At 40.4% G+C, this 144,179-nt stretch overlaps 8 protein-coding genes and 1 long non-coding RNA gene across 26 annotated transcripts in view; 3 read left to right on the top strand and 6 right to left on the bottom strand.

Moving 5' to 3' along the window:
- Positions 1 to 2,691: 2,691 nt before the first annotated feature.
- LOC124308177 (sodium channel protein para) lies at positions 2,692 to 70,468 on the bottom strand. Of its 8 annotated transcripts, XM_046770612.1 has the most exons (33): positions 58,417 to 59,085; positions 57,712 to 58,033; positions 45,250 to 45,325; positions 41,249 to 41,589; positions 40,675 to 40,852; positions 37,847 to 37,879; positions 34,402 to 34,557; positions 34,019 to 34,224; positions 32,031 to 32,159; positions 30,180 to 30,271; positions 29,663 to 29,875; positions 29,533 to 29,593; positions 29,148 to 29,457; positions 28,785 to 29,066; positions 24,942 to 25,373; positions 24,698 to 24,791; positions 24,483 to 24,551; positions 21,722 to 21,972; positions 21,416 to 21,589; positions 20,964 to 21,314; positions 20,618 to 20,822; positions 19,545 to 19,679; positions 19,019 to 19,151; positions 18,810 to 18,931; positions 18,341 to 18,600; positions 18,075 to 18,248; positions 15,248 to 15,370; positions 13,002 to 13,124; positions 12,726 to 12,920; positions 12,339 to 12,584; positions 11,570 to 11,840; positions 10,050 to 10,354; positions 2,692 to 9,938 (listed from the first exon to the last, which is right to left on the bottom strand). In XM_046770612.1, the coding sequence occupies exons 5-33, from the start codon at positions 40,819 to 40,821 to the stop codon at positions 9,153 to 9,155; spliced, it is 6,078 nt and encodes a 2,025-aa protein (XP_046626568.1). In that variant the 5' UTR covers positions 40,822 to 40,852; positions 41,249 to 41,589; positions 45,250 to 45,325; positions 57,712 to 58,033; positions 58,417 to 59,085; the 3' UTR covers positions 2,692 to 9,152. The 8 variants fall into 8 exon arrangements, with proteins under 8 accessions (XP_046626568.1, XP_046626572.1, XP_046626575.1 ...); XM_046770616.1 differs by lacking the exons at positions 37,847 to 37,879; positions 57,712 to 58,033; positions 58,417 to 59,085 and adding an exon at positions 69,588 to 70,468 and having other exon boundaries at positions 18,798 to 18,931; positions 19,019 to 19,148; XM_046770619.1 differs by lacking the exons at positions 37,847 to 37,879; positions 57,712 to 58,033; positions 58,417 to 59,085 and adding an exon at positions 69,588 to 70,468 and having other exon boundaries at positions 18,798 to 18,931; positions 19,545 to 19,742; positions 20,588 to 20,822.
- Positions 70,469 to 74,992: 4,524 nt separating this feature from the next.
- Positions 74,993 to 81,670, top strand: LOC124308099 (mediator of RNA polymerase II transcription subunit 28). Of its 2 annotated transcripts, none has more exons than XM_046770455.1 (4): positions 74,993 to 75,219; positions 75,799 to 76,144; positions 76,403 to 76,611; positions 79,962 to 81,670. In XM_046770455.1, the coding sequence occupies exons 1-4, from the start codon at positions 75,169 to 75,171 to the stop codon at positions 80,160 to 80,162; spliced, it is 807 nt and encodes a 268-aa protein (XP_046626411.1). In that variant the 5' UTR covers positions 74,993 to 75,168; the 3' UTR covers positions 80,163 to 81,670. The 2 variants fall into 2 exon arrangements, with proteins under 2 accessions (XP_046626411.1, XP_046626410.1); XM_046770454.1 differs by lacking the exon at positions 74,993 to 75,219 and adding an exon at positions 75,226 to 75,554.
- On the bottom strand, positions 77,531 to 90,556 carry LOC124308094 (cytosol aminopeptidase-like). 6 transcript variants are annotated; one of them, XM_046770447.1, is made up of 9 exons: positions 90,162 to 90,556; positions 89,298 to 89,413; positions 83,773 to 83,945; positions 83,431 to 83,605; positions 82,993 to 83,320; positions 82,604 to 82,872; positions 82,345 to 82,523; positions 82,008 to 82,244; positions 77,531 to 77,894 (listed from the first exon to the last, which is right to left on the bottom strand). In XM_046770447.1, exons 1-8 carry the CDS (start codon positions 90,246 to 90,248, stop codon positions 82,018 to 82,020), a joined length of 1,554 nt encoding a protein of 517 aa, XP_046626403.1. In that variant the 5' UTR covers positions 90,249 to 90,556; the 3' UTR covers positions 77,531 to 77,894; positions 82,008 to 82,017. The 6 variants fall into 6 exon arrangements, with proteins under 6 accessions (XP_046626403.1, XP_046626404.1, XP_046626402.1 ...); XM_046770448.1 differs by lacking the exon at positions 77,531 to 77,894 and adding an exon at positions 81,221 to 81,654; XM_046770446.1 differs by lacking the exon at positions 77,531 to 77,894 and having other exon boundaries at positions 81,221 to 82,244; positions 90,162 to 90,555.
- A 373-nt stretch (positions 90,557 to 90,929) lies between these two features.
- LOC124308096 (pre-mRNA-splicing factor Slu7) lies at positions 90,930 to 94,224 on the bottom strand. The gene is made up of 6 exons (XM_046770450.1): positions 93,576 to 94,224; positions 93,120 to 93,351; positions 92,753 to 93,024; positions 92,325 to 92,648; positions 91,907 to 92,204; positions 90,930 to 91,749 (listed from the first exon to the last, which is right to left on the bottom strand). Exons 2-6 carry the CDS (start codon positions 93,345 to 93,347, stop codon positions 91,105 to 91,107), a joined length of 1,767 nt encoding a protein of 588 aa, XP_046626406.1. The 5' UTR covers positions 93,348 to 93,351; positions 93,576 to 94,224; the 3' UTR covers positions 90,930 to 91,104.
- A 228-nt stretch (positions 94,225 to 94,452) lies between these two features.
- LOC124308097 (F-box/LRR-repeat protein 7-like) lies at positions 94,453 to 98,009 on the top strand. The gene is made up of 2 exons (XM_046770452.1): positions 94,453 to 94,856; positions 95,329 to 98,009. Exon 2 carries the CDS (start codon positions 95,342 to 95,344, stop codon positions 96,644 to 96,646), a length of 1,305 nt encoding a protein of 434 aa, XP_046626408.1. The 5' UTR covers positions 94,453 to 94,856; positions 95,329 to 95,341; the 3' UTR covers positions 96,647 to 98,009.
- A 1,379-nt stretch (positions 98,010 to 99,388) lies between these two features.
- LOC124308098 (leucine-rich repeat transmembrane neuronal protein 3-like) lies at positions 99,389 to 101,285 on the bottom strand. The gene is made up of 3 exons (XM_046770453.1): positions 100,971 to 101,285; positions 100,214 to 100,570; positions 99,389 to 100,114 (listed from the first exon to the last, which is right to left on the bottom strand). The coding sequence occupies exons 1-3, from the start codon at positions 101,189 to 101,191 to the stop codon at positions 99,694 to 99,696; spliced, it is 999 nt and encodes a 332-aa protein (XP_046626409.1). The 5' UTR covers positions 101,192 to 101,285; the 3' UTR covers positions 99,389 to 99,693.
- A 670-nt stretch (positions 101,286 to 101,955) lies between these two features.
- Positions 101,956 to 103,771, bottom strand: LOC124306716 (uncharacterized). Its single transcript, XR_006908664.1, has 2 exons — positions 103,287 to 103,771; positions 101,956 to 102,605 (listed from the first exon to the last, which is right to left on the bottom strand). It is a non-coding gene; the product is annotated as an uncharacterized LOC124306716 (long non-coding RNA).
- Positions 103,772 to 103,786: 15 nt separating this feature from the next.
- LOC124306718 (lachesin-like) overlaps positions 103,787 to 144,179 on the bottom strand; it is a 57,605-nt gene continuing 17,212 nt past the window's right edge. For 2 of the 5 annotated variants that reach the window (XM_046767657.1, XM_046767655.1), the window contains 8 exons: positions 121,740 to 121,836; positions 117,823 to 117,944; positions 108,603 to 108,788; positions 107,439 to 107,631; positions 105,956 to 106,087; positions 105,766 to 105,885; positions 105,033 to 105,203; positions 103,787 to 104,258 (listed from right to left, as the gene is read on the bottom strand). In XM_046767657.1, coding sequence (XP_046623613.1) covers positions 103,852 to 104,258; positions 105,033 to 105,203; positions 105,766 to 105,885; positions 105,956 to 106,087; positions 107,439 to 107,631; positions 108,603 to 108,788; positions 117,823 to 117,944; positions 121,740 to 121,800 — 1,392 coding nt within the window. In that variant the 5' untranslated portion in view covers positions 121,801 to 121,836 and the 3' untranslated portion in view covers positions 103,787 to 103,851. Of the gene's footprint in view, positions 104,259 to 105,032; positions 105,204 to 105,765; positions 105,886 to 105,955; positions 106,088 to 107,438; positions 107,632 to 108,602; positions 108,789 to 117,822; positions 117,945 to 121,739; positions 121,837 to 140,429; positions 140,789 to 144,179 lie in introns of those variants that run through there. The other 3 variants (XM_046767654.1, XM_046767653.1, XM_046767656.1) reach the window with 3 other exon arrangements.
- LOC124306722 (zwei Ig domain protein zig-8-like) overlaps positions 143,626 to 144,179 on the top strand; it is a 4,777-nt gene continuing 4,223 nt past the window's right edge. The window contains exon 1 of the mRNA XM_046767663.1: positions 143,626 to 144,179. This exon is cut by the window's right edge and continues 480 nt beyond it. The gene's annotated coding sequence lies outside the window, so the exon portion shown is untranslated.

The raw sequence follows: 144,179 nt of genomic DNA on the forward strand, positions 1-144,179 counted from the left end.
GACTAATTGAACCCCAAAGTTTGCAAAAAACACGTCCGAAGCATCGTAGTACTAACTGCTGAGAAAATGTGAAGAAGATACTAAACAATTTCATGTTTTTCAGCCGTATGTTTTGTTTTTTTGTTTTATTATTCAAATATGAAATGACGATTTAATACACGTGGAAGATACCTACCATTAATCTGACGTGTCACCCTAAGCTCATTATCATGGGGGTTGTAGGTCGGGCTAATTTTCTAGTTAGATACTCAACGGAGTGAGTTCAGGAATTTATTAACTCCGTTCAGTCACAGTGAGGATAAATCTTCAACTTGGAATACACCAAAACAAGTGCCGTTGATAGTATCATACTTTCATTTTAACACTTTTCGCTCATTATAATCATTACAGGTATATGCGCCTTGCGCCGTCCAAGGTCTGGTCTACTAATATTATAGTTGAACAAACTTTACGGTGGCGATAAAATTACGGTAATTATGTAAATGCATACATGTGTACACAAAAAATTATACAGATCCTATCTATTTGACCGGTTCACATACAACACCGGGGGAAGACATGTTTGGAGGATCGTTGAATTTAATGGAAAAGGAATGAATAAAAAATTGATCATCATTCGAAATGGAACACAATTATGATTCGTGGTTTTCGGGACAAGTGGAAAGTTCAATGTCGCAAAAACGAAGAGAGAATAATAATCGTCCCCTGCTGTCACGTGATATCGATGATAGCTACCATTAGCCGAATTCATTATCGAAGCCTTGACATCGTCGCGAGCACCCCGAGATTTATCGCCAGGTTTATCAACCTGTGATATACCGTTGTCCAAGTAAATCAGAAACAAGAAAAGTGGTTTCAAAAATTAATTTTCACTGAACCGGCGATCTCGTTAGGACGGAGTTTGGATCCTGATCACAGATCCCAACGAGACGATTAGCGTCATTGACAGTCAGGACAAATATCACCTCAACGAAACGTGAAAACGTGCGGTATGAATGCGGATATTTTTTTTAAATGGTTTTTAGTTCACTAAGGAGCGACGAAATTGTGTGATGGACGATAGTTTGGACGATGGACAGATACGTGGGTTATACGTGTAAGCTGGGGCCGCCGTGTGGGCCGACGATAAATAGAAGAATAAACATAGCGGAGTGTTAAGCTTTCTCGTTTATTGAAAATATTTTTGTAAAATGTGTACGTCGGCCAGACCAGCCTAACCGACAAACGAAAACGCTCGTAATAAAATGAAATTGTAGCAAATAGAAAAACATAGCAGAGATATATTATATTGAACTAACAATCATTATTACTCTAAGTAAAGGACCAATCAATGATGCATTCGCTTACTTTATAATTCTTAATATATTAATTATATTGTGTATAACAAAGCGGTAACAACTTGTTAATCGTAGGTAACTATTTATGGTAATTATATAATTATTTACTTTATAATTACAATAATTATAATTTAAGGATATTATAACTAATAAATAACAAATTAATAATTTTGATCCGATAATATATTATATCAATCTCTCTCGCTAAATCATTTATTGTTTTTGCTCATATTTTACGTACTTTTATTCAACTTTGTTCTTCTCTCCATTTTCGGTATTAATTATTTAACAACGATTTTATTTCATTATTACTCGATTCAAGTTAATAATAATAATGATATTGATATTAATAGTAATAATATCAATAATAATAATAATAACAATAATGATAACGATAATGATAATGATAATAATAATAATAAAAACAACGATTTTTATTCAAGGTAAACAATAACCGTTATAGTAATAATTAACAATGGCAGAATTGGTATTGATATAAGCGTATAATGAAACTAATACCTTTGGCGACGTCCGAACGATATACTAATTGTCTGCAAAGAAATTTAGGAGTAAGTGTGAAAGCAAATTGCATGGTAAAAATTGAAAAAGAAGATGGTGATAACAAGAAACGTCAATAATACGTAATTGCGGAATCAAGAAGTGAAATTATTCTAAGTAACTGATGCTGCCCGTAAGATACTGAAGTTTAACGAAATTGGAGAAAAGTTCTGATAAAGACTAAAGAGAAACGTGAAGTAAAACGGAGAAGTATCATAGTAGTAATTAGTAGTAATAATAATAATGATAATAATAACAACAACAAATATGGTTATTATTTATAATATTGTGCAAATAACTCATCTTAGTATGTATATTTATTAATTGTGAGAATAATGAATGTCATTCAATGCCATATTTTATTCATCTTTGCTAAATGTTTTGCGTTGATTCGCGCATGACGTACACGTTATTTAATTCTCGCGTATAATAAGTATTTAAGATAGATTTAGATACTTACGGCACTTTGCAGCGATTTAAATCTATAACGGAATATCTATGCAATGGACAAACTTTTATTTTCGTAACAACGTTGCTTCTTTTTTCTCTCCCTTTCCTTTTACTAGCATTGATAATCTCGTATTAATCCAGGATTCATCTAAGGTCAATCAATCGTGGATTCTTACACGTGTTAGCTTGTAAACTACGAAGGTTGAGCTATGGCAGTTGCTCGCTTATTTACTGACCGATCGGTACGATTTCAATGGATCGTTTTACGTTATAAACTTTTACGGTAGTGATTAATGTAAGCCGTTAGCTAATACGATAATCGATGATCCCGGTTTGCTCGCGAGTCAAATCGAAAAAGGTCCAAGTTTTTCTTTGCTTTAATTTATTATTCTTTTTTTTTTTCTTTTTTTTTTAGCTTTTTCTTATTGAGCACCTACGAAGCCCTTACTACTCGTATCGTAATAAGGAATAATTTTGTTACTTTTCATTCTGCATTGCGGTTTACAATATATTATATACTTTATATTTTACATCGCACAACTTTTGGGCATTATTATTATTATTATTGTTATTATTAGTATTATTATTATTATTGTTGTTGTTACTGTTGTTATTGTTATTGTTATTATTATTATTATTGTAGTAACATTGCCAGGGGAAGTGTACGACGGTGCAATCAATACTTGCTCCCGAGCAATATATTTTTAAGGGGAGGGGTTTTGGTGGTCGGGGGAGGTGGCGGGGGCGGGTAGAAGGGGGTAATACATATGCATATATACATATATGTATATATGTGTATATGTATATATGTATGTAACTATATCTTACAATGTACAATATATATCGTCGCGTAAAAGGCAACGTGAGTTAAAAAATTTATTTAACTTTTATACACGCAAACTTCCCCCAATCGATGTTACCACAAGTTTCTAATACCGAGATGAAGCGACACTATGCATTAACGATAGCCTCATTTACGCATATTCTGTATCGTCCTTATATAAGTATTCATGATAATGCGATTCAAGAAAGAAAATATTAATATTCATTGCCCACGATGGTGAACACGAACATTGGAAAACTGGGGAAGTCTTGGCTCCAACGTAGGGCTTAATATTCTTTCTCTCGAGTCAGCTTTATACGCGATCCTTTTATTTTCATGTATTCGACCTCATTTATTTGATTTTTCACTTTTTCCTCCATCTATTATCTCTGTTAAACGTAACTTCGCTATTCATATTTTTTCTTGTTGTTCTTGTTGTTGCGATTATTTTTATTTTTATTATTATTATTACTATTAGTATTATTTTTTTGTGATTATTATTATTATTATTGTTATTATTGTTATTACTATTACCACTATTACTACTACTACTACTCCTACTACTACTACTACTATTAATATTATTATCGTTATCATTATTATTTTGCCGAATTTTTTTTTATAATGACACTTACATTTAAAGCCCTTGAAAACATCACATCGTAGTTCATTATGACACGCAAAAAATTTGATCGAAATACTTTAGTGAAATATATAAAAAATGGAACGGTGCTTAAAATTGTGGAAAGTTCAGCAGCAGTCGTGGCAGCCATATTAATTAATATTTAACCGTTATTATAGTTCGGTCATCCCGTTAAATATGACACATGTATTTATATAACAAATTTCGCCCCGTGAACCCAAAAATTGCCTTTTAAGGCCGAAATGCCTCGGACATCATAATAATATGTGACGTATATTTTCACGCGCTGATTTTTGTGTTTTTTTTTTTTCACCGTAGTTTTCGAGTCTGAACTCGCAATGTATCGTATCGCGATACATTGCGTATCACTCCGTTGTACCCGTGCAAGAAGGTATACTTGCTACATCTTTTTAAACGATTTTTTCCAAATATTTATTTCGCGATAGTTGAAGGTTTGCGTCAGCATTGTACGCATAGCGATGCGATGGGATCCGCGGCAGCTCAGAATTATATGCAGGGAGTACGCGGCGGGCATAATTTTATTGCTCGTTACTCGTGGAGACTCGCTACTAGGAGTCATAGACGATTTTACAAAGTTGAATGCTAGAATATGGATGGAACGGTAACCGGACATAAAAGAGATAGGTACTGTGAAAATTACAACGCTTTCATTCATCTCGGTTATCGAATTATTTGCACAAATTACAAGAATTCATTTAAATCTAAGGTAATTGGCTGTTTCTTTATTTTATTTTTCTTCCAATTTAAAGCACTCGCCCAGAAGTGAAGCCGATCGCGATTATTTCGTTCGTCGGAGGTCGGCGACTCTCGGTGTACAATTGCGTTGAATGCGACGGAAGGCGCCGTACATTTTTAAAAATCAAACGCAAATATGAAGACTCTATACTTTATTGACGCACCAAGCGACGAGAATATTATGTTAGCGATTCGTGCAATCGTGAATTATTTTTCAAACAATGTTTGTTCGCTGCTTTGAATTTTTCTCTAGCTTGAATCAAGCTACTTTGCCACTGTGACACTTTCACTTCTTTTTAGCTGATTCTTTAACTGACGCGGAGCTGGTGAGACAAATTCTCGTCTTGTGAGAAATTTTAGCGAAGAATTTAATAGGACCGACAAATGATGCGAGTGCGGCCTCACCTCCAACGGACGAATTTTCAGATCCACGCCTAAATGCATATTATATATCATTATCAATAAGTCATTGATGCAACGTTCAATAATCGAGTACGAAAAGAACGCGTGATGCAACCCATTGAAAGAAGCGATGAAAATTTGACGCAAGATGACGAAAGTACCCGAATCTATACGGTGTATAGAAAACTTACTATATTTAATTTTCCCATATTTCCCCTGCCTCCGCATTTTATTCCATCCCTTTGACGTTAATTACATTTTCCTCATATGCAATAGGTACGTGGTTACTTTATTAAATCACCGCAGGCTTTGCTTAAAACACTTTGACATACGGACAAGCGGACTCGACACCAATAGTAGTAATTAGTAGTTTGTACGAGTAATTTACAATGATACCTTTTTTTGAGCTTTCTATAGCTTAAATTAATGAACATTTTTGCTTAAACCATTCGAAACTCGTAATATCTCAAACCCATCATACTCGGTTGTCACTTCGCGTTTTTTCCTTTTTCTCCTATTCAATCGTCATTCAACACGCCTCGCTGAGGCTGTAAACAAATATCCTGCGCCTCAACTCGCGCATTTCTACCTGCAGGATCACTTTAAATTGCGACATTAAGAAACCATGAATGTAAGTATAATTTGCCTCGTCCTCCAGAGCGCGACTCATTCGAGCTTATCGTTAAACAAATTTTTCAGCTTCACGCTCTGCTTTTTTTCTCTCTTAAAATCAACAACAACAGCCGTCGATTTGCTGCTGGGGCTTTCAACGAGGCTTTTTTTTCTCCTATGCCTATGCGCTTCTGCGTGTGTGTGTGTGTGTATGTGTGTGTCTGTGTATGTGTGTGTAACAATACTTCTCCTCTCTCTACATGCTCCACTATTCCAGCAGGTCCTGCAGGATGCTGGGCCGCAGGCGAGGGCAGTCCTGACCGAGAACGGATACTTCGGACGTGAAGAGTGTGGTCCTGCGGGAAAACAGGGCTACACTAACTACGGGAACCAAGCTCTCGTCCGCGGCCCTTCCGCTTGTGTGTCACTGTGTGTGTGGGTTTCAGTTTTTCCTCTGCGCACCTGGATAGGCATGTGCAACCGTACACATGGACCACCTCGAAATACTTATGCGTGTAAATACAAAGGTCCAACTCGTGCAATTATTACAGTACGATTTAAGTTTAAAATAAAAATTTCCCCCGGTAGTTTTCGGTGTGCCTCGCAACTTTTTGTATGTTTTAATTTTTGATTTTTCATTGTTTTCTCTTCTTCTCTTCGCCCGAATCTTCTTTCAGCTACTTCTCATCTTCTCATCTCGTCATATATTTTCGGGACACGCAGCGAATCTTGTCGTCTGTCGCATATAATGGGACACTTTTACATACAAATTTATATTTATACGAGAGAATTTCTGTGTGTGTGTGTGTGTGTGTATTTATGTATTATTAATGTATTATTAATGTATAATTAATTATAATTTAAATGATGTCGATTTGAATGAGTCGTTTAAGTTATTTCGTACTCTTAAAAATTTGTGTCGGTTACTCGCTTTAGTATTTTTTTTTTTTTTTTATACGTGACTATAATGAAAGTTAATTTTAATACAATAAATGTCCCTCTTACAGCTCTCTCTTTGTGTCTTTGTCGCTATTAATTCCCTTTCATGTTACCTTCTTACATCGACAATTACTATATTATTACTTTACGATGTGTTTTCATTCCAAACAATATCCTTATATATATATATAATATATATCTGTCTTTCTATATCTTTTTTCACACAATATATTCTCACTAACATTTTTTTCTCTCAATTTCCCTGTCTCTCATTATTTCTAAGCTTCTTCAATTATATAACAAATAAGCTTTTTCTCGTATATAATAATAATAATAATAATTTTTTTTTCGTTTTCTTTTTTTTTTTGGTTTTGTTTCGTATTTAATAATTTATTTATATGCAGGCGATTGTTATTGGTTATATAATAATAATAATTTTTTTTTTATATTCTTTTTTTTTAATTTTAATTAACATTATTGTATTTTATTCTGAAGCCACCTACAACGTGTTTTAGTGTGTGTTTTGTATTTCATCGTATTTTTATTTGTTAATTTTTTGTATGCTTTTTTTTCTAGTTTGGTTTTTTTTTTTTCTTGTTTAATCAATTTATTTTGTAAACGTGTAAATAGTTATTTAACTTGCGGCATCCTCACGTCATCCCCCCATTGTGGGGGCGTAATCGCACCCACATCACGCGAACGGTGACAATGTTATTATTATTGTTTTTATTATTATTTATTCATTTATCCTTATACTCGTCAATTTACTAATATCCTGTCGCACCACATCCAGCGTCCTCCAAACACCTCCTTCAGTCCGCACTTTGATTTTTCATTGTTCCAACGTTCGTTCGGCGCGTCAAATTCGCACCCCCTCCCATTGTCCTTGTCATCTTTTCCGGCTCTGTACATCACATCTTCTTTATATCTTCTCCCTGTGACACACTCACTCACGAATTAATCAGTTCCTCGGTCTTCTCGTTTTTATCATCATTATCATTACTGTTATTATTATTACTATTATTACCATTATTATTATTATTATCATCATCACCGTCACGCTTGTCTTTCCACTCACACACGCAAATGAAAAATAGAATCGATAACAATAAGAAGACAAAAAAAAGTTAAATAAAAAAAAATAACCAACGAGAGATAAGAATTTGGAAAATGAACGACGATATAATATGTGTATATAGAAGAAGTGTATATGCGAGTAAATTTATATGTACGAGTGCAATTAGAAAAAAAGCCGAAACGCTGCAGTGTGTTATAATAATAGGCTGTTTAATGAAGTGGGATATCATTCGGTCGGATAGAAATAACCCTTGTAACGCCGCTGCATATGTACCAAATTGAGTTGCACTATCGGGAAATGGGATACATATCGTGATCCCTCAACTTTCGACTGGGTAATTTACTCCGGTCGGCGCATCACTGTCTGCAATTAATATTTTTCGACACTCCGCAGTTACAATTTAAGGCTCTAAGTCAGGCGAATATTACACAGGGTTTAACATCATTTGTTATCAAGTACGTTGATTATTTCATCGCAAGCGATAGCGAGCGCTTGTAGATCATTATGAACGGGTCTCTGTTTCTTCTCTTATTTATTTATTTATTTTTATTTTTATTTTTAATATTCTCATTCTTTTTTTCTTTTTTTTTTTTTTATTTTCGTCTGCAGCGGGAGGGAGGAGGCCATTGTTACGTTTGTTGTTAGACGTTGGCAACAATCCTTTTGACAACGTATAATTGCGGCACCGGGCGTATAATAATTCATGTACGCCCCGAATCAAACGGCGAGAGAAAATCGACGATGCACTTTGGCCAATGAGAACGCAGGGTCACGATTCCTTTCGGGGAAGTTTATGCAATTTGCTGATAGTCCAAATTATTTATAAAAGGAATCGCAACGTCAGTCATCCTCGGTTGTATCAATTAGCTGGCTCAACGGCGAAGCGAGAAACGAACGAAGAAGTCGATCGGAAGTTGTTCCAAAACCTCCGGACGTCGTTGCGATTCTCCCATTCGCGTGATCACATTATCCGATAGATTCTCGCCGATCGATCGGCGCGCGATTCTTTTCCCACTATTGAATCATCCAATATCCTCTATATCGCTCGCGGTATCATGCGTGTAATACATAATATATATATACACATATATAAATATACATATATATTATATATATATATATAATATCTGAACGATTCATCAAACGGCAGCAGACGACGGCCGATGCAGACGATTAAAGGCAACTAGTTGGAGGATTAATTTTTTACTTTATTTTCTTTATTTCAATTATTTTTCCCTTCGTTTGAATATCGTTTTTTGTTTCTTTTTTCACTTCTTCAGTTATCGATAATATGCTTATGAACTTTTTTTCTTTTCTTTCTCTTTCTTTACATGTACATATACATATATCTGTGTATGTGTGTATATATATATATAGATATATTTGTGTGTGTGTGTGTGTGTGTGTGGGTTGGCGCGTGTAATGCGAGCGTGTGTGGCTGTGTACATGTATATGTTTATACATCTATAAGGCTGTTAAATAGTATAAATATAACGCGTGTGAGGTGTTATTCATTAGTGTTAATTAATAATTGGGAGGAGGACGCGGCCGCGATCAGACATCCGCCGTGCGCGATGTGACGCTGGGCGAACGGCTGTGGATGACGACCCGATGCCCGTTCTTCGTTACGAAGCCGTCGCTCTCCACGAGGACAGCCGTCTGCCGCCCCCGGGGGTCGGTGTCCGGGTCGTCGCTCTCCTCGCTCGGCCCCCCGAGCCTTTGCTGTTTGTGCTTGCGCCAGGCGTTCTGGATCAGCCGAGCGCAGTACTCTTCACGCTGACGCCACAAGGTCGAAGAGACGGGCTCGTAGCCCGCCTCGTCCGGTCTTGCTTGCACCTCGCCGAGCTCGGTCGTCTCCTCGATAGGATTGCCCTTTCTCGCGAAGAAGTCCTTTGTGAGTGCATCGAGAATGTCCACGCAAAACATAAGGTCGCCCTTACATATGGGGATATCCATCGACACAATCTTGTACTTGTTCGGCTTGTGTATCTGCAACGGCGGCTCTAGCACGTCCAAGAAGTCAGAGAGCTGCTCGTATCTTATGTACTGGGTACCGTCGGGGTCGAACTGCTGCCATATCTCGTAGTACATGTCGTAGTCGTCGTCGGTCAGACCCTCCTGCACGTCCTCCGTCGCTTGGGAGTAGTTCTCGAGGATAACGGCGATGTACATGTTTATCACGATCAGGAAACTTATCACCAGGTACGAGAGGAGGTACGCTATTCCTATCGTCGACGAGCCGCAATTGCCGGGGTAACCGATCTCGTTGTTTGGCTCCTGGCAGTCCTCCTCGTTTATTATACCGTCCAGAACCCCGTCCCAACCGGCCGAGGTAGACATCTGGAATCGATGTAGCGATATAAGGCATGTCCGTTCACTCGTCGCTTTCTCCTCGTGCCATTTGTAATTTATTCGTTTTTTTTTCCGCGATTCTTTTTCGATGTCACTCACCTGGAACAGCAGTATCATCGACTGCGTGAACGTCTTGAAGTTGTAGACGTCGTCGAGGCCGCTCTTGTCCTTGACGTGCATGAAGAAGGACATTCCGAATATGGCGAAGATGAACATCACCAGGAAGAGGAGTAAACAGATGTTGAAGAGCGCCGGTAGAGACATGGCAAGTGCGAAGAGCAGCGTTCTTATGCCCTTGGCTCCCTTGACCAAACGAAGTACTCGACCAACTTTTGCCACTCGAACGACACGAAGTAACGTCGGTGAGACGAAATACTTTTCGATTATGTCGCTGAGTACCAGACCTAAGAAAATACGGGCAAAATGGATGTTAGCGGATCGGCCGGCTCTAAAAATTTCAGTTTTTGCATGCCGCTACTTCTCACGATGCGATTATTTTCATAACAGGGGAAAAAGGGACGATGAGCTACGGATTGTACTGCTTGTACTGACAAGTGGAGAGGTGTGTGCGTTGTGCTTTGGTAACTGATATTTCTCTTGCATTTTTGTACTTGATACCTTCTATTCTGTTTTTGCCTATTTTCTGTAGAATATTAAGGTTGATTATAATTAATTAATAGAAAAATCATGCCTCTCCTCTACGGTGCTTTGAATGAAATAGGTAATTACTTCTGTACGCTGCTAGGTACTCAATGGGTCGACGTAAATTGGACGGTTTATTCAGAGCTAGTTTTCTGTCAATTCGACTGACCGAGTGATCGTATGATATTCGTTGAATACGTCGAGCCATTTTGCTAGTCTATTTAGTCTATGATAGCATTATATAACGGAAATATTGTGTGGCAATATTGTCGAGGTGTCAGTTTAGGCTCATGAATTATACTGTGTATAAAAAGTATTAGAGAAGAAAATTTATTACTGGATAACCAACCATGCCTTACCCGGCCTTTTTCATACGACTGAGCTTTTTACCTCACCTCGCATCAAAGGTTCGAAAATGCACGAGAGTACCGCATAAGTTACCCTTCACATCAAACATTTATACATCTCTCGTAGACGCAGGAGTGCAGGAAGCAGTCGATTGAAGGTTTACGAGTGACGCGGGATTTTTTGGGGAATGAATTTGGGTATACGGTGAGTGGGGAAAAACATCAATTTGACATCAATGTAAGGCTACATAGCGTAATGGCGTCCATCAGTCATTGCAACCCGAGTGAAACGGTACCCTGAGCGCTCGAATTATTGCTCTTTATCATTTCAATATTGCGTGTAGCGTGAGAGAGAACAAGAGAGAGAGAGAGAGAGAGAGAGAGGAAATGTGATACATGATAAATGAAGATGTAGCATACTCTAGCTATGGTGATCCTAGCGATCAATAAACTCGGATGCACTACGATATGTACCTACAGCGAGGTAAAAACAGTTTTCATCGCTTGTAACAATGTATGGTAATAAAATATAGTGTAATTGGCACGTAGCGAAGAGCGATCAGGGTTCATTTGACATATGAGCAGTTTCATTGGGGTCATATGACTGATGTTATCATTACGGTACATTACCTAATATTGATAATATAACGACAACAAAATCAAACAGGTTCCACGGCTCCTTGAAATAGTGGTAACGAAGGGCGAATATCTTCATCAGACACTCGCTGGTGAATATCACTATGAATATCATGTTTAGATAATCCAGCACATCACTGAATGTTTTGCTTTGCTGGTAATGATCCAGTGTCATTGTCAACATGTTCAGTCCGATGAACAACATGATTATCATATCAAACTTCTTGTCCGTCACTATTTCAAACACTATCGCTTGAGGTCTCCACTGAAAATAAAAGAAAATAACAAACGTTAACTCGCTTCGAAATAGATGTCACGTATATATATATATAATATATGCGTATATGTAAATACTACTCGGCACTAGATATCGTTGAGGCGACAAGCATATGCTATAGGATTGCCAAATGATTTGGGAAAAACCATAGGTAATTATTGCCTATCGAGGAACGTGTGTCTTATATAGCCATATGCGTGATATAGGTACGTGGTATCGTCTAAATCCGTTATTTGTAGGTATATAAATACATCTATTCGCTAGGTGGAAGTCGGAAAAAATTCTGTCTACTATGGTGTGAAAGTTGATGAAAAATACTTGCAACTTTGCTGCAAAATATTAATGAAACATAATTAATTACATTTTACTTTCATACACGATTAGTTACTCTTTTTTCCATCTTCGAGAGGTATACGGCTAACATCACTGATAAGTCGGGAAGAATTTGTACAGAATGATTTGCAAGACTCAGTGACGATCACTCACCCTAGGTCGTGGTATAGCCTTGAGTGGTTTTTTGCTTCCCATTTTCTTCATGGCGTTGTAATACTTCTTCTGATCCTCGGTCATGAACATTTCCAACGACCCGCCGGCCTTCTTCTTCTGCTCGTTAAAGTTGTCGATGATAACTCCGATAAACAAATTCAGAGTGAAGAATGACCCGAATATAATAAAGAAGACAAAGTAGAGATACATGTAGATGTTTGTCTCGCGAATCGGTTGTTTATTCACCTGTAATAAACAATCACGCTTCCGTAAGAACTTTTTGTTACTCGCGTTTCCCCCTTGCTCTCTGAGCGTGGATTTAATCGATTAGCGATTCAATTTTTAGAACAAATCGAGCATTCTTTCCGATAATTTATCAATGCTTACGTCTCTCGAGTCGATCGCATCGTTCATTATCTGTATCCATCCCTTGAACGTTGCCACTTGGAAAAGGCACAGGTAAGCTTTACCGACGTGGTCAAAATTCATCGGCGAATTTTCCCAGGTGTAATTTTCAGCTATACAAGCATTTCTGTCTGGTATTATCTCGTGGCTCAGCGTCGTTTTGTTCGCATCCACGCACTGGAAGGCAAAAGGTCAAGGTTGAAAACACCCCACGAATTACATTACGACCAATTTATGCCGATGACCGTTCACGCTTACCTTGAAGTACTTTCCAGCAAATAGCTGAACCCCCATTATGGCGAAAATCAACCAGAATATCAGGCACACCAGCAACACGTTGAAGATAGACGGAATTGCTTGCACCAGAGCGTTTACAACCACCTACAAGGTACAATTCGTTAGAAAGGTTGACTGGAAGCCAACGCAGGCTATGCATTCTAACGTTGGACTAGTTGCAAATCAGATTTGAATATATATTTATATCTTTATGAATTTTCAGACTTCACGACGTGAGAGATTCAGGCATAGTCATTTTGCAGTTCGTATAAATTCCGAATTTTAACTATTCGAACATTGATCGAACCAGTCGATTCTGTTCTCGTTTCTTTTCTTTTCGTTTCCTCGCGAAATACGAGTTACGCGAAGGATGAAAATTCACGGTGTATTTAAGAATTCGGAAAATATATTGAGATCAATAATTATCGAAATTGACATTCTCAAAAACTTATAAGATGCACTGCAACCCTATTGGTCTACGCTGCTCTGATTTGTGTTTTCCTAATTGCCTCTAATGTACGTGCAGTTTTTTTTTTATTAAACCAAATCTCGTTGTGTCAAACTATCGGCTATAATCTTTTGTGCTCAGATGTAACTAACCCCACGCGAAAAAGACTTGTGCTAAATTTGTAAGAATACTGAAGTTGCGAATAACTCTCGCGTGTATGTTACTACGATTCTTTGATATTGCAAAACAATAGACTAATTCAGAATGTTGCAAAAATACATCAAAAGCTGAAAATTCAATTCCGCGATTCTCACACGGCTCAAAATCAATGCCTGAATAAAATACAAGTATAATCTCATTCGTACCTTCAGCTGAATGGCTGGTAAATTGATTCGATTGTTCTTAAATATTGTGCGACAAGCAATGCTCTATATTTATATGGATCTGCCTGCTTATTGGTACTTTTTACGTTCTCAAAACGTGACACAATCACCGAAACTCTAACAAGAGCGAAAGAAGCAGACGAGAAATATTCTTCTCTTCGTTAATTTTAAATTAAGCATGTGTCTGTTTCGAATTAAACAAGAAATAAAACAACAGCTTTTGAATACTCAACAATAACAACTGACACCGTTGTTTTTATAGCAAACAACTTCTCGTTGCTCAAGCTCCTGTCTCTGATATACATAAAAAAAAACTCTCCCGAGATTACGAACATGTACAAACAAGGCACATTCACTTCAAGCAATGCTAAGGCCCACTAGATGCAAGCAGAAAGTATCATGCGACATAATAGAGAATCTCAGATAGATTTGAAGTATAAAAGCCAGTGTGTCATGCGGTTAAACGGCGAGTTTTACAGTAAAAAGGGCTTGACGTGTCGGGATTGGGCATGAACGTGATTCTTAAATCAAATGTCTCAGCGACCTTATTATCACTATGTCATATTTCGGGTACCTGAGCATGAATCTATTCGAATAAGGTTTGAACAAAAAAATAAAATGAGATCTAATCGGCTGCTATTGATCAGTTTGCGAAACTCTGTGATTATTGCATGTTTGAATTTTTTGCAGTTTTTGTTGTTGTTGATCTTCTCTTCGAAATTCTTCAATAACGCAGATGAAACGTGTTTTATGTGCGTGTGTGTATATTGCGATATATCGTCTATTTGTCTTAAGCTATGTATGTATGTAATGCATTCATTCTCATTGTTACATAATTATTGTATTTTCATCGGCCAGCTTGCGTTTGACGAGAAAATTATTAATCAGATCGGTGCGCGAATAGTTTCATTGAGAAACTGCAATGTCGGTCTGAACAAAATCGAATACGCGATACGAATAATGATTTTTAGTGCAACATCATCGTCGCTCGCAAGCTTTGCATGTAAATATACTTGACAAAATACAAAAAACGCTGGACAGCTTTGAAGCATAAATTTGAAAATGTGACGAACCGCAAGAGTCATATTCATCGATGAAGATGCCACTGAAATCGAAGCGAAGTATACTCGAAGGTGCCCAGCGTTGTGCCATAACGATATTAAATGTAAACGTAGCTTTCGCCCTAGGGGCGCTAATCTATATATATATTATATATATTATATATATATATAATATGTAAACTATAATATGCGACAAAATGAATGATAATATATATCACTACGGCAATAGAGATGACATCAAAAAGGAACGTCGGAAACTATTTATCAACAATATACGTGACGGGTGAGAAAAGAGACTTGGACAAGGTCAGCTGAGACGCTTCGCACGCTACATACCCGCATCCCCTGCATTCTAGACATCGCCCTGAGCGGTCTTAGGGCTCTTAGGGTCCGCATTGTTTTGAAGGCTTGAATTCCCCCTGCGCCACAGAGCGACGCTACGAAGTTAATGAGGGAGACCTGCAGGCGAGAAACAGTCATAGCAAGGTAGAAGCTACGCAGAAGTCAGAACTAAAGTTCGTTCGGTATTTCACGTCCTCGTAATTTTACGTTTCATTCAATTTTTTTACTTCTATTTTCTTTCCTTCATTTCTTTTTTTTTTCTTTTCATCCTTCATCACCCAAATTATTAACTCATCAATTATTAACAACAGTAACAGGAACAATTATAACAAGTAAAACAGTTGCACAGACGATCGGCGGTGAGATATCAATTTTTTCATCACACGGGGCGACGACGAAGCGGACGAAGCGGACGAACCCGGCGGCGGTTATGCTATCGGTATAATGTATGAGTAGATAGGCTGGTTTCCTAATTTCCTTTACTTCAGATTTATTGTCATAATAATTATCGTTATTATCTTCATAATTGTTGATGGTTATATTAAATATTTAAATGTCTGATTTTAGTCAAAACTCTAGAGGTATAGCGGTGTCAGGGTCACCAAACTGTAGAAAATTAGTAAGTATAGAATACAGAAAATGACAGTGTAGCAGCAGCAACAATCAGGAAACGATTATATATATGTATACATGTATATAACCATATGCATAAATGTATGTTTATATGTATATACACATATATAACAGACGAGAGACAGAAATGTACAGAGTGTTTTTTTTTTTTATTCAAAAGACAACGAACAATCGGCTCCATCCTGAAACAGACTAAACATTTCGAAACCACTGCGAAACTTCCACGTTAAGCGGTACAAATTTACCAAACGAAACCGCCGTTTTGTTTTTCACTCTCGTAAGAACGTGGTATACATATTGAATTAAATTGAAACACAAGTCACTGTTAATCGCGAGAAAGATTTGGTGAAAAATTGTTAGTATCAAGAGATCCGCGTACCGTGGAAACGCAGACCGACGCCAACCGCAAACAGATAAATGCGACGGAGATGAAAGATTTTTCAAATGTCTATACAACGCGTAACGTGTATGATAATTTTCAGATCGAGCGATAATATCGGCTGTGAGAAAATTTGAAGATTTAATTTTTATGTATTGTTTTCTATCCGTCATCGGCGGGCGTTGGTTATGTAATAAGGAAGGCTAAGTAAAGACACTCAGGGAGCTTGTACGTTACATACAAAGCATACTTTCACGGAGCACAACAATTATTTGATATGAAAATTTGTATATAGAAAAAGGCGTACACGGCATAGCTTAGTACGACAAAGACTCCAGTACCAGTGCAGACACCAAGTAGATTGAATTTGGACGTCAGTGTGCCGCCGCACGCCATAATTAAGCACACCACGGTATGCTACAGTGTAGCTGGGGATCTCAATAATGGGGATAAGCTAAAGCCAAGTTTGCTTACAGATCTTTACGACCGACAATTCTACGTGGCACATCGCTAGTTCATTGATTAATTATAGATAAACGCGTCATCGTTACCACCCGACAAGTTTCGTTTTAATAAGTTTCTGATTTTCTCCGAGAAATTTGGTAAGCGGCAGTTAACTGTTAATCAAGCACCACAATCAAGCTTAGAACCTCGTTTAGCCTTGAGATTGAGATCCGTTAAAGGAAAGAGCTATATTTTACTGCAAGAATATGCGAATGTTATCCTGATGATTATCAGCGTTATTGTTATTATTATCATTCTCATCGTTATTTAAGGATGATGAAACATATACGCAGCGTAGAATTGAACGTCAGACTTGAGTAATTGTTATTTGTCGTTCGATCTGCGGTGTTTGGGATCAAGTTGGAATTTGGATGAAACCGGAGCGCGGGAACCGGTTGGATATTTTCAATCCTCGTTGTACCGATGACTTACTCTCATTCCCTCCCAACGAGAGACTGCTCGGAGAGGTCTCAATGCCCGAAGTGTTCGCATTGAGCGGAACGCCGGAATGTCTGCCGCACCAGCCCAGATTGCTCCCAAGTTGATCAGTGATAGCTATCGTCATTAACTCATACGTTATACATTTTAATATACATGTGTATATATACATATGTATATACATATATATGTATATACATACGCATCTACGTTGACCACACACTTAGGTATAGGTATATCAAGAAATGACCGTATGCGATTGAACGATCAACCTCAAGTTGACGTTCGCCCCTGACATTATTCTGGTTGCTGTAACGACACAACCATGGGATTATCAGTTCGAAACTTTTGCAATAGTGCGACGAAAGTTGAAAAAATTCATTGCGGAAATGGAGTATAATTCGCGGATGGTTTGGACTATCGCAAAGTCTTCGAACTGATTGAGGAATTATGATAAGGAATCGTTGAGTTATTCGAGTTATCGCATCTGTATCGCCTACCGTAGAGCTGGAATATTATCTGGAAATATATACTTGCTAAAAGACAGTGTAAGTATAGGAACAGAAAAATGTATGCCAGTGACATTTTATCTGAAGGGAAATATTGTTGATCTATATATGTATAAAGACAGGATGAAACGGTGAAAGAATAAATTTTCCCCGCTGGTAAACTATTTGTGCACAAGCTTTACGAGCTTTAAAAACGAGTTTTATTTTTCACGGATAAAGCCGACATTGATCTCGGCCTCTGACGTCGGTTTTATATTCTCTCGACATTGACGGTTTTATTCGTTTCTCAGATATTCTTTCACAGCGTCTCGACACGTCAACGAACAACGGTATTATTTATCACTGCTGAATCTCTTACCATGACGATGATGAAATCAAGCCAGCACCACGCGTTAGTGAAGTACTTTTTGAATCCCAGAGCGAGCCATTTTATCAACATCTCGATGAAGAAAATTACGGTGAATATTCGATCCATGTAGTACAGTATATCCTGAAGAATCGGTCTGGACGAAAGATGGACGTCTTCCAACGCCTGTCGATGGACGAAAATAGACGTGCTCGAGTGAATTTCAAATTCCTTTCATCGACCCAACTTCGCGCCAAACTCAACTAAGTAAATATTACCAGAGCCAAACTGCTGAGCAGAATCATCGTGATAACGGCCGTCTCGAAATACTTGTTTTCTATCAATTGGAAAGTCTTCAGCCGCAAATTGGCCCATCCTTGCCAGAAAGGAGCGTCGTCATCACCCGCCAGGAACGGAAACTTTTTGTAACAATTATCCGGGCAGCAGTCAGCAGGATAGTCGGCTTCGATTATCTCCTCGTCAGTCCGGATAATTCCGTGCAGCTCCTCTTCGCCTTCTTCACCGTCTTCCTCTAGATCTGTCGAAGAATCGATATTTATGTAAATTCAACCGTGAGGAACTTGGTAGGACTAAGTGGACGTTAAAGCACATTGATTTGCACGACGACCTGCCGAAGACGATAAAAATCTCAACGCTATTGTACGACTGAATGGGTCCTGAAGGATCAGCGGATACGGGGAAGAGGATTAATGAATCGTGAGCTTCTGTCAATACCTAGTAACGAACCTTCCTGATCGAGATCTTCCTTGCTCGCGTCTTTCTTCTCTTCGCCGTCTAACGAATCGACACTTCCTTTGTGACTCTCGTCCTTGAACGGACGATTATTGTGACTACCGTACGATTTATGACTGTAAAAGAAATTTGGTATTTTTTACACTCCGCATCTTTGGAACAAGAGTTTCCGACTACTTATGAACATGTCCATTGGTACCGACCTTATCGTGTCTTCCTCGTGATGATTCAGGTACTCGTGTTCCATTCTATTGTCGTGATGATTTATTGAGTTACCGATCGCCTTCGTATTGTTCATACACAGTTTTCCCTTTTTCAATTTGTTTTTCAGGTCTCCTTTGGAAACGGAAATATCCATAAAATTAATGACATTGTGCAACGCGACTAAGTCTACGCCACGAAACATCCAGACACATTTAGTGCTCGTTGAAGACATTGACCAGTCACGGTGCAGGTGATGAACTGTTGAAACTTGTAATTCCAGAGACGAAGAATCGGGAGGACTTCGAAGATTGATCGACTGATATCACGATGGTTTTAGACTCGGATACGAAATCTGTGATCAATCATCTTAACTTCCTGACGATTCTTCGCTTCAGGTTTTTACTAACAGAAATGTTAACGCAGTTACGTCGAAGGTGTATAAAAATAAATATGATTTCTTTCCCCGATAAACACTAGACAGTAAAGGTATGCGAAAGAGAAGAACTTCCGCGATTTCATCCTCACCATGGATGGTGAATTCCATGCCGTCGCCAATAGCCACTTCTAGTTGATTGTTAAGATCTTTAGCATTTTTCTTATCTCTGTAGCCATCTAGCTCACCATCCGCTAGATCTAAATCTCCATCGCGATCGATTCCATCTGCACAGTCACCCAGAATTCCACATCCTTTTTTATTAGCGGTATAAAAACGTCCGGACATCACTTAAACCACAAAACCTTCTTCGATTATTTAATAACGACTAATTTTGCTTTACACAATTCCAATACTCTTCTACCTCTTTTAGTCAACTTCAAATCTCTTAATTTCTTGTCAAGATAAAATACTCAAACGCCAGATAACATTCGGCAGTGAGTTCTTGTCTTAATAATTGCAATTCTATCATTGATCGAATTTTACTCTCACTGCATTGCCAAACGGTAAATTAAATTTTGTTCACAATGCATGCAACTGAATTAACCTATGGAATTCTGTCAATTCGAAATACCATATAGGTACTCAAAGTGAACGCCACTACACAGTGAAATAAACTGAATAAGAATTTAAATAAATGGACAAACAATAATATTAGTTAAATTAACAACTGATAACGATGGGTAATTTTTCAACTTTATCTAGCTTATATCGGTCATATCCACTTCAAATCCAACTTATAAAAGCGACTAGCAACTAGCCAAAATTTTATCCAAAAAAAAAAAAAATACCGTGTACTTTCGTTTTATCGTTTAGTTTTCATTCTCATTTTATTCCCTTTGATTTACGAACGTGATACGAAAAACGCAAAATAATACGAAAAGAGTAAAGACCTGCCAACAAGATGTTTTACTAGTGGAAAAAATTAATTTTCAATCCTCGCGCATGAAAGAAGTTCGTAACAACTCCTTAAAACCGTATAGTTTACAAAGTAGTACCGCTTCGAAATGCTCCTCCGGTTGGCAGGTATACTTGGAAAAGAACTTGAAAAGACCACATGAAAGAAAAATTGGAGCCAAGACAGCGAGACGGACTACAACAGCGCACACAGCAAGCGATCTGATTGGATATAAACCTTCTTTCCAACTGTTGGACGGTCCCTCACCTGGCGCCTGATCGGATATCTGATTGGTGAACTTGGCTCGCATCATTTTAAACAGGTTAAACAGACTTCTCTTCACCCATTGTATGAATCGTGCTATCCTGTCGATAGCTTCAGCGATTTTATTCGTATCGTTGTCTGCCGTAGGTGCCGATAGATTCGACGAACCAAAGTTGCTCAAGAGCAAGGCCAAGAAGAGGTTGAGAACCTATTTTTTGGTCAACATTTCATACGGATGTTTCATAAAAATATTACTTCTCGTTACCGAGGCAAATCATGAGTCATGATAATGATACTACGGTGGTAAATGCAAACAACAACAACTAACAGGAATGACAAACACACTTACGACCAAGTTACCAATGACCACCGTCGCCAGGAAGAAAGGTATACAGGATACGTCTCCAACCAGCATACAATCCCACATAGACTCGATCCATTCTCCGCAAAGCACGCGAAATACGATCATGAAGGAGTGCATGAAGTCGGTGAAGTTCCATCGAGGAAGATCTCCGTCCGGGAATCGGTCGACGTTGTCGGTGTAATTTTTACCGAACAATTGCATGCCCATCACGGCGAATATGAAGATGATAATGCACAAGACAAAGGTCAGGTTACCCAAGGCACCCACCGTTCTGCCCATGATGGAGATAAGCAGATTCAACGTAGGCCAAGACTTTGCCAGCTTGAAGACTCTCAGCTGAAAAATTGCGTGTACAAGTGACGTAAAGTGTCGTTCTCGTCAGAGAGTGTGAGTTTTTTTTTTTTTTCGTCTCGGTTCTTTTTATCATCGACACCCACCAGTCGGAAGGAACGCAACACCGACAATCCTTGAACGCCCTCGAGACCCAACTCCAACAGCGACAAGGCCACGATGATAAAGTCGAAAATGTTCCACCCTTCCTGAAAGTAATACTTGGGGCTCATCGCGATCAGCTTCATGGTTGCTTCGATGCCAAAGGTGGTTGTGAAGAACTGGAAAGAGAAAAGATGCCGATCAATGACAGCGCGCGAAGATAGTACCTGTACGTGATAATTTGACGCCACTCGAAAATGAGGGAAGTTATTTCGGCCCCATCTCTCAATTTTTTTTTTTTTTTTACTCACGTAGTTTCCGGACTTCAGTACCCTGTCCATATCCGGGTCCATGGCGTGATGATCCAAGGCCATGAAGAGTGTGTTGACTACGATACAGAGCGTGATGAAAAGCTCCACGAAAGGATCGAAGACGACCAGTGCGACAAACTCTTGAAACTTTAGCCAAACCCAACAGCAATCCCAGACACAAAATATGTCTATGCCACGAAGGCATAGAGCCAATAATTTTTCCTTGAATGCAGGACCTTCTTCGTCGTCCTCTGTCGGAAAGTAATAGATCGAAACTGAACCACGTGTTAGTAACTTCATTTGCCACCACTCTTTTTTGGGGAAAGAGTTTTTTTGTTTTCATTTCTTTTTTTAAGGAGATTTGGAGTCGGAATTCTTAACACCGGAAAGCCAGGGGGCTGTTGACAATGATGGTGAACGATCAGAAGACGCGCATAGCTTCTGAGTTTAACTTATTTCTTCCAATTTCGATCTATATCATAATGTTAATCTCAAACTCCGATGTTTGTTGAAAATTCCGGCTTACAGAGAGTATTCTTAAGCAACGAATTCTGACCGTTCATCCGACGACGAAACGACAATGATGCTTGTAGAAGTATCTCGAGACGATTAAGGATAGTCAAAGTTCATGCATGATTCTGGTACTCTGAAGAATCTAGCCATTGTGCGTTTCGTACGAAAACCAAAATGTCTGGAAGCACACCTAATGAAGTGGCGATAAACTGTTTAAGCATTGTGAGACATTTAATACCTATCACCAAACCTTTTGTGTCATCTACGTTATACCTATTGACTGTCTATTTATTGCGGGAGAATCTACGATTATAATAGTATACGGGCGTATGTAAGATACGAACAAATTATTTACCGATTTACTTATTGCCAGAAATGTTGGTTTGTCATCAACCTTGTGCTCTACGAGTGTTAATTCCGAATAGTTAAGCCAAGTCCACGTCGGGAGGTGGATTTATTTTTCAATATTGTCACAAGATCGCACTTTTCTATAATGTCGCATAAAATGAAGCGCTGCCAATAACGTAAGCGTTTCAGCCTCCCACAACCCCCGAGCGGACTTGTGACTTCGTTAGAAGTAAATGTCATAACGCTAATAAGTACAGCGTAAAATTAATATACCAATAAAAGGTGTATTATTTTGTATCAACACAATTATAAAGTGCTCTTGCTCAGAGATTTCCTATAATCAGCATAAGAAACGGTGCGATTGTTCTTTGGCGTAAGCAATCTATTTATTTATTAGGCATACAACGTTTCAAGTCATCGGTACTATTCCAAGTGATAGCGGGGCTTTATACAATGACATTGCTATGCATATATCGTGATTTTTTTTTCTATCAACGACTATTATCAAACAGCCAATCTACCATCGGAGATCTTTCCTGGTATACGAAATCTGATTAGCGTTAAAAAAAATCCCGCGATTCTCTGAACACGACACAGCGTAAGTATACCAGTAAATCATTTCCCCTTTCACCAAGTCAACTCGTGTGTCATAACAACAGTCATCGATTCTAAACATGCAATAAGGACTTTTTCATCCACATTCATATGGTCCTAATACTAGTTCCATATACGAACACATTTTTGCGTTAACGCAACTAGTGCAATGAAACACAAATGCATGACAAAAATTATACTCTATGTGCATTGCGACATGCATCTCCATCATCCTATAACACGTGCAATTCAGTTACTAGGAACAAAAATTTTCTCATGTACAGAATGTGCGGGTGCATTTCCAAAGTGCTAAAGAGTTTAGTGCAAAAATCGCCTAAAAATAGGGAAAGAAAAAGTAGAAAAACTCATCAATCAAGAATTGGGCAGGTTTATCAAAAAAGAAAAACATGCGACATGAAGAAATGATGAAAATAATTTCCTTCTCCGCAAGAAAAAAACTCTTTTTCCCCAAAAATTCTACAATCTACTCCACACACACACATACTTACGGATTACAAAAACAAGTAATGAAAAATACATATACATATATTATCAACACCGATTTCTGCACGTGTATATGATAGTATTTATCGACTACCCAGGCAAATTAAAACAGCTATCACGTATAATATTGATAATATAAGTGAGGAAACCATTTTGACAATTTACTAAAAACTCTCAACGTTTTACATCAATTCTAGCGAAAATCTTAATTTCAATAATTATCAATTCGAACGGTAAACAGCCAAACATTGCTATGTGTAATGAATTTTTCATACTCGGCTAAGAAATCAAAACATTATGTACCGTAACACTCCCTTTGCGCGTCATATACCGGTATGTTACTATAGCGACGATAGAAATGCAAAAAAAAAACAAAAAAATCAAAGACTAAATTAAACGAAAATACCATGGGATTGAAATGTGAAAAACCATAGAAAAGGTGTGACAATGTAGTTATGGTACAAAAAACATATGCAAGAATTGAAGCATGACAATTCTGGGTTGTGTAGCAAACAAATTTCAAATTGACATGGGTGCGAGTTGAAATATTTCAAAAACAGTAGGTACAATAATATATAGGTAATATACAATATATGAATTGTGGGTAATGAAGTGTGTATGTTACATGGATACCAAATACTCATTCATACTATACGCACATAAGCATATAGTACAACATAGTACTCAGGTAGGTACAAACTGTCAAAGGCATATGCCAAATAGTGACGCTAACGATAAATCGTATAAAAAATTTACACCGAACTAGGACGAATAACGTAAAATTGAAAAAGCAAAAGATTACCTCCATGATCCGAAGCTTTGCTCTGCCGTCCCGCAGCCTGTTCTATGATATCGCTCAGAACCATAACATCTGTAACAGGAACCCATAAACTCAAAAACCAAATTCCGCGAGTTGGTTTTACATTGAAAAATTCCAATAACCAGTCATTAATTAAAGTTTGACCAATGAGGAGAAAATAATCTCTACGGATTTGAAACGCAGTTGGAAAACATCACCTTTCATATCGACAACGGCGTGCTGTTGAGAGGGTTCGATAAACGGATTGTCCTGTTGCTTTACTTTTCCCATTGGATCTTCCATGTCTCCCTCCTGAAACAACATCAAGAAGAAACGGAAATTCCAAGCAAAAGATTCGCGGTAAGTCAGAATAAAAAAAAACACACAGACAATATGTGAGTGAAAAGTATCCTTACGCAGCCTACTTCGCCAACGTATCACCATTGCGACTGTAATACTCACGTAAAAGTGTTTATGGTTCTGGTCATTAACGTGACCGTTCCCCGAAGGAGGCCTGGCCGACCTACTCCTGAGACGGCTTTCCTTGGTCATCGGCTTCCCGGCGCCAGCGATACCCCCGAGAAGATCCCCGTGGGAGGTGTAGGATAACCTGGAGGCGTGCGACGTGTAGGACGAGTGTCGGGAGCCGAGGCTTGCGTAGTAGACGGGAACAACGATGGTGCCATTTTCTTCGGACATCGGCGTTACGGCGTTCGAGTCATCGGCGTAGGGCAGATGTTCCTGGGCGTCGAGGTACGTCGAAAGAACGAGGGGCTTCCGGTCCCCGCCTGGAGGACCGACGAATCTTCCTCGGCCGTTTCGTATCGTGAACTGATGACTCCCTCGGCTTCCTCTTCTCAGATTGAAGGGAGACCCTGGTAGACTGAGGCTAGCCTGAAACCGAGAAAAGATCAAATTGTACGATAACGGATTGGGCTGAATTGCAAGCTCTTAAATTTCACTCGGCGAAAGAATTATCGTCCGTTTTCTATTCACTGGTGTATGAATTTCAGAGTCTGTTTCTGATATTTATCAAATTACTATACGTAACTCCCGGTGAATTATGTGAGCTACGACTTGATTATCTTCCGTCTCCCCGCGGAGGTTCAAAAGACTTTCTCACTTCTCCTTTCTACTTCGTTTTAATTGGACACTTGGTTACGTCTACCACACTTCTTTGTGGCAGTCTCGAAACCTTGGTGATGATTACTAATTAAGCGAACGCTACACATCGAGCGAAACTGAACTATTGTATATGTGACCTCGGGGACCGGGAATACTGCACTGTACCGTTTCTTTTACTTTGTTCCTATTTTTTTTTTTTTTCACTTTTTCCATGATGTGAGCCTGAAATGTGAGGAAACGAAATGCGCTATTTGCTATAAATTTCATTCAGTAATAATTCTTTCAACCGCAAAATGGTTTTCAAGTCAAGCAACTCGTCGCCTAAAACGATATGATCAATGTAGCATGTTACTGAATTTTATAATTACGGATAAATTTTACCCCGTCGTCTCGAAGGTCCATTGGGATATAAATTTATTAGTAACTGAATACCCCGTAATTGTCATCGATAACGTTATTTGAGAACGAAGTAATTACGATATAAAAATATGTTACACGTCCGCGAATAACGGATTACACGATTTTTCTTAGATATGCCTAAAACATATTTATTCACTCTACTTAATGAGTAGTTATAGTCCTATAATTAGGGGTACGTACAGTCGTTGGTGACAACACGAGACGTACCTTCCGCAGGTTATCCTGGTGGGTATAAGTAAACTGGCCATTAGCGGCGCGAGAGACCTTAAGAAAAAACAAGAAAAGATATCTCCTACCAAACAGTTGTAACGTGAAACGAATTTACACCAAGGAGAGGCACCATTTGCGGAAGCACACATATGTCGAATAATACTCTATACTTGAATAACGTCGTCAACTTGGTACACAAGGTGGTCCAGGTAACAGAGGATCCGTTTTTCGTGAAACAAGCCAATCGTTTGGAAACGATGTTTTACTCACTCAATTTTCCTAGAGGTATCAAATCTGTTTTTATGTAACAATAATGAAATTTTTGGTTCATTTGGGGTGAGAGAATTTTAAATTGCTAAAAACAACTACGTTACATGCTGCTGGACTTTCAAATTCTTAATCACATGATCATTGAAGGAGTACCGTATCGAGGTGTGAAAAGCTAAGATAAATCTGTTACTCCAGGAACCACTCTGTGTACTTTTTACCGCCATCCATTCATAGACCAAAGTTCGATAAGCTAGTAAACACACATTGCCTGAAGTATAGCGAGTGTTTTAAGGATTGGGGGAGACAGTCGTGTCAACTTTCTCGTATGAGGTAGGTATACGAGTACATGTTCCGTTCGCCAGAAGTATCACGTCACGATTGCATGCATTTGCGATGCAACATTCTCATTGCACGATACATCACGAATACCACATTGCTTCGCATTCACAGATCAATGCCAAACAGAGATGTACCGTCTAAACCGGGAATACCGTGTATATTAAACGTAATATCATTTTGATCCGTCGTCAGATTCATTTTTCAATTGTACACACAAGTCTGCAATGTGACGCGGAAATGTCACTCCACTTATTCCACCGAATAAGAATCGACGTGCAAATGTGCGCGTGGATAATACCAAAATTCATAACTTGTTATTCTTCATTGAAAACGTTTTTCGCCAACGTCGTCTTATTAATATTAACAATTTTAATTTCATTCTATCGACATTCTCGAGATAAATAGGTATCTATGAAGTGCCCGATAACAATGCGTTCTGTTTTCATGGTTCGTAGAGCGTGCACGTTGCTTTAGGTCTTAACAATCTCTATCTTTGCGTGACAAAGTCCTTTGTTGTCTAAGAATAATCCTGGGTACTTCGGCAAGTAGACGTATAAGTCTAACATACGACGCTGTAAGAAATGAACGTGTAGAGATTCCATACAAGAAATACGTACAATGAATCAAATAACTATTATAATATCCTACCTTTTTCCGAAGTGACTAAACAAGTCCGAAAGAATAGAATACGAACCACAGAGAAACAAATTTTTTCAGGCTATACAGAATAAGCGTAGGCATTAGAGTAAATGATATTGACATGTAAATTGAGTATAAATATATACATACATGTAGAGATATACGTATATGTATATAAGTACACTGAATGAAAATGTGTTCGATCGATTGAGCGGCTGGAAAAATCTTGAAATTCAAAGTGTAGTTATAATCACGTATCACCAGATTCTAAGGTATCACTGTAAATAAGCATTTCACGATAAGCATTGTATATTGTTCAATTCTGAAACCAAGTAAACGCAGGTTTTTCAATCAACCGCTCGGCCGATTTACCAATCAAAACTAGCTAATCTGCAAGTATAAAATGTGAAACGTCATGCAAGCAAGTGATTGGTCGAATATTGTGATTCGTGTCAATGTATCATGGTGGTATGGGAAGGATTCGCGTGAAAATCAACTTTGTCAAAACTTGAGAATTAAAAAAAAAAAAAATAAAAACGGAGAATGTAATCGAATTGATAATTGCTCTTTTAAAAGTGAAGAAAAATTTCGTGAAATTCCAATTGAAATTAAATCGATCCATGCTTCCTGCTTTTGACATTATATTACGGTGGTCAAATGTTAAAAAAGTATAATTTACAATACCGAACAAAAATGATACAAGTAATTTTATTCAAATAGTCACAGTGCAACGTCCAGTTGTGATATTACAGTGAGTGATCAGAATAATACACTTGAAACGCCCTCAGGCTTCAATTTACTCGGTGATTGTGATTTTGCGTGAATTGTCACGTATCCGTCAAGGAGATTGAGATTCCGAATTTTTTTCGTCTTTTTTCAATCATCTCGTCATTGAATTTCACGAAGATTTACCCAAAATCGGTAAAACTCATTGCACGGTCGAAAAATTGTCGAAGGGAAAAACTATCGAACTGAAAATACTTGATAACGAATCAGAAACAAAGTTTGTCGCTTAAAGAAAAAAAATCACAAAACAGTCCTTCGACTCACTGATAAACCGGTTGGTTTAGATCTGGGATACAACGCACGTGTTGCAAGGCAAAGAGACAATTATCGGTGCGACGCTGCAACACCGTACTTGAAACGCGCCTTATCGTTTGCCTTGCATGGCAATTAATCAATCGGTACGACTTTGATTCTTTGCCTCGTAACCAGCGAAGAATAAATTCCCAGAGTTTGTTTTTTTTTCGAGAGGACTGGGTGGGTTTTGTCCTGTACAGTGATAAGCTGTGTACTACTTACGGCACTGACTTTTCGGACTTTGTTCGAGGCACTGCTGTGATTGTTGTTGGGTGGCTTCACTCTGTGTTCGCTCACCGACTCAACGGAACGTATGCTCATTCTCTCCTTGTTGTTGTCGTCGTTGCCTTTTTCTTGTCCAACAAACAGCTCGTAACTGTGGCAAGAGAAGTCGGATGGTGATTTGACTATCTGATCCGCAGCCGCAGCTGCCGCCGCTGCTTCTCTTGCTGCAGCATGAGCTGCAAGTTTGGATTCTTTCGCCAGTGCCGCCTCCTCAGCTTCCTGAAAAACCAGCCAGTCAATTGTAAGAATCGACCGCTCTCTTGGTTTACTTTTCACAACGAGAGCAAAATCAGTAATTACCCTGATCGCTTCCTCCTCGGCAGCCTCTTCCTCCTCGGCTTTCTTCTGTAACTCGTCGTACGACATGGCGACGATGGCGAGGATCAAGTTGACGAGATAAAACGAACCAAGGAAAATGATAACGATAAAGAAGAGCATGTGCCACGGTCCGGCTGACCTCAGAACGAGCTGGTAAAGGTTTTCCCAGTAGTCTTGCGTCATCAGACGAAAAGCGGAGAGTAACGCCCAGCCGAAGGTGTCGAAGCTGGTGTATCCGTAGTTGGGATTCGAGCCATACCCTTGCAAACAGGTGTAACCGGGATCGCACATCCTGCGAATACCCGTAAATGGCGCAAGTGAGATATTTAGAGAACCACTCGACGCAACAATATCGCGCACAACTTACCCAGCTCCAGATGAATTGCCACACAAGGGCATGTTCCCACCTTCGTCCACGTACCAATTTGCTACGAAACACAATCATGTGAAGGTGAATGTTTTCTGTACTGAATCGCATCGATAGGCGACCGACTTACTCTCGTTACTGACGAATCGTTCCCAATTCTCATCGGTAAGATTGCCCCACGAGCCATCCTCCGGGAAATTTTTTATACACTTTTGGGTAAGAACACCCATGTATATCTGTAGACCCATCAGCGCAAATACGGACAACGAGAACATGGTGAGGATTATTACGTCCCTCAGATTTTTAACGGATTCTATGACGGCACCGACGATCGTTTTCAGACCTGGAGAATCGAAATTATGGTTAGTACGAAGACGGCTGTCGGTAACGGCGGTTCGAACACACTTCGTGGCACTTTAACAATTATTCGTTCAAGCAAAACATCAACTTTAACAACAAGTACAATGTGTATACATAAATATTATGTATTGTATATACACACACATACACGTATAATGTACATCTATACAGTTATGATCACGTTTCATGTACTTTAGCAACGCTATACGACGCGTGTATGCAATATTCATGTAACGTTAGATGGTATCTGTGTGCTATTTCGTCTATTCTAATCTCACTAAGCATACCTGGTACAATAGCGACAGTCTTCAAGGCTCGAAGGACTCGAAATGTCCTCAGAGCAGCAAGGTTTCCTAGATCTATGCCCATGGTCACATAACTGCAATACACCCGAACATCATACACGTTACAGTGATACCAAAAAACAAAACGAACACATTTCAAATAGCTTTAACGCTCTACATCTTCTATTGCCTACCGCATGTGTGTATTATATATGTTTCTTAAGTAATTTAGACATGATCTGTTATACCTAGTTAATTAGAAATTTTACGACATGCATGGAGCAGGTACGTATGGTGAATTACGATCGTGATACGTTTCGATGATGGGTTTTTTTTGTTGTTTTTTTTTTTTTTTTCTTTCTCTTTCGTGAAAGGTGAATTGTTGTGACTCGGTGATGATATACGACGAGGAAAAATGTAGTGATGGCAGCTTTGGTACATGGATGAAGATGGGTTGTTTCGAATGGGTGAAATACTTCTGTTTTTTTTTTTTCGTAGTAAGTTATCTATCAACAATTATATATAAGTATATATGTATAATAAATGTACTAGTCTACGAACAATATTAATCAATTAATTAATCAATTTGCTTAAAAAACTATTCTATAACAATGAAATTACAAATGGTAATACTTTATTTGTGGCAAAAACTAAAGGTATTTTATTTAACCAATATATGAGTATATGACTCTATCCCTAACTAGTTGTCTAACTTATATGTCCAACAAGATAATCGATACTACGTAATTATGATAGCGTACTTAACAAATCAATTGAAGGGGGTCTATGTTAACCTGGAATTCTAACTCGGTTACTAGTTAGCGTTTTCGGGCTTATATTGTGATCATGGCAATTGAAGGAAACATATTTTTTTTTCTCGTCTCGTGTATACGTCTTTGAATTTTAACGGATGATTAATTGAGTCCCTTGTCAATTGTTCAACAGAGATGTTAAAGCTGCAGGTCAATTGCAGCTGTCGACTGCAGTCGAGATGTAATTAAATGCGAATGTAATCTCTCACGTCACACTCGAGGGGTTCGCTTGCTGTTCAAGGTAACTCCTCCCCGAGTAACTCTCGAACATTGAAGCGCAACTCTATTAGTCAATCGTCTCAAAGAGGAAACTTGTCACGACATCCGAAGAAACACATTGTTGCAAGCACGCTGGGTAAATTGGCTCGAAAAATAACATTTAATTTTCCTCTGCTCCGGTTACCGATCAGAGAGATGGTTTACCACTTGCAAAAATTTTATCCCAAGAGAACGGTCTCGACTCTATCGGAGGAAAATGAATTTCACGTAAATCAAATATTTTAGCGCGAAATTTAGTGATTCTTGTCCTCAGGCCTGAATTTAGAAAAATAACAATCTTACTGTAAGTACGTAATCGAAAGAGCAGAAAATCGGAAGATGTTTTTCCATTCTGATGATGCAAATGGCAGAGATAAATTTTCGTAATTTTCAACTTCTAAGAAAATCGTGTGATCATAAGGCGAGTTAAATTTATTCGCAACGCGGTATTTTAAGCGCGACAAAAAAGCTCATCATCAGTCTTCTTTCTTTTAATTTTCAAAGTACACCAAGTACCACCGGCGTGCAGAGTGGTAGCTACCGGAGAACGCGTGATGCGGATAATTCTTTCATTTTCTCATCGATTTCTACGGTTGTATATAATATATGTACGTCTGCTAATTTTGTGCTCGCTGCTTGCTGGCGCTATTTCACGGTTTTGGAATTTATGTATAATATATATATATATATACATATATATATATTATATGTATGATTTATCATAGTATATATACTGGGGGTCTTGGTTTTTGGTAGAAAAAAATGAATATGTTTAACTACTCACGCTAAAGCTATTACTACGAAGTCGAGCCAATTCCATGCATCTCTAAGATAGGTAAAAGGCTGCAGAATGAAACCCCTCGCCATCACCTTAACGGCGGACTCAAATGTGTAGATGCCCGTAAATATCACTCTGAAACCACAAATACACCGCTCAGCTTTAAAATATGAGTTTCTTCCGTGCGACGGTTCCCTAAAAAGTTTTTTTTATAATTAAATAAATAAAAATAAAAAATAAAAATGACTAAGCGTTCTTCCTATCATAACGGTACTTTGCTTTGCTTTATTATAGAACTTCTTTACTCCTTCAATTATTTATCTCGATCTCTATATTATATGATCTACACTATGTATTATGATGTCTAAATACTAAAGTATCATGTTTGTTTTAAGTGTGATTCAAACAGCATTTTCTAATCGTCAATTTCGGTACTACGAATCGAAATTTGGACTTGAGATGATACAGAAAAAAATCACATGTTTCTTGCTCTAAAGGATAAAGGGTAGAGTTGAAGAATCGATTCTTTTGAGATTTCAGAGCTGAGAAAATTAGTTATGTGGACAAACAACATTTTTCTTTGCTTTGTTTTTATCTATATATGTATAATAATACATAATTCGACCGACTATTCCTCTAATCTAGTTATTTTCTAACAACGATAATGCCAACTTACCAACGTAATAAATTACGGTATCGGGGTCTAAATAGAAATCTATAAACTAAGAGACGTCAAATTACTGATCAACATCTATTTATGATTATCGTTATTCGTTGTTCATCACGCACATTTACTGCCCGTAACGAGTAAATAAACTTGTATTATTTCACCTATGGGAATTCAACGTTACACGTGGATATAAATGGGGCTTTCTAGGTGAACCAGGCCACCTCCAAACTTCGACAACTTCGATTTTGTTTCCCTTCTATACACCACATGAAAGAACCTTCCTTGTCTTTTCCCAAAATTTTCCAAGCCTCTGTTCCGGAGTTCTCAAGAGTAAAAATTTGATAGCTTAATTCACGGGCAACCTAATTATTTACGGTAGTACAACATTTCAATTCGGAGATAACATCGATCCAAAATTCTCGAATTTCGCGAACGGCCAAATTTCGACTATTAAGAAATGGAACGCCGATTGAAAATAATTTCAACAAAATCAAGAAAAGCACTCTCAGGTACTGTAATAAATCCCTTAGAGAGAAAGATAATCGAAGGTACGATGAAGGTCTGGAGGTGGTCTAGCTCACACGGAAAGCCCCGATTATATCTTAGATATGGAACTATATTCATGGAATATTCGTAATCGCAAAGCTCGTCTATGGAGTTGCTTACGCTGCGAACGGTCATCGAGTTTGCTACGTAATCCTCTCTGACAAAACTTAAGTGCATTGTATCTGCTGCAATATTATTCATATAAAATTTTTACAAACGAGGAATTTGTAGGCCCGTTATCGACACACTACCAAAGCTATCACGCAGCTCTGACTGCAATAAAAGAAACCTATATATGTTGGTACCAAATTATTAACCACCCTTTTTGCCTTTGAAATGAGTTTCGGTGATATTATCAGACTATTGATAGTGTGTGGTAACAACTTCGGAAATACTGTGCGAGGTAGACTCTATCCTAGCTGCTGTAATTGGCGAAGAAAATGAAAGGTAAAAGAGAAACACAAATGCGGAAACGAAAAAAAAAAAAAAATACGTCTCCGGCTACTGGGATACTAGATGTATAAAAATATGTTCTATTCGTTCTGAAAATTTCGGCAAAATAATTGACGGTTACTAATTACAATATATGCAACTAGTTAATTCATCATCGCTGTAGCGTTGTAAATTTATACAATATATGTATTATATGTATAATAATACCGTCGTCGTAAATCCCGACAATGATAGACGTAGATACTTGTTAAAATTAACGAACGATATGCATATCGTTAGAAAAAAAAATAGAGGTAAATTAATAAAACTGCTGTACAAAACTTACTCGGTTGACTCGATGGTGGGCGTTGTGGGCATGATCATGAGTATGCAGTTAACCAGAATTGTGGTGATGATGAAAAGGGAGAACAACGGGTGGACCAAAATGTAGATGGCCACCCGTCTGATTGGATTGAAGGGATCCAAGATCCACAGCGCATCCGTCGCCGAAAACCTGAATATGTCCTTGCCTTTGCTGACGACCACGAACGTCTGTCGAACAGGGTTGAAATCCGATATTAAATATATATATATATATATAGATATATACGTACTAGATACGAAGAAACTCGGCTTCAGCCGAACTGCGTGTTAACTATTTTATTATACACGCGTACGTTCCTACGTGAATTTCATATTCCCACTTCTGCAATGGTTGCGTTACATTACCCTCTGATTATGGTAGAAGCTGTCAATATCCTCAAGAGGAGTGGAAGCAAGTTCCGGAGGGAATTCGCTGTGTAGTCGCACCGGGATGGGCGCACCTTGCTCCAACATCGGGTCCGGCTGAGGTCCCTCATCTTCGTCTTCGTCGTCGTATCGTACCTACAAGTTTAGAAATGTTACAGAAATATTCCGACCGATCAAAGCTGGGGGTCTTTTTTCTTTTATTTTATTTTTTTTCTTCCACTCTTTCGTTAGTAATTATTGTTTCTTATAATTTTCTTTTTCGTTAGTAATTCACTTGCGCAAGACATGTGCAGGGGTGACGCTATATTTATTTACAATTGTTATTATCTTTTTGCCTCGACTTTTTCGGGCCGATTTTCTCACTGTATAGCGTTAGTCATTCACGCATAGAATCGCGTCAAATAAGATCGATGCTAGCTTATTTTTTCTTCACAATAAGATCAGGAGATATGTTAGTGCTGGTTGGTTGAATGACGCGTTTTGTTCCGCGTAAACCGTAAAGCTACTCTATAAATTTGAAAATATATTTTTTTTTTTAATTGAGGATCTCAAATAATTTGCATATATATGCATCCGTATTAAATTAGACGAAGAATTAAAAGACTGTCAGTTGTTTCATTGAAATATATGTTTACCGGAGCTTTAAAGTTTTCGAACAAAGTTTTAGAACTGGATACTTTTATTTTTTACACCAGAATAATACGAATACCTATGTGAATGAAAATTTATCGAGAAAATATTGCAAATTTGAACTTTTGGTGAATAAATGTATTAATATCGTAACAATAAACGTATTATATGCAATTCGGTAGCTCGTAAAACTTCATTTTACTTCCTGACGAATATTGTCTTCACATTTATCGAAGTAATTAGTACGATACAGTACATTTCCGTAAGGTATACTTTATAAGAATAGCCTCACGAACTACCGAAAATTTGATTTGTGTAAGCCGAAATGAAAAGTTATCAGTATAATATTAGCTTTCGTAATATATTGCGGCTAGAGCTAATTGGCGTGCAGTTTAAAGCTCTAACTGCTACTGATCCACGCTGGCACCTATTACGAAAAAAATTAATTACACAGTTATCATATACATATACATATATAAATATAAATATATTTATATGTATACATACAAACATTGAACATTAAATAATGTAGGTATCTTACGCATTGTAAGATACCTCGCAAGCTTTGCAGATATATAATATGATATAAGCAGACAGGTTCTACAAGCGTTGCCAAGCGATCTCTGTTTGTAAACCCACACCTTGCAATATTTATCCGCGTATCAGTTACAGTTTGAATCAGAAAATAAATGAAGAAGCTGTCCTGTAATCATATCGCATAATATACAACTTTCTTCTTCAAGAATTGAGTTGAAGAACTTGGCACAGCGAACGAGGGATAAATATTTTCAGGAGTGGCGTAAATATTATATAATACCGAAGCACAGGCAGGTGTCATTTAAGCTAAAGGAACATAATTTATTGTTGAAGAGTGTAGCAGGCTATAGTAGAAATGTAGAGGCTATATATAGGTATATATTAGGGTGGGTCAAAAAAATCAAGTATTTTTTTTTTTGGATTCGACACACGAAAACTAGTTCCTAGCTACCTCTAGAAAGTACTTACCAAATCTAAGCTCTTAATATTAACGGGAAGATTATGCTCATCATAGTTTTCCATTTTCAATTTAGTCTTATATAAAAATGGCCATATCTTATCACCAATAGATTGTTAAATTAGTTGCATCGTCAATATTTATAGGAAATTGAACGCTCTACAAAAATGGTCTCTTATACTTTTTTCATTAATCTAACCATTTAAAAGATATTCAAGGTGAAAGGTTGAAGTATTTTAAGGAAAATAACTTTTTGTTTTGAATTTTGTAACTTACTAAAAAATAATTATTGTCAAATGAGTTTCAGATATTTTCATAGGAAATTGAACGCTCTACAAAAAAGGTTTCTTGTGGTTAATCGATTACTGTAACCATTTAGAAGATATTCGCAGTAGAATCCCAATGCCTGTTGATTTTAATAGTTTTTAAATAATTATTTCCAATTTATCCATTTATTTGATGGATTTTGAGATAATTTATGATCTATTCCAGAAAGAGAAGGTTTTTATTTAAGAAATATCATCAAATATCATAAAAGTCAATTTTTATAACTTAAAAAAAAAGAAAAAATATATTTTTGTATCAATACTGTATTGAATTATAAAATTTCATATGGTAAAATAGAATTTTTTTTTTCTGCTGATATATTTGATGATATTTCTTAAATAAAAACCTTCTCTTTCTGGAATAGATCATAAATTATCTCAAAATCCATCAAATAAATGGATAAATTGGAAATAATTATTTAAAAACTATTAAAATCAACAGGCATTGGGATTCTACTGCGAATATCTTCTAAATGGTTACAGTAATCGATTAACCACAAGAAACCTTTTTTGTAGAGCGTTCAATTTCCTATGAAAATATCTGAAACTCATTTGACAATAATTATTTTTTAGTAAGTTACAAAATTCAAAACAAAAAGTTATTTTCCTTAAAATACTTCAACCTTTCACCTTGAATATCTTTTAAATGGTTAGATTAATGAAAAAAGTATAAGAGACCATTTTTGTAGAGCGTTCAATTTCCTATAAATATTGACGATGCAACTAATTTAACAATCTATTGGTGATAAGATATGGCCATTTTTATATAAGACTAAATTGAAAATGGAAAACTATGATGAGCATAATCTTCCCGTTAATATTAAGAGCTTAGATTTGGTAAGTACTTTCTAGAGGTAGCTAGGAACTAGTTTTCGTGTGTCGAATCCAAAAAAAAAAATACTTGATTTTTTTGACCCACCCTAGTATATATGTATGTATGTATATACACATAGGTATACATGTCATATATAGACATGATTTGTTGGTTACTTTGTGAGGGATAAGGGGCTAAAATGCTGAGAATGATCGCAGATTTCGTTTCTTCTTTTTCTAATCCGTCATCGACTAACACTTGCTTTACCAATGAGTTTAATTTTTGAAGGAGCTAGCGGAATAAGAAAAAAATAAAATAAATAAAAATTTTCAAACCTAATACGGAAGAAAAAAAATTCTTTTATCGATCTGTCAAAGCTTCTAGACTTTTTTCTAAATTATTGAATAAATTTGTTCGTGGAAGTTATGTAAATTCATCGAAAGGGTCATGTGAGTAGTGATACGAATCTATACGAATACATTGCAGCCGTGATAGGGAAAATTGTGTATTATCTTCTGATGTACAAGTCGATGATGATGTTGTCCAGTGATTGAGTGATTGAGTGATTGAGTGATTGAGTGATTGAGCGAATGAGCGAATGGGTGGGTGACCGAGTGATTAGAGTAGTAGTGTATTACTTAGCATGATACAACATCTTACTTCTTTTTTCTTTTTCTTCCGGCCAAAACCTCCCTGCAATTGGAGAATGGAGAAAAGTAGTTACACAAATACGAACACATAAATCAGCATGAAATTTCTGGACGAGTGAGTATACAGATATAAACGATCATATAATCGTTTCTATATGACCGTATATATCTTTCTCTTGTTGCGTTTTGTTTTTTTTTTCACATTTTTTTTCTCTTTCACTGTGATAGGAAAAAATGAAACGATCAGAGAGACGCATGTACATAAAAAAATACAAGATAGTAGAGATATAAATATATGCATATATAATGTATGTGATGCATATTTAACATATAACATACGTATAATATATACATATATCACAATATACATAATAGTAATAGTATATGGTAGTTATAGTTTCTTTAAGCGGAGGTTTCGTATATATAGTAGTATATGTTTCATATCGGCATATATAATATATAAGTATATAAAGTGGGTAATATATATGAGGTGACAACGATATAATAAATGTGCGCTAATCAGAGGACACGCTATTAACGAGTGCCGCGAATTTTTTCAACCGAATCATATAACATTGTATAATATAAATTCGGAAGTAACGTGGGATGACGTATTTCCGTTACACTGATATCATCATTCCCGAAAGCAGGGGGAACGATTTATTTATATTTATTTTTTTATTTTTATTTTTTTTGCAAGTACTTTGCCGAACTGTTTATATGTCAGAGAAAAAGAGAAAAACAACTTTGACCAACTCTAGCGCGGTAGAATGTTGATATTACATACACAAGTTTCAAGAAAAAATACACATTTATTAACGTACGGCATATGAATAACTTTGTCTGTATTTATTATGAATAAATATCAGTGCTGCACGGTATAAGCCCCGAGGTTCAGTTCTGGAGGCTATTTTTAACGGCCTACGTCATCCCTACACTCGCGGCAACCATCGATACAGTTTCCTCCACTACGGGAGAATATTACAAAGGGTTGAAAATGGAGCTTGAAGTATCGGGACGGAGTGGGGGAAAGATTATAGACACAGGCAGAGCACGAATGACATATCACAAAACATCGAGCCCACACGCATGGATATAATAAATGTGTGTGTGTATATATATATATATAAATATACATATACATATATATGTATAATGATAGCAATATAATATGTAGTGTAAAATATATGAACGCAAAAGTATAAAAAAAAATTTCGCATTGAAAAACTTTTACATGTAAACATCTAACAATAACATATGATAACTTTCTTGTATATACACAAGCTAATTTTTAGTAATCGTATCTATTGCTGTAGTATACATATGTATAACATATTGACGAGTATGGAGTATATATATATATATATATATATATATATATATATATATATATATACATACATATTAGGGTGGTTTAAAAAACAAAAAAAAAATTCCGTTCTAATCCCCTCAAATGTTACTATTTAATAGAAAAATTAGACCCTCCCAAAAGATGAGCTCTCTAGTTCAAGTCTAACAAATCGCTTTTTTAATTTTTGTTTCCTACTCATTTACCATGTGAAAATTTCACTTTTCGTTAGAAGTTAAAGTATACGTGAACAATATACGTTTTCAGGTGACTGTAATGTGTTCCAATAACGATAATTATGCTTCGTTATAAAGGTTTGAAACGCTTGAAGAATAAGCTTCAAGGATCTATGCATAAACTTAGAAAATATTGAATAGATACTAGTATCTTAACTTTTAACAAAACGTGAAATGTTCTGATGTCAAATGATCGCGAAATAAAAATTAAAAGATGTATCTGTTAGACTTGAATTAGAGGCTCGTCTTTTGAAAGTATCTTTTGTCCATCAATCACGAACATTTTAGGGGGTAAAAGCGAAGAAGAAAACTTTTTTTTTGAACCACCCTGATATATACCGTATATATTATACGAAAAGTATGTAAGTACTGACAAGTTTTGCGAATAAATTATTATGTATTTCTCTTTTCGTTTTTTCATTTAAAGTTTGCTGTTTCCTCAAAGCATGTTCTTTGTAAACGGATCATACGCTCAAACGACTCAAGCTAACACCGATACTGCACATCGATATCAAATTTAGACAATATCTCTAAAGCACTTTGTCCTCTCGTAAATTTCCGATGATGTACAATATAGCATAATGTTTACACAAAAACGAGAAAATTTTTTATGGGAAAATGGAAGTAGGACGCACACGTTAATAGCACGCATTATCTTATTTCCTAACTTCGTTAAGACACTTGAATAAACAAGTTCATCGCGATACGTGTTCAGTGTAGCAATTTCGCATACGCGGTACGGAAAGATGGGTGGGTCAATTATACATATTAATAAATAAACATATGCTGTGTGTTTACTTTCTCATTTCGACGATGCGTTGAAATCATATTTCAACGTTAGAACCAGAAAGAAAAACACGAACGATTGGTAAATTGAAGTTTTAATAATACGTCAAGTGAAACGCAAATCGCGCGATCATTTGATCATAAAATTAACCACGTGAAACAAATTTGCATTTTATAATTGACGAATCAACGAAAAACTGATTATAGCAAAAATTATCATATATACACGGCAAAAATGAATTGTGCAAATATTAATTGAAACACTGAGGGGGAAAAAAAATTGTCAATGACTGTGATATTCGTATACGAGCTTCAAGTACCTTCTCAAGTTCGTATAATTGTATCAACTGGATAGAAATTTTAGGCGGTTTGACACTGTGGGTGGATGAGGAAATGTGGTCACGGTGATGGGTGAAAATGAAAGGAAAATCAAACGCCGAGTTGATCGAAACAGACTGACGTTCTTACCTCGCCCTCGGCACGCTTCTTCTCGAGCTCTTTCTGCTTGGCATATTCTTCGGCGATACGAGCCTCGATTGCTGCCAGAGATTCCCGTGTAAACGGACGGAACAAGCTGCGTTCTTCCTCTGATATGGAGTCAGAGTCTTCGGACATTGTCTAAGCTGCACCCGACTGAGCCACCGTTCTGTGAAATTTCCACGGATCATGAACGACGTATTTAGACCAAGGATTTATCTCGAAGAATCGGGTTCCCATTTGGAATGAAAATACGAGTCGTCAAACGCACGTTTTGTAAAATTGAGACGCAAGCCGAAGGTCTCCCGCGTCATATCGTACCGATCCCATTCTGAAAACTTTCGGTTCAAATAATTTAAATTCATGAAAAAGTTTCTCACGGATGCGTCTCGGCCATCTTTGACGCACTCGGCGCCCTGCAACAGGTGCAAGACATGCACCATAACCGACGATTACGGCCGCAAATTGAAATATGACGAATGAAACCTGAGATGAAAAAGTTACGCAAAGTATGTAAGTTCTAATTCGGGTCCGACGTGGTTATTGTTGAAAATTGATCGGTTACCTGACGATTGGTGCTAACAATTTTCGAGGCTGACGCGACGTTTGCTGGAGACTAGTGAACTGCGACGCAGTAGTCGAGGATGAGGTCGGGGGTAGCCGATACTCAGCTGCCTCCTGGGGATGGAGCTTCTTCTAGACGCGAAGGCAAACGGGCTGCTTTCGTGGGAACGGACGGATGGGGGAGGCGGTTGCAACGCTACCGGACTCCTCGGACTCCGGCTTTTGGTCACGAAGATGCAACTGCACCCGAGGTTCTCCTTTGCTGATGCAGCGGCGGTCAGGGCGGCAGTGCGAAGTGTGTAGGGGCCCGTCCAACGCGTAGCAAGATTTTTCATGTCCGACCTGTCGTCGGATGAAAACAATTAGCAAAATGAGAAACGAAATTTGGAGGGTCAATATTTATTTAATTGTTTCTCATGTCCCGAAAAGGATTTGCATCGTTAAATATTCGTCATCTCTGACAGCTCTGACATTGTTGAAAATGTTTTTCCAAATTAATATTTCAACAAAAGCTCAAACGGTAAGCTCAAGGAGTCCTTTTTCTTCTGCGTTGACGTTGAGGCGATCAGAACTCAGCTACCTTTTGATTGTTTTTATATTACAATATATCATGGTGTAAAATTGTACTTGTCGTTGTCGTTGGAGCGCCGGTTGTTTCCTTTTATCAAGAAAAAAAATCACCATGAATATAAACGAGTCGATAGCGAGTATAACTATACGTTTTTACAGAAGATTCTACTCCGGTGATAAACGTGTATTATAGAGCTATATACGGTGACCATTAACTGACCGAAAATTTCAATGCCTCTATCCTGATAGACCGAGGAACACCAATAACGATCATCAAAATCGTCAACTCCACAAGCCTCTCCATTCCCCGTGATTAGCTCGAGCCTCTGAGAGGGATATTTCCCTTTGATCGATGGGGTCCGGATAATTACGCAGGCAAAGTCAAGCGGCGGTAAATTAACGCAGTCAAATTCGCGGCGTGTCGCCGAAGATACTTCAGGGGCTTTTGCAGGAATCAAGTGCCACTGATCAGACCACCTACATACACGGCGAACATTTATTTAGCTCCGAAATTAGAAATTACAACCAAATAAAAATGTGTTTTAAAAATAAAAAAAATAAATAAATAAATATAGCAAACATAACCAGCGGTTATAATGTATCTATCGAGACGAAATCCGTGAGTCTCACAGACAATGGCCGTAAGATTAATTGGATTTGTCATCCGGAACCGTGCGAAAGTCAGAAGTTTGTTACGGGAATCCCCGGCGGTTGAAGATAGGAGAATGGGACGCGGACACCGGAGGAATTCCGGGGATATCGATTACTAGTCCAACCCCTGCAGCCTTCTTCCGGTTGGGGAAGGGATGGCAAAGAAGGTGGAGAGAGACAAAGAGAGAGAGAGAGAGAGCGAGAGAGGGGGGGGGGGGGGGGGTGAGGGAGAGAGAGATTCGGGGGTAAACCGAAACGTAACAGACCACGCCCTTTTCCGCCTGAGCGTGACGTCACTACGTCGAATGAATGACCGAGGCCTTGAATGGCATTGGCCATGAGTCGAGGAAGGGCCAACAACTGTGCGACAAAACTCTGCCACTACGCCCATACGGGGGTGGAAAATTGTGTCAAATAAACCTATTTGCTCTGGCGAAGGGTTGCGACGTGGTGAAAAAAATTTTGGAAATCGAATTTAGCGCGCGAGGTGAACTTGAGAGATGCATAATTGCAGGGATAAGTATCAGTCTCGAGGATTCCGCACTTGTGGAATAGTGAAACCGGGGATGACTGAAGGTCCCGGTTAATGAGAGGAGAGCGAGCAATTGAAAGAATATCGACTGACGTCTCGCGCGGCAACGATTACGCAGGATCAAAACGTTCTACAGTCGGAGCTTTCGACTAATTGAGTAGCGTAGTGAAACACTGGAGGCTTTAGACATTGGCGAAGTAAAAGTTTCAAAGGATCAAAGAATATAAAAGAGGGCCTTTCAGCCGGTCTTCCATCTAGGCTTCCCGCTAAAGTTATGAAAGCTAACTGACACTGCCTCTTGACGTTTCAATGGCTTGAAATAAGAAGACCGAGATGTAGAGAATAAGAATACGGAGAGAGAAAGAGAATACACGAAGGTTGAAACAACGCCCACGCGCTTTATCCTGTTTCAAGTACTCCTACGCACATGTACGACGCCACTGCAAGGAAATCCAATCGCGACTGTTTTTCCTGGAATAAAGTGTGAGAAGAGGATTTGCTGGTTAGCAGTTTCTTTTACGATAAATATTGAACAAAGTCGATGAAACTGAATTCTACACGTTGCAGTCAAAAGGCAAAGAAAGAAGAAGTCAAGTTCCACAATGATTATTTCTTCAAACTCTTTAAAAATGACGACTCGCTTGACAGCTTCCGTGAGTGGATTAAGCAATTTACCGGTAAAATTCTCATTTTTAACTGTCAATGAGTACCAGGACTTGGTCATTCGCGAATCGAGTTCGTCTCGGAACTCGTTACGCGGTGTCCGTAGTCGTTGATGTGTGAGCGATTTGGTTTGACGCGGTGCACCTTGATTGAAAAATTGGCACCAATTCGTACACGTGACTCTGTCTGGGACAATTTTCGCTGCGAGAAAATGAGTTCTATGGTAACCCCAGACAGAAGGTATTTCTGCAAGGCGAGTGGCGGGTGTTTGAAAGCGGAAGTCTTGAGTCGCTTCCACGTTTTGAAGGAATTTCGAGAGGTTCAAAGCCAGGCGTTCCGGCACGTAGGATAATTTTCATCGCCGTGACGCAATCTGGCAAATTACAGAGAAAATTCTTGGTTGGTACATCGAGCAGCGACATCGTCTTCCGCAAAACCCATTCAGACGCCGTTACATGTGTATACACATCCTAACCCAGCGGCGTTCTAGGTAGGCCAATTTTTCGAAATCTTTGTCTCTCGAGGATCTTTCGTGAAGGCAAAAGTGGCTCGAGTGGCGAATGCGGGATCACGTCGCGAGGCTTGACACACACGAGATGCAAATACGTGGCGAACATGACTCGAGTTAGCTTTTCTGTTTCCCTTCGGGTTTTTCCACGCCCCTGTTTCATCGGAAAAAATGACATCCGAACGAACCTTTGGAGAGAGCAGACCGGCGGTGTCTTACGGCCAATAATGCACTCCTACGCGAGTCTCTTAACATGTTTACACCAAGGCAGTCTGGAAGTCGAGTGAAACGTAAGTTCACGACGTACACTGTGTCACGTGTATGCGGAGCTTTGTCAGTCCCGTAATTGCGAGTACTTGGTGTATTTTAATGGAAACGGATGCAAGATATTAACTCACTACGACTGGACGAAGGACTACTCGTGATCTGAAGTCCGTGAGGCTTCAAGTGCATAGCTCAATTTCGGTATCAACAATAATCACTGACCTTGGTCCAGACTCTGCGCTGCTGTTCGTTATTTCGCCGTAGCTTATACCTGTACACCGGTACATGCATCCACATGCCACGATGTCTAGCGATGACAAATCGACGCTGATCTGCGGGTGATACGGCTTCGCATATGGACTAAATGTTGAACATTATTTTTGTGTAAAATACACGATACGTAGGAGTGATTCGGAGTGTATTCAAATTTCTTGCACAATTTGTAAACCCCGATGTTTGGATAGTGAACGACGGTAGCAGGGCGCAGTAACTAACGCCAATTTATACGCGAGAACGCTTATTACGCCTGTACGTGGCTGCGGCTACGGGAAATTAATATTACGCCGACGATAATGCAGCCTTGTAATTTAATGCTATTATAACACCGATAGTTTGATAAATTATAATGGGGCTGCTCGAACTGTAATTGTGACGCTGTTGTCATGTGCACCATGCATCCAGACTTTCCGGTGTTTCCTTTGGAAGGAGCTCGGAAGTTAACATTGACCGTAATGAAAAAGTTCTCTCATTCGTTATTTATGAAGTTTCTCCACAATAATAAAGATGTAAGCTTAGTCGACGTATTATTACTTACGTATACATGAAGCGGCGAGTGGAATCAATCTATTGTCCGAATTATCATAGTCCGGACTCCAAGTACAGTTATTTACCTGCAACATAACGATACAATTTTTATGTAACATTAATAGACACAAGTGCAACGTTTTTCTTTGAGAAAACAAAATTTTACATTGTTAGCACCGCTTGATAATTACTCATAGTTCATAATCGTTTCAATTGTGGCATCAATTGAGTAAAAAGAAAAATACACAAAATCTAAACCATGTATACCATTTTGCGAAGTTGGATAAAAATCGAAGAAGTTTTCAACGGTCGATGCACACGTAATTCCCAGCGGAAAAGCTTATTAATACATACAAGTATATTATTTCACGGCATGCGAATAAGGAGAACTTAAATTACAACAAAAGAATTAATTCTCATATTTATTATCTCACGCACAGACACCTAAGGCTCTCTATATAGACTCTGACTCGACACGACACGACTCACAAGAGTGACGACCACACAGGTATAGGCTTGCGCAGAACGTATAAGACGATTTTGTTCGCTCTCTAACTGATTCGCTTAGTCGTCTGCCCACGAGTCGTTCCCAGTTCGCGTGCGCCACTCTTTATAAGCTCCGAAAATTACCCTCGTAATAAACGCAGAGTTAATGCATGTATTGTCAAATTAAGACCGTCGTCGTCTCGCTCCGTTGAAAGCTATTGCAAACATATGACGGTGGCCGTTTTACGTCTTACTGCAAAAAACAGAATTTTCGCTGGTGTAGCAACCGGAAATGAGTAAATCATTTCCGATCGAAGCACTGCGTTTGTCCATTCTCTCGCAATATTAACCAGCAATATCGCCGTTGCAACGTTTCTACAAATACGCTGCACTTATACCCACGCAACAAGTCCCGCAAAGTCTTGCAGGGTAGTTTTAATGAAAATAGCCTCTCAGTTGATTGAAAACGAGAACCAGCCCTCACGCTGGACAAAGAGGAGAGTCGATTAGCTAATGCCCAATTATGCTGTGAATATAGGTGTGTCGCGTATCTACCCGAGTATTCACACACGCCGAGCTTTATACCTTCTCTCTGGAATTCCCGGTAGAATTTCAATCGCCCTATACGCACGAGGCTGCTGTAGCTTTCGGCCTCGCATCCCCCGATCCGAACCGTCACATCCTTGAAGCGTCAATCTCGTTACCGTAACTCCTCCGAGGGATCCTCTCGTAACGTGAACCCCTCCCGAGTTTTATGGCATACATATTTTGACTACGCGACCTCCGTTTCTCGACACACGGAGAAAGCTTTGGATCGCGGTTGTTGGCGGGTCTTTTCGCGTAATCTTAAAGTGTTTTATATAAGCTGTCATTAATCGAGCGTGCTGTAGTAAGACGGCTTTCCGACCAACCGGAAACGCTGTCAGCTACCTCAACATCGGGCACAACACGTGACGATTGTCACGAAGCGTAATTGGGGTGGTAAAGGGTGTGGAATACGACTCAAGTTCTACAATGATTGCGGGATAGTTTTTGGAGAGTAGAAGTTCACGAGATAGAAAGGAAAGAAGTGATGGCGTTTCCAAGAGATCAAATACATCGGATCTCAAGGCGATTCGCTGCGTAAGCGAAGAATCGAGATGCTAAATTATAGTTGTTGTTTTCTTTTCTTTCTTTTTTTTTTTTTACTTTTAACGAAGCCGGATTGGAGACATCCACATCCGTCCTCACGGATACGACCTTAATAAATCAGGATAACGCATGACGTGACTTGTCGCAAAGTAAATCGTACGCTCCGTATAAAGATCGGTTAATTAATGAGGTTATTAGTACGATTATAAACCACCGTATAAACTTTGACACCTGCACCGAGTAGTGCTTAAGCGGATTCTATCCCTGTCTCAAGGACAGCAACTTTGACTTCACGGCAAATCGAAAAGGGCTAATTCTCATTATACCAAAATCTGGGCCAAGGTTATATCTCCTAGATGGAAGTCCCCAGCAAACCCCGGCGTTTTCCTCGACGCAATTGCGTAGGGAATTACTTTTATACGACGCGAGAAGGTTTTACGCGTTTTTTCACAAGTGTTTTCCATACTCCAAGTACCCGTTTCTATGACGGTGGTTTTCAGCAGATATTTAATAAACCGTCCCATTTACAGAACGTTTTTTTTTTAATTACAAACATTTCTTTAATACTGCAAAGACTAGAGTATTAGAGTTTTAGAGACTGCGATGCAGAACTAATAATTTTTTTTTTTTAATTGTTAGAAAATTTGGCTTCAACTTTCCTTTGAGTAATCTACGTTATTCCACGAACGGCATACGCGATACCTCGCGGTCTTCTAATATCTAACAACCTGTAATTGGGCTAGTATTTTAGGAACGCTACATTGTTTCACGTAAATGATCATAAATAAGACGGATTACAATTCAGTCATTTTCATTCGGTATAACAAATAAACGACAATTTTTTCATAATCAATTGCACGCACATCCACGTAAGAGTTAATTGAACTCCTATTTCAAATAAATAGGTATTCGTTTGTCTTTGCAGATCGTGGTCAGTAGCGTTGCTGTAATCATTTCATCGTCGAGAAAACCGCTCTTATGGTCTTACCAAACATTGTTTATTGTTTCTGCAATCATTTGCATAAAAAAAAAAAATACCGACGAACAAACATTTTTTTACGTGATAATAAATTTTCACTTTAACCCGTGAATATATGTGTAGAAACCCGTTTACTAGTGTAAAATATGGATAACGACGCGATATCATCCTCGAGGGATAATGATCAGAAAACAGGGGAATGAAATTTTCTCTCAGTTATGGAAGCGAACAAGTATTAACAAGGCGAGTGATAATAAATTGCAGAATCTGAGGCACGGGCCAATAGACGAGAATACTCTGATTAAAATTACGCGGTGATACCCTGACATAACATACTCGTACAAGAAATTCGCTTATCCACAGAGCCGTAACGCGTCGACTGCATGGAAAATTATCGACGAATAGCGAGAATAGTTTGGACACGGCGTATTTGCGTGTAACCCGAGGCATGGCAAATTTTTGTGGTAAATAACTGAACAGTCGACTTGGAGGTAAAATGCCAGCTTGGTGCCATGGGTAGGTGTACGCTCGAGTATTGTGTGTGCTATTGATTTTTCTAGCCAGCCAACATTATGCAGTGTTACACGAAAGGCTATACGGGAAATTATTTCTCCACCAGGTACCGCGGCACGTCTACTACCTTCGAAGCAGAAACCGGTGTCGCGAACCGATGCGCAAGCCGGCTGCATGGTTCGTACCCCCAACGATACTTCCGACGTTAAGTTTTCCCAAAAATTTTACCCACCGAAACTCTTTCGAATCGAGGTCCAGGGCTCGCTCTGCACGCTTCGGAGGCTCCCGTCACGGCTTGGTATACCTACCGAAGCGGTGCCGCATTGCGGGTTCCTCCTGTATGTGTGTTCGTGCCTTGGCCAGCAGGCAGGCAGGCAGGCAGGCAGGCAAGATAGGTGGAGAACCTCGCCGTTTCCTCCGTCGTTCAGCTTCGTTTTCCTTCGGTATTCATGCCCCGAGGTTGTATCTCGAAATTTCGTCGTTACCTTGACGACGGCCGAGGACCCTTAACCGTGGTCCAAGGTTTGTTGTTGCGGCATGATTTTATCCCGTAGGATTTATTTATTCGGAAAATTTATACCCTTGTTTTCAAGCGCGGGTGAACGATTTGCCGCAAGTTTGACACACGCGTAAAACATCGATTTTCAATTTTTCTTCCGTGTAATTAAACGGACCTGTACAGTTATTGGTTAAACAAAAATTACTGGAATTTTATATCAACTTTACAGACGTTCCATTTTATTGAACACGCGACATTCTGAGAATTTGATTATACCGGGGTTAATTATATCTGTCTTTTATATAGTATTGCTATAGGAAATTTGTCGGATAATCGCATATATATACGCAAACAAATTTTTGTCCCCCCGATAAAAGAGCAATTTCAACGGAATCTGTGAGGTGGAATTGGTATTACCATAAACTTTTAATCAATGAAAGCTCCCCGGAAGTAGCTCACCTTTGCAGCAATCTCCGTGAGTCAAATGCTGAGCCACGTAGGTATCCAGAGGATTTCGATCGCGAAACTCTCGGCAAGAAGGGCTTGTAATACATTTTTTCCGAATCCTAATTTCAGTATTGGGAATTCTAAAGCCGTGTGGGAATCGTCGGTGTTTTGCAGAGGACCAAAGTCGCGGAATGTTTTCGGACGTGTCAGATTGCCGAGCGATTCACCGAGGTGGCCATTAGAAAGAATGAAAACAGTGATCAGATCGCTTCCTCTTCCTTTCCGGATAAACGTGGAATAGGATACGTGCACACCTACCAACAAACTCGGCACAAAGAGCGATGTACCTGAATAGAAAAGTGTCAGGCTTACCCGCGGCGCTGTATCTACGTCATTGTGCATCGGGCACGGACAATAAGATGAAAAGAAAACTTCACAGGCCGATATGAATGGTGAAGGAGTAGAAAGAATTCGTTCAACGAAACAAACTGTTTTCCCCTGCATTGTTGCAAGAACGACTCGCTTCTACTCCTCCGATCGACTTTCTTTCTTTCAAAGTCGTCAAACGCAGGAAGGTTGAAACCGAAGCTAATTAGTACCTACTTTCCGCAATCATCGATTCGACTGTATTCGTTCACCCTTTCGCCTTTCACCTGTTCGAGAATTGTAGGTACAGCTAGAGACGCGTCCACGAGATCGTCGGTAAAATCGATAATCGTATAATTAACCAAGGCTTTCAAGCTCCTCTGTTCCCTGCACGACGCTTGCCTGCAGCAGTAGGTTAAAGCTCAATTTATGTAATCTCATTGGACGCAACATCGATAGGCAAATAAACGCCCCCGTGCGTATCCGGCGAGCAAAGTTGCTCGGAGTCCTCAACTAAATAGCCCTTTGTCTTGGCGTTAAGTCCGTTGTCGAAAACGGGGGTGAAATTATTAGATTAACACAAGCTGCGTTATTACGCCCTTTCCATTTTTCTTTTGTCTGTGAAAATGTCGCGCAGGACAGCGAAAAGTAGAGAAGAAAGTGTCGCGAGGAAGGCGAAAAGCGGAAATACACTCGGTTCCAGATGCTGGTCTCATTCAGTAACTGTCAAAACCATTCTCGAGGAAAGATTCACGCCGAATCGCCGTTGAACCGCGAGCAGTGAGGAAACAGTCGTCGTTTCTCTATTCTCTTTTGTTCCTAAGACGTTGGCCGTTTTAAAAAAGCTTTTCACCTCGCTTTGATAATGAAAAAATCCGGACAGTCCCGCTATAGAAGCATGTCTCACTTGACAAGCTCCTGATGAGTTTGGGAGCACCCTGGACTTCCCCATTCAGCCGAGAAAAAAGAACTTTGTTGACTTTAAAGAGATTTACTACTTCTAGCCTTTCCGCCCGGTATTCTGCCAAACGCAATAACGGCTCAAGCGCGGATCATAAAGTCAGACCTACGATATATGACTCGTCTAGTTAAGAAAAAATCGTAGTATACGAAACACACTGACCGAACGTCGAATTTTAGTTTTCAGAGAAAAGCTGTCCGATTCTGAATTACTTTTCAAGTACGTGTACAATACCTACCAAAAACCACGATGAATCGATTCCTGCAAATTTCGATTGAAATTATCGTAATTGGTGCTTAAATATTTTAGGATACGTCAAAATGGTACACCTCTTGTGCAGTTTGACAGTAATTAAGAGGCGCTGTCGATCATGCCGAATGATTCGTGCCAAAACTTGACATCCTTCGGAATACATCATCGTCCCCACTTGACCTGCGGGGTTTCTTGACCTTTCGGCGGGTGAGAATGAATTCTTTGCAACGTATTTGCGACACAAGCCTGGGCCACGCGGAATGAGGACAAGCCGTATAATCAGCGGAGTGACGGCGACTGACTCCAAGGGCGAAAAGGGAAGACAAGGGGCTGCGAGAGGCGGTTGAACGAAGCTGCAGCGAGAATAACGGATAAAAATCAGCTTAGTTTCGACCTTTGCCTGCACGTCCGACCCACTTGACCCAACCCTACAGCCGACCCAACTTGGGGTGAACGTATGGTATTGATTGGGGTTACAGGATCGTCCGCCGCGGTGACCTACATTAATTCCCACTTTTCCACTATCCGACACAACGCCTGTACAACGCCGACTGACACGGCGATGCATCGGACGTTTGAAACTTGGCCGAAGTATCGGGAAACAAGACGCCTCTCCAATCGCGACAATTCATATCGCAAATACTCAAAGTGCCCGTAAATACAATCGTCGATCGTCGACTTGACGCCTTCTAGTATCGGACACGATTCAGGACCGTTAGCCTTAGCAGATTTATCGATTCGGGATAAAAGTGGAGAAAAGGAAAGTCGACCATTTTAACCAAGCAGATACGTAACGTGATTCCATGTTTCTGCGCGGCTCATTGGGCATTGTTGTTTTACACCCTAGTGCCCGGTAAAAGCGTCAAGGGAATCGGATTTGATTTGTTATTTGTCACCCGCCTGGTCAGCTGACCTTTCTAGTGTTGCAGGAATTTAATTTATCCTCTTGTAACCAGTCGGCAATAAATTCGAGGGTGAGTTTACTTTTCTAAACTATTATTATTGTTGTTGTTGTTGTTGTTATAGAGGATTGCACGCTACTTCGGAACAGTTGTTGCGGAAACAGGAAGCACGCGAAAACACATCTCGAAAATATGAACAACATACATTCGTAGAGGAAAACTTGTTTTCGACTGACTATAAGAATATCAACTACGATTACGTAAAAAAGTTGAATATTTCACAAAGAGTACCGCGGAGTAAGAAATATGTTGGAAAAAGCCGACAGTTAACAGCGAGGTCAAAGATTCTTCTCCGTTGTTATCCATCTTTCTACCTCACTTTGAATCCATCGACTTTCAAATTGTTCCGTCGCTCCGACGTTACGCAAAAGTTTTCACTGTCGCAGCGCGCTTTATAGAGGTGCTGTACTTCTTTAGGGTGATGATACGGGTATTCCTTACTTTGTTCAGTAAATCATGTTAAAACTGTCGAGGTACGCTGCAGCGCAATGGCTGCGCGAACAACTCCGGATTAAATGATCGTCCGAAGCCCGGGAAATCAATAGAAACTTACGAATTACAATTTATTTTTCCAGCCACGCAAGTTACTTTAACGCATGATTCAAACGCTCTTCCGACAAGTATCAAAGCGCCACTGCCACAGGTGGGCAAGACTCGAGCAATCTGTTGACTGACAATGAGCACTTCAAAATCGTGGCATATAGGTGGGTATAATCAGTTTGCAGCTTTCATCCCTGCTCCGAAGGAGCAGAAATTCACGATTGCCGAGCATGAGCTTAACGAGGCCCCGTTCGCTAATGGAAGTTGAATAGACTCTGAGCCTGTTTTATTGATTGCGTTGCACTTATACACAACGCGCAAGTATAAATATACGTATACATGTAACGTGTAACTATCGTGCAAGAGACGAAATACACCGACCATGCGGTCGATGCACAGAAGCTGCAGAGTGGGTGCAAAATAATTCCAAAAAGGTGAAACGGTAAACGGATACGCGACTGGCGAAATTTTCTACCAAATATTAATTAATTGACTGCGGGTAGATGTCGCTTGACACAATTATAAAACATCACTTGCAATCGGTATCGTTTGTTATATCAAATATTTACCAGACAGTTTTATAATTGATGTGTGGCTGCATCGATTAAATATTTTAATTGGGATTATTCTCAGCAAAATAAACTTCTACTCATTATTTATCCTAGTGTCGTTATTATTGTGCTTTTTTATTTTTTTTTTTTTTTTATCCTCGATTTTTTCCTACCTTTTACCTCATGTATTATTAACACTACGGATAATAAGTAGGTATAACACTTCGCGCTATGCAGACAGCGCTTTAGTCGAGCGCGGTCATGCCGGCATCACAGAATACGTGCTACGTACAAAGCGAAGTTTATTTATAACGCGAATCGATTAATATAGCCGGCTATCGATGTGCCCTGCGCATATTTCGCCTAACGCGGTACGAGATCTAGAGGGCAAGTATGATAAAGAATGAAAGATAATAGAAACAATTTCTTGGTACAACTCATTGCGAAGTTATTTCTCTGATGTAAACTCAAAACCACGGCATTACAAGGAGTGCGACATTATGAACATGTTTCTTAAAGATTGAAATTTAACCATCGCGAAAAAAAGTTCGGAACAAATCAACGTAGAGTCACTACCATCGCTATGATAATACTGATACTTACGACCATGTTCAAAATATTAATATTATCAATTAGGCTTCGTAAGTTATAGCGATAAATAGATTAAATGATTCCAGTATTATATGCACATTAATTTTTGATCCTCAATTATTATAAAGTTCCTTTATTATTATAAATAAATCGAAAGCATCTAAAAACACGCTAGTTTTCTATTTTTCCCTGTTATTTTTGTATATGAATTTCATTGAATTGACTGAATTTTGTTAATATACAGCCGATTCTTCACAATCCTGATCAAAGGTAGGAGGTACAAATTTCAAAATTCGCCAACGCAAGGGGAAATTGTTTGTTTTCAGACACATTATATGCATACATTTAAAGTTGTTTGGTAACGAGCATCGAGTTTTCTACTTGCAGACATTTTGCACCGATTGAATAGAGTGGGTGAATGGTTGATGCAAACAAAAAACGTCGAGAATAAAGATAAGCATTTTTTGCGCCTACATCAATGTTGCCAACGAATCCCGTTGGATATTTTATTGAAGATAAGGGACAGGATCGAATGACAGATGGGTTATGCTGCCCTGTCGCAGGACTCGATCGAACTCCGTTATCTCACAAGCGCTTGCCAATATAACGCGTATCTATCCAAGCTTAAAGTCTTTCACAGTTTCGCTCTTCAAGAACGTTTCCCCCAACTACTACACCAGCATATTACCCTACGTCGATGGCTGCTTAACCGATATACGTCTCGCAGATTGATTGATCTGATTAAGGATCCGAGTTTAATCCCGTGAGATCCTATTTCTTCGCGAATCCCGGGACATTTTAGTGTGGCAAGAATAGCGCTGGGCAAGGGTCGTGAATGGGGTAAAATTTAGGTGACCGATTGATCAGAGGTGCGAATTTATTCTGCCCAGAATATTTGAGGGTAGGCATCACTGATCTAGCATATTTGACTGCTTAATCCCTTCCAAGTACAGTAATATTCGTAAGCAGTGTACATCGAATACGTCAATTCTTTTATATTTCTCGAGTGGATACGCATACGTTTTTACTAATTTTGTGATATATTTTACAACATCAAAAAACATTAAACGAGTATTTTTCTTACGTCCCGATTCAGCCGTTACAGGTTGTATACCACCCCTATATTTTAGCCCGAAAAAAGGGATGCTATCCATGAGGATAAAAATACCGCGCACGTTCAAGTGTGTTGATGGTGAATAATGTCCATTTGGTTTTTATCAAAAACAAAAAAACTTAAGTCATTATCGAGAAAACCTGAAAAATAATTTTCTGGAGTAGCGTATGATAAAATACATATTTACTGTTCTTTGATGTATTAGAATACATCACAGAATGAAGTAAATCGATGAGGAACACCTCGGGTTCTTTTCTTGTGAAAGTAGCGACAACGAATGAAATTTTATTCCACAAAACGTTTTTACGATTAAACCAAAGTTACGATACGTGAAATCTATCGTCAAAAGAGCGCCGTTTTTCTACGATCAAAGTTGAATATAATTTCCGTACAGCAAATATCATGCGGTGAAGTTGGATGGGTCGAAACTGATCGACGAGATCAACGGGAGCGATGGATCTGTTATCAGAGAGAATTTCGCGAGTCGAATGCTTCTGACGATGTGCGTTGTGGAATTAAAAAAGTTTTAGAGAATCATTGGTCGATGAAACTTCGAACCGACCGGATCAAGTTTAACGGATCTCAACTGTCGCACTGAATCAACCCACTTGCGATTATAGCAATTATGGGTATACGTGAAAGAAAAAAAAAAAAAAAAAGACAGAGGGCTTGCGGAAACTACAACAAGGTGCGCTCTGCAGCAGCCAATTTGTAGTGCCAATTCCGCAGAAAAAGGAAAAAATATATAGAGAGGGAGATCGAGGATTGGGGTGAGAAGAAAGCAAAAAAATCTGACCCGGTTGAATGGAATGCGGAATTTTTCATCTCCCGAAAATCTAGACAGCTAGCGAAGTGAAAGGCTAATCTTCGTTTAATATCCTTGAAATCTTCGGTCCGCGGTGAGCCACCCTTACCGCATAATATCGCGGTATAAGAAGAGGTAGAGAATGATTGCGAACTTGCCTCCTTCCGCCTCTGAGGCGTCCGGTCCGTCAGTTCACTTTTGCCGATTTAGTATCTCTCTCCTGGCTGTAATTTGTGAGTTAATTATTCACGTGACGAAGCTGCGTTGTACGAAAGTATTACGCGGAGGGATTCATTGAACTTACCGAGGGAAATTAAAAGAAACTCGACGAAGAAAACTACGCGTGCGAATTTGCGTGGATCTAAAAACGGGACGAGATCATAAATCAGAAACGTAACGTGCAGGTACGAAGCGTATGCTTCATTTAAATTATATTTACTCCCGGATCTTGAGAGCTGGATAATTTCATACAATCGGACGAAAGTCGCCGCGAAATCATACATTTCGAAATGTATTCAGCTGCGCGGAAATGTGAAGGGTAGTTAATTGTGGCATAAATTGTTTTCAATGACTATACACGAGTCAAAGGACCGAACTCGATATTTTCAGAAACAATTAACAGGAACGTATCAATTTTCTCTGACAATGACAAAATGCCGTAAACTGATAGGCCATAATTTTACCCCGCAAACTCTGACCTCAACGAAACTGATCCGCGTCAGATATTTTCACGAAATTCCATTTTGCGGATGAGAGAGAGAGGATTATCCGAAGCGAGTAATACACGAATTGGTGTCGATGTCTCGAGTTTCGGCGACGTTTCGCTGAGACCTGGATCTGACGTATCGACAAGCGGGAATTACACTTTGACGTAGGTATACAGAAGTCCTTCTGGTAAGTGTTATACCTGAATCGGTGACCGGCCTGCAGGTTAACAAAGAATCTATACGCTGATCGAGCCGAGCGTGTAATATGCGATCGGCTTATCGGACACGATAGATTTTAGTCATCGGGCAATAAGCGCAAGAGGTTGACGGGACGTTTAAGCAACGAACGAGGGAACTTCGGGAAGACTTACAACGCCTCGCGATAAGTAGTCCGGTTAAAAAAAAAAACACCCGGGATATTATTGACCAACGGGAACTCTCCCACCTACGCCAGTTTCCATTCGTGACGGAAACGCGTGTACAGCGAATAAATGCGGTGATATAGGATATTGTGTACGTACTAAACCTGCAGCGGCGGTCAATACTTTAGACACGTTATACAAAGAGCTACACTTTGCAGGTATATATATATATACATATATATATCTATGTATATGTATATTCTCGACACTTATAGTTCACGTTGGTGGTAATTACAACGTTGTTTTCCACAGGGTGTCCATGATCAAGGGCTCGATCGTCGTTCACTTGCCAATATAAAAAGAAAGAAGAAGAAAATCGTCCGCGGAGTTCGAATAGGAAACCGATCGTCGTATTTAAATTTATGTTATGCATTCCTTTGAGCGGCCATCGTGATGCAGAAAATGACTGTAAAAACTATTTTCTACCCTCGAATGTTGTCCGAAACAAAGAAAAAACAAAAAAAAAACAGCCCACTTACTTGTATAAAAAACGTGATAAACGGCGTCGGGCGGGTGGAAAAGGTGAATTTAAAAGAAAGATGAACTGTACGACTACCGATTATATCGCAAAGCCAAGGTGCCAGGCAAAGACTCGAAATTAGTAGCTCCTGTGGGTATACTTTATATTTCAGTGGTATACTTGAACGATTTATGTACAACGATCAAGTTGGCGCCAAGAAAATTCGAAGAACAGGCAGTGTAAAACGATCAGTTTTCTTTCGATACGTTTATGATACGTATACTATAGCCAAGGACCTTAAAACGTAGTTGAATTATGATGGAGATGGAACTAGGCGTTTATAAATTCAAATTTAAAAGTCATCGAGATGATTTCCTTTAGGCAGAAATTTTCTGTATTCACTTTTCCTCTAATTTTATTTCACTAAAGGGTTGGGTCAGGAAGCCGGGACCCCGGGGTATACCGAACGCTTCAGGCGACGCTCGAAAAGGCGAGCTTAAAGGTCAGAAATACAAGGTCGGTGCTGAGTGCAGTTTCTATCATATTCCTCGTTCTCTTGGCGTGTGCAAACTAAGCTACGATATCGGCGAATCGCGACAAGCCGTCCACGATGGCGAGCAAATCCACGAACGCACATGAATCCTACATATGAAGTACGCGAGTTATGCAATAAAACATCTACTCACCACTATAACTATTTACATCCCACTGATAAGCCCTTCGGTAGTCGTCGATCTTAGTTTAGAAAAACCACTGACGTACTTTTGAAAGAAGGGCACTGGTACCCGGTTTAACTCACTACGGATTTACATAACGAATGTAATGTGATTAATTTACAACGAAACATGCTCAGCGTCGACTTTGACGCCATTTATTCCACTCTCTATCGGCATGTCCATCATTAATTGTCCCGATATCACGGACTCGTCATCTCTGGTCAGTTTTTGTCACTGTGTTTCATCGTGAAGTGGGTTGGTTGTTTTTAGATCCTGCAGGATTTAGCCGCGGCTAAGGGGTTAAAGGATTAGATTTATAGAGTGAATAATCAGCGATAGATTGTATATGTCATCAACTAATAGATAATATGTACACCCGTTTTCAACTAGAACTTATCCACCATCCCCCTTCTTTTCTAACGAGCACAGCTCTACGTATAATTACTATAACTGGGATTGACTCGAACATGGAAAAAAACACGCATTGGATTGAGTGTAACCTGTACGGAAAAAGGCCTCGACTCCAGGTCAACTTTTATCAGATGCAATCGATATCTCTGCCGCATAAAACAGCATAACAGCAGCGTAAAGTTAAAACTGTATTATATACGTATAGATTATATGTATATATTATATATATATATATATATTATATTATATTATATATACATATACCGTTTCACTGAGCCGAAACCGATAATGCTGTTCTATAATATTATTGTGCTTAGAATTTGTGTTTATAACATGTACTCAGTGTACCGCGCGTAATAACGCGGCGTTCTCTCTATCGACTTGAGTGGCGGGGAAAGGAAGGAACGAAATGGGGGCAAAGAGGTGGAAGGGTGCTCAGTATTTTGGAACCCCTCGACTGTATGTCAAACGTTTGCGGAGGCAGGATAACGACAGATATGAATATGAATAAATAAAGGATACAGAAACGGCCGGGAAGGGAATTCGAAGCCTTCTTGCAGCACTCACTCAAGTTTTAATTTTTTTTTTTTGGTTTTTTTTCAAACAATCGTTCCTCGACGTAGCTTTATATGTTTCACGATTCCTCAGGGACAGCTTCCTGCTTACGGCTATCGAGAACGTCGGGTTCGGGTCAGAGTTCGGAGATTACGAAACGCATGAATGCGAACTGTGCAGACTGCGGGGGTAGGCAAACGATCACTGGATAGAGCTCACCCCGATTTTCTAGCCTCGGGATAAAAGATGTATACGAGAAAATGATTCCGATCGCTTACAGCCCAGCCAGCGATAAACGCGAAGACGCGATAACGCGAAAACGCGGAAACGTCACCACGTCAGGAGGCGACGCGGTGGCTCATGGCCTCGGTACTTCGCTGGCCCAACTATTGTCTGCCATCTTGGGAAAGCTCGGATAGCCAGCTTTGCGGCGCCGCTGACGGAGGCGCGAGGCGATCAACGCAGGGGCGGCGAAGGGTAGGGTGGAGGATGGCGCCGTCGACGCCGACGCGACGCCGACGTTGCGTGACGTCACGATTCAGGCCGGGGTACAACGTTGCGGAAAAGCGTAGTCATGGTGACGGGCGGCTCGACGCCGTGCCGCGGATCGTGTCGGGGGTGGGAAAAGCGCCGAAGGGATGAACGTGAACGGGGGGCAGCGCCCCCACCTCACCCTCGTCCCGCACGCGTCTGTGAGTCCGCGTCTTCGACGTGGGGCTCCCACGCATACCGTTCAAACAAATATCGAGCCTCCCTTGTCCCAGTGTCAGCGTCTCTCACACATGCATACCGTCAGCTTACAATCATTCATGCGACCTTGTGTTCGAGGGCTCCGTAATACGGTGTGCGAACCGTTATACAGGCTCGCTGTCGGCAAATGTATTCGTGTACCATGAGGATACGTATATGCCATACATTAGTCTGGTATACGATACGAGTACGTATATGTGTACCTTACACGTATGGCGTCGAAATATGATTCCTCGTTATTGATATGCAACCCTGTCACTTCTGGCCGCGTGGCTGGCCACTAACCCACCTGACCGTTTCATCGCTCATCGACAACCTCCCGCCACCTCCCCGATTGATATGAAGATTTTATTTCCTCGCCGGGGATTCTTATGCAACGGACTTGCAGCAGATTGGGAACTGTCGATATCGTTTAAGGACAACTGCCACGAATCGAATTACTCCATTATGTTCTAAATTCGCTCGCACATTGTCAATAAACAGAACTTGTATATGTACGTTCAATTGTAAAACTGGCCTGATTATTAATTTCATCACATTCCTCTCCACTGCACACGTAACGAATTTTGTTTTTCATCTAATGGAGAGATTGAAGTTGACTATTGCCAAAAGTGTTTCGCCTTGTTGGTGGAAGCAAAGACGCGTTCACGATAACGAGAATAAGAAAACGAACGATGAAAATGAGGTGAAGGGCCGAGTGAAAATCGGGTCGCGGAAAAACTGACCGCGAACATGCATAATGTCGTTTCTCACAATACCTGGAGAAGAGAACGTGTTGGGGTGGGGCTGAATGGAAGGAAAAAGCAGCGTGTACGACGACGTGACTGCAGCAAGTAAGCCTTCGCGAGGGATTTGGATACTCTTCGAGAACGGTCCCGCAGGGCTTTCGAGGCCTCGAGACCAGTCAAGGCGGACAAAAAGAAACTCAAAATTTGGAACGCCAGCGTTAATCTGGAGTGTCTCGAGTGTATATTCCAGGTAACTCGAGGGCGTGGTTGCGGTGTCACGTTACTCGGTAATCAGGATCTCTCGACTCCTGTAAGTTTCAGCTTTGACCTAACCTTCGGTTACCCGAGGAATTTACCCGCCGCCATTTTGACACAGTGAATCTCTGCGTCGGAAATAAAAGTCACTTTTCTTATCCGGCCAAGTTATTCAATTTACTCGGGTGTAATTATTAATAGTCCGTTCACACATATCTGCGCATGATTGGAAGCAAACGCTGCATCTAATTTGAAACGAAACCTACTTGGGTATTGCAAACTTGCACTTCTCCCGTTCCCGTAGTGATTGATATCCAATATTTGCTATTTGTGTCTGTGTTAGACCTTCGATAAAGCTGAAGAGTTTGACCGAATTCATTCCAGCATTTGACAGGCTGCAAGTTTGCAATCAACGGAAAGAGAATGCGGCTGTCACGTGTCACGATTTAGTTGAGTCTGTTCGGCTGGTATAAGGTGTTAGTTGTACGTGAATACCTCGGACAATTCACACATACGTAGAAACGCAACTGTGTGAAGAAATAATTAGCCGCATTTCAACGAAGATGTAAAATTCATGAGCGGAAATCGAAAGGTTGTATCTATGTTCGAAGAATCGTTATTCCTTCTTCAAAATAAATATTCAATGTTGTTCCTACAGGGAAAAACTCCGTAAGTGAAAAATTTTGACAAAAACATTACGTACTTACATTATATACATAATTTCTACGTCCAAAGAGCCTCAATTTCATCAATTGCATAGACATATCTCGAATTAACATAGCCATCGGTATTTCTAGCTTGTACAACAACTGGCTGATACATTTGAAATTTATAAAGGGCTGACATTGTCGCAGTTCACTCTATACTCGATAAATCGATGGATTATTGAGCTTCACTCGAGTAACCAGGCACCGATTCTTCGCAAAAGTTCCGCGCAGGCAGGCTAGAAATCCAATAAAAATAAAAAATAACTACAACAATAAAAACCTTCGTAGAATCACAATACAGTAAGCTCCTTCAAGAATCATTACACTCGCTCTCTTGGGAGCAAACTGTAAATGTCACCGATTACCAATTAGACGTTATCAAAATATAATATTGAGATGATAGTACGTGCATTGTGAAAGTTCAAATACCTGCAATAATTCGTTTTACAGGTAAACGAGACAAGCGCGTGTCTTATCGACTGCAAATAGTGAATTCTGTCACCTAGTTGTACATCTAATCGTCTACACAAATAATCCTACAATACTTACGGGAAAATCAATCGACCCCTCTAAGGCTCTGCTATAGATGGAATCTAAATCGGATTTGTGAAGAGAATCGTTACTCGCGATGCGACGACACTGCCCGCGACACTTCGATGTCTATATATCATCAAACTTTTATCCACCCCCGTTATGCAAGACTAAATCCTGAACCATGTACTCTCTGTAAATTAATCAGCAATCACCGAAGCTTGATAAAATTCAAATTTACGTCAAGCTGTAAGCTTCTGCATGGTTGATGCTGAAAAATTATACCACCTATCCAAACGCAATGGTACGAATATGTATAACAATATCTAAAGTAGTGGGTAAAGAGAAATAACTAATCCAACCTCTCGATAGCGACTAGAGTTTTAATGGCACCTATATTCCCAAACAATAACAACGAATAATAACTGATATATTTTAAATTTGAATATCTAGGTACAAGTCATTGTGGAGGGTCGTTCACGTTACCCTTCCCTTCGTCTTTATAATCCGCTTGTTACACGGACGGCCGGTCAACGGAACTTGACTTGACCACTTGGGCTGAGAAAATCTAAGTCCAAGCCTTCACGTACGATATTAAGAAACCCCGAGGCGTAACCAGCCGGTCTAAAGCACGGACGATTGAGTTGCAAGAGCATAATGGACATGTAATGGACGCGGGATAACTCCGGTTAAGTTTGCGACGCGAGGGCTTCCCTTGCGCTGTTATAGTCACCCAACTTGCCCGTAAGTACAAACGCAGTCGCCCGACCCCGTAAGCAACGTGACGATCTTTCACTTCAACAAGTATGTGCGATCCCTGCGCTTCTCTAAGCCTCCGCGCAAAACGTCGACCACCTTGTGCTTCGAGGGTCGAATACATGCACACCCTACGCCCCTGCATAGTTGTAGTAGCAGATACGGGCGAAGGGAGGTTGCATAAGGCGCGGGAAGATATCGATACCATTTTGTTCGAAGAGATTTTTTATATATCGAGTATATATAAGCGTATGGACAATGTGCGTGAAATGCCTGAAAGCGTTCTCGAGTCATTTTTCCTGATATATTGAAACTTCTGGCGAAATTGATATTGTCGAGCAGGAAGGTTCACCGGCAAAAGCGTATAAAAAGCCATCAGTTTCGTTCACCCTTGCAGATGGTATATTATACAGCCGGTTACTTTTATCTCAATCTCATTTTAAATCGAAAATTTTTGATTCTTAAATCCACAGATGCGGTATAACGGGAATTTCACATCTTCTACGGATGTTTATGAAATGCTTTATACATCAGCAGCTATATCCTTGACTAGTTCGAACATTATCGTAATGAATGGTGTTATTAAGTTCAGCTTAGATAGTAGCCGTGACTAAATTCGACATAAAAAGAACAGCAGAACACATATTGGAATACTAGATTGTCTGCATGTTATCAGCTACCACACTCATGCTCTCTTTGTACCCTGTGAAATGATATCTTTTAATTATGGTACAAAATAAGGATAGTTAAGAACCGTGCACTCGTTACAACTACATATTTTGCTCGTCGCAGTTACATAAGCTGATTTACTTACAATTGGCGAAAATTAGTTTCTTAAACAGAAAATCTTAAATTCTGCAACCTCGATCGACGAATTTAATTATAAAAAATTATATACGAGACATGCGTATCCAACATATTATATATGCACGAATATGGTCTAAAGGGAAGACATATAGGGGAAGACTTATCTGACTTATATCTCCATGTGAGGTATTCATGGTATTTAATTCGCGTAATGGCGGCAGTTTGAAGTAATGAGATGACCTCTGAGGGTTGTGATCGATCTTCTTTGTTCCGATGACTAGGAATTGACAATGGTCGTGAATAACTAAGGAAGGGGCGGGGGGCAGTAATGATAATTTCATCGCGGGATCATTTTCTACAGAGTTTCGTAATCACGCACGTTTTATTTCGATTGTGATCTTATTTGCCTGCTCGTTGATAGTCGCAAGAATGTAAAAAACGTTATACCGAAATGTCACGTATATATGTATAACAATAAAACTAACGAGGACGCAGATGTTGAGCCAAAATTAATTAAAAGATAACGCGTGACAATTGATTTGCCAGAATTACCTCGCAGAGATAAACCTCATACGATTCAATGACGAAGTCTATCTTTCTCGCAGAGCAAAACGTTTCGCAAGGGGCGTCGTACGTTTCTCCCTGAGAATATTATCTAAGACGACAATAAGAGAGTCTCGAGTAATTGAATTCAGAAACGGTACGAAGTTCAGGCCCCAATTTCGAGCCAATAATAATTCATTTTGTCTCTTATATATCCTGCGCGTGTCACAGTGACAAGAGTTTAATGCTAATTATCACGAAGACGCGGCTCGATGATACCCTGATACCATTGACGAATAACTCGACGTTTATACCTTCGTGATTATTACTATTTCATCACAGTAAATCCCTATCGGTATTATCATCGGGCTTATGTACGTGATCCGGGCTCCGCGATTCCCAGCAAATGAATTCCCTTTGATTATTCGAAGAGCTTTAATGGCATAATATGGGCATAATGCATGCATCGATTCTTGATCAAATTAATTGCACGTAGCCATACATAAAACAACGATCAATGAATTATTTTGCTCATTTTTAAGTGTCTATTACACTAAACTACAACGTCTCGATGTAACGAAGCTTCTCAAAGTTTCGCCGAATTCCCACAGCTCAAACCTAAATCTTCTACCGTGTATTTATCATAAAGCCAATAATCAACTTCGGTACACGAACACGGCTGAAAGTATGAACTGAAGATTTCGTTCACGCGACTAGCTGAGCTTTTATTGCGATAAAATGTCGGAACGATTCGGTGTATCGTCGATGCGGAGAAAGAATTGCGGACCCGAATATGAGGCGTCGACCGTTCTTAGGTCTTAACCTCGTCGCCCAGGGGGCTAGAGACAATGGTACCGGGATAGGAGTCGAAGAACGCAAACGGAAGCGGTGGAAATCGTAACGACACTCGAGGCGACATCGAGAAAATTATATCGCCAAATTGCCGATTCGTGTTGTAAATCCTACGTGAAGCAGATATATTGCACGAGATGCTCTCGGGCATATAAATTTTCGTTTTTCGAGGGCGAGACTGTCTCCTATAACCATTTTGTACAGTAGGTAGATCAGATTTCTCGTTACTGTTATTACACGCGCGCCATTACTTTATGTTACATATGACACCCTCGTCGACCGACTTCCGGCCTGCATTTTCGGGGGGTATATGCTGAATTTTTTAATTTCTTGAACCATACAAGGATAAGTATCGTCGCCGTGCGTAGCGAGGCATCGTTATTTATGGTAATGTAAAGGTTTAATGTTCGCATAGTAAAGTAGGTTGCATGTGGGACTCTGTGTAGGATATATACCCCACTACCGACCCTTTCAAGTTTTATCTTGATTTTTGCGTTTCGCTGTACGTTACGCCACTCGAACAAGAAAAAAAAGAAAGAGAGACAAAACCTGTTTTTACTCGTTTTAATCACGATGATTCCGTAGAGTGCAGGTAACGAAACGCAAAAATTCAAGATCGACATTGAAACCCGTACAAAAGTTTCAGGGATCTGATAAAAAGTCGGAAGTGAAACGCTCGGCATGTTAGTTATATTTACGATTAGATATAACAATATTTTATACTTTGAAATTGTATTTTACTAATTTTCGCGTTATTATATAGCATCATGTTTCGTCAGACTTGGAATTGCCGTGTCTGTCTGCGCAAGTTCGTCCACTAAATTGATCTGTATATATCCTCCGTTTCCATCAGCTCCGTATTTCATAACTCAAAAATTCGCCTCGCAAATTCTTGAGCTCCACGCCCGCCATCGAATAGTCAAATTATATTGTATATGCATATATACAAAGGTAAGATATCAGAAATCGATTAAAAGGATATGTATATGAAATAAAAAAATTCAACTTGTCGGCAATATCATCTACGTGAAAATCCTGTCTTGAAGTTGATAAATAAAGTGAGGAATTTTCACGTTCGACCTAGGTTTTAGTAGAACTTTGAAACATCGCTGCAAGTTGAAGTTTATATTTCCTTTAGTTACTCTACCGGGGATTGCCAGTAGTTAACCAAGCTGACCTGAATATTTCCATTATAATTATGCTGGCGTGTTCGTCACGATACAAACCGGCAGCGCGGCACACGGCTGATTGCCGACTTTTATAATACGAAAAGAAAAAAAAAAACAAAAATAGAGGAGTAAATAGGAAGTAAAAAATAAAACTAGAACAAGAATCATTGAACGGGTCGATAACACGTAGTCCCTTTCGGCTAGTTTCACAATCTCAGGCATAATCGCTGAGCAACTTTACAGACTACGATTTTCGCTCAACAGCCACGTACCACGGCCAAGCTTCTATGCCCAAAATTTTCCATTCACACTTTCGGTTCGAATACCACAAAATTATTATGTTCCAAGAGGGACCCCGGCGTGAACAATTGGTGGCAGCGGTAAACATGCCACACGTCAAGAGGCTGCACGAAGTCGAATGGCGCAGACGCGAGCAAGAAAATACGTTTCGTAAAGTGCTTTGTAAAACTGGCAGAAACTCAGCAGCTATAACCAAACTTCGCATGGCTAATACCTCGACTTATTTACACCGTTAAAAAACGTGAGGGGAATAATTCGTCGCGTTCTCTCGCGCTTCCAGTAATTCTAGCATTTTTTCTATCCGTTCCTTTATTGATCATACCCATTTTTCTTTTTTTTTCTCATATCGTTTTGCCCGGTCTGTAGGAACGATTTGTCGGCAACCCGGAGTTTAGAATTCTCGGGTCCGCGTCGTGTGGTTAATTTTTGGATCGTTCGTCGAACCAATTTTTTTATTTTTTTTACTTAAATTTTTTTGTCCATTATCTTGATGAGTGTACACGGAATGTCGATTGGTAGAAAAGGGGAAATAAAATTTTTCACTGAAAAATATCGCCGAATAATTTTGAAAAATATTAATAATGCACGTACGATCAAAATGTCCAAATGGAATTATGAGTTTTGGGCTTCTGGTCGTAATACGTGATGCGGGAATTTAAACAAGATCTTCAATATCAAGAGACCAGTCAATTGATAAGCGATAATCGATCAAAAATTATTATCAATCGACGGATACCAGCATTTTAAAAATCTAATTCCAGTTCCCTCACCTCGTATTACGACTAGAAGCGCAAAACCGATAAACGAATTTTGGACACTATATCGCTTGACTCGATACTATAACTTTTTTCAATGTTTGATCGACTGAGCGACGAACGATCCAAACATCAACCACATGTCTAAGTCTGCCGATACCTGCGTCGTCGTTGCGCCACAGCCTAACGACCAACTATATAGTTGAACCGTTAAAAGTATTCGCGTGCGTGAGGTTTGCCCAGGCAGCAAGCAGCCCGGAATATCATCCGAACTAGAGTAGTATTGATCATTTCTACAGTAAGGTTAGAATATTTATTATTTATGACCCCAGTGCGAAACGTGCAAGAGGCCCCGAAAGTTTCGACGTTGAAAATAAATGTCAACTGACATAAAAAGAATTTTTACACCGTACTTTCATCTTGCGGGGCGAATACCTCGTGCCGACGCATTTCTTCTTCATATATGTATATATATTTGTACTCTGCTCCGCGAATAGGATTCTTCATTCCCACGAGGAGCGTATTCATTAATCGACCCGATTCGGAAATAGAGCGAATTAACCGTATGCTTGGTACTTGACAAGAAATCACAAACGGTATCCGATTTTGAAATTGAATTAAATTTGACGTATGCGCTAAAATAATTCAGACGACAGAGTTTCGAACGTGCTGAAAGAATTTTATTTCTACGATTATCTAGAGTCGCCGAATTTCGATCATCTGACTTCGAGTATTCTCATACGATTGATAACTGCAGCCTTGGGTAAAAATTCCGCCCCGATGATTTGTCAAGATAAAAGGAATAATGGATTCCCGTATCACACCTCGTGGATCGTTCTTCGAAAAAAAAAAAAAATGATAAGGCGTACTCCCTTGTACATCAAAATTCCCGAAAAATAATTTCAGAATTTACCAATCAATAGCCGTACCTCGCATCTCCGTCATCCCTGATGCTGGCGAATCATTTTTTAAAGAGACTGGATAATGGAGGCCATCACAGGACCCCGAGTCGACCTGAAGTGCCGACGAAGAGAGGCGGGTGAAGGGGAATGCAGAGAGGCAAAGAAGTTGAGAGAGGTAAAGATGAAAGTGTCGCAGTGGCGTATTTCGGAGCTCGAGCTCAGAAAGTGGAGCTTCGCCGTGTCCTCAGAGCTGTTTCGTTTACACACCGACAGAGTACGGTTCTTACACTTTGTCTCCCTCTCTCCAATAGTTTTCCCCTATAAATTCTATCACATAATTCTCACGGCGCGCACGACGTTAATTGAAACATCGTTGCCATTCTGCACTTCACCCAACCTCACCCTTATATCGCCCAACGCGACGTCATAGGCTTGCTCGTGAGACTGATGCACCGAGTTGATCACCAAAATTGAATTCGCCTGTAGTAGATAGCTGACTAACTTGGAATAATTCGTTTATCATTCACTTCTCGGTGTTCCTCCTCATTCAAATTTCACAGTTCTCTAGGATTGTTTACTCCGTTGTTTGAACATTGCGAAAACAAAATCGCCAACTGTATTGATTGTTTGAATTGTGTGGTAAACGTATGTATTATATGATTATATAATATATACGATTTAGACACACGAAACCTCCAATGTATACTCGATTAATTCCGTGATTGTTGTTAATGCATCTAGTTCACATTGGCCATTTTCCACAAAGTGGAGGAAATTCGTTGATCATCTTTCGATACTTCCGGGAATCGATTGAAAACGATTGTGAGCAAGAACGGGATTCGGTCCAATAGCGAAATAGAGGGTCAGCGTTATTTTCTCGTCTGCGTTTTTCGATATTCATACGAATCTTGAAGATCCATTATCGCATTCTTTTCCTTTAGCAATAAGCTACGTACCATGAATAGACGAAGCTTGAAGTCGAACGATTGGAAAACGATCAAACGCGATAAGAATCGCTTGGATATTCGAGGAGCCGGAATGAATCCATGTACCCGTCTATACAATTGTCAAATAAGTTACACGATCGGATAAGGCGATAATAATATTGAATTTCACCAAGCTGATACTTTGAGCTATTTATTTTGCACTACGCGCAATTGTTTCAACCTTCTTTTTCCACGTCTCATCGTTTGTCTTGGTAAAACTTTATCCGAAAGGTCGGATAATATATCGAAACACAATTGCCGACGGTTTTCACGACATACTTCGCTCCTCGAATATTATTACTTGACCTTTTCCAGTTCATTTTTGTCCGTCGATCACGCGATATAACACACATGTTCTTTCCTCGTTATCGAAATGACATTTGAAATGGATGAATGCAAGGATGAAAACAATTAAAAAAATTGAATTTAAGTGAAATAAGCAACAAAGTACAAATGGTGAAATAGGTCATAATGAATATTACGAATAACGTCTCTCAGCATCGAAACTGGTCAATGTGTGCAGTAAGATTTTACACGAACAATTGTTCGAAACATCTTTAATTGCCAACATCGTAGAAGGTTCGTGGCCTCATTGTGGCCTACCAAAACAACCTTATTCACTCACGATGATTTACATATCCTGACATAAAGTTCTTCTTACAGCAAATGACGCATATCATGCGCGTTTAAAGGAGTTAAAAAATCGTTGCCTCTATGTACTTGCGTAAAATTGTTAAAAAACGTAAAAAAATTAATAAATAAAACAGAAAAGAACGAAGAAGAAGAAAACGAATATAAAAGGAACGTTGGTATATTTGTAACGTGAGGATTCTACTTACCAACAGCAAGTAATAACTATATATGTACGGTCAAAGCGATTGCACAGACGAGGAAGAGGCACTGCGACAGAATCGGCGGGCGAGGAGGGGGCGGGTGTCGAGGCACCTCCACGGACCTAGCTTTCGTTTCGGTATCTTGAATTTTGTTCTTATTTTCTGGCTCCTTGGTACACGAGTACACTGACACAGGGCACACTGATACTTTGAGAAACCAAAATCACTTTTGAAATCCCGACCGACTTTACGTGACTTTTGTATCCTATTTTTTTCGCCTCGCCTTCTCCTGCCCTCAATTTGTACCTTTTTCCTTTTATCTTTCTCTCCTGTCGCTTCCGTCGATTAGTCACTATATTCCTCACAGGAATCCACCTTTTTATTATACCCGCCTCGTGTCACACTACACGAAGGTATAGTGGATAAAAAGTGCGTAGAACTTGCTTTGCGACAACATATTCTCAACTGCACACTAATCGAGTCCAACCCGTATTTACGCTTTTTCGTCAACCTTTATCCCGTACCGTCAAAAAATCACGCGAGTCGTCAATCGGATCGACGTACGTCAGAAAAGTGCGTTGGTTGTTTTTCCTTCTTGTCTCCTTCGTTTTCGATTCTATTTTTTGTTAATATCAACTACACGTAATTTATTCTCTCTTGTTGCTTTTTTTACATTCGTATATTATTATAGTTACATCTATATATTAAACTGTTTTGTATACGTGTGATCGTCCCTTAGGCGCTACCGCTAGCCTAAGGAGGATATCGCGTCGTCTTATTTAAACGTACTCGAATATACGCATTCGGTATTAAACGCTTTCCGAAGGCAGTCTTGAAGATTCGGTTGAAAGCTCGGTGTCCGAGTCGTCCGAGTCGCGGGGGGCGGTCGGACCAGCGCGCTTGTTACTGCATCGGCACGACGCCAGCCACCCCCTGCGGAACTTTCGAGAACTACGCCGCGGAACCCTTCGACGCCAACGTGCGCCCGATTCCAAACCCTCACCTGCCCCCGAACCGCCGGGCATCGGGTATAGTTTAAGCGAAATTAAAACGGGATGTATTTCGCCTCGACAGCGAAGCCTGTTCAGCAGTTATCTTGTTTTCCAAGCAGCAACGGCAACAGCAACACCAGATATAATGCCAGATTTCATTTTCTTTCAAGGATCGATTCGACGTGGTCACTGGGGCCGAAATAAACGGTTTGGACTATTGATCAAGAGGACACCAACTCAAAGAACTCACGTTGTCAATGACGTGGCCCAGGAAAAACATTATTCTTTAAAGTTTCCGCCGGGCTTCCTCTACAATCTCGCGCGAAGAATATCCTGCACAATTTTCACCCTGGTATTCCATCCCTGGTATATACAGAGAGAAGAAGCCTGGAGGCGTTGGTTAACCGATGCTTTTATATTATACAGCGGTTCACCGGCACTTTTGCTCGTCTACAAGTCTTTCAGGATTGAAAAAAAATCTGTGCATTTTTTCAACGATTGTTCAATTTCTTTTCATGGCTCTAACCCCGCCACGTGACCCAATTTCTTTGACACAAAATGACCAGTCCGCTCAAACGCGACACAGATTGCCCCTTTCTTCGCAGTAGCTTGCAAGCCTCGAGCCTCTCGCCACTACAATGCCTAGTTATCATCGGGTCAAAAGTTCTTCTTCAAGTTCTTTCAAAGGAAAGAATTAAATCCAACCCCTGCAGCTCTTGACTTCCATCTCTTTCTCCTGTTATATCCTCGTTTAAACAAAATTCAAACGCCATTACGTATATTCACTATATGCTCAATTAGCCCGTCTAATCAAATGACATCAGCAGCGCAAATACGTCGCGTGAGTTGAGCATGAAACTCGATCCAACATGCCGATTCGGGCGAGGAATACAAGTCCTGTGACCGAATAGATTATACGTATTGCAGACAACAATCTAAAGGGGGGGGGGGGAAATTTTGAAAAGTTTATTCTATACAGAAGCCTAGGGGTTGAATTTTTGAACGCGTAATTAATCAAGCCAATCCTCTATGTTAAATCCGACAATTTTCCATCATTGTATCGAAAATGACTGTGACGATTAGCCAGTAAAACGAACTAGTTAGGCAATGTGATTTTCGGTGAATCCGTAGGGCGTTTGAATTTTTAAGACACTCAGGATACGGAAACGACCCACCCAAGTACGCCTCCGCACCGCGGACGGATCAATGAAAATATCCTCGCCCCTGATTCCGCGCCCGACAACCCAACGCGGTTCCACACCGCGCCACCCTCAGTAACTCGTACCTGAAAACGTTGTCCCGGTTGCCCCGATTTCACCGAACGGTAGTAGCTGGTAGCTGTGTAGCCGCAGCGATGGAAAGTTGTTACTTTATGTATAGGCGGTTTAAATAGTCGCTGTTCCAGTCGCAGTGACTACGGTATAGAGTACATAACTTATACTTGGTAACAGTTGACAGCCTTAAGTCGTAACCCAACTGTTCGCAACAGAAACGCGGAAGGATTTGTTCTACTTGCAAGCAGTCCGTCCGTCGTCTGACCATTAGCTGACCGTTACTACTGCCGCGAAAATACCAATCGCTTATCGCTATCCGCGCTTCTTTGCTACACTAATTATAATTATCTTGCAAACATTTTTTAGAAATAAGTGACTACGGTATCTCGAACTTGAAAAATTTCGTGTAATGATAGTTGTATATTATCAAAATAATGAAGCTGCATTAGCTCTGGCAGATTTAAATACATTGATTCGTACAATTCACTTGCGGTTAATCGCAGCTTTTAATAGAATGGGTTAGTCTAGTCAAATCAGCACAACTGAGATACAACTGATCAAAATTTGTGGTATCAGCGTTTGTGCAGATCTAACTTCGACATCGCTTGAGAAATATCTTTCGGGTTGCGGTATTAAAGTTTTTCATAGAAAAGACTAAAATATTTTTCTTCCGTGTGCAAAATAGCTTATATCATTTTTTTTTTTTTGTGGTACCGTGGTAATTGTACTTTTGATAAAACAATATTCGCTGGAAAAAGTAGATATATTTCTGTGTGTAATTTTTAAGTGATTCGGGCTCAGCTTTATTAATGTAAGCTCTTTCTTGTAATGATAAAATGTATTCAGACCATATTAAATAGACTGTACAAACAATTATTAGATAATAAATTCAGTACTAGATTTATCAAACTTTAGCTATTAATGTATGTATAAACAATTGAATAATGTTAAGTTCCAGGAAATATATTCATCGAATTAGCTCTGAATAGTAGTATTAGTAGATATTTTATGATTTTAAATTCTTCATCAAGTAATTACGTAATAATGAAACGTGTATTCAAAATACAATTAGGTGTTTCGATTAAAACAATTATTTCAAAGAAAGATTTTATCTAGTCTGAATTAATCAAAAATATATCATGGGGCTTTAACATATTGTTTTGCAGCGTAGAACTGTATTCTGAGGTAATAGAGCAGAACGACGCGGTGATGAGTTACGACCTGGGGGCCACGATTAGTGTGGTTGAATGTACAAAACTTGTTGCTTTACGTTCTTAATGTCCAATGAGTTCATATTTTTTATGACGTTATCACGGATTCCATATGTAATGTGATTATTAATGATTACATAATCATAAATATAATACATCTAATTTAGAGTTTTTATATTTTACATACAAAAGAAAAAAGTTTTTATTATTTAGTGCAGCAGCTCTATCATCGACTATTGGAAATTATCGGTAGTTCACAAAAAGTGCCAAAATAATTTTCAAAGTTATGAATTTTTTAGCCCATTTTTGAGAATAAAAAATCCAGTCGACCTACGGCGGTGGCGCCATCGAAGATATCTTGTACGAACTCCGCGACAATTGCAGCGGATCCAGGGTAAATTTTTTCTGGCAGTTTTCGAGGTCGATTGTAAGAAAATAGTGGGCCAATTGGTCCCGCTTTGAGTGGGGAAATCATACGTCGGTAAATTGCAACGCGGGCTAAGCGATTGCCGGTAACGGCCAGAGTAGGTTACGTGTTGGTTGGTAATTGCCGAACATGGTGATAAAAATAAACAGGCATTGACATGTATTCAAGTTATTCTACCTCGAATCTGAGAACGTGGTACGATTTCTCAACTAAAATCATACTTTCGTTTCAAAATTTTGCAATCAAATATTAACCAAAGTCATCGTATAAAAAAAATTCAAACCTATGGTTATACTGGGTCATGGTATAATCTCCACGTGTTAGCCTCTCATGACAGGAATGTTGGGATTGCATACTTGTACTTTTATTACTGCTTGTTGACTGGTTCCAACGCTATTTCCCGACAGGTAAAATGACAAGAAGAATATCCGTCGTATTGTTTAATCTTCGACAGTTTTGAAGGCAGATGATCTTTCAACAATATCATTAATTCGAAAGATATACTTTCAATACCAAACAAATGAATTTTATGTAGAATTAAAAGAATGGCGTTTGGAGATAATTTTGGAGAAATAAAAAATGAATATTTCAAAATGTGCAGTATAACGCAATACAGTACCCAACATTCCCTGTCGTTTTACGTAGAACCCACAGTTTAGGTAATCTATAATTACGCAATATGCAATTATCTTCTTTTTCCACCGCATGTAAACGAGGTAGTAAATGAGGAGAGAGTCGAAGTCGAAATCAGGTGAAGGAAACATAGTTATAAGTACGGGTGGTATGGCAGCTCTTGATTGACGCTTGATCGCCCTGCATTGCAGGAATTCTTACTCCTATAAGTTTCGGTGCAACGGACGAAGTTGTACTGTGTTGATATTTTGATGGAGTGCAGAATTCATGTTATAATTGAATAATAGAGCCCCAATCCCGAAGGAAACATTAAAATGAATGCAGTGTTGAGAGTACAACACACGAAAAAATACTGCCAATGACAAACAGACGAGTTTGTTTTGAATCGGTATTCCAAAAATTGCGAGAAAAGACTATAACAATAACCATGGATCTTCACTGCTTCATCGACAATTCGCAGCTAGTCGTTAAGCAATGACCAATTGTGACAAAAAAGACAAGAAATTCACAACATCAGTAATAATACAACAACATCAACACTTATAATCATAAACTCGAATCTAGAGAAATTCATATGCTTACGTGATATTTTCGGGAAACTGTTACAGTAGTCTCTACTGCCATTGTATTTCCACAGGATCACAAATGTAGAGCGGATGTCCTTTTGATAAAAATGCACTCAAAATATTACGCGAAACACTCCGAGTAGCGTGATTTACACAACGTTATGCCGCACACGTTGTTCCGCGCGCGCTCGTCGTACACAAATGACGCAAAACGCTCCTGGCACAGCTCGACTTTGCTCCGACCACGTACGCGCGCGCCATCTGCAATCGCAAAATTGAACTTCCACACTTATGCTCTGCAAATTTGAGTCGCAGACACTAAGCAAATAAAAAATTCAATCCAACAAACGATTTATGGAGATATTTATTTGTATACCGTTTAGGTGGCTTGGGCCATTCAACTCTGAGATTCTAGTCAATGTTGGTACAGTCTATGACCTTTCGAACGTACGCGGTGATGGTTTGATGTGCATAGCCATAAACAATGCTCTGTAAGCCTATGCCTGGAAGCCTATGGATGGTAGTCAAAAAGAAGGCAAGTTAGGAGCAGTTTGGAGGGCATTCGATGCCTAGCTAGATGAGAACATTTTATTGAAATAAAATTTGGAGATATGTGAATACAGTAGTTTGATTAGAATTTACCTTTATAAATCTTAGCTTTCGTCAAACGCGCTTGCGTTCGTCAGAAGGTTTCACTTAAGTCGGTGTAAGCGTTGCGTTTAGCAATTATGATGGCGATTTGACGTGCCAAGTGAATATTCATGCCAAATGTCTGAAAATTTGGTGCGTTTTTACTATCTAATTTGAAACATGGCGACTCCGACAAATGGCAATGGAAATCTGGTCGACGAATTCGAAGAAGCATTTCAGGTTACTAGAATAATATTTATAAGTCATTATTCCAACCTATAAAAGTTTATAACCTCCGAAAAATGCTATTCATGCTCTCAGGATATATTGATAAATAATGCACTAAGCTGTTCACGCATTACTGTGCCACGAAAAACGATGACAAAGAATACAAAATATTTTGAACAAAATTTATCAACCAACCTCAATACTCACTTGAAATGTTTGACTTGACATTTTTGCATAATTTCGAATTCGCTTACAGCAATGTCTGAATGTCTTGACAAAAGATGAAAGCCTTGGGATCAACAACGTAGGCACGGGTCTATCTGTTGACAAAGACGAGGCACGAGCAGAGGTCGAACAAGTTACTTTGAGGTTCATAGATCTTGCTCGGCAAATGGAAGCATTTTTCCTACAAAAACGTTTTTTGCTGTCCGCTTTGAAGCCTGAGTTAGTTGTCAAGGAAGACATAAATGACCTGAAAGTAGAACTTGTCAGGAAAGATGAACTAATCAAGAGGCATTACGACAAAATTGCCATATGGCAAAATCTGCTAGCTGATTTACAAGGCTGGGCCAAATCGCCGGTACAAGGCCCTGCACCTAATGGTGAGATTATAAAACTTCTTGTGGTTCTACTGAGATAAGATATGAAATTGATGAATAAACATTTTTTTTTTGGCACTGGAAGATATTAGGAATGTCCTTCAGCTTCTAAAGAATAAAAAAAACAAAAATTGGAAAATTTTTCCTTCTTATTCCTCGATACAGTTAAACGGCAGAAAAAACTCAGACCTCAGTGTTATCTCTGATTATTTGATATCCACATTGACATCTGAAAGAATAGTTTTCTTAATCATATCATAGGACTGGCAAATGGTAGTGGAGTTCAGGCGCAACCACCTGGTAATGGAAGTGGGGGGCCGGTATTGCAACAACAGCAGCAGCAGCAACAACAGCAACAGCAGCAGCAACAACAGCAGCAGCAGCACCAACAACAACAACTCCAGCTACAACAGCAACTGCAACAGATACAGCAGCATCAACTGCAGCAGCAACAGCTCCATCAACAACAGGTATTTAAGTAACGTTAATATATTGTTAATGCAACTCAAGTTTACACACTTCTGATAAAATATGTATATATATAATTATATATATATATATTAAGCGTCAAATAACCGACTGATATGGTTTTATTTTAACGGTACGATATTGAGTACTGTGTTTATTATTATACACATTAATAATGATCGATTCGCAACAGTGGATACAGTCAGAAAATTTTGAAAGCGAGACATTCCAACATCTTGACTCAATGTCGATACGACACATTACTATCAATTATTTGTGGCTGAATGTCACTGGTACATTTGATCACAAACTAATATTTTAGATACCGTGTAATTAAAAAAAAAAATATTCGAGTATTTAACACTCCAGAAGTTTTTAAACCTGGGCATTCTGTAGAATTTGAGTGCTATCGTATGAAATTTGCACAAAGGTCAACTGTTTCAAGTGCAGGCCGCACGACTGTTACTATCTATTGGCACTTAATAAGGTGTTGATTTATTACCTAATCTAGTTTTTGTAAATAGGAATTTATTTCACAAATATTTTGAAAGTATTTTTTGCTTAGATTCGTATTACTCAGTATCATCTCCAAGCTTTGGCTTTACCATTATATTTATAAAGATAACCATATTTCGTTTTTCTTTTTTTTTCTTTTTTAATTTTTATTCTTTTTCTAATTGATTTTCTAACAAAGGATAGTTTTGCCACCTAAAAATACTTTCATTTATATTATAGCCATTGCTAGCAACTGAGTCATTTGATATCTTAACTTTATTTCAATAATATAAGACGAAAAATTGATTATATCAGAAATATTTCGTGGCTACATAATACTCACAATAAGTTAGTTATTAAGGTTCACTAAAATTATTGCAAATTAGATGCCCCGTGGCCTAAGAATTTGAGAAACTACTAAGATTGTTGGCAGTTTTACAAATGCACTTTATTTCTTCCGCTGATATCGCTAGTACTCTAAATAGGTGCCTACCCAGTATGTGGTAAATGCTAAAATAGGTATTCTAAAAATATTGTGGCATACCGTATTTCAAGTAGAAATCATCTTTTTAAACATAAGCTGAGACATTCAGCACGGTCCATTCTTGATTATAGTTAACAGATGATGACTAATTCTCATCAGTCGGCTTTGTGATCCACGTATTTGGCTTCTTTGAAATGCTTTAGACATTAGCAGCCATGCTATGTTGAAATATCTACTTGTGAAGTGATCCGCCCCCCTAACCACAAATCGTAGAATGTTGCGTGATGCGTAGGCGCGATAACAGAACTGTTGACAAACATTATCGATTCGAATATCATTAGTACATAATATATAGTGTGCAAAACATTAGACATTATTTTGTACCTGTCAGATGCACCCCTTCATTCATGTGAGCCTGAAAACGCAGAAAATGATTTACCAATGTTATGACATATAAATTTGGCTACATGCAAGTGAGAGATCAGGGATGGCTAGTAAAAAAGTTTATTTATCAAGTCATGGTGAATTAGTGCCTTACCTGAATCTTACTATATGCCAACACAAAGTGCTCTTATTATTTTATCAAATGAAAAACCTAAGCCATCTTTATACAACTGCTAAATCTGCGGTGGTTTTGTAATAACAAAACTAAAATTTACATAGTTACGAAATAACAACACGAAACTATAGAGTGAGCGCTACCAATATAGGTACAACTAAGAAATTTAGAGATTGTTATTTATGGAATCGTCATGTACAGCGATAGCATTAGATAATTAGAGAAATGTGAAAATATGTGCCAAATTAAGTTGTAAAACAGGTACAAATATCTAGCCAAATAAAACGATAACGTGAAGAAATATTTAAAACAGTACAGATTGAACAATAGTATTATTCAGTATATAAAATGTTTCAAAATAGTAAGGTTTATTTCTTGAAATATTTATCTGATATTGTTGATTGTACCAGAAAAACAATACCTATTGTTACTAAAGAGATTATACCCTATTTTAATAATTATTAATATATTGTCACTCCATATCTATACTAGCTGACTAAATATTGGATAAGTAAAAATTCCGATGCTTCCATGATATTATTTATAATCATATATACACAATTCGTGTAAAAAGTAGTTGACTTTCTTTTTACTTTTTAGTTCTGGTTGTTTCTTGGTATATGGGTTCCTCATAGTTTACTTTTACAGTCATTGTTTGTTTCTTATACATTGTTGTTTTTTTACTCTTTTTTTTCTTCCGTGTCACATATCTCATTGTTTACACATCGCTGTAATAATTGCTCTTTAATGTCAGTAATTTCATATGTCGATATTAATATTACCTAAGTTTCGTACATTTGTATTAGTAGGTATCTTCCTTTTGATAGTGGTGGTACGTACTATTTGCATGTACACACGCACATTACTTGCATTTGCACAAGGAATAAAAGGAAACATCAGGAATTCCGAAAGATTAGATTGAATCTTTGTGCAATTGCTATATTGCTATTGTTTCGATTTTCCAAAGTTAACAATTTTTAATTGCGCTCATTGTAGACTCTAAATCATTTGTTTTACATAAAAACAAAAAATAGATTACCTAATTATGTTATGTCATCATCACACGCTAGTAGATATCTTTTAGAATAAAAGCTCTGTTACTGGTGAAATGTTGTGCTTTCTTTCACTCACCTTGCCTACCTATCGCCTGCTCCCAAGTTCCCTTTGCTTCATAGTCTGTCTATCTGTCTACATGCATGCAATATATTTTTACTCATCTTCATTATCGCTTAAATCAATAGGTGCAGTTAACAAAGATCACACATTTATCAGACAATGTTGAATGCGCAGAATTAACGAAATGAAATCTCAACAATTTCTATCGTCTGTGCTGTTTTACCACATGCGCAACTTCCATCATACTCGGGCATGTCGTAATAAAATGTAACACGCTCTCAATTTGAAAGTTTTAAAATTCTTGTTTTAATGTTACGCCACAAAGAACCTCTTCGGTGTACTATCTGCCCCCTCATTTGTCCGTGACGCACACATTCACATTCATTTGATTAATTTTAAGATGTTGTTGAAGTTCGTAACATTAATGCAACGTTGCATTTTTGTAAGAAAAATCGTTCTTCTGAACTTGAGAATTTTTAGTTACATCTAAATTTCACTAAATCGTAACGAAGCAAAATATACTCATATGTTGGAATATGGGCTTATTTATCATTATTCTAAAATTACGAAACACTGATTTTTGTTTCCATGTTTCATTATGTTAATGTTATCAACTTCAACTCCATATTTGAGGACAGTTTGAACCGAAACTTTGAGAACAGGACTCAAAAACAGTCTTGTTGATTTTAATCTTACAGGTACAACAGGGTGCAGGTGCTCCGCCGCCTCAGGGTCTACAAGGCGTCGGCGTATCGGTGGCGCAACAAGGGATGTTCATGTCACAAGGGGGTGGGGGAAGAGCAGGTGGCTTTGGGGTAGGAGGCGGTGCTTTACAGGGTCCACTCGCATTCCTTGAGAAGACTACAAGCAATATAGGAATGCCGGAAGGGCGGAGGTGACGCGGACGAGGGAGGGGGCGAGGCAGAGGTCGAGGAAGAGGCCGAGGCAGGGGACGTGGTTTAGCACAACCGTCCCTCCTCGATCCTTCCGACCCTTCTTCGTATGCTGCTGCTGCTGCAGCGCCCCTTCCCTCTCAACAACAGCAGCCTCCTCCTCCATGTACTTAAAATTCCTCTTCTTTCTTCGTTCGTTTTCTATAGTTGATTTTATTTGGAGGATTCAGTAATTGTAGCAATTACCAACAATATTTCTTTGCGATTACATTTAGTTTTTTTATCATAACGATAAAACTTTTTTGTTCCAATATCCAAATCTTGTTACCTACATACTAAATAAGAAGTACAAAACCTATTTAGAATCGTATGTCATTCTTCACGATAGACTTTTTTTTTTGTAATACGAATCGTGAATGTTAATGTTTTTCATGTTACATTGGCGTAGAAAACTTTGACATGCAAATAATAATAGTAAGCAATATTTTTTAAATACTAATTGAGCAATACAAGCATAGATTGGGCATGCTACTGATGAGTGTTTGGTTTCTCTCAAACCAAATTGATCAACCTGGTACGGGTACCATTGTTACTTCATAACTCTTAAATCTGTTGTTAGGTACAGATATTTACTTTGTATTGCTTCGCTACTTCATAGACACGTACATGTGGTAAACGACTTTGTTACTTGCTCTACAGCTTCTAATGCTGTCAAACTCACTTAAAAATTGTTTTATATTTAGTGAATTAAAACGAATTTGCTTCAATTGTATCATAGCTGCAATAAATGCAACTATAATAGTACATGCTTGAGGATTCTTCAACAGCGATCGAAGAATCGGCAATGTGTATTTTGTAAAACAATTTGTACATACCTATGATAATCAAATAATCCTTAGTTATCGAGATGTAAATAGAATTAGATAAATACATCATAGTCCTACTTATCTTATTCCACGGTTTATAAAATCACATGTAATCTTGATTCATGTAGAAAATAATCCATTCTATGATGAATAAAATCGAGACTTCATAGTATAATCCAAATATAGATGTATCTCATACACTGTTATAAACCAAATCCGTTTTATTTCAATTCCGTCGGATACTTACATTGATTACTTCAACATATTGATATAAACATGGCATCTTAGGTTACATTACGTTTACTACATCTAACAGTTTATACAACGCCGTATGATACATTGCTCTCGTGGAAGAGATCAAATCTGCCTCTTGTTTCGTTACTGCATAAAAAGACGTTCATCAGGTCATAATTTTCAATACTTCATTTTATATAACGTAGAAACTCTACGGTGCATCAGTTGACTCAAGGATGATGATGATAAGCAGAAAGTTTTCGTTGTTAATGGTACATATTACGAATACTTATATTATTAACGTTATTTGCTAACGTATTGACTTTTTGGTCATGATTCTTTGTCCCAAGTGAAGAAACAGTGGTACGAATAATGAACTAGAGGTATACACTGGGTGCCTTTGGTAGCAGAAAACAAAAAAAAGGCAATACATAGTTGATATTTTAAAATTGAAATTCCGGACACTGCATTATTTTAAATGATTATGACGTAATCATTATAATACACACTTGTTGTAAGCAAACGATTTCTTACTCTTGATAAAAATTTTACTGAATATGTGAAACTCAGATTCACTTTGCATATTACAATAAAAATAATGATACGCTCCAGAAGTTTTAATTGTACAGGCGACTATCTAGTGATTGATCATGCAAAATATTTTTAAACAAGTATGAATATTTAATCAACAACAGTATTATATCAAGTATACGTTAATGTAAAAGTATCAAATGCATAGTGTTGTACGTACGGTTTGGTACTTATGACAGTTGCTCGAGAAATTGGACGAGGGTACGCGTTGGACGACCTGTCATCCCAGCCGGAAGATAGGGTAGCTCGTCGTTACCAGGACCCATAACACCTGCAATGTCCAAGTGAAGCCAAGGAGCGTCCTTTTCGACAAATTCTCGCAAGAAACCTGCAGCCGTACAAGAACCACCGCCCTTACTCTTACTAAGGTTGTTAACATCCACAGCTTTGTGACTTTCTGTAATCATCGAAAAGTGGGACGGGTTTCAATTTATGCTTAAATTATCTTTCACCTTGAGAAATAATTTTTAATTAGAGTGAGAATAAATTTTCCATACTTGTCATTGCATCATTGAAATGTTGCCAAAGTGGAAACCGCCACACTCGATCACCAGTAAATGTTCCGGCAGTTCTTAGGTTTTCGTATAATTCGGCGCTGTTTGTAAATACGCCTGTAGCAACCCCCCCTAATGCAATTCTCATTGCACCGGTCAATGTAGCAATGTCCAAAGTCAATCTAATACGGATAACATAGAGGAGTGATGAATCTGTAGAGGGATAATTTTCGAAATATTACGATCTTCTCACAATTATTACCTTGGTTTAAATTCTTGGGCATAGCACAATGCGTCAGCCAAGATCAGTCTGCCTTCGGCATCTGTATTATCAACGCAAATAGTTTTGCCATTCATCGCAACGACAACATCACCGGGTTTTGTGGCAGTACCGGAAGGTAAATTTTCTGTGAGTGGAATTAAGCCAACAATATTAACTTTCAACTGCAGTTGAGCAGCTGCCTTGATCGAAGCGACAACGCAAGCAGCCCCACCCATATCTGCACGCATCTCGTCCATCTGAGCCGAGGGCTGAAAGATTATGTGATTATGTATGAAATACGACGTTATTACTTGACATGAATTGATTGTATCAAAATATTGGTATGGACAAATTTAGAAATGGTACATAAAAAAAGAGAAAATAATCACCTTGATACTGATGCCACCAGAATCAAAGGTAACACCTTTGCCAACAAAGACGATTGGTTTCTTGGTACCTTTACCTGCTCCCTCATAGCTGATTTCAAGAAATTTAGGAGGTTCAGCACTGCCACGAGCTACGCTCAGGAATGAGCCCATGCCCTTCTGTTCCGCCCATGCCTTGTCGTGTACTTGAACCTTGACCCCGAGTTGTGAAAGCTCGGTAGATACTTGGTTAGCAAAGATTGTTGGGGTCATCAAGTTTGCTGGTGTATCAGCCAGCTTCCGGGCCCAGTTTTGAGCTTCTGCCTTGATAAGTCCTTTGTGCCACTGTTGCCTGTGTTGAATAAGATGCATATATCATGATTTATTATTGGCGATACTACTATATTTTTGCAAGTTCCATGTACCGTTACACATTAAAGACTCGTATTCGATTCAACTTACTTTCCTTCCGAACCATAGAAAGAAACCTGTGGTAAAACTTTCTGCTTTTCTTTATTTTTGAATTCCTGGAAAAACCATGATGCAAGACCAGCTCCTTCAGCTGCTGCTTCAGCATCTCCTAGTGATTCGATGCTTATGTTTTTTATTTCAACGGCGTCCAATGCTCGACATCCAGCTACCAGTGATTTGAAATTTTATGTTATCAAGTATTTAGCAAATGGTTGATACATTGTTTCATAAACAATATGTTGATTTTATACCCAAAGCAGGATTAGCTTGATTGAAGATTTCTATAAAATCTTAGTAAATATCATTCGTGCTGACATGTGAAAAGTGACCTACCAGCAGCTGCTGCCCGTACATTTTCCTTGCCTTCATGTATTTCTTCCAATTCGTTGATACCGAGATTCGGCTTTCCCAAACCAACAACTGCCACTCCGACATGTTGCCTGCTCTCAGCAGGTTCTAGACCCCAGAACACCCTAGTCTCTGCCTTTTTCAATTTCGGCCCAGCTCTGTAATTATTCACAATTGTATGTCATAGTAATTATAAGTGGAATATGGAAATTGTTATGACGCGTATGAAAAAGTTTGAGAACTCGGGACTGCTCGATCGTAATCAAAGGTTTGATAACTGATCTCACATGCGAATAATTTAAATCTGTATTCTAATTATTAAATGAAACGAAAACAATTCATATTTTAAAAACACATGACAATAGGTGTTACAATAAATGACTGAACAATATCAAGGTAACAAACTATATTACACTGAATGTAACTACCATATCATCGATTTATATCAGGTTCGTTTAGTTTTATTCATCTCTTTCTACATAAATAAATAAACACTGTTTTCACTATACAACATTCATTAGCAATTTAATTAAAAATAGTTTGATTTTGATGTATTTAGCAAATGAATAACATTTCAAAAATATGATTGAATGAATACAAAGAAAAAAGATGAGTGGAAAACAATGTTAAGAAAATCTCACATCGCAAAATCTAGGTACAAGTAAAAAGTTGTGCTCCAATATATTCGCATAACAAACTTGTGACATGATAAACCTGAATGTGAAAGCTAATTAGAAAAATGCAGCAAATTTTTCGATTATACAGGAATAAAGATAGTACGTATTTTAGAAAATATGAGTGAGGACTTGACTATGATCGATATTATAGTTTCCTAACAAACTGTTGAAACGGAGCCTATAAAATACGTATTATTGAGTGCTGATGGTTTTCATTGTACACATATCGAAAATACACTATCTGACAACAAATGGAGTACATCAAAATCAAGTAATAGAACAATAATGAACTTTACACTTTTGATCAATTTTTTGTTATTACAATAATATTACCACGGTAGCACAGAAAGATGACTACACTGTTGATGTCGACATACAACTATGAACACATGAATTTAAACTTTGCAGAAAAATTGAATATGATGAAAGGAAGAACAGCATCTAAATTTGAGCATTTAATAGACAATTCTATCCGGCAACTTGTAGTTTTGAGAATTTTAATTTTACAACATTTTCAGGTATATTTGAAAATATATATAGACATGAATTGGAAATTTCTATGTTTCTTGGATACCAATTGATCCATCAAATATGATACAATTTTTATTTGTTTAAAATACAGTCTAAAAATATACTGTGTTTTTCAATTATCTGTTTCATATTTAGAATGTCTGTAGATATAAGTACAGTATTTGTTTAATTTTTGTTTACACAGAGCAATTTACTTCACGATAATTGTCCAATTATACACTTATAATATTTCTGTTTATTGCAACTAGCTACTCGGAAAACGAACAACAATTAACTACTACTATATATCACATTACGGAACATTGATATTCTTTACAAAGCCTGAAATTTTATTCAAATATGTATATATTGGCACAAAATTTGCAACGACCTGTTTTATTGCTATTATTAATTAGTAATTTGTTCACCAGGCTCAAAGTTGCACGAACTTAATTCTTGGCAAAACTTGTTTGACAAAATTATATTTACTCATATAGCAATATTACAACTATACCTATTAAATGTATATCAATTCCTAATAGTCATATCGTGTTTTCTAACACGTAAATCTGACCCATTTATAAATTCCCTAAAATTGAGCATGCGAAGGTAAAGCTTATATTTACATAGCCGTACGGCTCGGCATTATTATTAAACTGGGTTTGAAAGATTATGCAATTATTTTACAATAAAATATCCTTTTAGTAGTAATATAACTTTTTGGAATTGGAACATGATTTTTAATCATTTAAATCAGTTTAAATGATCTTTTCACAGAGATACCGGTGACTTTCCATGAACCTCAGTATTGAATACTTTTTTCTTTCATTAGAATCATTTATGATAACTTTTAAAATAACAACTGGTGGCATTCTAGTATTGAAGAATATGTTAAATATGTAGATAATTATTAGGTACCCGGTAAAGTAAATTTATTAATGTTATAGCAATATTCTAATTCTGTAATGATAATTTATCCATGGTTATCCAAGACCAGTAATACAATTATTGTGCGTGCTAATAAGACTTGAAGTCGATTCGCTAAGGATGTAAAATCGTCAGTACATTATAAGTGTGGATAATTCATGCCAGGATAAAAAGTGCAAAAAATTCATCACAAACATCAAATAAAATATAAAATACATTCTGAAATCCTATACATATATACAATAGGTACATGTGGTACAATTACACATGTGCAACATTTTTTTGTTGGATCAAATCATACAGCTTCCAGATAAAAAACATCACTGGCATGCAGTTTAATGATCCTGCATTACATTTCCGTTTCATTCCATTTACTTTATTAGCAATGTTTTACTGATTTGATCCATAAAAATGCGTCAAGTAATTACTTTCAATCTTACATTTCTTCGAATTATGTTCAAATAAGTTCCAAAATTTTAATAATACCCTGAGAATTAGCTGCTACTAAAACATTAGACCTTTGTCTCCAACAGACAGCTGATACAAATTCATTAAGTTCTTCCTCCTTTTTTTCTTGCATCTCTAAAACACTTCTTGCAGCATTAAACTTATTTGAGAACAGTTGTTTCGTTAATCCCTTGTAATAAATATACAGTGCATTATTTTCTGACCCACACGCAACGTATTCACCGTCTGTTGCTAGGCCGATGAAGTTCTTCTCATTTACGTGACCCACAAAAGTCCTAACACAGTGAGGACTATTGATGTTCCACATTTTCAACTGAGAATCTGTACTTGCAGAAACAATTTCTTCTTTGTTTATGAATTTAACATAGGACACAGCTTTGCGGTGGCCTTTAAATACACATATCGCTTCCTTCAGGTTACGCAAATCATAATAATGCACACAATGATCCGCTGATCCAAACGCTAAATGACAAGAGCTTTCTGGATTAAATTTAACAGAACAAATATTTGCCTTAGCCTCGAGTGAAGCTACAGAGTGGTCACTGTTGAGGGACCATAATTTCACCCTCGCATCATCCGATCCTGAAGCTATCAGCCTTGTGTCAACATCGTTGAAGTCGACGGACCAGCAACGTTTCTCATGTTCTTGAAATACTTTGGTACGTTGACCAGTTATAGTATCCCATACAGTGACTGTTCCCTCGTAATCAGCAGAAGCCAACATTCCTTTATGATAGGAATTCCACGAGACGCACGATATCTTTGAACTACATATCATTTCAGCGCACGGATAATGAATGTCAACACTATCTCGTACCGCTACTCCGTAATCAAACACTTTGATGCGTTTTGTGACACCAGCAATAGCAAAGTATTCGTTATCTTTGTCAAACTCTATACTCGATACGATAGTAGAGCTATTAAACACATCCGATGAATAATTCAATGTAGCTAATGTTCGCAAAGAGTTATACCTTAAAAACTTAACTAAATTATCCCTGAATACATCTAATCCAGAACTAGTTCCTGGTTCTGTTTCTGTTTGGTGCTGGACCTTTTCGGACTGTTCAAAAAGTAGATCTTTGATACGAGTGTCAGCGTAGCATTGAACAAATTCGTCAAAATGTGCATGCATTCTCTTCCGGCGAATTGCCAAGATTGAAGTGGCACAGTTTTGTTTCTGTATCATGGCTGAAGCAAAAAGATCGTTATTGCACGAATCCGGTGGATTTAGGTCTCCATCCTTAACCATGTTTGAGTCTATGATATCAATTAGCTCGATCATTTCTCGCTTGATAGCCGAAACTTGTGCAGTATCAGTTTCGCTAGGTTTTTTCAAATCCTCAACACGAGGGCATTTGCTCTGAACTTCTTTTAAAATATTTTCAACTTCCTCAATGTCACGCTTGATCAAAGCGACTTCCTTCGCCAACTGATTTCTTTGGTCCTCTTTGTGCCTGAGCAAATGTCTCAGAAATTCGTGAAGCAATTTATTTTGAGTTGCGCAGGATTCGGCTTCGAGTAAATTTTTCCTCTGCATAAGGACCTCCAGCATTACATTTACATCTGGTAAAGTTAAATTAGCACTTTCCGCTGCTACAAAGCCTCTCAGTCCATCACATACTGGAATGAGCATATCGATTTCTGTTTGAGAAAGACCTCCAACTCTGGTACTTCCTGTACCGCTTCCCGAATCACCAGGGCCTTTCAATCGCATTTTATACTTTGCGATCAAATCGTTCAATACGAAATTAGGAAATATATCCTGCTGGGTCAGTGTGAAACTACATTTCGGGCAGCGGCCATTGACTTCGAGCGAATTGATAATACATGGGTAGCAAAATGTGTGACCGCATCGAGTGATGTGTGGTTCATTCATCACTTCGATACATATGGGGCATAGATAATCATTATTTTTGTCTTCAAGGGTACCACTGATACCTTGGAGTACATTCGCAGATTGCAATAAACGTTTAACACTCCGCGCACGTCGAGTGGTGGATAATGGCGAAGCCTCGTTACCTGAGCCAACACCCACACCGCTGCTTTCAAGTTCGCCACTGTCACCAACAGACATTGTTGTATTCTGCTCTTAAATTATGTAGTGGAGTCTAATATCTGTGTTTATAGTGAAATTTTAGTGAGTGTGTTTAGGATCTTCTTATTCGGTGCTTGAGTGAAGGCTGTAACAGTTGTTTTAAGACGTCGAATCGAATGATTGGTGAAAAATTTGATATGACGAAGTGAAATGTTGGCCGGTTATGAAAATATTACTATTCGTTTTAATTCTTGATCCGTTAACAAATCGACGTAGCTCATTTTTTTGGGTAAACGCCAACACAGCCTATCCCTTCCTGAAACAATCAAAATAATGCCTGTGAGCTCGTGGGAGTGAAAAATGTAAAAAAATCAATTCAAGTTAGCAAATTGCTTTCATTAGATAAAGTAACAAAAAATTGAAAAAGGAATTTAAAACAAAAAGAAAGCTTGAATAAGATTGATAAAAGACGGCTACGAGAAGATAATGAAAATTATCATTGGGGTGGGGCTCAGGCAGCATTATAGTAATTGTTTCAGGCTGTAATGTAATGTAAAAAATGGCAAAACACATTGGATAAAATTAAACGAACAAGAATTGTTGGATGTAAATAATAATGATAAAATATTTACTTACAAACGCACTTATAAGAAACAAGTTTTTTGTCCCAAGAACTGAAATAAGATACGCGTAAATATACTAAGCTATGATCTACGATTATTCTTACCTGATATGGTCATTCGTTCTAACAGCTAACCATAAATTGACGGAAATTTTGGGGATCAAAAACTTAAATTCGACTACACGGAAAATATAAGAATTCACATCGAAAGCATAAATTGCAGCTTAGTATTGAATCGGATTTTTGTTAGTCATCTTGTAATACTTACAGAGAAATGTTTTCCAGTAACTTTCCATTCACAAGTTCGTTATATTGTACAGCTGTAGGTGTTAGCCTAACACCATCTTGGCCTTCCGTCTCGTATACCCCAAGCACTAATCCCTTCTGTAATAAATATTTGAACGAGTTTATATTATTGTCGTCACTTTTTTTTGAAACAGGTAAGATTTGACAAACGCACTGTTTTTGTTTTCGACAGGGCGAAATTCAAAATCTGTATTTATTTGTCCTCTACGATTCGTCGATACTATGTTTACTGTATCGCCTATTACTGATTTGTAATACCAATGCTCAGTATAAACTTGAAAAACGAAACAAATGAGTCCTACGAGCAAACAATTATTAAAATTAATACATTTAATTCTCACCATTGTGTGCACTTGTCGGTTTACTGGGTTTACTACTCAATGTGCGAATAACATTATAAAGACGCATAAATATTTGCGAGTCATACCAGTGAATCACTTCATCCACATTTAGAAGGGTATTGATAAATGACTTTATCAGCAACATGCATTATGTACTATCGGTTAGTCTCGGTTTATAATTTCCACAACATATAGATAAAATTGTCGCAAATACGCAGCTGAACGATTACTGGCTAGTTAATAACATTAATATCGGATATTCCTTTACGGAAAAATATTAGAACCCGTATCGAAGGACATTACGCGAGAATAAAATGATATAAAAAGTAACGGACATAACTGTGTGACTTACTGTACAATTAGGCCAAAATGTAGACGAAAAAAAAGAAGAAAGGATATTACGGTTTACGATAGAGAAAAAGACAGAGAAATGAGACAGAAAGAAGACAATTTTCAACCTAAATAATTTCAACGATAATAATCACCTTCATTGTCGATTGGTGTGCGAAGAAACGCAACTGATTTATTCCTTGTCGTACTCCTTTGGGCCTGACAAGAAGCAATGCCATCATTTGCTCGCAAGAGCAGAAACAAATACTTATCTCTCGACCCTCTGCCGCCCGAGCAACGCTTAATGGTCGGCCATACCGGAATTAAATTTCAGACGAACAGCGCCGATTCGAGGCAGAAAACATGTGGAATTTTTAAAATACACGATGCGTTACGAATGTTGAAAAATATTTCCGATAATTCGTTTTTACCAGTAACTGCAATGTCACTACGGCTGTTAATAGAGAAAAAAAAGAGGCCAAAATTGGAAAATATACAAAACTGTTGACAAGAAGGGATTAAGATTGAGTAGGTAAATACGACTTGTCGGATATCAACTGGAATTTGGATTGTTTTTAAGGTTATAAATCAGTCCACATGGTTGCCTGCTGTCGGCGTTGTAATCCGCTAGACTAATTCGGCATAGTTTAATCTGGACGCACGATCGACCGGTTATTTACGATAAAATTTATTGCAAGACTAGATAGCCCCAACACATTTATGATTGATGTAAAGTGAAATTAAACTAGATTTTTGAATTGTAGAGTTATCCTTGTGAAGCACAATATTGCCAATCAAGTCAACTATACAAACCGAAAAAAAAGGTTCTTAATACCTTTCTTTAGAGTTTAAGATGACTTGCCAAAACTAAACGGAGCACTGGTTTGCAGAAATTATCCGGAACTAAATATTTGCAGCCAAAGTTACATTGTCAATAGATATTATTTTTTAATAAATACAACAACGGGATAAGTTTCGGTAAACAAACGATTTACATTAATAACGGAGGTTCTTTGTACAGATTTTGAAGTTTCTGATCATTAATCGACAAATAAAATTTTCAGATTGAATTCGATTTGTCTGGATCAAAAATTAAGATTATTTATTCAGAAAATGTGCCATAGGATCTTCGTCACGTTTTCGTTTCATCTGGAAAGCTTCAATTTCTTCTGCAGTTGGTTCTTTAACTTCGAACATGCTGTTATAAGGCCGTTTTCGTTCATCCATTTTTAGCAGTCTGTCTGCTTCCTTTTGATTTTCAACTTCTTTTCTTAAAGCTTCTTTCAATTTATCCTCATCTTTATTTGCCTTTTTATTCCTTCGTTTTTCCTTTTGCTTTCGTTTCTTACTCTTCTTTTTGGATTTTGATTTACGTTCTGTTTTTGATTTCCAATTCTCTTCCTCATTTGAAGAATCACTTGAGTCCTTGTCATTGACTGAGGAATCGCTGTTTTGTTCAGCATTTCGTGCAACTACCATCTGTTCCTCTTTGGTCTCTAATATGTCAGTCTCTCTTACTTTTTGGTTCTGTTCATCTATTAAGGTAGGCCCCGGGGTTGGTACATCTGTGACTTGTTTTCCAGCATCACCAGTGCAATAGGAATTCTTAACAAATGAATGACAGCACCTATATCCCCAATGGCCCCCTTCCCAGTAGGAACCCCAAACCGATGTGTGATTGTTTGGAAAAACATCTTCTTCATATTTTGAACGTATCACTTGCTTTTCTTGACCTTTAATCACCTGTTGATAAATTTTTTTTAAAAATTGTCAAGTCGATCAAACTCTGGAGAAACATCAATGATTGGAATATTAAATACTTCTATGAGTCGAATGCACTATCGACAATAATTGTCAGCACTGAACAGATATGGCCATGTTGTAAAACTCAATTCATTACCTTTCCATATCTCGAGTATTCGACATAGTCTTCAGTCTGAGCAAGTAGCAAAGCGGCAGGTGGTGCCTGAAGATGTTCCGCACCTCCGTATCTCTTAATCACACCACCACGTGCCTCGTCTTTAAGTTCGTCCCGTTTTTTATCGTATTCCTGTTTGAGTAATTCAAGCTTAGTGGGTTCGGCCAAAAGATGAACATCAACACCGCGTTCATGAGCATCCCATGCAAACAGCTGTGCAACAGCATGTTGCTGAGTGTCACCAGAGAAACGTGCAAAATTTTCCCCTCGGTAAGCAACCCTGCAGAAAAAGGAACAGAAGATTTATAAAATCTTGTATTGTCGCAGAACGTACAATGGATGAAAAATACTTTAAATAAATCAATGGATGAGGAAAAATTACATTAGGTAAAGAACTCACTCTTGATCCGTCCCTGCGTAAGGATTGTCCCTCATAGACCTCGTCTTGGGATCATAATATGCTGAATTTGGATCCAAATTTCGCAAGTACTTAGCAGTATCTTCTCTAATCCTCAAGTTTCGTACAGTAATTCTTTGCTTTGAGTCAACTTTTGTACCAGGCATGTCCACCTCGTCTACGTATTTGTCTTCATCTTTGTCCGAATCTTGCTCGTCGTTTTCTTCTGCATTTAATTTATCAGCACGCATTTGTCTCTTGGCATCTTCTATTTTTTGATATTCTTCAACAATAGCTCTGTGTTCCGCTGGGTCATAGCCTGCCCATCTAATTTGATAATTAAAAAAACAAAACGGGTTACATTTGTGATAAAAAAAAGCTTATTTGTAAATGTAATGGACAATTATTACTTCTCTTTTCATCACTCTCACCTATCTCTTTTACCATCGTAATCGACAGATAAATCAGGTTGGACAAATTCATCTGGCGCAATATTAGCATTAGTAAATTTAGCCCCAATTTTTCGAGGCCTTTCCATGCAATCTTTTTTCTTATGCGTAACAGCTCCGCAATTTTCGCAAGCTCCTTTTCTATACTTTACTGCTACTTTGCTTGTATCTACACCACGTTTGTACCATTCATCCAAGTGGCTGAACTGTCTTTGTTTCTCAGGTTGAGGTCTTTGATGTTTGAGTGTTGGGCCCTGTTAACGTGACATTGGATAGATTATTTCGTTTTTATCAAGGATTATGGCGATGGTTGGTTTATCTGAGGAAAAAAATTGACAACAAAAAATACCTCTGCACCAAAATACCAAGGTGTAGCGCTGATGTATTGAGGAATGTGTGGATTTATATCTTTCCCTTCCTCGTCAACAGCTGCAGGCGCAGTACCTGCTTTCCGAGCCTCCTCTAGCTCTTTTGCTTTGCGCCAATCTTCCCTGCTCTTTTTTCTCGGCTCATCCTCAAACTCGCTTTTATTTTTAAGTATCACAGATACAGGAACGTTGGCCGATGGAGTTGTCATTTTGCTGAAAAAACTATATACATAATTCGTTTGTCACCAATGTAATTGAACAGCACTTACATGTCAACTTGTTAATTTACAGTGCTTGTTACAAAACTTTTTTCAAACGTTATTTTTGTAACAAATGGGTGAAAAGCGCACTGATGTAGCTCACTGGCAGTTTTACAAATTTTTGATCGTGTTCCACCGCAAAGAAACAGATAACCGTATGAGTAAATAATGCATTACCTTTGCGCAGTGTCCGGCCCAGAGTTTCACCATGCAGCAATATCCGATTTTGTGGGTAGTAAATACGTAGAAAAGCAATATTTACATCTCTTAGATTTTCAGGTTACAAGATACAAACTCAATCTCAATCAATTGTAAGCATATTAACGTAAGTAGAAAATTTAGTTCACTTTTGAGGGCTCCTCGCAGGTAAGTTTGTCACTTCACACGCGTTAATAACGTAATATCAATCGCCAAGTGTTCGATAAATGATTTAGAACACGTCAAAACGTCAAGTAACTGAACCGAAGTTCTTTCTCACTGAAATATAATAATACTGGAACAATCACTTGTATGGTTATGTATACGCTTGGTTTTCCGGAGGGAGAAAGATGCCTTGAAGGTGAACTGCTGTTTCTTCTGCACCGGTACAGTCCTTCAAAAAGCTTGTATCCCAAAGGTTAGTGTCTTTTTCGCACGCTTTTCCCTTTGCTGAATCGTAACAGAATATTTTTGCTTAGACTATCCCACGCATGCACAGTAGCCAGTAGAAAGAGACGCCACTTCACCTCCGACATGTCCAGAACTAACCGACTGTACGTCTCCGTCTAACTCGAGCTATGGCTGGATTTTCACAGGCTGCAAGCAGCGCGACGCCGCGACAGCGAGTGAGTATCCGTGAAAATGTATTGGACATAGCTGTGACGTCATAGGTGACGTTACGCAATTTGTCAATAATAGAGTATTTCTTTTCTGATTTTCTTTCACTTCTACAGGAAAAAAAACGTCGGTACATTCCGAAATTAATTTCGCGTAGAGGGGAAAATCTTACAAACGTTACTGTTCGATCAATTCAGCAATGTCGAATGCAGCTTTCGTGAAAGCGTACCTTAAAACGCTGCATTTAAAAATGGCCAACGCCGCAGGCGGTCAACCACTTGTAATTTTCACCTTCCAGGTTCCAGTTTCTACAGTAAACCGTTTGGTCAACGATTAATTTTCCGACAGGCGGTCGTCACGATTCAAGACAATTACTTCTGCCCGCTTATACTCTTCAGTGCTATTCACACGTACTTTCAATTAGACGTTAAAAGTACGGTGGATGGCCAACCGCACCAAAGTGAAAGGAAGGACAAAGGATCACCGCGGAAAAGGATCCGTGTAGTTGAACCGTGTACTATGAATTGGAACGTAAAATGGAGGGCCGTGTAGCTGGTCGACAATATTCGTTGTTATCCTCCGCCGCCTTTCCCTGCTCGTGAAGATCCCACTACTCGATATTGTTACTTTATCGTAAACGAGGTAATTATTGACCATGCTGTAAACTTATCATTAACTAACTTCCGCTTAGGATTAAATCCCGAATGGTAAACCACCTGTCAGCGCTGTTTAACCGTTCTTGAAGGTACTGAATTACTAAAATTCCTTGAAACGTTATTAAAGAAGTACTTGAAAAATGCGTGTGCTTCTCCACACTCCAAAGCTAATGTTAGAGTCACAATCGTTACCAGTCATGTTATGAAAGCAAAGGACGGCCAAATCGTCACAATATGATAAACATTACCGATCAAATAAGCATTACTTGGGAAAATTGACAATTTTGTAAGTGAGAGCCACTTGTCTTACCGTACTACAAAGATCGTATGAAATACCTTAAAAACTATCATTATTTCTGTTTCATCAATCTACACTATGAATACCATATGTACCACTTCACCCTCATAAGCCAAACCAAGTTCTGTTGTTTCTTTCACATGGGTGCTACTGATTTCAGGGTGGAGAATGGAATGGATGGATCGTGCCCCCTACTCCTCTCAAATTTTGGCGAACAGAATGGTTCCGATCGTGGAGTTGGATATCTGGTGCAGAAGTTGCCACTGTACAGGCCAAGCCCAGACACGAGTGACTTGGGCTACCACACCTTGGACAATAGTGCTTGCAGGTCATCGTCATCTACTTCAAACGTCACAGCTCCCATCAAACATCAACACCAGCATCAACAGCAAAAGACTCTCTGCCAATTGGACGAAGAATTGTTATTGAAGATTTTCGACTGGCTTACAACCAAGGAACGATGTACAGTAGCTCAAACATGCCATCGACTGCGAGAAGTTGCATGGCATCCCTCCCTATGGCACGACATAGAGATGGACCATACGCAGTGCGTGACTACAGCGATGAATGCAATAGCATATCATGGCCACCATTCCAGAATCCATCGTCTCATCCTGAACGGAGCCAGCGGACATCCTGGAGTCCTAGCCGCTCTTCCTTTGCCAAGACTGACGACTCTGGCCTTGCGTCACCTGAGACATGTTAATGATGACATTGTTGCAGCAATACTGGACAATTGTATGCATTTAAGAGAGCTAGACTTAACCGGATGTGCCTTTGTCACAAGAGCCTATACTCACCGCAGTGCTCTGCAGCTCCAATCGTTGGATATGAGCGATTGCCACGGCGTGGACGATGCTGGTCTTGCTCTCACCCTTTCTCGCATGCCTCATCTCTCTTGTCTTTATTTACGACGTTGTGCACGAATAACCGATGCCAGCCTTGTTGCTGTGACTTCATACTGCGGAACTTTGCGTCAACTTTCCGTATCAGATTGTGGAAGAGTAACAGATTTTGGTGTGCGAGAATTAGCTGCGCGTTTGGGTCCGTCTTTGAGGTACCTTTCCGTTGGCAAATGTGATCGTGTTTCGGATGCTGGAATCCTAGTTGTCGCACGACATTGCTACAAGTTGAGATACCTAAATGCCAGAGGATGCGAAGCACTCAGCGATACTGCTGTCCTCGCATTGGCCAAGGGCTGCCCTCGCATGCGTGCCTTTGACCTCGGGAAGTGTGACATTGGTGATGCAACCCTGGAGGCTCTATCAACAGGTTGTCCAAACTTGAAAAAGCTTTCTTTACGGGGCTGTGAACGCATAACTGATGATGGCCTTGAAGCTCTTGCCTATTATGTCCGTGGCTTGCGGCAATTGAATATTGGAGATTGTCCAAAAGTCACTTGTCTTGGATATCGTGCTGTTAAACGCTATTGTCGACGCTGTGTCATTGAGCACACCAACCCTGGCTTTTCGAGTTGATCTTTAGCATCATTTGCGTGTCATCACTCGATCCAGTGTCAATTTTACATATAAGTACATTTTTTTTTGTTCTCTTCAACTGCCACATTCCACGGAATGGAGCAGTCCCAATTTTTGGGATGATTTTAATCCGTCCAGTGCCACTTAGTGTTGCCATATGAAAATATTAAATTGCATGATGATCGTGTAAAGATTAGTATTGAGAATTAAACGTCCATGTACAATTGCAGCATCAGATGAAAAGAGAAGACATAAATATATATATGTGTAAAATTTTATAGACTAATATTTGGTAAACAAAAAACGTATATTCGCCTTATTCAACGTATACCGTATTTACCTGAAAATAAGACACAGTGCACTATGAAACTTGATAAACCAGTGCTCAAAGTTGACAGTTTCTTATTTTTGTGTAAATATTTTTACTTACACGAATGTATACGCTACATTAACATTACAATAGACTGTATAAAATTTATGATTAGTGAGTTGGAAGCGTACATGACCCTAAAGAAATTTGATCCATAAGAATGTATTAAAACGACAATATTTAACAAAATTTTCAAATTATTTGATCAGCATGATCAATGAGCATAATGATGAGCAATAAAATTCTAAATTTTTAAAAAATTTTTTCCCATATTATTTAAATGGGAAATAGAAAATTGAGAATCGCCACCTCTAAATATCAATATTAAGAGCTCATATTTTACTGAGGTCATTTTTGAGGGACACTCGGAAGATTTTTCAATGTTCTTCGAAAAAAAAAATAGTCGGTTTTTTTGAAACACTCAATGTATAATGATGAGTGTGACGAAATAGATAGGGATAGAGGGTATATCTGAAAATAGATAATGAAATTTTATACCTATGCGTTTTCTATACAAAATGCATAAAACAGATTATCGCGTTATAGCAGCGGGATCTTTTTTTTCCCTACCGTGTTCGTTGATGTTCAAAGTCCTTTTATCTCATCCCAACTAACACATTCTTGCATGTTTATTAAAATGATGGAGGTGTTACTTTTTCCCTGTTCGAATATATTTTGCGAGGGAAAAATAGAAGCTCCATTGCAAAATCGAGGGTTATGGGTAGGCGATATATAAATAAATATATATAAATATATATATATATATATATATATATATTTCTTTTTAACACGTGTCAAAAGTTTTATATTTATAATCTATAGTATTTAACGTAATAAATTAAAGAAGTAACGAATATCGAAATGAATATAGCATGATGATAATGACTTCATGTCTTGTTATATTTTTAATTTATTTCTCGCAATATATAATGATGTAAAAACAAAAAAATACGAAAATATTAGATATAAAAAATAAAACATCCATTACATAAATTGTTTTCTAATTATTACGCGCTAATTTTTGATTACCCGTCAACGAATCTCTTCCGTAGAAAATAGCAGTAAAAACAAATATAACGTTTGCCAAAATTTGCAACGTTCCAATTTTTAATGTTTTCGATCTGCCGGATTATGAATCTTTGCTTTGTACATCATATCTGCGAACAGTTATTCGTCGATACGCAACGTCAGATGAATTCTATCTCCGGAATTTAGGTGATAATCCGAAAGTGTACGGCCGTTCTCCAAATAACATCCGTACGCCCATAGCTTCTGTCTTTCAGGCGGCCACGCCTCGCCCCTTTCGAACCCCAAATTTCTGCAAGAACTTTGCAATGTCGTGAAAATTCTGCGCTTCAACGTGTCGACGGTGTCGGAAAAAGAGACATCCGCGAGTCGAATCCTTCTCCCATCCATCATTCGTATCGTCACACCATCGTACTGACCGCAAGCTAATGTACGAGCTTAAAATCAATATTTAAAACAATGCCGACCTGACTAGGGATTTTAACAGAGTATAAACTTTAGACTTGTTCCAAGATAGAACCTGTAAAGATCACAGAGCTTACATACATGGAGATTAGAGAGAGTATAAACTGGGACCTGGATTGGATTGAAGGAAAACGTCAGCATATTCACTCCATGTTTGTAAAATCTATGGTGGAGATAACAACGGCCTAGTCGTTCAAACTTCATCAGGTTGATTATGAGCGGAAATAGAGCGATAAAATACTCAACGCAATACGCATGGCACTATTGTACCTGATTTTTTATTACAGTCAGCGCACGACATCTTCGCAATAATTTTCAGACCAGCAATCGGAAACTCAGCGAACGTGAAGTGTGAAAGATCAGCAAACGAAGTGAACTGGAGCTATTTTCATGGTTCAAAAATTGACGATGCACGGTATCATTCAGAGCTTAATTGAAACGGCATGTGACATGGAATTCACTGTTTCGAGTCGGAAAAATTACCCCATTTAAGCGATGATTGCTAAAATTAACAGTAGAGATGGGAGGGAATGAAAAGCCTTTGCTTTAAAAGAAAGCGGTTTTGTCAATTCGAATCAAACATAGGCACTGAATCACGATTAGACACTCGGAAGTCCCCGACGCCCACATCCTTCTCCTGTGGAAACGATTCCAATCTGTTTCCGGCTATAAATCGGTGGACCATTGGTAGCCCCCAGTCTGACATTTATGTATCAAGTACACAACACTGTTCAATTAACAAAGAACAACGCAATTTGTACATTTGTACGTCTCCCTTCGTAGGTACTATTTCAGAACCAAATCAAAGTGATAGCTGGAATAAATATCGGATCTTATTTATTTTTCATACCGGTGCACCGCTGTGAAAAAAGTACGATGAATTTATGCATTAAAACTGAAGCTAGAAATTTATTTGTATTTAAAGTGGGAAATGTTTATTAATAAAAAAAAAAGACACTGCGAGTAGATACACAAAAACTTGTTATGCGATTATAAAATGGAAGTTTATGTTAAAATCATCGACTGCAGAACCTTCCGACAAAAGAAAAACAATCATAATGAATAAAACAAGTATAGGTAATTCGCATTTGTAATTACTTTATGATTTTGGAACTTTGTGAGCCACGTATACGAAATTCCTAGCATATTATCATACCAAAGAGGGCAAACCAGTTACTGCGTGTAGTCAATCTCCGAAGATTGCAATTTCCTCCCTCCTAGTTTCTGGAGCTGCTATACCTTCACGATAAGTTAACTCTGCGTCTGGATACAGCATTTTGTTAACCGCGCCAATAAATGCTTGGAAAACTTTTCGCACTACAACTTTTGGCGTCATCGACACGTTTCTCTTTTCGTCGTGATTTTTTTCGCAGTTGTAAAGATTTCTCGCTTCTTGGCTGCAGTATTTTTGATCGGTGTTAGAAATATTTGACGTTTCTGAAAGCAGATAAGCTGATGCGCAATCGAGTATCGTATCGTCGTCATTTTTCGCTTGATCTTTTTCTATACAACTCCAGATAACGTGGCTTATCCATTTAAAATCTTCCCAGTCGTTTGAATAGGAGACACGCTGGTCGTCCAGCTGCCGCATGATTAGCGTGCGGAACCTTGAAACGAAAAACGAGAACATATCAAATATTTGCGCCAAATGCGTGAGCCTATACATTTCCAAAATTGAGATTTCAAGGTAGAATGTTTAATCTCACCACCAGTCCCACGGATTTCTTCCGAGCCGTATTGTCTTTAGATTTCCCAAGTACGTAAATACGGCCGGATTCAAGACAACCAATAGATTATGCTCAATATAGAGATTTTCTAATTTGGGCATTTTCGTGAAAGCTTCTTCGTCGATCAAAGAAATTTGATTGAAGGATAGATCCAATGTTCTCAATTCATGCAGATCCTCAAACCAAGCTTGGAAAACCCTCTGCAATTTGTTTCCCCAGAGAGTCAAATTCCTCAAGTGTATCAGCTGGTAAAATGCGTCTGAACTTATAGTCTCGACATTTGACTCGTGAATGTCCAAATTTTCCAAAGTATTTCGGAAGCGATAAAAGACGTTTCTGCAAATAGCGATAATTCCAATTTACTGTCACAGTATGGAAAAGTTTGAATCAGTCATAGTCAAGCTGTTATTAGCCTTGGTAAAAAAATCTTGTACAATCTAAAAGCTCTTGTTTTCGTAATTGTATATATTTTTCCGGATCTTACAAACGAGAATTCATTTCATGCCTGATGTCCTGATTTTACAAATTTCCATCACCTCTGAATATGTACCGATTACCTCTGATACTTAATTTTTCCCAATAGTTTTCATCAATCAAACATATATTATTAATAAGCGTGAGTCAGCGATTCTTCGCGGTTCTGTTTGATTGACTCGATGAAACGTGACTCCGGGGAGTTGGAATTAAATCAGTCAATATTGTGTGTGTGTGCGTATGATGTACTCGATGTACTCACCCTTCGATATTCGGTAAGTTACACTTGTAATACGTGATTGAACGCAATTTAGAAGGTGCTTTATCGAGGTACGAAAATTTTGAAACACCATAGCTCCCGAAATATGGATATGCTTTGTTTTTATCGATCCAGTATTTCGCCCATTTTTCACCGGAAACGAGTTCGACGTAGCACGCGAAGGCTACGATTGCCAAGAAAGTAGCGCAGAATCGTGACATCATTGCCAAATGATCAACAGTCTTGTCACTATGCACTAAATCCAGGGAGTAGATAGATACTGTTACAATGGGACTCGGTCCCGTACTGAACCGGGTATTTCGACTCCGGATTCGTAGAAGCTCGAAGACCGCAAAGACCAGCAAGTGGGTCGTTTCCTGCTGATGTCGATAACGGCCAAACGCCGGAATGCTTCTTTCCGTCGTAATCAGCACCGACCATATTGCTAATGGAGGATCAAAATAAGTTTTACGTAATTGACAAGTTGCAGCGTTGCGGAAGTCTGTTTCCGACATTTCAAGATCCTCGTTATACGACCATGACGAAATTCGCGTATAATTACCGACGCGGTTTTGATTCAAACGAAATTTTATTGTTTTCCTTCGACTAAGCTGCGTAGATTGCACCGGAGTTTTTTTTTCCTTGAAAAGAGATACGAGTTCTTGATGCGACATTATCATTTTCCTTATGATCGCGATGTAACAGGGATTCAATTTATGGAGACATTAACATTCCCCTTGAGCTTTAAGAAAATTTACTTCTTTGTATTTTTTATGTTTGCCACATTAAACGTTAAATCGCTTGTAAGACATTGGGGTTTGTTTGACGTTTATGCTGCAGATGCGTAGGTATTCCGCAAATAAACCATTGTCGATTCGGATTTTTGAACTCAACTTTTCGCATGGATTCGGTATCATTTTACGAATGCATTGTATTTCTGGGAGTATACGGCGAATTTATATTACGACTATATATCGTGCAAACGACGTACAGTAAGAAATGTTTTATTGTCACATGTTTTTACATTATACTAGATTATGATATAAGAGGACAGGGCATTCTGATTCTGCTGGTTTACTCAATAATTCATTTTTAAATTTACAACCCAGAGTCTTGAGTAGCAATTAATTTCAGGCGTCGAAATCTTTGTGAAATTTCAGTTCTCTCTATTATTATTATTATTATTATTATTCGGACAACAATATTCAATAAAGATTTAATCATTTGCTGGCCGTTTACGTAACAGCATTGGCATTATGTGATTCATAGTTGTGTATATATGCGCATTATATTTTACAATAATATATATCATAGAAATATATGTATAATATTCAGTCTATACAACAATTTGTTCACAAGCTAATTAAATTTTGTTTCCTTATTTTCAGATTTCCCATTATAAAATTACCGTCAATTTTACCGATAATTATTAAACTACTAATTCAAATTTAATCATGGATCCCCGGACACTAAGTGAAATATTTCAACGTGCCTGATCAGCAGATCTCATCCAAGCCGCGGATTGTCTCAACAAAATGCAACAATTCGACTGGTTAAAAGTGTTGAACCGGTCCGACATCATTCATTTCTTGATTTAAACATTGAGTTGTGTATTGTATTTTAGCAATAACGCCTAAGCTGTAAGAAAACCGTTTCAATGAAATCGGTTTCGTAAAATTTAATCAAAAATGTATTTTTGCTACTCGTACTGGAATTTTATGGAATGTACGAATTACGCGCAACATAAAACAATATCGAAAAATCATAAACCCTGAAATTGATTCATCGGCGGGAGAGCAGGCTAAATTTAAACTTGGCATTTATAATCGTACGGATAACTTTACAAATCGTCTCTAATATCGCTGCCCGTACAACGAAACGTCTATACATCTGAATTTACTTCGCTGCAGGTGATTATGTATCACACAACGATGAATAAAAAATATTAATTCCTTGGTATTGGTTATAGAGAATCAAAATTTTGATGCTTCCTCGTCGTTTCAACGGCACCGACTATATCACTCTTTGAAATTTGTACATAAGATTTAATATACTATACTATATTATATTATTATATGATACAGATATATATGTGCTATATTCATTCAGATGGTTCTTTCATTATGATCATAATTATAATTATTGTTCATTTAATTAGATTAAGATCCCATAAAATGGAACATTTACTTCAGGTGAAATATGAAACTCTACGTCAGATTCGAATACTTTAGGTGAAAGCATACGAATAATATTAACTACATATTATTGTCATTCGAATAACGCAGCATGTAAGATAGATTTTTTTTCTTCGATACTTACGTTCATTTATCCGCTATGTGTATGCGTGTGTGAATCCTATTTCTGCACAGGAAAGCTGAAGAGGCTCCACACAGCTTTCGGGTCGAAAAATGCTTCTGCGCAAAAACTGAGTTCACGACACGATATGAATTTTGAACAACAAGATAGAGTGTTCTTTACACATTCAAAATTATATCCGGAACAAATATTAATCTCTATCACTAGCAGGATATATTTCCATGTTAAAATGCTCCGTTATCGTGATGGAATTTTTTTCTGAGAATGATTTGACATTAGCTTGTTACGCGATCATGACTTTGACGTAGAACGTAAACTCAGTTTTTTAAAATAGGCAAAGTTCCCGCCGTTGAGCATATTGTTCATTAAAATGAGAAATTTCTGATGTTCTGCTATAATACAGGCTGCCAGGAACCCCGATATTGAATAGTCGCTGGATCGAACAAACTTTGTACAGTATATCCAAGGTTCGGCAATTATACAGTGTTCAAGTTGATGTAATTCGCTGAATTTCACGATCCTACACGCGAGCAATAATTCGACGGGGGTATAGATCCCCCCCTTGCATCTAGTAAATTAGGCGGGGTATCAGCGCGACGGCGATTACCGTCATCGTCAGGGCTTCGACCCGACAGTTGCGTCGCGTCGCAGAACCCTCGTTAAACAGCGCCACCTCCGTCGGCGGCGAGTGCGCAGGCGCAGGTGCTGGGGCCTGAGGGGGACCAATCGGGGGCCTTGGGACCCCTCGAGCATCGTCGCCGCGGCCAGACTTGGAGGAAATAACCGTCGGATGCGTTTCTCCACCTTTTCCGAAGTCCATCGATGACTCGTCTAGGTCCTCGACACCAGCTTCGGCCGACAATCTGGGTCGTATCTTCTTGTTCAATTTCAACGTTGGCGATTTTTTTCGGGACTTGTTACTCGGCTCGGAATCCCGGACCGACGGGAGCGTCGTCTTCGTCACAATGTGCAGCTCTGAAAGGGTTTATGGTTACTGGGAAACTGAAACTACAACTTTGCGTGGATATTGAAATTTCGATTTTATCCTGGTTCGTAGTAGAAATTCCGAGTTTTTCGTTACAATCCGTGTGACAACGCTTTCATCCCCAAAGAACAAACGGATATTTACTGTTACTCCCGAAGTCACGCAGACTATTTTCTGTATCGTCGTGTATAATTCTTATCGCGAGGAAACACTCCGCAATGAATAAATTTACGGAAAAGACATCTCTGATCTGATCGTCTGCATGTGCTTCTTGTTTTACGAATCGAGTGTGGTCAAATAAGTGGAGAAAAAACTCATACCGAAAACAAATATATCTAGATAATCTCCGGGGGTGAAAGTACTATAACATAGAAAAACTGTACTTGTACAGTACGTTGAAATTTCAGTTTCCGACGAACCTAACCGACTGTGATGAACTTTCCGAGAATTTTCTATGGACAGATAAGTTATACAGACGCAATACTCTGCAAGGGTCAAGTTTTCTCTTCAATATTCTCGGGGGAAACGTCCGTATACCATCTCGGCGGCACTGCCGCTCACTCCAACACTCAGCAGTGATCATGTTTGCGGTACGTCGAATTGTTTCTATCTAATGTCTATATATATATATATATATATATATATATACGTAGTTGAACATAACAGGAAGTGACATATTTCTCTGAGCAAGCGGCAGCGAGGAATTCTCAGGGGGAATGCCACGTGCGCTAATGTAAATTGTAATAAATGATCGAGTCGGAAACCTTGGAGCCGCACAGCGCCGTCAGCTTTGCCAAAGGCGTTTTCCGAGGAGCACTCGTAGCTTCCAAAGTCTGATTTCTCGAGCCTTCGAACGGTCATATTAAGCTGATAGGAGTAATCGCTGGTCGCCACCTCCGACATGAGGTACTTGCTACTTGGGAGGATTTTTTCACCTGAAAAAACAGATCATTGCGATTTATTATTGGAGTGATGCTGGAGGAAAGTTTGTTCGATTAATATACGAGTATCTGGCAGCTTCTTTAAAGGATACGAATAGACGGGACTCTAGTACTAGCTCCGGAACGCTATCGGCTAACAATGAGTAAACTGTTTCAGTTTCCGGTTTATATGCTATGTACGTGAAATAACGTCTGTTCTGCGGAAATTGCATTTGATGGTTCGAAGAAAAATAGTTTCCTAGTTCCCTGCAGTTCGGTTATTGGTTATTGGAGGAACGATCGTTTGCGAACGAGTTATGCCGCCAAGATCCACGAACGCGTTTCGAGGAGTAATGCAGAAACAACTTTTCCCAGCGGACGGTGGAAAATACAATGAAAGTTTTGTTTTTCGTCGTATTTTTTTTTTCTATTCCCTCACAGCGTAGCAATAAAAATCCACTCGATAGCCCTTGCCTAGAGGAAATCGAGAATGATATTACGCTCCTCGGAGTTCAATCCCAGAGTAGATACGTACCTGAAGCATTTCGGTATGAAAAGCAGCGAAAAATGATCATACCTGTATCCTTGTACCAGGAGTTCATGGCTTTCGGAGAAGCTTCGACGTAGCATTGAATGACCACGTCGCTGTTTGCCGGGGCGGCTACGAGCTGACTAGCGACTTTGATCAGCGGTCGGACTGGAAAAATAGGTGAAAAAGAGTTGAGGTTTCGCTTTGAGGGACGAATTAATCGAAATGACGTACTTACAGTGCACGCGTACCGAATATCGTTTGCTGACCGAAGGCGGTACACCGTTCGAAGCGATGCAGAGGTACGAGCCCATCTCCTGCCGCAATATGCCGATTAGGTGCAGTTGCTCACCCTCGGTACTTTTTACCGCTGGAACAGAAACCCCCGTTCATTTGGTCCTGATCAGAATCAGAGAATTTTTTTGCCACAGGGGATGTATAAGGATCGATTTTTAGCTACGGCTATCCGTTCGAAATATTCTTACTTTCATACACGCTGTTCATCGACGATGAGTTTACGGAATGATAACTTATCCAGAAAGGGGAACGGGGGCTATAAATACGCAAGTACGATAAAGAGATCTTTTGGGGTGATACCGCCGAATCGCTTATAGGACGGTTTTGCATGCCGATCGGTGAAAAAGGGTATTTATGATGCAGGAGGTCGACGTGTGAATCGATTTCTCACGTAGGTAGGCACGCGTGGCACAGCTGAGTTAGGAAATGTTCAATCTTACCGTGTTAATGACGGTATTCCGATGCACGTTTCGCCAACTTCGCGATTCAATTTATTAAATAGGTTTCTCCACGTCGTCGACACCCTTCAAAAAATCAGATGATGCATCTCCAGGTTATACATAATAACGTGTGCAGCACTTCTATCCCTTCGTAAAATATTAGAACATACATATATATATATATATGGATATGTATATATATTCACCCCCGTGATTCGAAGAGTACACAATGAATATTGCATACCGTATATGAAAACACGGAAGAGCGAAGGTGAAGGAAAAGAGAAAGAAGGATAGATATAGCAGGATCTGGAGAGGCGTGAGCCGTATGTAAAGTAAACATCGATCACTCATAGTCAAAAAGGCTGGTTGCTCTCTCGGATAGATTGCTCCAGCTTATGGTATAACCCGCGCTAAGGAGAGCGTCAAAGTTCGTTGTACGCTTTTTCGGCTCTCCTCAGAAAAATCCTAAACAGCACGCTACCAGATGAAACCTGAAGGGTGGTGAATGTTCCAGTCCATACCGCTGGGTAAAATCATTTCTTTAGATGTGCGCAAAAAACGTACGTACGACAAATTTCCACGGAAGAATATAAATTTTAAACAAACGAATAAAAACAAGAAAACAAACCCAGTTCACTTTGCTGATTTTCTTAAATCTCGACACATAGAATTTACTCTAATTTCCAGTTATTCCACAGGCTACATCCATTTCTTCGGACGTGTGTAAAAAACGTACCAACAATAAATTTCCGTGGAGGAAGATAAATTTTGAAACAAACCCAGTTCACTTTGCCGATGTTTAAAATCTCTACACCTACAATTCGCTCTTTTCACAACCGGTAGACGAAAGTTGAGCCAATTGTAAGACGCGTAGGTCGAAAAAGGGCGTTTCGTCCCTAGGGATCGGACCCTTCCGGCTCTCGACCCTCGCTAATTAGTAATCAGGACTCGAGTCGATTAAAACGAAATGTCGTTCCTTACCCCGCTTGATGCCGTGCTCGTTGCGCAATACGATGTTGCGACCGTCCTCTCGACGCCAGGTGACATCCGGTGTCGGAGTTCCGGTAGCTCGGCACCTGAGTCGCACGCTGCCTCCCTCCTCGGTAGTTAGGCCGTCCGTCGAGTCGTCGAGGTCCATTATATCGGGCGGAATCACGACCTCCATGTACCCCATCTGTTTTCAAATTCCATCTCGTTATTCCATCATTTATACGTTGTACGCACGTACCTTAATTATACTTTCGACATTGCGCTGCGCACCGTCTTCGCATTGCGCGTACTTGCATGCGGGGTGTTATTTGATGATAGAAGGGTGCGCGAGCTGGGTGTCCATGTTCACCGAAATCTCTGGGATGTAGCCCGGCTGCTTGTCTGTCCGTCGAATATTGTACGGGGGATGTTAAGTCACGTTAATATCGGGCTTTTACTCCTTTCCGCTATTCGGGCTTGGTGCGGCTGTTTTACAACCGCAAAATGGACCGCGGATTAACATTGCTCTTGACAGCTGCGCTGCTTGCTCTTCTTCCTTGTCTCACCGCGTGTGCAACTCACCGTGCGGTTGACGAAAAATTAGAAACCAGCTTCCGCGTGGCCGGATATTTTAAAAAGAGTTTCACTCTGCTAGTTCGGCCTAAATTTAAACACAGCGACTGATGTTTCGGCTAATAATTCTTAAAGCTCTGTTTTGGTAGGGTTGGAAAACCTTGTAGCAATGAAAATACAGACGTAAGTTTTTGCCGTCAGGATATTTTATCCCAGCGTCTCTCATCACGTTCAACGTAAGAGCTTCAAATTAATAAATTGAAAAAACATTTACCGAGTATATGGAAGCCCGAAGAATAACATGTGTCGTGTTTTTCGACACATTTATTTTATTTTTTACCGGATGACCGAATCACGCATGCAAAGCAAAAGTATGACGAGGAGGATACAGCGCGGTAAGAAATTGTCACAAACGACGCGAAATTCGATGAAACCAATTTTCCGACACCGATTTTCGCCTTAATCACGATAAACGTCACTCACGTTATACGCTTGACTAAACAGCGATGTGTTTCTCGATAATTCGCGGTTACAGCACAGATGTAGATTGGATTTAATCAAACATGTACGTCTCGCTAAGCGCAATGTATTACACCAACTTACCTGGCTGCGCATCGGGTCAGTATTGACTTGACACATGTAAGTTCCAGAGTCGTTTCGCTGGACATTAGCCACGTGGAGTTTCCACGTGTTGTGACCATTGTGGGTTACTGAGAGCCGTGGATTATGGGCCACCATGTGCGTGTGAATGGCCAAAATCGCCCTCGAGTCCGACTTTATCCAGGCAACCTGAAAGCATTTAATCAACCCTAAATAAGTAATATTTACTTCGGTATTCGACTATTCACACCCTAAACGGGACTCTTTACGAAGGTTTGGTGTATCGACAAAATTTTTGATTATCTTGTTAAAGCCGTTTGCGAATTCTTTGAAGTGCAATTAGGTAAAAAGCGGATTCCGCTAGTCAGGATTTTCGCTTCTTGTATTTACGTGAAATTCAGGTGAAATCGGAAGTCATTAATTCTTTTCCCAAAACACAAATGATAACACTGCAGAGGAATTTTTCCCCACAGTCGTTGACTCGATAACTTCTTATTAAGGAATACTGAAAATCCCTTCGCCTGTTTCAGAATTTTTAGAGCAAATTCGTTGTCGTTTCTCTTTTCAAACGTGGCTCTTAAGTGTAGTTGAAACACTGTATAAATAAATAAATAGTATTCTCTCACTCAAAGTCAAATAGCAATTTTATAACTCCACGAAATAATTACAAATATATATTACGTCAGTTTCACACGGGCTTATTCATGAAGTTTGGCTCTCGAGTTAATGCGAGTGGCGCAAAAATTTCAGCGGATGAAAAAATGAAGTGCAAAACCGGCACCGGGCAGTTTCTCAAACTATACAACGTGTGGGTCTAGCGTAAAGTTGAGTTTAATCTAGTGGTACCATACATGTAGGCATATATACTTAGGTATATCACACATAGCTATAACACGCAATGTACTTCTGGCCGAAATGTACACCGGCTGTCTAGCATGGTTTAGTACTGTTACTTTGAAAAAATTTATAATTTAAATAAAATCAAGTTTGTTGATCTGAATTTTAATTTCGTGGATATGAAAGTCCGAATTACTTACAAGATAATTTGTATAAACTTGTTCGGTATAAATTTTATTCACGCATGTTATATATCGCATGAATCGTCGAGTCTATCTCTTCGTGGGGAGAAAATTTGGTGTTTTTATTGTTGACATATTGTTTCAAAAAATTGTACGGAATTTTGTCCCCAGCTTTGTTATTTGTGCGTACTATAATGACGATAATGAAGACTGCAGTCAGCTATTGAGGCGACTATTACTTCCGGGTGTTTATGTGCAGGTTGAAAAATTGAATGCTTAGGGTAGGTGGCAGGTTGTAGAAGCGTTTATCGGAAATCAGGCTGCAGACAATGGAAGCGTCGAGAGAGTGCCTGAACGAACGGGCGAACCTGCGAACTACGTTGGTACCTAGCCACGTTGGATACTAACACGCGTGCAGGATCAAGCGGCCGAACTTCCTCCATCCCTCGATCCGCGGAAAATCCACCCTTGCCTCCGTTCCGTGCCGCACTGCACAACGAAGTTGGCGAGGCTGACGCCGCGATCTGTCATATTTCAGGCATAGCTCTATTCAGAGCGCGAAAAGCTTTTAAATTTCGAACAAAAGCGCGCACGTTATCCGAGGCAATACAATTTAAGGTGTACTGCATAAATAACGTTGATGGAGCAGCGTCGCGAGGTGTCGTACGGACCTACGGAAAACGTCACTCATCGCCCCGATGAGAGGAGAATGCATAAAAATTATGCGATTGTATGTGTTGTATTGTATATGTATGACTCAATGATCGATTTTCGCATTTACTTATTCATGCACGTGAAGCTTCTTTTTACTACGTTGGCGAATCAAACGATTCATAAAATTATTATATTCATTACAGTTAGAAATAATGGCTAAATATACACTCGACAGGATTTCTTCGTTTAAAAAAACTTTTTTTTTTTACATTTCTACACACAATTTCTGAAATCGAAGCCTTGAAAGTTCTTCGGCCTGTATTTACGAAGGCAAACGATATGTGCAGAGTTTTGTGAACGGTGTGAAATTGGCACGCAACAACACAATCTAGATTCGCAAGTGAAATTGTATAACATCGCGTTATATTTTGACTGAAAATACGTTACATCTCGACGATAAATGAAAATACAACAAAGAGTTCGCGTTTCCATATTCGAGGTATGTGTGTACACGCTCTTCGGTGCGCTTCACTCAACAGAAAAGAGGGCCAAGGGGGTATATGGACGGGGATGAGTGCGAGGAAAAGGGAGGAAACAAACCACTGCGGTAGTACGGTAGCATTCAGAGTTCTCATTTAGTTACCGGTTGGGAAAAAGACGAAAAAGACGCGAGGAAAAATTCGGAGGGCATTTCTTTTTTTTTTTATTTTTTTTTTTCAACCGAAAAAGAGAATGAAAATAATTTTGCTTGCGAAAAAACATTTCACCGAGCTTTTTTCTCGTCCCTTTTACTTTGCAGCAGGTACTTACACACCAAAGCCTTCGCATCATTCGTACACGCTGCTAGCGTGATACGGGTAGGTATCGATGATCGTACAGAGAAAAACACTTGCCATTATTTCGTATAAGAGATTAATCGCAGCCAAAAAGCATCGTTGCTATCGAGGAAGGAACGTTATCGACACATCCTGTTCCCTCCTTGAGCGTGGCACGATCTGCCGTAAACTACCGTGATCCATAAATCCAGGTAAGTAGAGTAAATTCGTTCGTCCTCTGATATTGGTTGGTAACGCAAACCGGCTGCACGCGGCTCTGAATTTTTAGTACCTCTTTATATCCGTTGGTTAGAAAACCTGCGTGGAATTACAGGACTTTTAATTGTTAATTGAACTTACAGATCCGGTCACGTAGCGTTAACTGTTCTCCGGTAAAATTGTGTTTCTCGGTAGGCAATGACGACAAGACTCGACAATCCAAATGGTGGTTACGGTTCTTGTAACTCAATGTAGTTATTCAATCTTGTTAAATAATGCATGTACATAAGTTTAGAGGCTGACATTGGAACAAAGAAAAGTTTAATGAAATACTTTTTGACACGGTTAACTTTCGGACGTTTTCGGACAGGTTGCTAAATTCAACAAATTTATCTGTAATCAAAACTAAAATATACTTTCGCCAAAGATTGTGTCAGCCGAATACAGATTCTCTTACTACCGTACGGCTGTATTTTCTTGTCTCTAGTGCTAAAAAAACGTGGTAGTTTGTTAATTTGTTTTCAATTCTCATTATTTTCCAGTATAACCGATAATTGCTGGCAGCATTACTCATATTGTCGGCTCCGGTGCATGCAGGGTAAAACGAAACTGTGTCGTTTGTAGAAGCGCCGTACAGTTAGCGAGATTTAGAGTTGAACTTTGAAATTCGAGAGCGTCGAAATCGTTCGTTCGGCGCCGCCACCTCCAGGAACGAAAGAGGCCGAGCGTATCCTCGTATCCCCCGCGGCTTATCGAAGTGTCTTCGAATTTTCGGTGGAGGGTACGAGCCACTGAACAGAGAAACGATAGAACTGGAGGTACGGCTGACTACGGGTTGGCGAATTCGGGCCCGGGTGGTCGGGCTGGCTGAAGATTGTAAGCCGCTGTAACAAGGGATTCCAAATCAGAATCCCGCGCCTCTCTCTCTGCCTCGCAACCCCCCGCAGCATCGAATTCGAAGTCTCCACACACCCTGCAAGCTCTCGGAATGTGTATATACGTATATACCTATCCTATATAAGTACATATATAACAGTTGTAATATACAGGATTTCTGAAGGAATTGCCTCCTTCGAGAGACTGTACAAGTGCCGAATTTGGATTCGGTCGTAAAACTACGCCTGCTTAGGCAAACCGATTTTCAGGAGCGCGAGGGTTATAGTTTCTGTATTTTAGGGTCGGAGCGCGTAAGACGTCGTAAAGATATACCTCTAATTATTGTACACAGTGAATAGTGTCGGAAAGTGCATACAAGATGATTGATTTTTCAATTATTTCTTGTAGCAGTCTCAGCAAAGAAATTTGACTTTGAATTCTATATTTTTTTTCATCCAAGTGCACGATAATTCCAAAAGAAATTACCATCAACTGACAAATAAGTGCTGTACTCGTACAGTAGAATGAAACAATACCAACCAGTCAATCAGTGAATCGACGAAATGTACCAGTCCGTTAATTTTCTCGCGCCGATCGCACAATCGAGGCAAACGAAACCTTGCCCGCAAAGCAAAAACATTGTCAGAGATTTTGGCTCCGGTTCTTCGGTGTGTTTGAATTCATATTTTTATCAATACGGCGGTTGTGACGGCGCGGATCACGGAGGCAACGGGTGACGCGCATCCGGGATCTCGGGAAGATCTGAGTCGCGGAAAAATCCGAATCCCAGGGTCGTGGTAGGTGTACATCAGGATACAGATATACGTCGGAGGTCGTTCCAAGTCGACCCTGCTCCGCGGGGTCCGAGGGGTATATCAGCTGGAGACTTTCACGGTCCTCGCTATTTTCCCGGGCTTTCGCCTTCGCGCTCTAAGAGGTCTGCTCACTTCGTTTCAGCTCTCACCACTTTTCTACCACTTCGTATCCACTTCAGCCGTTTCGTTGAAGAGGAAGACGGGGGGGGGGGGGGGGGGGGGTCACAGGGGTGGAATCCATCTCGCGCCCGCTTGATCCCTCTCGTTTGGGACTTGCCTGGTCTAATCCCGTTTCGCATTATCGCACCTGTTCGTGTATAATCGTTGTTTTGTTGTTGTTGTATTTTTATTTATTTTTTTTATTTCATCCGTCTTATATGTTGCGTTTTCATTTTATTTTCATTTTTTCCCATTCGCAACACCTCCGAGTCCTGTTTCCTGCATCAGCTTTTCCCCCCTCTCACTTCCTCGTACCTCATTTCCCTCCTCACCCTTTCCTGGCGTGCCTTTTGACTGCTGATGGGAAGCCCGCGCGGGTCGAGACATCGAAAATCGTAGAAATTTATTATTTTCCGAACTCCGGTTTGCTCTTACGGGCCGGAAAGCCGGCGTGCGTGGCATGTGGAATTTCTTCGATAACACATCGCGCGGTCGAAGTGACGCGGTGCCATTGTAGTTTTCCCGGTGAATTATATACGAGGCCTAAACTGCGCCGAGAGATGGGTTTCTCCTGCGCAGGGGCCAAAGGTTCTTCAGAAAACCACTTCTCAAACAGTTTATCCGATTCTTAAAGCTGCGCCACGTTCCGACGCGGGGCTCGGGAGGTTTATCTATAATATCATACGTGCACGGGGAAAAGGAAGATACAGTCAAGGTGTCTCTCGGGCTCGTCACTTACACCTTCTTCCCTCGTGAATACCCGAGGAACCGGAGGATCCCACGAGCCGTCTTAGCATCAGATCATCCCGGAACCACTCTCCCTATTCTCCGAAGAACACGCGGCGACGAGGGATGAAAACCTCGGGGAACCGTTTCGAGCCAATATTTGTCTTCTGTCTGTTCTCGCCAAATCCTTTCCCATGCGAACATATCTCGGCGGTTTTCTCTTGCCGCAGGTGTACCGCACCTTAGGCAGTCAAGTATACCAACCTCTCGTCATATTTGGGGACCCGCCGAGCTAGGAAGTGGATGAGGAAAATCCGTTTTCCACCGTCTTAATATCGGGATGGGATTTGTTTCCGAAAAAATATACCCACAAAAAGGGTCGGAGTCGACATTTCGTTTGCCAAGTGTCCGTCAATGAGCCCCAATTACCGCGCGAATCCAAAAGCGTGAAGCGAAGGTGTACGTAGAACGTAGCCTTGTAACGAGCCCCATTCAAGGGCTATATTCAGGCCAATTTAGGGGTTGATTCTCCTTGGTGAAACCAGCGGTATCATCCATTACCAGTTCTCAAATTCGATTTATATCCGTTCCAATTCTTACTCCCACACCGCACAGTCCGTACACGTATATGATATACCTATATATTCCTCCCTACAACTTGGACCGATTCTAGACCACGTACGTACTTTTCCCTCGCTTCTCTCTTCATAACATCCTCGGCATCCCTCCGCCACCTTACACCAAGTATTTTTCCTCTCCTCAATGGAAGTGTTCGCCAAGTGAAACACGCAATCAAACCTGCAGGACTTTTCCTCAGAAAGTGAATTACCCGGCTATTCGACGATTTCTTCTCTCATCATTCCCTCTCCTGTATTCCATCTCCGAAGAGATATCCTCGATATTGGTCACGCCATGCGCCACCCATGAACTATGAGAAATTCTTGACAAACTTTCACTTCGCACCGCACTCCGCACATTTTCGATCAGGCGCAGCAACTCGCACGTGTCGAATTGATGTAATGCAGCTGAACGATTCGTATTCGCGGCACGATTCCTCGATGTGTACATCCATAATTTACGAAATTGTATACACATAATATTCTGCCGCGCAATAAAATTGGCATACACACGTATCGTATCGCACGTACGATAGAACCGCCGTGAACGCAGAGTAGCTAGCTACGTATGATCTAGGCGAGGTGATTATGCTGCGCGGAAATTGTACGAAAGGGTATCAAATTCACCGTGTCCTTCCGGTTGAGAAGTTCCCTGCAGGGGGTTGCGGGAACTGCTCATAAAATTGACTACTTATCCTGAAGAGAGAATAGCTCGTCCTTGAGAAGGGATAATACACGTCGGTGGGTATACACGTGCATATAGAGACAATCGCAGAAGTTCCATCGTCTGTTCTTAGGAGCCAGGATCGCATAACGTTTGTATTGTTTGCAATTGTGCTCCGCAGTATACGGATACGGGATTGATAGTATACGCGGCACGGTTCCAACACAGATTCGGAATTAACGGAAGTATACACACGTATAGACACGAGTTCCTTCGGGGCGGTTGGGTGCCGGGAGTTATACCTTGCGTATAGGGTGCCGGGCTGCCTGTTTCGTGCAGTAAACTTAAACAGTCGATTAAATTTGATTGCGGCAGTTAAGAAATTACTACTGAGCCATACTCCTTATTTCAACTGCGAGTTCATTAGTTGCCGCCACAGCTGACGCCTCAGTGCCTTCCAGAAACCTTGGCAAAGTCCTCCTCATCGTCGTCGTCGTCGTCGTCGTTTCATTCAACTACTCTCGAGGCGTTCTTAGGGTGAGTCTGGAAACTGTGGAAACCAAGAACGAGGAATTGGGGGTTTGGAACTGGAAACTTGAAAAGCTACGTCGCGATACAATGTATTTCAGTCCCTGCTACAAGGTGTACCAAATGTTTAAACGGTCTTGGCTAACCCGGGCTGCAATCTGGCCCTAATGTAGAACCGGAGGCCGTACTTAGGAGCAACGAATCTCGCCTTGGGATTCGTCCTGCTCGATACGTGGAGGGAGTTCCTTAACGGTCCCCCCGCGATTACTTATTTCGTAAACAAAACTTCCTTCTGATTACTTTCACGACGATTCCGTGATTCGGGGATTTATGGCGCCAGTGAAAAATAGATTCATCTGTATCAATCCGGATAGGGCCGACGTCGGTACAAACAGGGATGATATACCGGAAGAAATAAAGTTTTCCAATTGTCAATTCACATTTATATCCCGTAGTTTCTTACAGACTGTGTTTCAATGCTTGCGCTATAGACGGCTACGCGTATTTCTACAGTCTCGTTTCGTATTATCATAGACTCAGAACGGCACCGCGACGAGAGATATAGTTGGAAATTATTTTCCAACAGTTTGAAAAGTATTTGAAGAATGTGAACTTTTCCCGGTGTGTGGGTACAGCGGCTGGTACAGTATAGGTTAACGAGACTCGCGCAACGTTAAGGCGAAGTTTTTCACCCCACCGCGTACCACGGATGGTGAATTTCTCGTTATTTAAAACGCGGAGTCTGGTGACTAGACTTTATCTTTATTATCGTGTATAGCGGACCACGCGGGCACTGCAAGCTTGCAGGGCGCATTTATCGCTAGGACAAGCCCGAAAAATATCCGCCTGCAGAATTCCCATTTTTTTACCCGACTGATCCCGCAACTCCTAATCGATTCGTCATTGTGTGAGCAATAATCATTGTTCAAGTCTCGAAACCGAGTCCTTGTTAGGACAAATTGCTAATCACTGTGTCACGTGATGCTAATGGGTGAATAATTACACCTGCAGCAGTTCAAGTATACGCTCGGCGCAATACGTTCGCCGTCTTTACGTGACATCGTTTACCGGCTTTATAGCTTCGTAGAATGTTACCGAGCTTCTAGCATGCAATTATGAACAACGTGACGCGGTAAGGTGCGTTGAAGAAATTTTTTAAAACAGCTGGCCAGTCACAACTTGGCGGTCCCTTCTTACTCCGCGAACATGACGTTCATCTTCAGGCGATGGAACCTTTCATATTTCCATAAAACGGTGATTTTTATTTTTTATTTTTTGGTCTTGTTTCTTTTTTGTTTTGCGAATCTATTTCAAATCCATGCCGGGCGTCGTCTATAAGTCGATAAAAATGCATGACTTCGAGACCCGTCGACGTGATAATCTATAAACATGGACCAGGCGGTACTACATGCATAGAAGCCGGTTACAGATATGGAAAATCGACGCAGTACGGTACGGGAATATATATATATATACTTATACATATGAATGTATGTATATTTATATATGTGGAATACACATTTATTGTTTTCCTTCGATCCCGTCGCGGCTTGACGGCGATGCAAACTGACGTGAAAAATCCGCGTCGCGGCATTCGAAAGGAGAAACTCACCCGACGGAATTTCATCGGATTCAAAACGCTTCGGGAATTTAGAATCGCGCCCGCCGCGCATCACGTATATTCACTATACTATACCTATAAGGTGAAGATGGGGTGAATGCCGGTAGCTATACCGACGATAGTGTGTGGAGGTGGAGGGCGGGCTGAAAGTGAGCTAGGCGTTGAAAATCCAAGGGTGGAAAATCCAAGAAATTCCTCGATTTACGGTTAAAAGTGTTTCGAATATACGCCGGAAACCCGCCGAATCGATTATTGCCTAGCTTTCGCATATATTTGCATTACACAATTATATAACTACATCTGTACGAGATTGACGAGACGTCGGTGCATCTTCCGTTTTTATTATAGACTTCCGGGATATGCAAATGCAAGAAGACCGAAGTTTTTCATTCATTTGCTACACAATTCAAGGAAATTGATACCCGAGATTTCAGATGCAGTTATCATGATATTATATCTGGCGCGAGTTGCGTTATATTGTCATCGGAAATTGGGATACTTCGGACTTACCTTGTAAGACTGAAGATGATTGACAACGCAGGTGAACGACACGTCCCGGCCTTGCGTCACGGTGTGATTTTCAAGTGGTGCCAAGAATTCCGGCTGGATCTCCGCCATCGGCATCAGTTGACCTGAATGCAATGAGGAGATTGAAATTGTCGCTGAAACTGTGCGCTATATTACAATTATACGCGATATTGCTCGGCGGTCGTAACGTTCGTATAATCGAGCACTGCAATGATCTGTATATTTCCAATGCATCGCGAGAGCACCTATAACGTGAATTTTCTCTTTGACTCTCTATATTGGCCGCTAGGGCGAAATCATGTTGGCCAAATTGAGTTGGATGAAATAGCTGACCGGATTGCGCCTCGTGCGCTCTCGGTAATTTCGTTCATCTGTTGCTCGGATTCGGTTCCTCACAATACAACCACAATAGATATACCCTATAATTTTCACGTGAGTGAGATAATTTTCGGATAGTTCAACGAGCTTGTACTTCATACGCCAACGAAGTGATGCGAATTTCGTTGTAATTTCAAACCGCAGAATTTGCGAACGATGCGGCGTTATGGCGAATTAGCGCAACGTCGTTAACTCGGCCGTGAAATCGTGCTAAAAAACTACCGTACACTCACAAAGATACAAATATGTATCCAGAATTTGTGTGCAGGGTTAAAAGAGCTTTGTTTCGCCCTGGTATAAATCTGCAGGGAGTCAGCTGAATGATGTTTCAGGAAATGCCTGAATTATGCCGTATCGGGTAAGCAGGTACATCCATCTTTTCCTGGCTAGGTATCATATACGAATAATATATAATAGGAAGCGAAAATACATTCGCACTGTATTTCTGCAGCGAAGCTATTTATTCGTGAGAAAAATAAGTCGCGGCGACGGTGAATCGGTGTAGAATGAATCTGAGCCTGGCGGGCCTTTTTTTCTCCCTTTCTTCCACGGGCTATCATTTCACTTTTTGCTCATACTCGTTCATACCCGATATGACACATCCGATGCGAATCTCGATCGAAGAATGTTCCACTCCCCGCCTTTGACAAGTGTGTTTTTATTCATAAGCAGATTTCTTGCCGCGTAAAAGGGGGGCCGAAAATGGCAGACGCATTAACCACCTTGGCTTCGTTCGAGCCTCGTCCCCACCCCGAGAAAATCGACTGAATTCCAAGCAGCCCTTACATTCGCTGCGCTGCCGATCACCGAGCTCTCCTATATACAGGCCGGGTGCTTTTTCTCCATCACCTGCCCCATTTTCTCCTTTTCTTTTCATTTCTTATCGCGCCAATAACGTTTTTCCGCCTTACGGTTTGACAAATCGAGGAATTGATTCGGCTCGGCGATACGCGAGCGCGTCATAATACGTATACATAATGCCGATAATTCCGGCATCACGCAGTCCTGCATCACCCGGCTGGGGTGAATCTTCCGCTGCGGATATCGGGGGTGCGGAATGAGGAGGAAAGCTCAGTGATACAGCGCCAAATCAGCTGTGAATGATACATAGGGCGGCTGTTTCGCGAATTGGGTGCCATCCGAGCTGCCTGCGTACAGAATTTTGGCCAGCTTGAATACAGCGGTTTACTCATCATTTTTTCCTCCGAAAACAGCTAACGTCAATGAAAAGTGTAGAGCACTATTAGCCGAAGTATGAATTCGATCTTTGTCAAGCTTCGCAAAACTTCGAAGAAATTCACCTTGTGTCTAGAATGTTTAGACGTATCTGCAAGGGAAGAAAATCCGCGAGGGTGTAAAAGTAGAATGTTCGTTGCTGAAAAATAGTACGTATTTTTCCTGAAACGTTATTATTTAGCTGGCACAATTCGAGAATGAAATGGCATCCCCGGACGGCGAGGAAAAGGGAGGAAGAGAATAGCGTGAAAGTGAGGATGGAAACGCAGATACGGATGTCTAACGTAATTTCCGCCTGGGGTGGCTGGTGATGTCTGAGACTCGTCGCCGTAAGCCAATGAATTTTGGAAACGATTTTACGGCAAACCGCATATTCGTCTTACTTATATGTATAACAAAACGCGCAAAACCACGACGAAAAAAAGTTTTCTATCTTTGCTTCAGCTGTGCTTACCTTTTTTTTTTACACCATAACGGGCTTAAAACTTTTTCGCTATAAAATCAAATTTTATTTCGAGCGTCAAAATCTTAGAGCTTAACTGTAAGGGTAAGACCGCCACAGCGTTATCTTTAAGAAACTCGGAGCAGCGTTTGCAACTCAACTCCTTAAGCCCGCTCGTGGTTGAGCGTGAATATGCGTATAAAATGTACATTTCTCTGTCTCTTTCTCTCTCTCTCTCTCTCTCTCTCTCTTTCTGGGTATCAGAAGCGTCGGGATAAAGGGGTTTCCGCGGATTCGCTGTTTCCGAGTGGCTGTAGGTGCCCCGGTTATTTCGAAAAGCAAGTCCCCGCCGGCATCCATTTGCTTAGAAATTGATACGGTCCAGCCGAATCACTCTCCGAAGGATCAGCGTAAGCGCGTAAGCTCTTGTACAATTTCGAACTTGTGTGCGTGGACCGATCCGGACACCGACGATATCTCGGGAGTAAGGAAGGCGAGAGTTTCGGGCACTCTCTGAATTGGCATTCAATACCCTCCCGCTGGCAGCCAACCGTCAACTCTCGGCCGTCACGGTTCGTTTTCCAGGCAGTAACCGCGTACTGGCTCACTCAAAGTCCCGTAGTACCAAAATCTCCACTTATACTCGAGACTGCTCCTCGATGGGGGGGTCGAGCAACCCCAGCCGACTGCTTTAGGGGTCTCTTAGCGAGGAGCTGGAGCTGCGACGTTGTGCAGCTTAACCATGCTGTAATCGATCTTGACTCCTGAAAAGATTCGGATTTCCGGACACGTTTTCAGTTGTAGGTACTCGTTCCTCGTACGACTCTCGCCCCTACCTGCCGCCCTTCCGGCTATTCGACGCTTCAAACAGCGCTGCGGCGTCTCGCCTGCAGTTACGCATTCCATTTCGTTTATATTAAAACGGGTGACGACCAACCGCTGAGGACAACGGGGCGAGCTTAGTTATCCTCCCCCCCTCAGGAAAGGAATTGGAATATTTTTGGTCTCTTTCGCGAGGCAGGCTCCTCCTCTGCGTGCAAATCTGTATCCGTGCGTACACAATGTACAGCGTTACATACATGTATTGTATGTGTATATTCGGAGCGAGAGAAAATCCTTACTTCCTTCCTTTCTCTCCCTAGCCGGGTGAACTGGACTTTTATCTTTTGATGACAACCAGCGGCATGAACAGCAGCCGCAGCGGTATGGTAAATAAATGGTCCTTGGTAGAGATGAAGTGACTATCTCTCGCGCATTTAGGGAACCTCTCCAGTACTTACGAGGTAAGCGGTTGTTGCCCCCGAGGTAGTGGCGGGTCCGGTAGCTAGTGAATATAATTCCGTAGCTGGGAACCACGTGTCTGACGTTCGTTTCACGATGCGCAATGGCAAAGTTTCCAGCCGGAGCCACGACCTTCGATTTCCGAAGAGATTTTAGTCCCGAACAAGCCTCACGTTCGAAATACTTGCACATTGGAAGTAAGTCGGAACCTTTGGTATTATACGTATACATGCAATATACACAGGCGTATAAACTGAGCTCAAAGTGTCAACGAAGTTCAGCAATATTCGAGGACCTTCCAGCAGACCTTCGAACATTCCCCATGCGTAGGTAATTAACGTTAAAGTCAGCACCTTCCTACGAAAGCTATAAAATTAATCGCCCCAGGATTTATCGGAGTGAGCGTGGTTATGCCGTCAGCTATTTCATTCCAACCGTCGTGCATTTCAACGTCAATAAACGTCACACGATTCAGCATAACGCGATACATACGCCTATAGGTCAAGTTTATTTCCAGGTGAAAGAAAATGAAATACCTATAATACCAGAAGATTGAACTCACCGAATGTGGAGTGAAGGAACGCAGCAAGTACAAGTGCGAGGCTGACGTCACTCGGGGCCATGCCATAGGCTGTGGACTCTCCTTGTGTTCGCTCCTTCTGAAACGATAATGTCGAATAATTGGGGCTGTAACGATGTCTTGAAATTTCGTTGAAAAGAGATTTACAAGGGTGGATAGGTATGTACATATTGCATATGCATAAAGAAGATGAACAAAAAAAAAACATGAGGTGAAACCGATAACCGTGAACTAAGCAGAGTAAATCATACCCCCGATTGAATCAAACGGTGCTCGAAAAGGCTAACAGGCGTATTAGGAAGTTGATGAAAACATCGATTCGGATAAGTGAACCTGCACCGATTAAATCAGGGAGTTTAACTTTGAGCGAGGCGATGGAAGCTCCTTTAATTTGTTGAGCGAAAGTTGGAGGCCTGAAGATCAGGGATTCGGGCAGTGAATTTTGATCCCATCGACGTTTCATATTATATTTCTCTGGGGGTAAAAAGGACGGGTTGTTCCACTCGGGGTGCCGGCGGCGCCCGGGTTTGAGGACCGCGTGAATATTAACTCGACAGTTGGTCGCCACATAAACGCCAACCGTTGATATATCCACCCTGGAGTCCACCCCCCAACCCCCGCCATTCCCGACCCCGATAACACCCTCGACTGCCCCGTGGCACCGCCGCCGTTTCGCATATCCACACGGCCAGACGGCACACAAGCCCGTCAAGAGTTCCACACGCACACGGCATCGCGGCGGAACCGACGGATTGGCTGGAAACGTGTCCGCCGCTCTCTGCAACCGCACACCGAGTCCCTTTATCGCCAAACTAAATGAAAATTTCGCTTACGATGCATCGACCTTTATTCTTTATTGTCTTCTCGGTCCGCTTTCAATCCTACGTCAAAATTCCTACAAATCACAAAACCGCGCGCGCCACTCTGGCCTTTTCTATATAACTGTAGTATATGTATGGTATATACGTGTATACGTATATACATTATACATATACATATTTTCATCCCAATAGAATTGATTCTGCTGTTTGAGGACGGGGGAAAAGAAACCCTCCACCCCGCTGCGCAGCGCCCCGATCACCCTCATGCCGCGAAATCAGGAACCTGTTATTTCCGGTCTATTAAAGCTAAGCAACTTATTTTTATGAGAGCTCGGAAAGACGCCCGGGAAATCTGTATCTTACATTATGTAGTGCACTCGAATAGCCGACCGATTATTCGGAGCTGATCAGGTTATATAAGACGGTAGGTTTGAATATTACAACCACTATAGTCATCCAGTAGATTTTATTCTTTGACCAGCGATTGTGCGGCAGAGAAATGTCACTAAAAATTGATCAGACACTGAATTAGTTAATCAGCGGCTTTGTGTGATTTACAACAAACGATCGTGATTGAAACTAGCTTTACCCTCTAGCAAGTTTTTTTTTTTTTTTTTCATCTGTGGACAGATCAAGCACGAGGCGTTCGTGCATGGAGAACGATGGAAATCGAAGATCTGCGAAAATTTCAGTTTTTTATACCTGAGCGAATTAAAGACGGTTCTTTGAAGAGAAGGATGTAGGTACTCCGGATGTAACGGCCGCCTTCATCCTTCGGAGAATCAAGGCTTACACGGGTACGTAGCTTGCAAACGGGTAAGCATGAAAAGAATGATAAAAAACCAACTAGAGAAATACAACAAAAATATAAATATATCACGTCATCCGCGTCACAGAAGGTAGCGTATTGACAGTTTTGCGTCGTTGAAGGACCTGCCAGGGATGTAACAGTGTCTCGGCAATTATAGACTGCGTTTGCACCAGGTTCACCAAGTTGGATACAGATGTAACGGAGGCATAACCACGTTGACTTTTTGTACAGATCACTTGTGGGAACTTTAAGTTAGACGGGACAGGAACAAATAGAGACAAAACAGAGGAACAAGAAATATTCTTTAGAAGTCTAGTTTCGACCGTATCATGAGCCATGACATTTCGTCGCTACCATTCGGTGTATACGATAGAGTGAGGAGCTGGTGATCCGTGACATTGCGCTACCTATACATAGGGGAGGACGAGTAAAGAGACGAAAGGAAAGGCTGATTCCGAAACCGTGCGTGATTTTGCGCACGGTTGTTTAGCCCGGCCGTTACGAGGATGGGATGAAGATGAAAAACCAGATTTCGAGAGCGACGAGGAGAGGAAGGATTAGGGGAAATGCCAGGGAACAATATTCGCGTAACAAGTAGAAGCGAAAATACAGCTGTTCCGCTCCGTTCAGTTCCGTTTCGTTTCGTTTCGTTTCGTTTCGTTTCGTCCCGGCGCGGTTCTGCTTATACATCGTGCTTCCTCCTAGTCGCAGGATTCCCGTCGCGGGCCCGGCTCTCCCTCCTCCTTGATCGTGCCCACTGTTCTGCGCTTGAGATATGGTCTAATGTAATTGTTCCCTCAAGCGAGTAAATTGTTTTTTCCGCCTTTCCTTCAAACACATGTTACTCGATGTCTGCTGGCGACACGGGCCTCGAGGGTACGGAAGAGTGAATGAGTGACCGTGTGTCTAACTAACAATAAGTTGCTCGATCCGTCAGGCGAATTCTCCTGACCGCGGAATGGTCAGCGGGGAAGAAGTGTCGGGCGGTTCTTTGGGGAGCGAAGGTCGTCTTCTGGTTGACCGAATATTCAATTTCAGCCAGCGTTTCATTGAAGCTAGGCGACCCTCGTTATCAGAGGTTGTTATCAATTGAGCCACCGCGGGAATTAAAGCAATACGTCCGGGTCGATATCGCCTAGATTTTAAGGCCCAATCGCGCGAAAACGCGCAGTCACCTTTCCTCTTTAAATAACACGATGGCTGACGTTTAATTCGGTAATTTTCGCCGGCTTGATTGTTGCGTTCTTGTCAGGTTTTGAGTTAATTAGCTCCTTCAAGGAGGACGGAAAGAAAAAGCTCGAGACCGCGCCGCGACTTTGCAAAGAATTCCGAGTACACGGTAAACGCTTTGAGGTAGAATTTCGCAATGTGATTGTGCCACGAAAATAATTCCCTTTTCGCAAAATCTCTCGACGAAACATTCCAAGACCTCTCACCGCAAAGGAGACTCGACATTTTCTACCCCCGGTTATTTCATCGAGTTTATTTCAAGAGGCCCCAAAAGCTGCCCTGATCGCCTAGCCCGATTTATCTGTATTTACATTCTCGGATATTGTTATACCGTTTTAAAACTTTACGATCTGTACACCGTTCACGCCTCCCCTGAAAACAGTAAATCTATATTATACAAGTGAAGAGAATCACGCCGAGGGTAGGCAGGACTTTCAGTTTATCCCCCCCACCCCCCCACTCTCAGTGAACGGCATCTATCATAAACGTCAATAACATTGTCCTAGTCGGCTATCGTCGGATGAGCTGGTTCAAATATCCCAAACGAATAAAAGACGGAATAGAAAGGATCCGAGAAGTCGATATAGCGTCAGATTAATGCGTATCAGATACACCATCGAAGGTATAGGTATGTATAGGTAAGCTGTTGCGAGACCGAGCGTTGTCAGAAGCCATTTCAACTCCAAGGCGTTCCATTCCCGCCTCACCCTACCACCAACATCCATAATCCTTCGCGTACCGGCATTAAGCGACCATGGCCATGCTGTATCAGCTTTCCCAGAGTCTCTCTCTCAGGCCGGGAAGACGCGGCCGCGTTGTTTAGAATCAGCACTAATTCCCCGGCAGCATTAGTCGGCAAGTTGAGGTCGCCTGGTTATTTCCCCTCGATTAGTATAGTCGCGGTTCAATTCCGATAGCCTCGGGATTTCATCCCCGAATCCTCGAGCTTGAAACGCGAGCTTCTGACTCGACGCGAGAATAAAGCTTGATTCAGCGCGAGTCCTGCGGCCGCGTTGATCCGATCAGAAGCGGTTATGGTATGGTTAAATATGCCTCCGCAGGTTAGCTTCGCGACGCCTCGCGGCCCGTGTGAGTTACGAGGCTAATGCGGATGTAATGTACTTCTCCTTCTGCCTCCACCCACCGCCCCAAGCCTCCTTCACCTCAGTTGATCCATATTCCGTCGACTTCAACACCCGGTCCGAATCACGCAAGGTATTTATATATTAACCCTGCCGAATCTACCTGCCACTCTGTGAGCACTTGTCGTTCATCCGAAATCTATGCGTCCTGTAATCAAGCCTTCGTCGTTGACCGAAATAAGTGTGGATCGTTTATCGTAACTTGATGCAATTATGAGATTTATCTCACCCGTGAACTGTGTATAATAATGAAAGGTTGTTCCTGAGTCGTGTAAACAGCTCGCTGGTTTTTTGTTCCCGACGATTCATCGCCGCTTAAATTTTTAATTAAAACGTCGTTTTGTACAGAGAGGAAAAAGAGCTTCGTCGCTCCTGGTGCTCGGCTTGAATTACGCCTGAGGGAAAAAGAGAGAGAGAGAGAGAGAAAGAGATTTGCTGGGCTGCAGAGAGAATCTCCAGCGGCAAGGCTTCGGCGCAAGAAATCACAAAATAGGCGAGAGAAATAGACTAGGAACCGAAACTGAATGTTAATTTATGCTCAATACTTGGTTTCTTTTCTCACATTTTCTCTATCCCCCTTTCTCTTTCCTCTTCTTTATCCCTCTCTTCTGCTTAAGCCGCTCAAGAGAACGGCATAGAAAGGAGCTGGTGGCTTTCAGGGGGAATAAAGGGGGAGGTTTAATTCCTTCCTTCCCCGGGATTTCACTTCTGGGAATAACGTATTTTACAAAAAAAAAAAAAAAGAAGAAGAATTAGAAAAAATAATGACGTTACATACAATGGCTCGATATCTTTTTTCCTCTCTTCCTGATCTCTTCCTTGAGCTCTCGTTTTCCCGAGTCGAGAAATCAATTGTATAACAATTCTTTATGCTAAATATGTAGAAGAGAAAACATGATCTTGTCGTTCAAATCTCGACGGAGAGAAAGTGGAAATCCTGCAACCAATTTATACGATATCATTTGTGAAATATCGCAGTCCATTTGAGGTAGCATTATGGAATTATCAACCTCCGTTTAGGTCTACCGATAAAATATGATAAAGTATAAATTCAGCGAGGATCGCGGTCGCGTTTTCTCAGCATTATATAGTGGACTCTCGACTTTTAAGAAAATAATGCGGACGAGTTTCATCTCAAACAGCCCGATCATTCCTAATGGCTGTGAAATCACGTGGCCATACACGTATAACGAAGGCACAGACGCAAGGGTAAGTTGTAAGAACGTCTACCGCACGGTTTGAAAATGTAAATATCTATAACTTTTGACACGTGCGGTGGAAAGTTGAGGCTACAAAGGATTTTCAAGTTCCCCGAACTCATGTATAAAATTGAGTCGATCCCGGCCTAGAGCTGGAGTATAAGTACAACGTGACCTGCTTTCTCGGTGCGTGAACGGCGTAACACGAGGACAATTATTAAAGTAAGAAAGACGGCTTCTGCGTCCCAAATCCCGTACTCTTGCGCGTAGGGAAACTGATCTTGCCGGAAAGGACGGCGGTCGAAATAGCGCCAATAACTCGAGCGAAGGTCTGCGATTATCACTCGACAGGACGACTAGGACCCGGTTACACGGAGCGTGGAGGACGAGTACACAGTGGCTGTCACTAATCGGTGTGTCCTCTTCCCGCCCAGGGTGGGCTGTGTTTCTGCAGGGAATAGTTATCCCCGTGAAATGAGTTCGAGCCCGGCTTGTTCTTCGGGGCTAAACGCGCTGAGGAAAATCGAGGGTGTTGCTGGAGGTTTGGGGACGACGGGGAAAACTAGGAGGGATTCGGGCGAAGGTCAGAGGTGGCTGCTGCGGGGGCTGGAGATTCTTAGCCGGAGAGCTTAAGTTAAGCCCGCGACGCCGGCTCATTGCTAACAACGGAAGGAAGAGGAGGCCGCAGCCCCCCTCCGCCCCCGGCTTCCGAGCATCCGCTCCATCCTCCGTTTCTCGGAAACACGAAACGAAATCTCTTTCTTCACTTGGCGTGCTATTCGTCTCTTGTTATAGAAAAGACTCGGGGCTGCTTCAGCCGCAAACACCGAATCGTACAGGCCCGAGGAAACTCCACCCCCTCTTCTTTGCTCGTAAGGAATTCCTACCTAGCAGCGTACAAGATTAGCCGCTTTACTTTATATTTGGCTAATCTCTGAGGTTTTCGCATCTTTGATCCAAGGCTCGAGATACCGAGGCGAATCTTGAGCCTTGGTCTATCAATTTCAAGAAATACTTGTCGACGTGTTTGAAGATTGCTAATTTTCTTTCCAACTTCCCGCAATGGAATTGGAGCTCGGAAGGTACATGACTTGTAGTAGGTTGCTACGGTGTCGGGGGAACGTGGCACCGAAATTGATGTCGAAGATTAACGATTGAAAGTCGTCGCTGCAGGGTCCAGCTCGGACCGTTCACCAATCTCGGGAAACCGAGAAAAATGGCTCAGACCGGAGTTTAATCCTATTTCAAACTTTCCCGTGCAACTGACCGGAAATTTAGAGATGTAACCCGGGAGATGGTCTTACTCGGAGCCGCGATGCGGCGCCCTTTATCGTTAAAGCCGTTGTTTTCACCGCCGTATTATAATATGCTATCTACTTGTCATCTCCGTTCTTCCGAGTCGACTGCCATACGTTATTAACTAGGCTCATTTGTCAGCCAACGTGTATAGGTTCAGTTCGAGGAAGAACCGGATTACGCAGAACCGCCATTTCTCCGTCCGTCACCCTGTCCGCCCACGACATATTCACTGAGAGTTATTAACGCGGGCTGCGGGTTCCATATCTTCTATCGCTAATTCTGAGACTCGGTAAAACCGACATGCTTTAGCCTTACACAAAAGGTCGCATTGTTCAGAATCTTGATACTTTCGGCGCGCGTGTAAATAAAGAAAAAAAAACCAACAACGTTATCCTTCAACAGATGAAACCATTATCGATATTTATATCGTATAACTCGATTCATCTTTAGTTCTAAATTGAAACGAAAATACGATTCTTTCCGCAAAGATTTTTAGCAGTATAAAAGTTAAATTCTCGGTTAAATTCATTTGAAGCATCCATCGCCACGGTCATAACCAGACAAGCAACTGCTCGCGTGGCACTGGATGGCATCAATTGGCACTTACAGTGGTCCCTACTTCCGATTACAGCGACCTTACCCGTGTCGCATGTCCCTCGGCAGCTCCTTCGAGCCTTTCCCGCGGTCCCACATTCATCCCACACCTCGCTCTGTTCCTTAACCCGAGGACCTCGAGACCTCTGATCCTATTCCCGACCCCGGGTCTCAACCCTGAAATCCGCCTTGGAATTAATCACGCCAAATTTCGCTTCTCCTCGGTACGCCAGTTCGGCCTGCACAAGGAGACGCTTGCGAAAATCCAGCATTTTATTCCGCGTCAGTGAAACTTGAGGCCGACGTATATATAGAAGAGCGAGGATGAAGAGCGAGTAAACGGTCGAACGAGTCCTCGATTTCAACGGAGTTCCGAGGAGTCGACAGCCCTGGCTTCATTCGAGCAGAAATTCATTCGGTCATTTTTCTTCCATCGATTTATACTCAAGCTACCGACTTAAATCTTGCATCCCGGAACTCTAACGGTAGCAGAACGGCGATTCCCTGCGGAGTACAAATCTCCTGAGATTCTACCTTCCGATAACTAACAGATAACGAATGACGCTATTGCGCTGATGAAATTATAAGCGTATATACAAGTTGCCTTTCAAACTTGTGGCTCCCGCAGGCCGCGAGCTAACGAAATAAAATATTCCGTATTGCTCAATGATCGAGAGATCGATGAGCTATCAGTCGTCAATTATCGAAGAGGTGAATTTTGGCAGCTGTGCATGCAGCTGGAAAAGTCGGCAAAGTCGAGTTTTCGTCGCACCGGCTGTCGGTGCATCGAAAACTTGGTTCATCCTACGAAGTTAAGGATTGCGGTTTAAACTGTCTGTAAAGTTTGCTTCCGTGTTCATGAGCGAGCAGGCTGCACTTCACCCAGACACCTCTGGAGCTCATGCTCCTTTAGTTCGGGTTATAGGTCACGTGAGACGACGCACAGACGTCTGCAGGCGTCCCGACGCCACGGCGTATCCTGCAGTTTGTACAATTTTGACTCACATCAGTTAGAACTTTGAACGAAATTAATGCCACTCGGGGAACGGTGAGTTTTCTACCACGTAGGGAAATGTTTCCAGAAAAATATATATTTTATCTCCACAAAACTCGCGACTGAACCGGATATCGCAAACATTTGCTTTCCTACATAGACAACTATTTGATTCATTGTTGATAAAAGCACGCGTGCCGTTTTCAACTTAGAAATTAAAATTGAAGGCAACGGAATCTCGACTAATCCAATTTTGTCAATAAACGAAAAAGCTCTTGTTCGAGGTACGAGCTGAGGAATGTGGATTGTAAATTTTTAACTTTCTCTGATAATCATCGCCAAACAATGTTGTCAACATTGCTCGCGGGCGCTGGTCTGGAAAACGGGATTTTCAAGGCTGAGAAAAAAATTTCAACGCGTTAGATAAAATGATGCGGTTGTTGAATATCACGCAAACCTCGGGTGGAAACGTATCCTCGGTGCCAGGGTAGAAACCCGAGGAAACTGTGCGGATCAGTTTTCCGAAAGTTACAAGGGTGATACACCCGGTTATGTGGATATATTGTCATCATTCGGCAGCATTCGAATTCCCCACCGGCGAACTCATTCCTGGCAGCTTAACGACAAGTTGGCAGATGGCGGACGAGGACTTGCACGATACGTGAGCCGTGGAAATCCTCTTGATACTTGCGAGCAGAGGTGGGATTAATGCATTCAGGTTCTAGTACGTGCATTGTGCGAGTCACTGATCCCCTACTAACGCGTCGACGATACCCGAGCAATGGCTCTTGACGCCTATAGTAGGTACCGGGAGCACAATACACCTGTATGCACGTCATATACGTACGCTGAAATGTGAATAGGCACTCGGACCGTTGGTGGAAAAGGTTCTTAATTCCTGCAAGGATGAAGGATCGGATTCGTTCGTCCCTGCTCGACGCCAGGAATCCCTCCCCAGATCTTATATTTTAATTCGTTCAATCTCCGGCTCCTCGGATGCTAATCGACCTTCCGGATCTCGCGAAGCGTTAGAGAGAGGTTAAAAAGATACACGGCTCGGTGAAACTCTGTTGACACTTAAAGTTTCTGCAAAGGAGAAAAAAAAACAGGGTACCCACTCCGCTCGGCAATTTATAATTTCGCAATATTTTCCGTGCGACAAAATATTTTCTCTTAAAAAAGTCAAGTGCCGCACTTTTTACAGTCAACATTGACAAACGGTATATTCCGACTTCACGGATATTCACAACTTTCGGACACGTTGATGCCGAAGTGAACAAACATGATAGTTACAACGCTATATATAAGAAGGAGGGACGAATCCTTTCCGTTAGTCCTCCATATCCTTGGAGGGTGGTTCGATCACGTGACGCCGTACGCGTCAAACCTGACGAACGTGGTTTCCGTCGATGCAGATTTATCACAGCAACTTCTGACGGATGAAAGATGATCGGAATTCGAAGGAATGGGAGAAGTTCGAACGTATATCCCGCTGTCTTTTTCGGTGAATTGACACAGAGTCAGCGGGTTCTCGTCCCTGAACAATAATTCTTCCCCGTCGTGCAGCGTAACGTCGGAGTCCGTGCATCGCGCAATTTCGAAATGTGCATCGCAGGTCCGGAATCAACGCAAACAGGAAGCTCATTAAGTTGTGCCTGCGGGCAGCGGCGCGCCTTTCTCTGTAAGCGGCAACCGTGTCCCATCGCGATATACCTCTTGCCTTCCGCTCCGTCTCATCCGTTATATCATCGCCCTGCACCCGGCTCGAATACGTCTGCTTACAAGTTGCAGGCATTTCGCATGTCGCACCAACGGATGCAGCAGCCGCCAGCTTATGTCTGACAGGCACGGGACTCTTACTACTGACGACAGGATCCGGAGCCTCGACAACGCGAAACGCCTAATTAGATGTCACGTGCTGTCGTATATGGTGATAATTCAAGCAGAGGGTTAAATTAAACAGCGTATATGGATTTCGGATTTGGTTGTAGGTGTTTTGTAGGTACAGGAATCAGGGAGTCGGATTATTCTTCTTGGTTAAAAAATTTCACGCTCTCTGCAGGGTTTCGACGGCGAAATATAGAGTGACGGACAGCAAACTCCTGTTCATACAAAGTTGTTATTACGGTCAGGATGAAGTTTGGATGAACGGAGAACAATTATTGGACTCCGTATGGTCATGTAACGAAAATCCATCGCGGGGCAACGTCGACGGCGAAAATAATGAAAATTTGTTGCATCGTGCAACGTGTCGATACGTCAGCGCCTTCAAAGGTTTGCTTTTCATTACTTCGTTTCACGACGACATTTTTGTATTTTGTGTTATTATTTGTCGGGTGCTTTTAACGAGAATATAGCAATACTGCTTGACGATTGTCCACTTTTTTGTTTTTTCCCGGAATTCGGAAATATGCAAGTGATCTAGAATACGGTTTGGCCTAATTTTGCATGTACCGCAACGATGTAATTAACAGTGAGAAAAGGAGTAATGTGACTTGAAGGTGTGTAACTTGGAGGATTTAGTTTTAATATTTGTTCCTTCCATTGGAGAAAGTTACAATAATAACACACGTAAATTCTCTTCGAAAAACAAGCGATCCAATCAATACGACGTAGAACATGCTGGATGAAAATTTTACGCCTATGGCACTGATAAAATGTAAACTTTTTTTTCATACGTGAAAATGAAAACGATAATTTTATAACCGGAAATTGGCTATGCGGATTCCCGTTGTTGAATGTGTTACAATTTTGTGTCAGTCGAAGTCTAACCTGTCTTCACCTCCGTTCGAGCCACACCTTCAACCCGGAGCCCAGTCACACCCTACGGAAGCAGTCAGGTATGTTTATTACTTGTACGTTACTGTCAGTTAAACAAATGCTCGAACCCAACCCCGAACTGAAAACCGAACGGAGTTGAACGAGCCTAACGCAGCCTGTCTTCGCACCGTGCCACCCCCCCTTACGCCCCCGCACTCCTGCGTCGTTTCAACCCTCGCGAAGCCCGTCGAATACCCACATCATTCAACTTCATTCGAAACCCACGGGGGACGGGCAGCCGAGGAGGATGTGTTGCGTCAAATATGACCTGGCGCACTCGTGGCTGACGCGAAAAATTTTAACCAATGTCAAAATTTCCTTTCTCGGCCCCGATAAATCGATGAAAAGAGTAGACTCGAGAGATGAAAATTTAAAAGAAACAGCATTTACACGATGGAAATGTTGTCTAGGCTCGTAGGTTTGATTTTGAAGTATCTCAGTATCTTTTCTTTAGACTTGCAGGCTGGTGCAGTTACGAAAGACCGGCAACAGGTAAACTGTCAGAATTTCTTGATTTCGAACGTGTGCGATGCCATTGTCAGGGTGAAACTGTAGGGTCGATTGCCAAGTTGAATAAGAAACGTCAAAGTTTCTTCCTCGAGAGTTTGTTAAAATGTAATTAAGATGTGAACGTTTTAATCAGTGTACCGAAACTCGTGCAGGTTTCCATGACGTATAACAAATTTCCCTTGGCATATAGGAACCTCGCAAAACTTCACAATTATTAATTATGACATTACACGTGCAGGTTATGCGAAATGCATCCGTCGCCATCCAAGCATCCGTGATTCGAGAGAGTATAACGCACAGCGCTGAACCAATTTCCGGCTAACTTTGTCTCCCGGGAGATCTGTTATCCAGGAAAATATCTACCTCTTGTGAATCCCCTCGAAGATATTCTGAAACGAACGTCAAATCACGGTTAACGTTTCGTATGATTTTACGAGCAGTTGAACCGAATCTTCTTCAAAGATATACCGGCGACGAAATTCAGCGTACCATTTGGCAAAAATATACTTGAGAATAGTTTTCAATACACAAATCGAAATACCTTTTTGAATAATTCACTTCAAGTTTATAGCGCCATGTAAATGTCTACTTTAACTTCAAACGGTTGTTCGAGATCACCGGTGTCTTTGATCATAGATTTTCCTATTCTCACCCGAGAAAAACAGGGCAGCAAGTGTGCAATGTGAATCGCGAGTAATATTTTAGAAACTAGACATCGACGTGGAATTTTATCAACACCAAGTTGCTTTCCTTCTTCAATTAACTACTTCTCAACGGTTACCGATGCAACCGATGCGTGGTCGGCATTCAAAGAAGAGAATTAAGTCCCAGAGGGGCGGACTTCTCGCGTCCCTCGTCGACATATCGTTCTTGAACTCAGGCCAGCAGCGCTAATTTCATTAAACGTGAAGGCGATTGATCGCGATGAACCGTCTTCCAGAGAAACGCGAGGTGTCGGCTGGATCACACGGTGGTCGTTTCCGTCGACATTGGAAGGAAAAATTGAAGAGTGGAGGACGGTGATCAGCAGATTCGAAAAGATGAAAAGATACGTCACGCCGCTGGCCTCTTCCGCAATCAGCTGGTCAAGAAGCGAGGTGGCACCTGTGTGTTCGCACCCGCGTAACCAATCATAATGTACATTGTATACGCAAGGGTTACGGACTTTTTATTTATTTAGGATTTTGCAGCGTGGAAGATCGGTTGCAAATTCCTCGTGTTTTATCGCCCGGATAAAACTCAGAGACCCACATCGCTCGCTCCGCCTCTTTTGTAGTTTGTCAAACGTTTCCGCAGAGTTGGACGTTAGTTTTTACAGATTGCGGCAGCGTAATGACCATCCTTCAGTTTTGTGCCAAGGGTTGAATCCTATTATATGTGACTGCATACTGGTACCGAAACTGTAAGGTATTTGGCACGAGTTTAATCTCCTGGACTCCCGCATTGGATTTCGTATAATAATATCTTCAAGTGAACGTAATACCGTGTAATATTCACATCACGATTTTCTCGAGACGTCACTTTGCACTGTCTGAGAATGGGGCAGAAAAAGGGGAGGAAGAAAGAAGAAAATGTCATGCGAGAGGAAGAAGCGGGGGCAATATGGCAGCTTATCACCACTCGGAACGAATATTTCTTGCGTACGTGATTTACAATCCAAGTTCTGAGGTGGAAAAAGAAATGAAAAAAAAAACGTAAAAAAAATAACAGACACGAGGTTCTTCATATCCTCTCTATAGTCCAATAAAACCCGGCGTTAAAATAATCCGATCACATCCCGGCGAGCTAGACGCGGAACGATCTTCTTCATCTTCTCTGCCAACGAAATAGCGTTAAAAAAAAGGAAACAAAATATGTCAAATTTTTAGACATACGGCGTTCTATTCTGCAATTTGTCAAAAACACATCGCTGCTGTTCCGGTCGACAGGATCGTTGCAAGCTTTACCCTCGCAAATCCTCGGTTTTTACGTCATGACGACGTTGCCCGTGCGTAAAAATATCGCCAGTTTGAAATTTCCGGTCTAAGAAAGCTCTTGTTTTCTTTCTCCCGTGGCAAAATTTTATCGACTAAGTCGCGATGCCTTAAAATTGATTTTGCTTCAACGACGCTCGACTTGCGCGTTTAATTTTGCGTCGTTGAAAGAGTAGAAAAAAAAGTGAATAAAAAAAATCGGAGCCTTCTTTTGCCTCGGTTTGCATGTATTAAAAATATTTTTATACTTCCATTTAATTTTTTCCCCGCAAAGATGTCGAGACGAGAGAATACAATAAAGGCTAAGCGTCGTTTCATGTAGTCTTGAAAGAAAATTTTTCGCTAGAATCGACGCTTTGAGAGACTTAATCTGAGACTAGACGCAAAAAATTCGCTTTCTTAATAACTAAGCAAACGAGAACGAGGAAAACGGGGGAAAAAATGTTTCTTTGAACGGTCCACTCGTCACGAAAGACGCAATTCTCGTCCGGCGCGTCAAATTCCGTTGCCCGAGCAATGAAATTATACATTTAACCTAGCCCTCGAGATCGCGGGGTGGCAGCTTCCCCCTTCGTACAGGGGGTGTGTAACAATTCTCGCCACACGCTGCCGCGCTACTTCCTGTTGATATACGCGACCAGTTGTTGTGCTAGGCGTCGTTATCCTGGACTGTCCTCCGGCCTGCTGCTCTCGACTCGATGGCCGTGTTGGGATATTTGAAATAACGATAAGAGCCAACAACTGCAGAGGGTAGGTATTATGTACAGTACCAGTGAATCAAACCTCGCGCGGACTGCAGTCACCGTGCTTTACAACCTTCGTATATATTCGGGCAGATACGCGCTGAACAAACGCGGCCATAAGATATCTCCGTTACACATACGAATCGTGACAAAACGGGAATCGCGACGGTACACGGGGGTCGACGTTATTTCTGATCGTACAGTAATCGTGAAATTTATATCCGATTCCTTGACTACCGAGGCTCTAAATCGCGCGATGAAGTGCGCGTAAAAAACCCTGCCACAAAAGTTTCGAGGACCCGGCTACGGCCGAGAGAGATTTGCCCAATTTTCGACTGTTGTCGGCTTAAGTGCGCGATTGACGTCTACGCGTGCGTAAGATTTTGCCGACCTTTCGCTGCTCTTCGCTGCAATTTCACATTCCACTTTTTTGAAATAATTTTCAGGACTCGTTGTTCCGTTTCAAGCTGCGATTTTTTCGTCCGCTCAAAGGACGCTGCGAGCCGTAAAACCACTTCAACAAGGATACGAATTCCTACGAGTAGCGTGCGTGGATGTTAAGCTCAAAGTGTTCGGCGCGCCGCCGATTCAAGACTCCTCTCGGAATTTCGGGATTTTATCAAAAACCCCCAAGTGCGGGTCAATTTCGGTCACTTGACTTTCTCGTCATCGGAGACTCGGCCACTCTTTGTATCGGCTCCCTTCCGACGCCCTTACAGCCAACGCTTGTTCTCCGCAGTCTCTCACCCCTCGTCGCGAATCCCGTCCCAGCACGCGACTTGCCGCCGTCGCGTCGACTTTGATGCTCTGGAATTTCTAATACGGGTATGGATATGCCCGTTGGCAGTGCCGAAGTACCAACTCGTCCCTTTCCTCCTTACGTTGACTCGTCATCGCTGTATGGATTCTCTTGTTTCGTAACAACCACTTGTGGTTTGTGTTGGGGATGATTTTCACCGAGAACTTACGGGGCTGCAAGGTGAGGCGTCTCATCTGATATCAGCCTGCTACTGATTGTAACTGATTGTATAGATGTTGGGCTTAGACATGTCGAAAGGCGCTCTGACGGAAAATGTGACGCTTCAAGGTATAAGTAACGTCGTTTTTTAATTATCTTTCCGAACTCTGCACACTTGTTCTGTTTGCGGAGCAGTGTATCGAATATCAAGAGTTAATTACGCTGCTATTTTTTTACTTCAAGTACTAAATTTTTACAAACAATAATTAAAATTGATTTTTTTATTGTGAGGCTAAGCACACAATTTGATTCTATTTCAGTTCAATTTAGATCTGTGTCTTGGTGCACGTTTCGAGTTTTATCTCGATTTCTGAAAATAATAAGGTCACTGATAGTCTAAATACATATTGAATGATCAAAGTATAGTATATACCTAGAACTACGTTCCATGGGACGAACATTTACCATTATAACATTATGTTAAAGTTCAAGACAAATAAACACAAAGTATTTTTAAGTGCAATTTCTTTTATGAATAGAAATGAGTATAATAAGCGTTAAACTAATTTAAAAGAAAATTCCCTCCATCATGTTCAATAGCTCCAAGTTATACGCTTATTATATACCACTTGCATGCTCCACAATTGACGCACGACTTTACTTGACAACCTTTTAAGTAGAGCGAAAAGCATATAACTCGTTCAAGCAACGAGTTCTGAATTAACTAGTTGGACGAGCTGAGCAAAATAGACTATTAAGTAATAAGAAAAAAGTGGACTCTGACCGCGCAGTTCTGAGGTCTTTACACGTGTAAATACCTCGTGGAATCCTGCACAAGATAAAATAATGAGAAAATGTTCGTGAAACTGGATACCGTAAAAAGTCAGATCGCAAACAGGTGCAGCGGACAATTGTACCGCTGCAGCCTTTTTCTTCCTCCCTTTCTCTTGGATTTTTTTTTTCTTTTTTTCTTTTTCCTCTTGTTTTGTTCAAGCTGGCTTGTATCCCGCCCGCAAAGTACCGGGCTATTTGGTATGGCGGTGCAAAGTGGGCGAACCATATCCGAGCTACGGGGTAAATGAGGTCGTCGGGTAAGATTTTGCCCTGTGACCGGGGACCTTTACGATTGTCGTGATTTTTAACGCCCACAGTTGTGGCGGCGGTTTCTCGCGGAACGTTCCTTGCAATGCGGAACCGCAAGCTCGCTTCGGGAGATTAAACAACGCGGGATGGTCGCGGAAGATACCGAAGTCCGTGAATTGCCGGGGCTGCGACTACCTCCTGATAAAACAATAAGGCCCTGAACTATTATAGGTATAATATCTAATATCCACTGTACCTATACGGATATAATAATATCGTGCCTCCGTTTCGTCCAACGGGAATTTAGTCACGGTACGGTTCGGGAGAACGGTTTATATTATACGAAACGGGCTCAGGGCTGAACGATTTTAATTTCAAAACGCTCTGTGCTCAACACTCAATTTCTTCCCATCATCCCCCTTGCTCACGATACCAATGCTGCCGTTTTCATTCGTGCGCACGGACAGATAACGACATTTCCGTATCCTGCAGTTTATACAGAAACTGTACACCGATCGAGACGCAAGTAGTGATTTAAGCAGATCGCTGCGTTCCGAATGATGATTTTTATGAGAGTTCACGAAGAAAGGATTGCAATTTTTCCTTCGAACTGTGCACAAGATCGATAAACTAAATATCTCCTTTAATCGATTCCTAGGCTGAAAAAATTAATTTTTTTGCGTTTTTTTTTTCTCTCTATTTGGCGCAAGTATTTCTGCGTACAAGCTCATCGTCCAAGCGTATACGGGGAAACACTTGGCGACGAATTCCTGCAGCTGCGGAGTGAAAATATCCTGGTTTGAAGGTAGGATTCCAGGAGTCCAGAGCGGGAAGTAGATGAAATTCTATTGCGAGATGGCCGAGGTACATACACGCGGCTTGGATCCGCGAATGCAACACAAACTTGTTACCCTCGATGTGGGTGAGAATCGTACGGAGATTCTCCGCCGAGTTTCTCGCACGTTTCTGGGACTCGAAGACCTTACCGAGTCCAGAATCCAGACGGGTGTGGGTATAATAGCTAGGAGAAGCGAGTCGGCCAATGGTGGTTAGATGAGGTTGAATAAGGTGGAATGGATGTAATTGTTTGCAGTGCATTAGCTCCACTGCGCTGAACAAATATCATTACGAAACTCCGGCTCCGTTGCGTTGCCGATTTGACTCTAAACCCTAAGTGGTCGTAGACTCTGTTTCCTAGTTTTCCACGAGCCTCATTTTGCACGTTCAGATAGCTACCGCTGCTCACTCCATTCGGGGGGAAAATTCACTTTTGTTTACCTATTTTCTGCCGCAGCAACCGCGACACACTTGAGTGCGGTTTTATCGAGGCACTCATATTTGCACACTTAGGTACTTTCCCTGATTTTATCTCTTCTTCTCTGCAGATGTGATTTAATTTTCGCAATTCGATTTTTCTCGTATATTTACGCTCCTCGACTACTTCGACGATCTTTTTCACTCTCATTTATGGGTGTGTAATCTGATCGAAATATTGATTACAAGCGTTGATCAAGTTCATTCTTTTCATTCGATACTTGAACTCTGACATTGAAGCGTTTGAATATTGTAGCCACAAGTATTCGTTAGCAGCCTGGTTAAAACCCTGCAGCATCGTATTGCAACTCTTTGTTTTTTCGATGAATCGTGTTTTTAACGGCCACGCAAACCGCACACAATCAAGTAATCGCCTGGATTACAAATTAGAACGCATTTGGTAGTAAAGTGAATGCAATCTCCAACTACTTTCTTTCAAGCTCCGTTTCAAGCACCGTATTACGTTGGTGTGATGAAAACTTGAATTTGTTCAAACGCGTGTATAAATCGAATCGAAATATAGCTGCGATCGAGAATATAAAATCCAAATAAAATAGCCAGCTAACATCCCCGTCGAAATATTATCAATTTAATACGTTATAACCGAGTTAAATAAAAGTGGATCGAATTTTTATGCTACAAAGACAGAGTATGATTGCTCGAGGTCCGCGAACCTGGAATCGGATCAGCAACCGCCGAAACAAGAGTTTAAAAAGCATGTACTCAGTCTCGGAGATATGAATAATATAGACAGCAAAAAAAGAAGACGAGGAAGAAACTCCAGCGAGACCAGGAGAATCAAATTCAATGAAAGCTTTCAGCTCGCTAGGAAAGTTGTAATTCGATGAAGGAAGAATTCAATAACAATACTTGTCAGGGGTTTATCCTCTCGCCTCGGGGATAATTTCCCGCTGGCACTGTGGAACGTCATTGACGAAAGCAAAAACTGACTAGTAGGTGAGATGGAAAAACAAGGGGACGAAAAAAAAAACCAACAACAACTATCCGCCGTTTATAATTGCCCCGAAAAGTAACGTTATCGAATGAATTCACAGCTTACCGGTTTTAAATTCACATTTACAATCTTGATCGATCTCTAATTGACAATAATTTCAATCGGAAATACCGCGCGCGTTAATCGAGACTGCCGTGTAAGATTAATGAAGAAAAGGCTTACTCACCGGTAGAAAAAAACACCTGTTAGTTAAGCGCCAAGATCAAGAGGGCAGACCGCCGATTTCGGCGACGTCATATCTGTCGGTGTAGATCTTCAAAAGCAGCTTTACAACCCGGTCCCAAGGGGATGAAAAGCGCTGCCCTTTCAACCGCGCGGTTTTCCAGGTGCAGGTATTACAGTTCCGACACCGAACCGCACCAACTTCTCCCTCACCGGTCCTTCCGCAGCTTTCAAGTAGCAGTCACACACCCGGCGATGCGCCGGTCACACTCAGGACTCGAGGCGTCAGGGAATCGCCGGTCGGGAATAGTAACCCACGCGAGACACGACCGTCGGGTTTCGTTTCGCGCGGTACGCTTTCGGCGCAAGCTCAACCATTTGCGCTCAACCGGGAATACCGTCGTCCCTTCCCCCCGTCCCTCTGCAGCCGCGAATCCTGCGCCACGCGAGACCCCCCCCACCCCCTGCCCCTTCCACTCTTCCTGCATCCCCTTCCGTCGTTTCTTTATTTCCCTCACTTTCGAAGGCAACCCTCGCCAGACCCTTCGCATCGAATCCTGCACCTTCGGTCCCATTGTGGTCGGATGCTCTGGAGTAGGTTAGGCATGACTTAAACTTCGTGCATATTTCATCCCTGTAGTCATCGACCTTGTTCGTCCTGCGGATCGCATGTACGTAAGATATACATTAAGTATATAAAATTGAGGATCGATGTAGACCTTTCGAATTACTGTTGCGTTACGGACTTTTGGGATAGACACGTGATTGACGTTCGCCGACGTTTTTAGCCGTTAATTTATGATCAGATCCGAGGAATGGTTGATTTATGTTGACGCACGTTGTGCCGGATGGCGAAATCATTTTTTTTTTTTTGCGCTATGTATTATGGATAAAGTTCGGGATATTAATTGTCGTGTCGTTGATTTCCTGACACGTTTCATTGAACTTTAATTGATTTCAGGATTACACTTATAGATGTACCTGTAGATACTTTGAGACAAGTTGACTGTGATAATAATAACTGGCTTACTTTCACGTGCATGGTAAATATCGTTCCCACTTTATGGACGTCGTTTTGACGTAGGCTGAGTAGCATGTATACTTTCATTGCACTCGCTGCGAAAATTACTTGATATGAAATAAGGTGCAATTCAGATTCCCGATTGTTTGTGCATATATATCGTTAATTTTCATCGCGGAAGATGAATTCACCGCAAATCCACCGGTGTCCTAGCCGGTATAAGATTTTTATTATTTACGCAGGGGATTCTTGCTCATCGAGCGATGAAAAATTGCTTGGATTATGCAATTTCGATTTTCTTTCAGCAATTCATGAATTATCTAAAATGAAATGATGTCTATCAATTTTTTGAAACTGAGAAGCTGAATCTACGTCCTAAAGGCGACCGAATCCTGCGTCAGTTAACTTTTTCAAAAGCTCTCGTGAGATTACTCGAAGCTCAAGATGAAGACGGTATCCTGAACTATGTGAGATCGCAACGAGGTATTCGATTGGCGCGTTAGGTATGTCGCTTGCAATTCAGATTTCATTGGAGGATACTATGGACAGCTTGCCCCCCATCCTCGAAGTGAATCCACTGCAATTTCACCCTCGGTCAGCCGATCAAGTTCCGATAAGATCAGCTTTTAGCTGATCGAATATGATCGCCTGAATCAGCAGAAGGGAATATTTTGGCCAGAAGCTATCGTAAAGACCATACCCCCCAAAAAGCGAGTACTGACTTGGACGACATTAGGATTCATTTAGATTTTTGGCCCTAGTTTCATCCTTGAACAAAGCTGATTGAATATTGAGTACGGGAGATGACATCTGAGCTTCGAAAGGTGATTTGAACCGGAAAAATTGCGGCGTTTATCTAAAGGCTAATAAGTAAGCTACGGCCATCTACGATATGATAATCTAACTATAGTAAAAAAGTTTCGATAACGTATTTAGCGTGGTGAGCCGAAGGATGCATCGCGATTCAGGGACTTCCCAACTTTGGCGACGTTGGGCAGGGTAGGTTGGCGCATATGGAGGGGTAGAAATCGGTCGATAATACAGAAAGCTGCGAGTTCTGCTATGTTGGCTGCAGAACGAGGCCCTCAAGCTCAGTATCCACAGTGGGGAAACATTCGTCATTCGTCCGTACCTTGCCAACTGTTGATGTTTATGGATAAAGCTCGTGAGCTCGATTTCATTTTCCGTTATTCATTTATTTCCTGGAACATCCAGAGCTCCCTTTATTGTTAGAAAACATAGTGGAAACAGTTTACAATTACTTTGCTCATTGCGTCATGAGCGCCATGAGTAAGAATATTACTGTCGTAATTTTTTATCTGATATATTTGTGCCGATGACTGCCCATAATAAAACTTGTAATGATGGTGTTACGGATGTTGATGTTAGATTAATTATCATAGTAACACCATGTTGGGGAGTTTTTAGTCATTTGACAATGTTGCCATTAACTTGAGGTACAATTCCTATAATTATTATTCAATTTCAAGCGAACGTTACAAACGCGTATCGACAGTTCAATCATTAGCAGAGGTTTCGTTGAAAGGACGTTGCTTTTGTTTCAAGTGTATCGAGTACCGTATATTATACGTTCGATACAAGTATACCCGGAGGTAGACGTATTATTAAAATCAGCCCGCATGTAGAAGAAATCCCCCGTTACACGAGAGAGACTTTCACGAGAGTATTTTTCGTCCATCCAAAAAGAGCCGCTCGTCAAACACAGTAAATTGTGAAACTCTAAGCTTTGAACTTTCCAGATGAAAAAGAGATGTCAACAAGTATTGGAGGGTGAAAAAGCCACTTCGTTTTGGTATTTCCGATATCTGTTCATATTATTTCCTATTGTGTGTAACAACACTGTATCCATGCAAAAAATATGGATTTGGAATAATGGAGAAAATAATCATTTCGGAACGAGCCCACGCTTCTCGAGAAGCCTTTTCTCATCAAGCTCCGGGTACGGAGTGGCAGTGAGGTAGGTCCTAAAGGCGCAAGAATATGCGGTGAGAACGCAGAGGAAAAGCCAGAGTCGGGCTTTGGCCAAGGGCTTCCTGCAAGTGGTCCTGGCTGGCTAAACAAACGGCGAGGGAGAGGGCGAAGGATTCGAAGGTGGTTCAGGGCGCGCAAACGCGGCTCGGCCAAGCCGGTACACGCAGCGCGCGTTCCTCCGTGCGAACGTCTGTTCCTGCAGGAGGAGCGGTAATTCCAGTCTGGCGAACGCGCGCGACCCCCGCTATCCTGCACGCGGCGATGACGGAGATGATTATTTTTTTCCTAAAACGTGGACAGTGACGGAGATGTGCAAAAGTAGAGCGAAAGGGGATTGGTGATTATCGTTTGAAAAGCGTGATTCGAGTGTTACGCGGTGATTTGTCCGCAGTCGTCACGCCGTTGTTTCCGCTCTTTTTGGCAGTTTTTCTTTATTCTGCATCGATATTAAAATTCTTGCACGTGGTGAAAAATATCGCCTTACTTTTTTGGGAGAGTGAAAAGTTCGAAGTGGTGTTATACCGGCGAATTACTGCAGCTACCATCTCTGTTAACTAATCCAACGTCATATCGAGGGGAAAGCTTTGTCGGCAGCCAGTGAAGTGGGAAACCTAATTGTTATGCTAACGAGACGTTGCCGGGTCAAAGAGTGAGCGATTAATCCTTCAGTGGGGCACCGTATCACGTGTCACGACTCTCGATCGTCGCTATTTAAGCCTAATTCCTTTGATCAGAGCGAAC

The sequence above is a fragment of the Neodiprion virginianus genome, chromosome 6, assembly GCF_021901495.1.
Source record: "Neodiprion virginianus isolate iyNeoVirg1 chromosome 6, iyNeoVirg1.1, whole genome shotgun sequence".
Classification (NCBI taxonomy): domain Eukaryota; kingdom Metazoa; phylum Arthropoda; class Insecta; order Hymenoptera; family Diprionidae; genus Neodiprion; species Neodiprion virginianus.

Bases quoted from the DNA above. Each gene is read 5' to 3' on its own strand.
- LOC124308177 (XM_046770619.1), bottom strand. From the start codon at position 40,821: ATGTCCGAAGACTCTGACTCCATATCAGAGGAAGAACGCAGCTTGTTC. The intron at 29,594-29,662 runs GTAAGTCGGTCG...TGTGTTTCGTAG, and splicing joins ACGATTCGTCAGTAACGAGA to CAAATTGGTACGTGGACGAA. The intron at 21,590-21,721 runs GTGAGTAAAAAA...TTCTCTTTCCAG, and splicing joins TACTGAAGTCCGGAAACTAC to TTCTTCACAACCACCTTTGG.
- LOC124308098 (XM_046770453.1), bottom strand. From the start codon at position 101,191: ATGATGTCACGATTCTGCGCTACTTTCTTGGCAATCGTAGCCTTCGCG. The intron at 100,571-100,970 runs GTGAGTACATCG...CGCTATTTGCAG, and splicing joins AACTTACCGAATATCGAAGG to AAACGTCTTTTATCGCTTCC. The intron at 100,115-100,213 runs GTGAGATTAAAC...TTTCGTTTCAAG, and splicing joins AGAAATCCGTGGGACTGGTG to GTTCCGCACGCTAATCATGC.
- LOC124308096 (XM_046770450.1), bottom strand. From the start codon at position 93,347: ATGACAACTCCATCGGCCAACGTTCCTGTATCTGTGATACTTAAAAAT. The intron at 93,025-93,119 runs GTATTTTTTGTT...TCACGTTAACAG, and splicing joins CTTGGTATTTTGGTGCAGAG to GGCCCAACACTCAAACATCA. The intron at 92,649-92,752 runs GTGAGAGTGATG...TTATCAAATTAG, and splicing joins TACGATGGTAAAAGAGATAG to ATGGGCAGGCTATGACCCAG.
- LOC124308097 (XM_046770452.1), top strand. From the start codon at position 95,342: ATGGATGGATCGTGCCCCCTACTCCTCTCAAATTTTGGCGAACAGAAT.
- LOC124308099 (XM_046770454.1), top strand. From the start codon at position 75,495: ATGGCGACTCCGACAAATGGCAATGGAAATCTGGTCGACGAATTCGAA. The intron at 75,555-75,798 runs GTTACTAGAATA...ATTCGCTTACAG, and splicing joins AATTCGAAGAAGCATTTCAG to CAATGTCTGAATGTCTTGAC. The intron at 76,612-79,961 runs GTATTTAAGTAA...TTAATCTTACAG, and splicing joins AACAGCTCCATCAACAACAG to GTACAACAGGGTGCAGGTGC.
- LOC124308094 (XM_046770445.1), bottom strand. From the start codon at position 88,446: ATGTCTGTTGGTGACAGTGGCGAACTTGAAAGCAGCGGTGTGGGTGTT.